This window comes from Camellia sinensis, chromosome 15 (assembly GCF_055761805.1).
Source record: "Camellia sinensis isolate YWXY chromosome 15, ASM5576180v1, whole genome shotgun sequence".
In the NCBI taxonomy this organism is placed as follows: Eukaryota; Viridiplantae; Streptophyta; class Magnoliopsida; order Ericales; family Theaceae; genus Camellia; species Camellia sinensis.
This window is the reverse complement of record NC_138975.1, coordinates 104411868-104556046: the sequence shown is the minus strand read 5'-3', so window position 1 is coordinate 104556046 and position 144179 is coordinate 104411868. Positions and strand designations below refer to the sequence as shown.

The following is a 144179-nucleotide window of genomic DNA, read 5'->3' as shown; positions in this document are numbered from 1 at the left end:
GACCCTATCCGGTGTAGCGGCCATCTGGTACGCCAAATTAGAAGATGATGCCAAGAGAAACTGGGACGAGATGGCTGAGGCCTTCATTGTGAAATACTCATATAACACGCAAATTGAGATTACGACCCGTGATCTTGAGACAATGAGGCAGGAGCCTAAAGAGAGCTTTTCAGAGTTCGTGACTAGATGGAGGGCTAAGGCCTCAATGATGACCCTAAGGCCCACAGATAAAGATCAAATTCAGATGATTGTGCGCAATCTCCAGCCTAAGTTGATGCAGAAAATGATCGTACTCCCCTTCCCTACCTTTGCTGATCTGCATGAGATGGGAGTACAGATTGAGGATGCCTTGAGGCAAGGCTTAAATGATAATGATTGGGAGCAACCCAGAAGAACTTTCAATCGCAACACCAATGCAGGCCCGAGCGGCGTTACAACTGCAAGAGCCTCAGAAGTGAGCATGGTCACCACCATCCCCCCTCCTCCTCCAAGACCCATGGCAGATACGCCTTTCTTTGGTGCGTCCAGAAGAAATATACAAACAGCCAGATACCCACCCAAAAACCAAAGAACCTTCACTCCACTATATATGCCCCTGTCCAAAGCTCTGGGGGTTTTAATTAGAAAAGGGCACTTGAAGCCCCTAGAGCCACGACCATTGCCGGAAAGACTTCCCCCTACCCACAACCCAGCCAAATATTGCACATTTCACCAACAGCACGGTCATGACACTGACCAGTGCTTCCGATTACGTCATGAGGTTCAAGATCTCATCGATAACGGGGTGATTTTGCCTTTCGAGAAACCTAATGTTATAACAAACCCTCTCCCACCACACAACCAAGCTCCACCTCCCAAAAGAATCAATTTTATCCAGACTGGGGTCGTGTCTTACGATCCTAACATATATATCACTCCATCCCACCTACCTAAACCGGAGCTATTCCTTCCTAACTGCACTGACTTGTGCATGTTGGACATCTCCAGAACCCAACCAGAGCCAATGGTGATGACCATCGAAGATGGGACAGGGATAATTTCAGAGGAGAATGGGATTGTTAAGCCAGAATCTGAGGAATCTAGGAGTTCTGCTGAGGAAGCCTACAATCCGAGTGATTATATTCTGTCAGTAGGCCAGGTTCGGTCCATTGTAGAATTGTCGAAGAGGGCAGAGCTGTGTATGATCCGAGGGGATGGATTTGAGCAGGAGACAGATAATTTGACAGCTATGGAAGAGGACCTTGCCAACCTCCAGTTTTTCAATGACCAAGACCCAGGGGACGCAGCAGTCAAATGGTTTGATTATGAGGAATCGACAGAGGCTACCGGGTGGTTGGATGATCAACCAGATGTTGTGGGCGAATTCCAACTAGAACGAGGCCCGGTAGGGACGAGAATGTCAGCAATGGCCAGAAGGGCCGAAGAGCAGAGTACATCGCCGGAGAGCACCAGTGTCGAGAATTTTGCCCAGGATTGGAGCATCTTGAACACAGGAATTATTGAACAGCCATCTGTATTGATACAGTCAGAACAGGAAAGGTTTGTGGATTCTGAGAGAATCAGGAAAGCTAAGGCCCATGCGAGAATTGAAAGTGCTGTGTGTACGAGGACAGATAATGCTGCGACCATGTGGACGAAAAGTACTACGAGTGTGATCATACCGGAGCCGGACAGGTGTCTGTCGGTTGCCGATGGAATGTGCTGGGAAGACGACGATCTATGTCTTGCCCACACGGATGAGGATTGGGGAAGTAACCAACCGGGCAATACCTGGTACATTGGCAAGGTCGATCATATGACAAGGAGTGGATGGTATTTCAAGCCTTCACATCAAGATCAGCCAGAGGCGTCTGGGAAGGATAAGGAAGCTGAAAAACAGAAGGAGAAGTTACATGAAGATGAGGCTGTGCTCAAACAGCTTAAAAAGATACAGGCAGACATCTCTATTTGGGGACTGCTTATAGCATCGCGAGTGCATCAACAAGCTGTCTTATCGGCCATGGACAAGGCCAAGCTCTCAATAGACACCACGCCCGAACAGTTGGTGGGCTTAGTTTTTCCGGGAGGAGCTACCCTGATGTTAACTTTCTCCGACAAGGAATTGCCACCTAAGGGTGCAAATCACAACAAGCCACTCTACATCTCTGTGGAGTGTAGAAATAAATGGATACCGGTGGTTCTTATTGACACAGGGTCCGCCATCAATGTGTGTCCAACAAGGACTGCCTATGCAATCGGTTTAAAGACCGCGAACATTGTGCCGACAACCCAGGTGATTCGGGCATACGACAACACAAGCAGAGAAGTCATGGGGACAGTGAAAATTCAGACCAAGGTTGGGCCGGGCCAGCATGAAATTGACTTTCACGTCCTAGAGGTTCCCGCCACTTTCAATCTACTCTTGAGGCGGCCATGGCTGCATCAAGTGAAGGCAGTTTCTTCTACCTTGCATCAGATGGTGAAATACCCCCATGGAAAGGGAGTAGCCATTGTTTTTGGAAATTCAACGATCTATCCACCGCCGGAAGTATCTACGCCAGTTTTGGAAATTGAGCACGGTATGGAAGATGTGTTCATGTCGGGTTTTACCCTAGCCGAGGCTCGGGTTGTGCAAAACATCTTGGTTGTTAATGAAGGGGTGTATGTCAGTGCTCAGTCAGTATACCTCATGAATAAACTCCAACACATCCCCGGGATGGGATAGGGAAAGAGTGGTCGGAAGGGCGTCGCAACATTGGCCGAAGTGCCACACAACCCACATACCTTTGGCTTGGGTTATCTGCCCACCAAAGACGATTGGATAAGGAAAGGCAAGGAGATGGCTGGGAGAGCCAGAGCGAAGCAGGCAGGGAAGCCTTTTGAATTAATGCACCGACCCATCCCAGGTACCCTAAACGGACGCTTCGTCCGGGAAGGGGAGGACTTTCCGTTTTGTGGCTTCCCAGAGCCATGGTTGAACGTGGAGAGGAAGCGCGTGCCGGGGTTTGAGATCTTCTTCGACCTGCAGTTATCCGGGGATGACATTTCCGAAGAGCAGACGGACCCATTAGCTGAGGCTGAGCAGAACAAAAAAGTGAAGTCTGAGGACGTTGAAATCAAAATGGGGGTAGCACTAGCTTGTCTACTTTTAGATCCTCCAATCGAACAGAAGCGCTTGGGGGATGACTTCTCGGTGTCCATGATCGGGAATGAAATGGCTGCGGGCCTACCAACAAACATTTTGGATGGATCCATCGCACCCTCTCTCATTTGGCAGTATGAAGGGGGATTTTTATCAAGCAGCACCAGGTCAGGTAGTGAGCCGGAATCTGATTCCACCGAGTCTTGTGAGTCGGAATTAGGTTCCAGCTCAACTGAGTCTGAGTTCGGTATTCCTGGGGGTGACAACCCGAATGCCATAGTCCTGTCCAGGTCGTCTTTTTCTTTCTCTTTTGAGTCTGTTGTAAAAGAAGAATCGGACGGTTTGGACGTGCTTAATGAGAATGATGTGGATGTGGTTTCTGAGTATTTTTCTATACCTTTAATTTATTGCTTGAATCAGGACTTTCAAAATTTTGACAAAAACGACGAGGAAGAAATTCCTCCGATTTTGCAATGCTTAATTGAACAAGAGCAGGAAAGATTTGTTAAACCTTTAGTTAATGAAATCACTACTGTGAATGTTGGTACTGAGAAGGACCCGCGGCTGGTCCAGATCGGGTCCACGTTGTCTTCGGAGGAACGCGAGCGCTTAGTCACTTTATTAAAAGATTTCAAAGATGTTTTCGCGTGGTCCTACGAAGACATGCCTGGAATCGATCTTGAGATTGTACAGCACCGGATCCCTCTTGACCCTGAGGCCCGACCCATCAAACAGAAACTCAGAAGGATCCACCCGAACTGGGCCATCAAGATTAAGGAAGAGGTCACCAAGCAAATTGACACAGGTTTTCTACTAGTATCCGAATACCCGACTGGGTTGGCCAACATTGTTCCAGTGCCGAAGAAGGATGGCAGGATCCGGGTATGCATGGATTTCAGGGACTTGAACAGAGCTAGTCCGAAGGACGATTTTCTCTTGCCCCATATTGATGAGTTGGTGGACTTCACAACGGGGCATGCTTTGCTTTCGTTCATGGATGGCTTCTCAAGCTATAATCAGATAGTAATGGCACCTGAAGACCGGGAAAAGACTGCATTCACCACCCCGTGGGGGACTTACTGCTACAAAGTAATTCCGTTTGGGTTGAAGAATGCTGGAGCTACATATCAACGGGCTGCGACCACAATATTGCATGACATGATCCACAAAGAGGTTGAGGTGTACGTGGACGACATGATTGTCAAAACCAAAGAAAGAGAGGGCCACTACACCGCCTTGCAAAAGTTCATTCAAAGGATCAGAGAATTTTGGCTGCGGCTGAATCCTCAGAAGTGTACGCTTGGTGTTACAGCGGGAAAGATGCTGGGGTTTTTGATTACACAGAGAGGTATCGAAGTCGACCCTTCCAAAATCAAGGCCATCTTGAAAATGCCACCACCAAGGACTGAAGATGAGGTGCGAGGCTTTTTGGGTAAAGTGTAATTCATAAGGCGGTTTATCTCAAAATTAACCTTGACTTGTGAACCACTTTTTGGTCTCCTGAAGAAAGGAACGAAGTTCCAGTGGGATGGCCGATGCGAAGCTGCTTTTGAACAAATCAAAGAATACTTACAGAACCCAACCGCGTTGTCACCGCCAGAGCCGGGGAGACCGTTGATATTGTACCTTTCAGTGACTGAGACTACAATGGGCTGCATGCTCGTGCAAGAATCAGAGGACAAGGTGGAGAGAGCCATCTATTACCTGAGCAAGAAGATGCTAGAGTATGAGACCCGTTACACACCATTGGAAAAGGCTTGCTTAGCCTTGGTATGGGCTACCAGGAAGCTGCGGCACTACCTGTTAGCTCACTCCATAATGTTGGTTTCACGACTGGATCCCATCAAATATCTTTTCGAGAAACTAGCACTTACGGGTAGGCTGGCTCGTTGGTTGTTGTTGCTTTCTGAATTCGATCTGAAATATGTGACGCACAAGTCAATTAAAGGAAGAGCAGTGGCAGAATTTTTAGCCGATCACCCGGTAGGAGGGGGTGAAACAGTTGAGTACTTATTCCTAGATGAGGCCATTTTGCATATCGACGATGAAACTTGGATGATGTACTTTGACGGAGCGTCAAACCAGTACGGGTATGGGATAGGAGTGTTGCTGATAGCACCCGACAATTCTCGTATCCCTCTAGCCTTCAAACTCCGATTCAAAGTCTCAAACAACGAAGCAGAATATGAGGCGTGCATTGCCGGTTTAGAAGCAGCCCTGGAACTAGGGGCAAAACGGTTGGATGTCATCGAGGACTCAAACCTTGTTGTGTCTCAAGCAAAAGGAGATTGGAAAGTCAAAGAAGAAAAGATGATAATGTACCACCAGACCTTGGACTTGTTGATTCCTCGGTTTGAGAAGTTAAACTTTGCTCATCTAGTAAGAGAGAATAGCAGGTTCGTAGATTCATTAGCAACTCTATCTTTCATGATAGACATCCCGTTTGGAGTCCGGATGCGTCCAGTTATTATTGACCAGAAATTTGCGCCAGCCTACGAGTCGATTGCTGCTATAGATGAGGTTCAGGACGAGAACCCCTGGTATTACGACATTTGGAACTTCTTAGAGAAGGAGGCATATCCACCAGGGACAAATGCTAAAGATAAAAGGGCAATCAGAAGAATGGCCGTTCAATTCATCATCTGTGGGGGTAAGCTGTATAAGAGAGGTCATCTGGGAATGCATAAGCTGTGCGTTGAAGCTGAAGAATCGAAGCGCCTGATGGGGTCCATCCATGGAGGGGAATGCAGTGCACATATGAACGGGGTAATGCTGGCCAGGAAGATCCTCAGACAGGGTTACTACTGGTCCACCATGGAAGAAGATTGTATCGGCTTTGTTCGGCGATGCCACAAATGTCAGATCCATGCAAACCGCATGAACATCCCGCCATCAAAGCTGTAAGACATGACTTCGCCATGGCCATTTTTAGTTTGGGGAATCGATGTGATCGGGGCTGTCACTCCGAAGGGGTCAAAAGGGCATGAGTTCATCTTGGTCGCGATAGATTACTTTACAAAGTGGGCTGAGGCCCAATCCTATGCGGTGTTGAAGGCTTCACATGTTGCAAAGTTCATCAGAAACAACATCATCTGTCGCTATGGGGTCCCAAATGAGATAATTTCAGATAACGGTTCTCAGTTCAAGAAGGAAGTGATTGACTTGTTGGAGAAATACAATGTGGCTTTTCACAAGTCATCCACATACCAGCCTTAGACCAATGGAGCGGTTGAGGCCGCCAACAAGAATGTCAAGCGCATTTTACAGAAGATGGTGGAAACCTATCGGGATTGGCCAGATAAGCAGTCGTTCGCTCTGTGGGGCTACCGGACTTCAATTAGAACTTCTACTGGGGCGACGCCGTACTCATTGGTTTATGGGATGGAGGCTGTTCTACCTATTGAAATTGAGGTTCCGTCTTTGAGAGTGTTGGCTGAGTGCCAGATAGCCGAGGTAGATGGGCAGCAGAGCAGATTTGAAGAACTTATGCTCTTTGATGAGAGAAGACTGAAAGCACTGTGCCATGTTCAAAGTTATCAGCGCAGAATTGCCCGGGCTTTCAACGAGAAAGTTAAGTCCAGGAATCTAAAAGAAGGAGATTTGCTGCTCAAGGATAACCGAGCTCCCATCCACGACCTTAGGGGCAAGTTCAGGCCCAATTGGACTAGTCCCTACATCATCAAGTCCATCTGGTTAGGTGGAGCTGTGGTTCTGATGGACCTAGATGGCCTAGAGTTCTCACAACCGATCAACATGGACAAGTTGAAGAAATATTACCCCTGAGAGGCTCGCTAGGCCGAAAACCCGAAAGGGCGACCTAAGCAAAAGTTAGAGCATAGAAAATTGGAAAATATAAAAACTAAACTCGCAAGGTTGAAAACCCGCAAAGGGCGGCCTTGGCAAAAGTTAGAGCGCAAAAGGAGAGTGAAAATACTCGAGTGAACCCAAGCCTGAACTATGTAAGGCTTGATTCCCATCTTTGGGATACGTAGGCAACTTCATCCTGAAGTCCAGCCATAAACTTTTCCCCGATTAACTTTGTCCATTTGATCACCTCAGCCATCTTTGTCTATTTAGCATTCAAGAGTTCGGTTATGATCTCCGGTGCAGTGCTTTTCAGACTAGGGGCAACTTCCCGTTGCCATGAAGTGTTGCGGTACTATTCAGACTAAGGGCAACTTTCCAGTTGCTAGGATCCGAGGTTGTGCATCTCAGTGACAGATTTCAGGTATGTCCAGTTCTGATCCATATCGAAAATGACTTGGAAAAGTTTTGATAAAAGTTGACTTTGTTCAAATTAATCTTTTTACAACTTAGACCATTTTTGGACCAAAGCGGAAATTTTTCAGTACCCACAACCTTCAATTTTATTGATTTCAATACAAAGTTCTCCTACTCTTGCATACAAGTTGAAGTTGCTTTTTTATTATTACATTCATAAATAAAACTTGAAAGTTCTAATAAAGCAATAAATCTGGGGTATAGATGAGTCAGGTGCTCCTGCGCCCCCTCCCAAAACTGGTCGAAGCCTCTGATGCCAAGCTGGGCCCAATCTGTGCCTCTTCATTGAGCCAATCTATGCACTTACCAGACAAAGTGCAACTGAAAGCGGGAGTGGGGGATATGAGCTCTCTAGTCCTCCATGCTGTAGCATACTGGGCGAGCTGTGCGCCTCGGACCGGGAATGTAGCTGGGTACTCTATCCCCTCTGGTGGACAAGTTTGATCATGACCGAACTGGCGCCGGATCCGCAACGAAAAATAGAAGGCACATTGTGTCATGCCAATCAATTGAATCCTAGGTTGACGGGTCATGCTGTAGCTCATCACCAGTAGGTTGAGCCAAGGGCACCGCTAAGCAATGCGGTCTGCGGACAAGATGCACATCCAATCAAACCACCATCCCTCATCAAGGGCATCAACTAGGCGTTGCCGAAAGAAGTAGCCGCGAGCTAAGTATGCTGGGCAAGAGTCCACAACCTGCAACTTGTCCATCAACCACACCTGGGAAGGGATGAAAAATGAGAGAATAAAGAATAGAGAGATGTACGATGTGAGAAAAGTGAGAAAAGGGTTTTGTGAGAAAAATCGAGCTTGAGGGCCGAGTAATGTAAGCCATACAAATGTGAGATTGGGTGGGAAACATTACCTGCAGCAGTAGTGGACTCCCCACAAATCTGGTTGTCTCTCGGCAATAAAAGGCATCCAAGCCCATCAACATCTCAGCCAGAGTCATGGCAATACAGCCCTTGCCCTCCTTCAAGCCTTGGGCAACCTCAATCAATGGACATTAGATCCTCCGGAGCCTGAGGCAAACAAGAAATGGGATAGCATGCACAAACAAAGAGCATGTCGTCGGAAGCCTTGCCAACGATGGTCACCGCGGTCACTTGCATCAGAAAATCGGCAAATTAAACTCGGAACATCCAACGCCCTGTCACAAATCAAAGAGCGAGCGTTGGGTATTGAAAGCCCACACATTTGTCCTAAGGCTTGGGCGTGGCCGAAGCGAAGTTGGGGCAAGATTTCCTCGTCACGTTCAGACTCTATTAAAGCTTGGAAATCTTCGAAGATAGGACATACCTCTTGCCCGCTAAAGCTAAAAACATGTGTTACCGGGTTCCAAAACCTTGCCGTGGCGTGAAGAAACGGAAAGTGCAGCGGAGTGCGACTCAGAGTAAATAGTGCATTTATGCTGAAACCCCGGAAATTCAACTTTTTCGAGCCGTCCAAGTTGGCAATCCAAGCTGTGAGATTTTGGGCAAGAAACTCTTCCATTTGGAGCAAATTAGTGTGGAATTGAGAAAAACTAAGAAGCTGAAACCTTTTGCAGGGGATAAGGTTGAGTGGAGGACAAATGTCAGCATTCTGCTGGTCTCTGCCATTTATGGCCGGCCGGCCAAATATAGCGCCGACCGACCACCACTTTTGGCTGATTGATCAGATCTGTTGGCCGATGGCCATGTCATGAGGCCGAAGGATTTCCCTGGTGGCCGGTGGTCTTCCTTCTTGTCCCCTGAGCTGTTTATATGATTGAACATGCTGAGAATTTGGGGAATGCAACCACTTCCAATGCCCTCCGATGATGATTTTTGCGACGTCACGCCTATTTGCTTATCGAGTTGTTGTAAATTTGCTTATCGAGTTGTATTTCACTCTCTTTAAGTCTTTGATTTGCTTATCGAGTTGTTCTCGCACTTGGTCAGCTCATCGAGTTCTTTGTTGTTGCTTATCGAGTTATTTTGTCTTTGGTCAGCTCACTACCTAATTATTACGATGCAAGTGCTTAATTTTCAAATGAATGTTAATTTCATTCACATTGTTATGTGATGCCACGCAATGCGATGCATAGAACGGACAAATGTAACACCTTTTTGAACAAAATGGTTGTTTCATTTCCATCATGTATTTTTGCAAAGAGTACACAGTTTTGAAAAAGAGAAAAAACAAAAAAAAAACAAAAAAAAAAGTAAAAACTTGCTTGAGGCAGTGCAATGTGCTTAAACTACTAGTAAAAAGAAAAGTAAAGCAAAAAGAGAGCAGGGCAGCAGAGTATCGGAATTGATACCGGTAACCTCCCCTTGAGGTCAATGCACCTCCCGCGCCCTTGTTCGGGTCAACTATACGGTTTGGCACCTTCATTACTCGAGATAGTGCAAGAAGATGCACTTTGGAATGTTAACTGGTCTTCGTGTCGACCTCGAGCCATGACTTCTATGAGCGATGCCCGGTGCGTGCGAAGAGCACCCCTCCTTGTATCCTTTTTATCTCTTGCGAATTTCGCAAATCGCTTCAATTATACTGTGTTGTAGTGCTTTGCATTTGAACATCATGAATAACATGTCTTTACCATGCTTCAAGTTAAATCTGCCCCTCTTTTCCTTTTATACACATTGCATGCATACGTGCATTGCTTTACTTACATGTGTTCAAGTTCTCTTTATACACATTGCATGCGTTGTCGCGTTATGCTTTACTTACATGTGTTCAAGTTTTTTCTATACACATTACATGCATACATGCATTGCTTTACTTACATGTGTTCAAGTTCTTTTTATACACATTGCATGCATACGTGCATTGCTTTACTTACATGTGTTCAAGTTCTCTTTATACATATTGCATGCGTTGTCGCATTATGCTTTACTTACATGTGTTCAAATTCTTTTTATATACATTGCATGCATACGTGCATTGCTTTACTTACATGTGTTCAAGTTCTTCTTATACACATTGCATGCGTTATCGCGTTATGCTTTACTTACATGTGTTCAAGTTCTCTTTTATACACAATGCATGAGTTGTCGCGTTATGCTTTACTTACATGTGTTCAAGTTACACATTGCATGGATACGTGCATTGCTTTACTTACATGTGTTCAAGTTCTTTTTATACACATTGCATGCATACATGCATTACTTTGCTTACATGTGTTCAAGTTCTCTTTGTACACATTGTATGCGTTGTCGTGTTATACTTTACTTACATGTGTTCAAGTTCCTTTTATACACATTGCATGCATACGTGCATTGCTTTACTTACATGTGTTCAAGTTCTTCTTATACACATTGCATGCGTTATCGCGTTATGCTTTACTTACATGTGTTCAAGTTCTTCTTATAAACATTGCATGCGTTGTCGCGTTATACTTTACTTACATGTGTTTACCTTCATAACATTGTTATGCTTGTTTCAAATCGTATTGTCATGCGTTCTATTCGACTCGCATTGTCATGCACTTTCAATTGCATTGTTATGCATATTGCTAACGATATTATACCTGTTAAGTTTTCTTTCTCTTTCAGGCACGATATTGTATGCACGGTTCATTTGAAGCTGGTGCAACCAGATGAACCGCACAGGTATTGTATTCTCCGCGTGAAACGTAGCGAGAATTACATAATTCTCTTACATCTTTTCTACATTATAATGTAGTTGGATTTGTGTTTGATTGCTTAAAACTGTTGCATGATATGCTTCGTTACAGCTTTCTTTGCATGATCATAAGTTATGTTCGGCTTCTTGCATTGTCAGTTGCATTTTGCCCCTGCCGTCGAGCGCATATCATATCTGTAGCTTGTATGTTTGTCTAAGTCTTCGGCCTTGTCAAAAATGGGTCATCTCTGGGCTTTGACACTCACTTCCGTCATTGTTATGACTTTTGAGTTCTGTCAAAGAGGGGCAACTGTAGACACCCCATTTTTGACCGTCCTCAAGGCTTGGACGTCACCGCTTGAACACTCGGTGATCATCCATGTTAGTGTTTGTTTTGAGTTCCCAGAGGTCTTGGCTACGCGCATTGCCTCAGGATCTCTCGACTTGCTTGTTCTGTGCTTGGTTTTACACCAAGGACTTGTTTGTTTTTGCACCTAAGGTTAGAGAGTAGCTTGCTAGCTACCCCTGATACCCACCGGCCATGGCTTGAGGCCACCAGCCGTGTTTTGAGGCTACCGGCCATTGGTGAAATAGTCCATTGGCCGGTCGGCACTTTGTGTGGCCGGCCGACCACTTGTTTGGCCGATGGCCTCCTTTTCTGGCCGGTACCACCTTTTTGCCTTTTTCAGGCGTGGTGCATGCCAGCTGTGCCAGCTGGAATGCACAGACCCTACCCCCACACACGTGTGTGGCTGTTTTGGCCCCTTTGCACCCTTTTTGATCCAAACTTCTTCTAGAAGATTGCACCCTTTGCTCAAGCTTCTTGAGGAAGCTTGACCCTTTGTCTTAGCTTCCTCAAGAAGCTTGGACCTTTGGGATAGCTTCTCTTAGAAGCTTGGTCCCTTTGACCCTTTCACTTAGCTTCTCTAAGAAGCTTCAAGCCTTTGCCTTGTCTATATAAGGAGACCAACCCTCTCCTTGTTGGAGGTTCAGCAAAACCAGAGCAAAATACATATATATATATCTGATATACATCTTCTCTCTCTATATCTCCCTCTCTCTCTTCATTTGTGTGTGTTTGAGGGCCTAAACGGGTGATTTGTTCATACTTTTGCACTAAAACACACACCATTACACCATACTTCGACTTTGGGAGGTGTTGAGGGTTTATTCTTGAGGTTTTGAGCTGGTTTTGATCAGAAGAAGGTGGCTGGACTTGCTGTTCTTGAGGTGTTCTTCAAGGATAACACTTTTGCTTTAGATTTTCCAATCTTGCACTAGCTTTTGACCTGCTTTTCATATTGATTTGAGCTTCGTGTATAACTGAAAAAAGTATTGTATTTGCATGCTTAAGATACTTCATTAAGGTCATTTTGTTGTTTGGGGTCGATCTCCCCCTCTTAGGCCTTGTTTGGCCCTTTTTGTACTCTCTTTGTTAAGCTTTGGGGACTTTTGTGTATTGGACTTCTCACCACTGAAATCCAGTGGATTTTTAGTGGTGAAAAAGGGGTTTTGAGGTCTTGCATAGGGGAGGGACACCCCTCTTCCTTTGTCTCTCTTTTGTCCTTGTTTTTGGCTCATAAGGGTAGCATGCATGATTAGTTGTTCTTGGCTTCATTTCAGAGTTTTCTGGGTGTTGTTGGGTCATATTATGCCTCTGTTTTTGGTCGGATTAATGGCCCCTTTCATGTTTAATATACTTGCTTTGCATTCCTCTCTTTGGCCTAGAAGTGCATCATGCATTTAACCTACCATGCTCTCATGTTTTGGCCTAACTTTGTGAAGTTCTTAGCCATATCTTACCATGCTTGATGCCTATTGGGTGCTGTTTTGGTCATACTTGCCATGTTTGGTATAGCCTCTTTGCATTTTGGCTTGTGAGCCTTGAGGGTGTGAGCCATGAGCATGCTTGAGTTGGGTTGTTTCAGTGCTTTGGAGTCATTTCCCATGCTATTTCAGTCCATAACCCATGCTCATATGATTGCATTTATCATCCCTTTCATGCCTTGAAGACTTGTTTTGTTGTGCCTTGAAATGAGTATTGTGCATGCTTAAGTGTTTAAGTCTTTGGGCCTGCCATATCTGTGGATTTTGGGGGCTCATTTTGCATGTTGAAACTCTATTTTTGGTTGTTTAATTCGTGCCATGTGTGGTCATGATAGTGGTGGTAGAATGCTCTTTTTTTGTGCCTTAGTCTTAGGCTCATTGATGTGCATGTTTGCATGAACATTTGTCCACCATTTACACCATCTTTGGCCACTGTTTTGGAGAGGGCTGAGGCCTTCTCATTTCAGTATAAGTCCATCCTCGCATACTTTGCATGTTTGGCACGTTACGTTGTATTGGTTGCATGCTTACATTGCATTACATTTGCATGTTTGCATGTTGTTTAGCTAGTTGCATTGCATGTTTGGACATTGCATGCTTGCGTGATAGATTGCATTGCACTTGACATGTTTTGCATCTTAGCCCTATGTTGCATAACTTGAGCCATGTTTGTATACATGCATTGCATTGCTTTGTTTGGGGTGTCAAACCAAGCACGAAGGGTGAGGTGTGTTCGTACTCAAAGTGACGAAGCACGTCTCAACCCTTGGGTTGCCAATGCCCTTGACCTCAATATGATAAGGTGTTGGCATTCATTTGTTTGTTCCATGCATGTACATTAAGAGCCAAACTTGGCCTCTTAGGCCATCACCCATCAAAATGCATAATTGATGGCTCGAGGGTCGTGGGTCATGCTCCCTTGATTCCATTGCATGATAGGGAGTGTGGCCATGCTCACATTTGCTCGAGAATTCCATGCCATACACTGCTTGTCCTCTGCTACTGTCAACTGTAGGATTCTGCAGGAAGAAACAGTCGGCCGACTACTTGGAGTGCCGACCGACCAAATACAATTAGCCGATGGCTCAACCGATGGTCGATGACCATTCCCTTAGGCCGGTGGTGTTCCCACTTGGTCGGTGATGCTCCCCAGTGTTCAGAGAAGCATCATTGGGACTTGTGCAAATTTTCAGAGGAGCAATGTAGTGTAAACAGAGGCAACAGTGGCATGGTACGGGTTCCCGGGCGAGACGAGTCAAGCATGCATCATTCGCGCATTCCGAGGCAGGGCTGCGGCCATCTTCCTTCTATATTTAATTCGTTAATTAATTAGAAGTTCTATAATAACTAATTTAGCAGTATTCATTTGGTTGTGTAATATTCTTTTGGTCCCTCCAGGCGAGGGCGAATTTGTAATAAGTGTGGGTGAGTGTGTGCATGTCTTCCAACCCCATTTCTTTCTCCCTTTTACTTACCTGCTTTCAATGGTTAGTATTAGGTCATATTTAAATTAGCATACCTTGTGCTATGCATGCGTGCATCCATTCATTTGTCTTGCATGCACCAAGCTCAGCGTATCATACTAACTGCATTGTATTTCAATTCCAAGTTGAATACGTGTTAGTTGTAGCATTATCATATGCCATCTTAAAAATAGCCGAGCCTATTGTAGTTGCATCTTGCCTGTGTTGCATTAGCCATCTCAACATGAACTAGGATTATGCATTTGATTAATTCACTAGTTTTTGTTTTGGCTTAGAGTACTAGGTAAGCATTTACGCTTTAGCATCCTTGCATGAGTGTGAGTGTTGCCATGATAGCATGCTTACCATGAGGCTATGTGCTTACGTGTAATAACTGCCTGAATGCCTGTGGGTGAAGGTTGGGTTACTTAAATTGGAACAATGTATTGAATGCATTGAATGCGAGTTTTAAGCCCACTTGAGGGTGGCAAAATTCATGTCTTAGCCTACTTGCGGGCAGCACCATCAAACCATTTTCAAACAAACATACATGAAATACTTTGTTCCAATTTAGGCGACTTAGTCTATACTTGTTTGCTGTGCGCATCACGTAGTAAATCTAGGCTAATAACCGGAATAAGAACGCATAATGTTATCAAAATAAGATATCATGGTCAGTAGAGGCCGATCTTTGATCGGGCAAGCGGGGGTGCTCATAGCTGACCTTCCCCAATCGTTCCCGAGCCGAGGCAACTTTGGTGATGACGGGCACGTGGCCTTAGGCAAACGAGTCTGGGTTTCCTAAATTTTCCCAAAATAAAACATTTAGGTGGCGACTCTGTATCTGGAAAAGCAGTCCATGTTTGGCACTTCTTTCTCAAAAAACCTATTTTTTTCAAAAACTTTTTGCCAGACTTGGACTATTTGGTGATTTTTCAATCTCACATTACACATCGTGAGATCAGATTAAGAACCGACACAAAGGGAGTCCGAACTGTAGCATGAGGCCCACGGGCGCGTCTACATACATCCCCTATCTCCTCCCTCCCAATACACATATTCCAAGTATATAAACAGTTATCATATACAGGGATCACTCAATACACATATTTAATGTATTATTCCAACCGTCATATTCAATGACATAATCAATGTGATTAGTTTCAGTTTTCCCTAATCAACATACAGTGTCTACAACAATCAAGACTATCCTCCATCGATAGCCCAAAGCAGTTATTTATAAACTGAAAATAAATGCATTAAATAGATATAATATCAACTTACTCCATAGGGGAGTGATTAATTTATTCAACTACACCAATCAATCCCATAATTTCCCAATTTCATTATTCTCAACTCAATTCCATATTTCCACATTTTCCCAAAATTAATTATACAAATTAATTTAGTTCATAATTAGGGCATTCTTTCCCCTTTATCACAACTCAACCCAAAGGTTCAAATTCAACAATACAACAACATTAATTCCATTTTTGTTGGTCTCAAACACCGATGGGATTTAACATTTTGAAAACCCCTTTTTCTATAAATTACAAATCAAACCCTAACTTTTCCAAAAATTACCCAACAACCCCAACATATCAAAATGCCCAAAATTTATGACAAAACTCATAAGATGGAGTAGGGTATCCCTACCTCGAAATGAAGAGACCAAAGGAGAATATGGTGAAAATCCAAAGTGCTCTAAATCCACAAATTTTCAGATTAAAACGTAGCCCAAACAACCCTCTATCTTTCTTACAAAGGGATTAGGGTAGAAACACACTATAAGTAGATCAATCCCTAGAGAGAAGGTATGTAGAGAGAGAGTGAGAGTTGGATCTAGGGTTTTGAAACCAAAAGAGATGAAAAAGTGAAGTGTTTACTCGCTGCTGTCTACTGATATAACACAAGCTCCCTCGAGCGAAGGATTGGTCGCTCGAGCGACCAGACACAAAGAACTCTCGCTCGAGCGTAGAAAGCCTCGCTCGAGCCAAGAATGCAAAGCTTCAGGTCTGCAACCCAGAAGCACGCTCGAACGACAGAATGCTCGCTCGAGCGAAGAAACCCAAAGCATAGACCTCACTCGCTCGAGCGAAGGAAAGCTCGCTCGAGCAAAGAATTGCAACCTTCAGGTCCAGAACCAGACGCAGACGCAAGCTCGAGCGAAGGACTTCTCGCTCGAGCCACCAGATACAAAACTCAGCTCTCGCTCGAGCGAAGGAACCCTGGCTCGAGCGAAGGATCTAAAACATAGAGCTCACTCGAGCAACAAAAGGCTCGCTCGAGCGAAGGACCAAAATTCTTGGCAGCAACCATTTGCTCCTAATCACACCCAACCTGTAACAAACCTGCCCAGCACATCCTATAACTCAAAAATAAGGAATTAAAGGATGACATCAAGATATATACAACAACAAGCTCCACGGAACCTAAGTCCGGATACAACAACCAAATGGAGAAGGAACGGGATCGCTATAACTCTCCTGAAACATTGATGTTAGTGGACTTGGGCTTGCAAGGAAAACTCGTGATAGGGCAAAGAAAAAAAAATCGATGGTGACTCTTGATGGAACAAAAATTATTGGTGAACGTGGAGGTTGTACGGCGACAAGGTAGCTCTCTCAATGGAGTATGGTAGCTCAAGATGGAGTGTGCGCAAGTGGGTTCGGTTAGACTCGATATTGGAGAGTTATAGCTCATGATTACACGAGGGAGTACATATGATTTATTATGAACTTGTGAATGATTGATCAAGACTCGAGGGGGAGCAAAGAGAGGCGTGGTGTTTTGTTCACACATGAAAGAGAGATTGTTCGAGCATGTGTGAAAGTAGAGTCCCACACTGAATAAAGATGAAGAAAAATGAGTTTTAATATACATTAGATAGGCTCTCTACTTATAAGCTTAAGTTTCTAAGTGAGTACGAGTTTCAAACATTGTATGATGGGTCTTGATGTGGCATCTATAGACTCTAAAGTTTCTCACTAATAGATTGGGCCAATAATGTTGTGCCCTTATAGGCTTCTTAATTCCCTAACAATGAATGTCTTTTTATTATTAACCCTAATAAAGTTAGTGTTACAATTTAGTCTGAAAACATATGGGAATTCTTATATTTAAAGCACAAAGGGTAAAGTTAATTTTTCTCTTAAAAATATATAATTAAGAGTAAAATAATGAGTCATTGACCTAAAAATAAACATTTTTCTTTATTATTTGAAAATATATGCCATAATAAAATCAAATTAAAGTTAAAAAGATATTACTAGTAAAAAAAAATTATCAACTAAAACTTTTGAAAATGTTTAAAAACTCACTTTTTAGAAGAAATATATGGAGGGTGCTTAAATATACTCTTTTTATTTTTCTCTAATATCACCTACCCTTTAAAGCTATAGTGACCCAGGGGTACAAACAATTTCTTAGGACCAATATTTTATATGGGACTTTGTCCTAGTTTTAATTGTGTCTCCCATTAGTAGACGATGAGATTGATCTCCCGAATTAGTCAATCCATTAAGCTGAATATTGAATTGTCAAGAAAAATGGATGTTGAAAAATATATGGTCATGTGTGTTTAGAGTAGCTCCAACTTGGAATACATGGAGTTTTTTGTTTTTAAATTAAGATGCCGTTTGGGGTGTTGATGTTTTTGGCTCAAATAGTCCAAAACTCAAAACACCCAATCATATCACTCCCTCTATTTTTCTCCATGTTCTTTTATAATATATCAAAAAATAATTAAAATAATCACTTCTCAAACTCCCTTGATTTATTTTTTACTTAGCTTTCGTATATCCCACATTGCGGCAATCTATGTATAGATCAAGATGAAATATTTTCTTTTCTATTAAAGATAATGATTATGTATAAAGAATTATTATTAAATAAATAATTTACACAATCCTTTCACATATCGAGCTTTCTATGCTTAAGTTAGTGTCATAAGTAAATTTCATTGAGTAAAATTGTCAAGAGTTTATAGTATTCAATAGATTATGTATGCGTGCCTTATGCTTGAAATTTTACCCCCTACAAACTTCTATTCATGTCACATTTTTTTAGTTTATACGAAATTTTAACTCGATTTTAATTGAGTACTCATAAATAAATAGTAAAATTGATTTTCTAAATTAATCGACTAGATTAGATATCAAGTTATAAAAAATTAAAAAAAAACAAAAAAAAAACAACAAACAAACTTGTAAGAATAAAGGAGTTGATCATGTGCAATCATTCATTCTTTTTTTGTTACACATGTTGGACGATCACTTTCTTTTAGGATGGACATGGGATGTAAGAAAAACATGACCAACCAAATAGATTGATAAAAAATTGGCAAAACTTTCGTTTAACTTATTTAGGGTTTATTGAACTTTATATTTTTAAATTATCGTTAAATTGTTTAATTCTTAAACTATCGATTGAATTTATTATGACCCTAAAGTATATAAATCAAAATCTATTTACTTTCTAAACTATCGGTCAAATCTATTAAGTCTCTAAAATATTTAATTCAGATCTATTTAGTTCTTAAATTATCGATTGAATTTATTAAGTTCCTAAAGTATTTAATTCAAATTTATTTAGTTCTTAAAAGGATTACAAAAATAATATATAAGACCATAAGTATTATAAATTAGTAAAAAAAAAAAAAAAAACCCTATCTAGTTACAGTTTTATTTCAAAAAATCTTTAATTTTTATTCTATTTTTGAAAAGTGAGCGTAAGTTCTTTTTGTAATTTTTAGAGACACTTACCAATCAGTTCTATTAATTAGACTTATTTATCTATCAATCCTGACAGATAAATTTATCAATGTAAATTTATTCATAAAAAGAAGATAGACTGATAAATTTATCACAATAGGACTTAATGGGTAATAAGTCCCAAAAATATATAGGACTTATTGGTAATTTATCCTAGTTTTTAATTGATTGTTTTAAAATTTTTATGTTAAGTTCTTTTTTTAACTTTATTTTTTTTTCTTGTTCTATTATTATTTAAATTATCTAATTTTACTTCTTTAGTCAATTTAATATTCATATAATTTTATTGGAAAGACTGAAAAGTCAAACTTTAATACCAATTTAAACACACAATGAAATAAAACACTTTTGAAAGACAAAATAAAATTTTAAGATTTTAAGATTTTTCTGTAACAAAATCTTAATTAGGTAGAGTAGTATATTAATTTATAATACTTATGGACATATATTTTATTTGTAATCTTTTTAGGATTAAATATGTTTGAATTAAATATTTTAAGGAGTTAATAGATTCAACCGATATTTTAGGAATTAAATAGATTTTGATTTATATACTTTAAAGACTGAGTAGATTCAATCGATAATTTATGAACTAAGTAAACAATTTAATTATAGTTTGAAGGTAGAAAGTATAACAAATCCATTTATTTACAATAAAATCGTCTGTGCAGTCTTCCATTTTGGAGAAATTATTTTTTTGAATCATTGTGATTTTAAATTTTAGACACAAAAATAAATCAAACCAACCAATGTTTGTATATTAGTTTAAAATAGCGGAAATAAAATTTTAGTAGTTTTTTTAAAAAATAATTGGAAAAATTAATTGATAGTCCTTATATTTTTGTTTTCGTATCATTTGATTCTTATAATTTTAATTAGTTCGATTTTAATCTTGAATTTATGGTTTTATCTCAATTTGATCAAATTAATTACAATTATTAGTGTCTTTTGATTGAAAATGTGCACATGAGCGGCATATTTATGTTTTTATAGAAAAAAAATATAAATTTATTCAACTCAGTAAATTAACTTTAGCGTAAACTACTAATATGTCTTAATAGTTAGACTCAATTCTCATCAAGTCTTATTAAAAATAAGTTCTACTAAAATCGTCGCTAAAAATAATTTTTTGTGACGATTTTTTGCATATGTCGATAAAAATTGATAATTAGTGACTTTTTTTGTTATGAGTTTTTGAAACTGTTGTTGAAAGTTATAAATTAGTGACAATTTTTTAAAATGTTGCTAAAATTATAATTATCAAAATTTTTGAACTGTCGTTAAAAATTAACAATTAGTGATATTTTTTAATAATGGTTGATGAAAATGTCATTAATTATCTTAAGACCTATTGGATAATAAGTTTACCTATTAGAGCCTATACGTAAGCCCCCCTTAACTTTAATTGAGTCAATTACTACTTTCTTTCAAAAATCCTAATCAACGTTATCAATTGTACTAAATTGATATAAAATCTAAAATTAAAAACCAAAATCAAGCTAATTGAAATTATATAAACTAAAATGACACAATGAACAAAATACATGAACTATCAATGTAATTTATCCAAAGTTTGTTTTAAATTGATGAAAAGACTTTTAGGTAATTAAACAAATTTAAACTAACTTTGGATAATATGCAACACAAATTAATTCAGAACACTCCAAATAACACAAAGTCATTCTTTAACCCAAATTAGAACACAAATAACATATATTGGTTCTTTGACTTTGAGAAAAATAACAGATATTCCAAAATATATTGGTTCTCAAAAAATTAAAACTTATTATCCAAAGTTAGTGTAAATTTTTGCATATTATCCAAAGTTAGTGTAAATTTGCACTAAAATTATATTTCCCTTTTAAAATATGGCTACTTTTTTTCTTTTTATAATGAAAAAGAAAAAATATAACAGAGCTGTTGGGGAACCAATATATTGCAAACATTTTTAAAATGTCACATGGAGTCTTTAAATACAAGGGAATGACTTTCAAATAATTGAGAAAATAGAAAATTTTCTTTTAACAAGAATCATGTTATTAATTGTTTTACTTGGAATGGATGGATTGTGTAGCGACTTTGTTTGAACCATTAGTCATGGTTTTGAGACGTGTTTTGGCATTGTTAAGAATTATTATACCGGGATGTTGTCTTTTGAGCTTTTTTTTTTTTATTTATTTGCGAGTTGACTGAGAATTCTATTGTGAGGTCTTTCTTCCTTATTCAAGTATTGAACACTTGAGGCTGTTTGTGCATGTGGTAGTGGTTGAGACGTGTTGTTGTTGTTATTGTCTCATAGGCCTAATGAGCAGTGTGGGTCAAGGAGGCATCCGTGATCTCTTCCTGGAGTTTTGTCGATCAAGTGCCTTTTGGGCCCCAAAGTGTTGGAATCGGGATCTCAAAATTTATCCCAAGTATGGATCTACTCTGCAGTTGGGGGTTGTGCTTCAAGTTTTGAGTGTGTGGCCTTTCATTTCGGCCTTATCTTTAATTTTGGGAACGAAATTTCCTAAGGTGGGGAGATTGTAACAACCTGTTAGTTTTTTTCTTCTTCATCGCTCACATAATGGGTTGTTTGCTCAAACGGTCTTGTGGGTCATCCAGTATTTTTGCAGGTCTAAACTTCTAAGAGTTCGCATTCTGCGCTCAAGCTAATCAAAGCTTCATCGCTCAAGTGGTTTTATGTCATTGACGCTAGAATGCAAGTTTTATTCCTCGAGCGGTCTGTTTAGGATCAGCACTTTAAAAATTCACTTTTTGGTCAAATCTAGATCATTTCTCTCTCTTTTTTTTCTCTCTCTTTCTTCTATTTTCGAAAGTCCTAAGCTTTCAAGCTTGGATTTCATCTCCTTCTACTCAAAATCTCGCCCTAGTTACATATACCAAAACGTAGAATACGAAGATAGCTTTCTAGTAATCTGAGCAGATCGTATTTTTGTCGAAATCAGATTTTCGAGCTTTCTTATATTCTTGCTTGAGATAAGGATTTCTTTGCTCCTCTTCAATATTTCGTCTATAAATAGACATGTGGTAGATTTTATTGTATAAAAATCATATTTATTGTAGATTTTTCAAAAATCATGAAAGGAGATCTAGGGGTTGATAGTTGGGGGTTATAATTGTTAAATTGATTGTTGTTTGGTTAATTGTGGAGTAATTATTGTGTTTATGTTGAGAAAGAGGGGGGGGGGGGAGGGAGCCCTAATTTAATGGTACTGGCTTAATAAATTGAAAATGGGTAAAGTTGAATAAATGTTATGTTTTGTTTAATATGGATTGTACAAATGTGTTAATTGCTAAAAAATAGAGTTAACCATGATATTGGGATTGTTTTGGACTAATTATGTTGAGTTGAGTTAGGTTATGGTTTTGATATCCATGGATTTGGTTTTGTGAAACGAAGGGAATGGATTTTTGGATAAAGATTAGAGTATTGTAACTTGGAAAATAAGGAAATTAATTTTGGAAAAAAAATAAAATCATAACACTTTGTAAATTAAGAATGAACATCAGAATTAGATTATTGTATTACGTGTATTAGGAATATATACATATGTTTAGGGGTTTTTTCCTTGGTCATCAGTGGGGGATGACATTGTGGTGTTGAATAGATTATGTGTATGTATTACACTTGGGTTATAAATGCTTTTTACATGTTGTGATGGTTGGTAATTTATATTGCGTTGAGAATGAAAGGTACCATTACCTTCCAGCTAGCGTTTGGAGAATTAGTTGCGCTTAGAATCAGAGGCACCATTACTTTACAGCTAGCGTTTGGAGAAATTGGCAGAGGTACCATTACCTTTCAGCCAGTGTTTGGTAAATTGGCAAAGGTACCATTACCTTCCAACTTGTGTCTGGTAAATTGGTGTTCTGTTCTAGAAAGGTGTATCATTGGCTTACCGTGCTTGAGGCAGGTAGAGCATGGGTTGGGGTTTCAATGTTGAACCGATTTATTTGTATATATTATATGTGGTAACTAGGGCTGCAAATGAACCGAGACAAACTCAAGCTCGGCTCGTTAAGGCTTGTTCGAACTCGGTTCGCTTACCAAATAAACGAGCTCGAGCTTAAATTTTAATCTCATTTAACAAACGAGCCAAACCCGAGCTCAATAATACTCAACTCGATAGGCTCGCGAGCTCAAATATATGTTATATATATGTATATATAATACACATATATTATAATTAATAAAAAATATAACTTTTCAAACTTTTTTTTTTCTATTATATATATAATTACATTACAGTCATTGCAACTTTGGAATCTTGTGCTTTACTTGAGAAACAATAGCAGAAAACAAATCTATTTTATAAGCATTCAGACTTCATTATGCTTCTTTCCTTGAGCTATGTAAGACTTTTTGTGCAATTCCGCTCAGTAACAAAATGATGCCGTTTTGAGTGAATCATGTAAGTCTTCCATGGGTTTGACTTGGATAACGAGCCATAACGAGCCGAGCCCGAGTTAGACAAATTTTATGTGAGCCAAGCTCAAGTTGATATGTTAGTGCTCGCTTCGAGCTCGAGCTGAGCTCGAACACTTTCAAAATAAATCAAGCCGAGCTTGAACATAGTTAAACTCGGCTCAATTACAGCCATAGTGGTAGCGGTTTAGTTGATAAGGTCGGATTTTCTCATATGATTGTGTAGTAATCTTGGCATGTACATTATTTTCTTTTCGTGTTAATGGTATTGTATGTACATTTGTGTGTTGAATGGGTTGTAGAAATGTTTCATCACCCTTGGCTTAGGGCTTGGAAATATGGTTCATGTATTAGTAATGGGTATATGTGATGGGTTGGGAGTGTAAGGAATGGCAGGTAATTGGGTTTTGTGAACACGTTATCAAAAATGTGCTGTTAATGTATATATTCTTTATGAAATGGATAATGTAAGAGAAGGAAGAGAAAGCGTTATGTATTATTGAGAAAATTGAATGATTTTTGAAAAAAGTTTATATATAAGTATACTTTGATTATAAACCGTTACATTATTTATATTATATGATATGAAGTATTCATGATCATAACTAGCAGTATGTTGCGGGATCAGTTGTACCCAAAATTCATGTTTTTCTAAAAAAACTCAGTTGAAAAAATGGAGGTTGGACAATGGAGGACGAGGCTAGAAGCCGGTGATTAGAAGAAGACAAGGTTGGCAAGGTGTAACCTTAGGCACTCATACGCTATTTGTGGATGATATCCTCAGTTCGATGAGTCCAAAAGGTTTGTATATGTTGTTCTCAAACTTCGGGGTCGTAAAATATGTTTTTATCCCAAATAAGAGAAGGAAAGCAACACTGACTAGATTTGGTTTTGTATGATATGACTGTCCTATTATAGCGGAGGTTGCAGTTCAGAAAACTAATGGCCTCTGGTGTGAAGATAAGAACCTGAAGCTCAAAAAGGCAGATTTTGGCAATGAACATATGAGGAATGAGCAAATCCCAGCTAAAAGGACACCATTGAAGCAGAGACAAGTTGTACCATAAAAGGGCAACTCATAATGGGGGATATAGAGGGGTTCATATGCTGAGGTGGTGAAAGGTACGAAGGTGAGAGGAATAGTTATGATCTCAGAATTAATGTAGAAGAATATGGCAACGAGTGGTTATATTCAAGTGTAGTAGGTAAGATGCGAGTGGGGTGCAACATTGAAGACTTAAGGCTGGAGTTACAAAACAGAGGTATGAAGGAGTTAGCAGTACGAGAAAGTGGGGGGAGAATGGTATATATTACTTTCAACTCGGAAGATGTTTTGAAGACTAAAGTGCATGAGATGAGAGAATGGATATATGGCTGATGTGAAATGTTTACCAGTTGGGAAAAGGGGATGTGAATGGACAATGAGAGGCTAGTATGGCTCAATTGCTACGGGGTACCTCCTACTCTGTGGAATAGCAAGAATTATCAGAAAATAGAGGAGTTGTGGAGGGAACTAGTAGTGTTGGATGATAACATCACAAACATGGATTCTCTCAGATGTAGTAGAATCCGAATATGAACAACTCAGCTGGAGAGAAATGATCATATGGTTTTATTGGAATGTAGGGGTAATCTCTATCCTATCCGTGTGGTCGAGGACAGTAACCATGGTGTGGGAGCTCAAAAGGCACAGTGTATCTCCCAGGAGAAGTTCAGTGAGAGGAATTCAGTGGGGTATAACAATGGAGATGATCAAAGTGTTGCACAATGCTATGGGAACAAGGAAGACGATGATGCGGTGGCATGCACAAAGGCTAGCGTGGACATTTGTGATGACATGGCAATAAAGGAGAGGTGTGATGTGGAAAAGGGCCCAAGGGTAGAGGGTCATGCTTGTGACTCTTCATCATTATCAAGGGTAAATAAGACTGGTACAACTATAGCAGCCCACAATGTAAGAGGGATAGTGGTAATTGATAACTCAGGTCACAAGGAGGGCATGAGGAAGACAGTTGGCCAAAGTGAGGGTGAGTGGGTAAGACGAAGAAATGGAGAGATGGTGGGCTCTCGTGGATTTATAAGAAGCCTCAGTAGCAATGATCTTAGAAGGCCCAATATTACTTTGGAGGTGGCACTGAACAAGAACCAATTTGTTGATATAGGTATTGGGCCTATTATACCAAGTGTTCCATACAAGGATATGGGAATAGGCCCATCTCTTGTGGAGGGGACTGATAATCAACTTAGTAAACCAAGTTTTGGACTGCAAAATGTGGCTAGAAAGTAGCCCATTGCTTTGACCAATATATCGCATAATCAAGAGGCACAGGTGAAATAGAAGACTGAGTTAGGATCTTAGAGAAGGCGTGATCAAAGCTTTCCCACAGATCTGCAGAGAAGCAAGAAGAAGTTAACATTTCAAAAGGAAAAAAGAGAAAATAGGGGCAATATTTAGAGGTGGATTTCAAAGAGGAGCACTTTTTTGTGGAGCGGTTGCTGCAGCCTCAGCTTCACTTTCGTTAAGTAATAGTTCTGTTAGACAAAGTAAAGTTCTCAAGGAAGCTCAGGACACGATTTAGCTAGGTAAGGCACTGGGTTTGAATTTTGAGGGATATGAAGCTGAAATTTCCAAGAAAATTATTCACATGGAAGAGGATGATGTGGAAAGGCTGGAGGCAAGGGAAAGGGGAGGCGGTGATTAGCCTACCATTATATGGGGGAACTTAGGAGTAATTTATGTGTTTGATGAAGGTTTTATCATGGAATGTGAGAGGGCTTGGTAGGGTGGAGAAAAGAAGACGGGTTAAAGAATTCCTAAAAGGAAAAAGAGTAGATATGGTTCTATTCCAAGAAACTAAGAAATCAAAAGTGGATGAGAGTTTTGTGAGGTCAATGTGGCCTAATGATTTACTAGAGTTCATGGTTGTAGATGCGGAAGGTAGTGTGGGCGGTTTGCTATGCATATGGAACCCTATTGTGTTTGCTCTCAAGGAATGTTGTAGTTCCAGGAGATTTGTTCTGCTGGTAGGTTTGGTTCACTTTAGTCTTGACTGTGTTATTCGGAATATTTATGCCCTAAATGATGATGTAGAGAGAAGGCGCATCTGGGGGACGCTGTCTAGATTGAAAGAAGTTTTTCCTAAGCCTTGGTGCTAGGGTGGAGATTTCAATGAAATAACATCAGTAGTAGAAAGAAAAGGCTGCCTAAGGAAGGATAGGGAGATGGTTGAGTTTTGTAATTTCATTAATAGTGTAGAGCTCTTAGATATCCCTATGTTAGGTAGGCAGTACACATGGAGTAACTCTTAAAATTAGAGTAGACTTGATAGATTCTTGGTGAATCCAGAATGGTTGGTGTGGTTCAAATTAAAAGTTTGGGGTTTACCTCGACTACTTTCAAACCACTGCCCCACTACTAATAGAGGATGAGAAGGATTGAGGCCCGAAACCCTTTAGGTTCATAAATGCATGGGCTCTTCATTCTTCATTCCTCAAGGAAATTAAAAGAGTCTGGGACGATACTCAGGTGGAAAGATGGTCTGGGTACAACATTATGACTAAATTGAGAGCGTTGAAAGTGGGGCTGAGGAAATGGAACATAGAGGTGTTTGGGAACGTGGATTCTAAACTTAAGGCGGCTGAAGAAGAAATGCATTCCCTAGACCTTCTTGCTGAATCTAGAAACCTCACTGAGGAGGAAGGTATAAGAAGACAGGAGGTAAGAGGCCTAGTGGGGAAATTCAGGAAAAGAAATGAGTGGATATGGCTATGAAAATCAAGGATGGATTGGAATTTAAAAGAAGATAAAAACACCAGATTTTTTCATGTAATGGCAACTATGAGGCAAAATAGGAACATGATAAATTCTATACAGTTTGGACGGGTTGCATTAGAGGAGCCGGCTGAAATTAAACAAGCAGTATACAATCATTTTAAGGCCCATTTTGATAAGATGTGGAGCTCAAGAATTGGAATGAGAGGGTTGTGTAATAGGGTGGATCCAACTTTGGCAAAGGAAATACTGGAAAAAGAGTTCACTGAGGTAGAAATTTGGTCTGCAATAAAGGGTTGTGACGGAAATAAAGCGCCAGGCCCGGATGGTTTCAACATGCATTGGTTTCAAAAAGGGTGGAAAGTCATGAAAAAGGAAATAATACATTTATGAAGGAGTTCTATAGTAATAGCAGATTGGGGTATGGAGTCAATTGTTCTTTTGTAACTTTGGTTCCTAAGAAGGACAACCCAGTTGATATTGGGGACTTCAGGCCTATTAGTTTAATTAATTCTGTTTATAAAATCTTGTCCAAGGTGCTGGCAAATAGGCTTAAACAAGTTTTACCTGCAGTGGTTGACCATGTACAATCTGCATTTTTTTGGAAGGGAGAAGCATTATGGATGGGGTTCTTATTGCTAATGAGGTTGTAGATTGATGGAAAAAATCGAAGAAGAAGGGTCTAATCCTTAAGTTGGATTTTGAAAAAGCTTATGATTTTGTAAATTGGAATTTTCTATTTCAAATGCTTGAGAAGTTTGGATTTGGATCAAGGTTGATTGGGTGGATGAAAGAGTGTCTCGTTTCAGCAAGAGTATCAGTGTTAGTGAATTGCTCTCCATCTGCTGAGTTTTGCCCTAAAATGAGGCTTAGGCAAGGTGATCCACTCTCACCTTTTTTATTTAATGTGGTAGCTGAAGGTTTAAACATCCTGCTGATCAGAGCTAAGGAGGTGGGACTGTTAAAAGGTGTGGAAGTGGGTCTTGGGAAGATAAATGTTTCTCATTTGCAGTTTGCGGATGATACTATTCTACTATGTAAAGCGGAGTGGTCTGAAGTGAGTACCATTAAAAGAATATTGAGATGCTTTGATGTGATATTTGGGTTAAGGATAAATTTTCACAAGAGTGTAGTGTGCGGAGTGGGTGTGGATAAGGAGAGGGTGCAACAGTTTGCCTCTAAGCTTAATTGTTTGAGACAAAAACTACCACTCAAATATCTAGGGCTACCACTTGGAGAAAATCCTAGCAGGAAGAAAACTTGGAAACCAATCATTGATAAATTAAAAAAGAAATTATTAGTCGGGAAAAGAAGGCTACTGTCATTTGTGGGTAGAGTGGTACTCATAAAATCTGTTTTGGCTGCTCTACTAGTGTATTATATGGCAATTTTCAAAATGTCGGAATGTGTTGCTAAGGAGCTTGATAGGTTGCAAGCAACTTTTCTATGGGGGGAATACATCTACTCGAAGGAAAGTTCATTTAGTAAAATGGAAGGGGGTCACAATGGATAAGAATAAAGGGGGATTGGGGATCAAAGATGTAAGGCTTGCAAATCATTGTATGCTACTCAAATGGTGGTGGAGGTTTGCGATCGAAGAAGGTGCATTATGGAAAGCAATGGTGTGTAGTAAATATGGTTATTCCGGAGGAAAGTGGTGGCCCTTAGTAACATATTTAAGTCTTGTTTCAAAATTTGGAGGGACATTGTTGATATAGCTCAGTGTAGTCCAAACTTGTTTAGTTTCTTTATGGAGAACGTGGAAATCACATAGTGATGGGAGGAGGATCAAGTTCTGGGATGATAATTGGTTTTCGGACTCTAGTCTTAGGACTCAATTTCCCAAACTGTATCAATTGTGCACAGAAAAGGGAAGCTCATTGAGTGAAATCCTGGTAAGGAGAGATTTGTCAAATAAGTGGTGTTTCAGTTTCAGAAGAACTCTTTATGCTTGGGAAGAAAATCAGGTTCTAATGTTGTGCTAGGTACTGGGCCAAGATTACAGTTGGAGAAAGAGGATTCTATGAGATAGAAAGCAGGGAATGAAGGTGTATACAAGGTAGGTGTTGCCTATAAATGGTGTGAATTGTTGAATGGCCAAGCATCTAGTTCAACAAGCCTCATTTGGAATAATTTTTCTCCTCCTAAAACCGAGTTTATCAGCTGGCTAGCATGGAAAGGCAAATTAAAGACAGCTGAGTTTTTTAGTAGAATTGGTGTGTTAAGGGGTAATGCTGACTTGTACCGTGTGTATTGTAAAGAAAAAGTGGATGCTCTCAACCACATTCTACTGTTCTGTCCATTTGGGTGGCAAGTCTGGCCATGTATGATTCAGTGGTGGGGGCTGCAATGGGTAGTGCCAGGGTCAATTAAGGGTTTGCTACATTGGTGGTTGAGCTGGAAGCTTAAAAAGAAGGAAAAACAAATTTGGAGAGCTATCCTTTCAGCTGTGATCTGGTCATTCTGGAGATGCAGGAATGAATGCATTTTTTCTAGTTTACAACCATGTCTGGAGGAATTATGCTAACTAATTAAAATAAGGTTATCTCTTTGGTTAAAGTCATATGATTCTGGATGCCTTTATTCTATTAATGATATTGTCTCCAACATTCAACAAGTGAGAAGAAGCTACTAAAAGTTTGGTAGGCTGCAGTGGGGTTATGATGAACAAGTTAGTTGGTTGGGGAAGGCTGATCTGATATGGTGTATTTCAAAGGGTTAGTGAGTTGCTGTTGTGTTAATGCTGAGTGGAGGCAGAGCAGATCAGGAGCTCTGTTTTGTTTAATCATAGTGAGCTGTTGTTGTGTTAATGTTGTTGCTTATGTGCTGCTGATTTTTTGCTATCTTGCCTGCTTAGCTTACTGCTAATGCTGTTGTTGGATGGTTGTTTCTTATGGTAACCTGTTCGTGCTGCTATTGATGCTATTATGATGTGGATGGGGTGTTTTGTTTCTTATGGTTGTTGCAGATTCTAGTTTTGGCTTTGGTTGTGCACGTTTAGGTGTTGGGAGTAGTTAGTTTTGGAGTTGTTTTGTTTCTCTGTTTTTCTTTTTTGTCGTTGATTGATCTCTCACCAATCTCGGGTTTGTGCTAGTGTATGATTGTGCTGTCTCTCCGGTGCCAACCTAGTTGGGATTGTAGAGTTTTAGCTATGATGCTTTTTTGCACTACCTTGTTTTATTGTTGTAAGTTTTCCTCTTGTATTTGGTTCTTCATCAATAAATATTCTTTTGCTGATAAAAAAAAAACTAGCAGTATGTTGTTATTATTTAGGATCATGTTAAGATCCCAACTAGATTTTATGTTCATCTCACGTTGCTAATCCTTTTTCAAGTGATGTCGAGAAGTGTTTCAAGATCGAAGATCTTCCTTATGTGTTGGCCATGGGGCCTTTTACTTGTTGGCGGAATGCAGATGTTGAAAAAGGGTTGAACCCTTTCTCTTATATGTAATGACGTAAGCCTGCAGGCAATTGATTTAATTGTAACTCATGTAGCATTCATTATATATTCGAATGAGAGAATCTTTATTTATTTATTCTTGTTAATGAATAGAATTTCTGCATGTTGTTTCTGAAATTGAATTATAATAATGGATTTGGTAATAGTATTCGAGTAATTAAAAGTGAGGCGTTTCATATATCTTATACTTAATATTAATTTTCTTCCTTTTTTAGAAGAATTAGACAAATTTTTTATAGTTTGTAATGTAACTGAATTACTAAGAAAGTAAGATTGTAATAATTACTGCATACCATTAGAGTACAATTGTAAGGATAAACACAATAATAACTTTTTAATACTTTGCTTACTTCTTAATAAGAAGAAAATGATGCGATTAAAGTAGTACCATATTTTTTCAAAATTTATTGAATTAGCAAATTTTTATACATTTGTCACATATATGTATCTCATATTCATGTCCGTACTTTTCAAAAAATAAAGATAAATAAGAAAATATGATGATTACCAAAATCAGATTTCAACAACAAACACGTAAACTTGAGTATAATATTTTTGCATATAACACATTTACTTATAAAAGGAAAAAAAAAAGCAATAAAACTAGTGTAGACTTGATATTGTAATGAAATTTTCATTTTCATTAGGAGCTACTAAAAAAGAGTCAAGTTGTTCTCTTAAATTAATATGATTTTTAAAAATAGTTTCTCACCATTTCTTATGACACTACAAGAAAAAGCGTTTTTGGCGACCAAAATTTCATTTTTCGTCGCTGAAAGTAGTACAAATGGCGACTAAAATGGAATTAGTCGCCAAAATTGAACACTTTTGTCGACTAAAACACTTTTGCCGACTAAAACACTTTGCGTGCATGTGAGACTTGTTTTGAGAAGTATGTTCAGTATGCTTGCTATGTGTTTGTAGGACTTGGACCTTTGCCTTGACCCCGACGTCCCAAGAACTAGAGTGAGTGGTATTTTTAATAAAGATATGCTCTTAAGGTTTTGATAAAGCTTTGCCTTGTTTTGATAAAAGTATTTGCTAAGCATGAATGATATCCCTATTTTAGTTATCAAGTATAAGCTTTGTTTTGAATGACAAGTTATCAAGTAAGCTTTGTTTTGATGTCAATCTTTGGAAGTCCGTATGTGCCAGGGGACTTTAAGCATTGGTGGCACAAGTCCGTACGTGCTAGGAGACTATAAGCATTAGTAGCACACATGTAAAGTCCGTACGTGCTAGAGGACTATAAGCATTAGTAGCACACATGTAAAGTCCGTACGTGCCAGGGGACTCTAAGCTTTTGTGGCACCTTTGTTTGTTTGGTCCGGAATGTCATCACCCCATGTTTTAAGCCGACGTATGTTAAGTATCCCAAGCAAGTTTTGAAAGATCAAGTTTGATGAACAAGGTTTATCTCATGTTTTGTACAAGCTATGATAAGTATGGTTTTGACAAGATATATTATGTATTGTTTTGAAAGACCTCGGGAATCATTCATTTAACCCCTTTATTACTTGTACCATTCACTAAGTATCCAAGCTCACCCTCCCTATGTATATATGTAGGTAACAAGCAAGAAGTCGGCTACGCCGAGATGTGTGTTTTGTATGCATGTTTGGTCGCTGTAAGGATGTCGGCAATCTGAAGATTTTGTACTCTTGATTTGTATTTTATGTGTTATATTTATGTCGGCTTGAGAAGCCTTTTTGCCAAGATGTAACACTTTAGTCGCCGAATACAATGGTTTTAGCGACTAAAAGGCAGTTTAGTCGCCGAATGTAGGGGTTTTAGCGACTAAAGGTTGTTTAGTAGCCAAAAGTGACGATTTTTGGCGACTAAAATAATTTAGTAGCCAAAAGTGACGGTTTTGGCGACTAAAAAGCAGATTGGTCGCTGAAAGTGAAGCTTTTTGGCTACAAAAAAAAATTTAGTAGCTAAAAACTGAGTATTGGAGACTAAAATTCAATTTAGTAGCCAAAAGGGGACGTTTTTGGTGACTAAAAATAGGTTTCGTCGCCAAAACTACTGATTTTTAATTGAAACTTCTTTTTTTAGCGACAAAAAAATAATTAGTAGCCCAAAATAATAGAATTGGCGACTAAATAATGGTTTTAGTCGCCAAAAGTGGCCTAAATTTTTTTTTAGTAAATAATTTATTTTTTACATAAATTATATTGAATTAAAAAAATTATATTTATAAATATTATTTTGTATTAATAGCGGTTAATATACTATTAAATAATATATATTGCATATATATTAATGTGATGGTGTAGTGGCATAGTGGAGGGAGCGTTTGGCAAAAGGTTTGGACTGTGGTGGTCGGATGTCTCAGGTTCGAAACTTGGGAGCAACTGGTTCAAAATTTATTTTTTTTTTAAATATGCTTTTGGCGACTAAAACAGGTGGTCGCCAAAAGCTTTAGTATTGGCGACGAAAAAAATAGTCGGCAAATGTATAAATTAAAAAAAAAACATTCACTATTGGCGACTAAAACTTTAGTCGCCAAATGTATAATTTAAAAAATATAAATGAGCATTGGCGATGAAAATTTTAGTCGCTACAGAGTTTGTTTTTGGCGACTAAAAGTGGTTTAGTCGCCCATACCTTCCGCGACTGTTTTCCAGCGACAAACATGGCGACTAAAAAATTTAGTCGGGAAAAGTTGAAACCTGACTTTTGGCGACTAAAACATCACTTTTGGCGACTAAAAATTTAGTCACCAAATGTGTATTTTCTTGTAGTGTGACAATATTCCTAGCCACACTTATTTCTTATGTTTTTAAATTTTGTCAATCATCATATCCATATCCATATAGTATCGTACTTGTATCATGTATCTAGATCCACGTTTCATATTTTACATGTCATTCTACACACTATACCTTCTTATGCCATGATCATATTGGTTTGAAGATTTTAACATTTTCTATATCAAACAAGACGTTTTTTCTTTTCAAATTGGCATTTTTTCCAGGGCCACATCAAGGGTATTGACACTAGATCCTTTGTACTTGTACCACTTCGCACAAACTATGAAGTATCCCAAATTCAAGACCTCCAAACCAGCAATCAAGTAGTAAAAATAGTCCAATCTCCCCTTGTTAAGATCCTCTGGCAACCAATTCCTCTTCCCAACTCCACCTATCACACGATGAACTATAGACACAAGGAAGCTACTCAAATAACTAGACAATGCGAATCCACAAAACAAGAAAGATCCAGCTATGCTTCTCATGTTTTCCGGGAATTGCTTGTAGAAGAACTCAACTTGACCGATGATAGTAAATGCCTCAGAAAATCCCGTTAGTGTCAGCTGAGTGATTAACCACCACCCAGACATAGAAGAAATTTTGCCTTTTCTCGGTTCAATCCCCAATGTTGGCCTTGTAAGAGCCAATGTCCTCCTTTCCTTCTCAACAATTGCTGATAGGATCATAGTGAATACAGCGATAACCATGCCCACGCCCATCTTCTAGAGGATTGTGATACCGTCATCCTTTTTTGTGAGCTTTTGTAGCATTGGAACTATGAGTCTGTTGTAGATGGGTATCCAAATTGTGAGGCTTAGCATCTGGAAGACATTGTATGATGTTGTTGGGATTAGGAAACCGGTGTTGCCTAGTTGCCTGTTGGATTGGAGGGCTTGGAAGACTATGAAGGTCTGCTGTTGGACTAGGGAGATGGAGTAGACGGTCCCTGCTTCCCATTTGGGGAGTACTCTTAGTACGCATTTCACTTCTTCTACTTGTTGGATTGGCTGCTGAACCATCTGGTTTGATTTGATCTTCTATGGTAATGATTACTGCTTTGTTGAGAAATCTGGGATCATCAATGTTTTTGGTTACCTAGTGAGGAATTAGTAACATATGAATATAGCAAGATAGAAAAGTGTAATATTGAAGACATGAAAATTAATTGCATCCTCATCATCTATGCAGATATAGTTGGGATCTGGGATCCCGCCCAAGACCTTATAGAAATTATTCCATGCAGAAAAACACACCCACACTCAAGGAGACACAATATTTAACGTGGTTCGGCCTCAATGCCTACGTCCACGGGAGAGTAGCCGGTTATCACTATAACAATGGAGATATTACAGAAAGATTACAATAGAGGAGGAGCTCACACTCTCCTCACTCACCCACTCACCCGTCTCCCTCGCTCACACCGAGGGAGACGGTCTCTCCGCCTCACATATCTCACTCTCTGTGGCTTGCTCTGCTCTCTCTCACAGTTCTCCTCTCACCCATCTTCATTTATACACTTGACAATGGTGGATGGAGGGGCTGGCCAGCACATGGCCAGCTTGTGCCAACTCCTTCTTCACATGGCTAAAGGTTGGCTTCCTAACATGGCCAACTCATGTGTGTTGGCTTCACCCCTCACATGGGGTGATGATATCCCACAAATCACCCCCTCAACCCATGTGAGGTGATCTACAACACACATTGCTGCTAATCTTGTCACGCCCAAACACAGTTTGCATCTTCTCACTGAGACGCTGCATCCCTTGAAAGCTAGAGATAATACACCAGAGATACAAGAGGAGGAGGGAATCCTACATCCTCAACTCAACTCACACCACTCTCTGATTTGGAGAGAACCGCTGCTCCTATCTCCTACAGATCTCTTCCACGCTTCTGTCTTGGATGTCTATACCTGCTATGCTTGAACTTGCGCAACCAAGATATCCGACACCCCCTGATTGGATGTCCTGCACCCCCTGCTCGGGATACCCTTGCATTACCGTGCAACTCCTTGCATGATGAACACGGGAGCAACTAGAAAACTTCAGAGTTTTGACACATCAACATCCTCAATTTTCCTTGCTCGGAGCTTATTTCTGAACAACCAGCCTTTGCTTTCTGCACTTCAGAACAACTTCCCAGCGATCTCATACGCCCGTTGTCTGTGCTGCAATCCCTGATGTTCGATTCTGTCTCACTTGTACGTCCGTACTGATGTTTGACAGTTAGCCCTTCTGCCAAGACAACTTCCACCGGTCTGTACAAGTTACCACTATGCAACTCCGTGCATAGTGCTTGCACCCCCTTATTGGAGTGCATTGCAAAGCTCACTTTGCGACTCGAAATTGCATCCCTCCCTTCAATGCATCTTTTGAGAGGTTGCAAAATGTCTTTAACACGGGAGCAAAAGAAACTCTCTTCTTCACTGGCATAGTCTCTACAGACTTGGTTTCTTTGCTCTGAACTTTCTTCAAGATTGGCTTCACTGGCTCAGATCTGTGCACCTTTGAACTGCCTCCTTGCGTTCTCGTGCACCGTTTTCGCCATTCCTGATGAACGCCTTGCTCAATCATACGCTTTGGTTGCGTATGTTCTCTCTTTGTACCCTTCGACTGGCATTTGACAACACTCATCTTTGTCAAAACTTTTCCTTCCAGTCTATACAGTTTGTTGCACAATTTGCCTTGCAACATTTCTCTATCACCTCCTCATCGTCAGAGGAATTCACTGCAACTGCTGTAGTTGAGGGACCTCCGTGTCCCTTAGCCTTCTCTTTGGCTTGTTGCCAAATCATCTATCCGTCGAGGAATGGTCTTCTCTTCTAATTGAACCAGATCCTCCGAATACCTCAACAACCAGGAAAGTTCCCAGGAAAGACTGGTGGGGTCACAACCGGTCCCACTTAAGAACCAGTCTCCTTAGACAGTGTCTTTTTGACAGAACTTTCCTAGACCTTTGAGATAATCATGTCTGCAATCCTCTGATCGGCCCTGACCAATCCTGATCTCCCTCGATCTGCTATTTGATCAAGCCTGATCTCCTCTAGTCTTCAATGATCTATCTCAATCTGTATCTGGTTGTCCAATCTGGTCAGAATCTACCCATTCTTACCTCTTTAGTGAATCTGCAGCGTTCCACAATATCCGGCAACCTTCCTTCGACTATTGAAGATGACAAACTCCCATGTTTTGTCAATCTTTCAAAATCGTTCAGAATTTCACTATTCTGACCTCGCGGTTGCGTCCGGAGCGGTCTGTTTAGCTAGGACCAACCTTCGCTGCACTTCCAAGGACCTCACTGAAAAAATCTCCCCAAAAGTTGGGCCACACCACAATTTTCTGAAAATTCTAGGCCAAATTGTAATTTTCAGAAGTTCAAGAAATATTCCGTGTACTAACAGAATATTCCGTCCACTGCACCTGATGCCGTTCGTCTCTTTAATCTGCCTTCTTTTTACAGAAACTCCGTCTCCAAAATATGACCGTACGGATGTGTCCGGAATACTCCAAATAGTTGAAAACCACTATTGGATCGCCAAAAACGGACTCCAAATGGCTTAGATCTAGCCAAAACATTTTGTACGCCTCAGATCTGCGGCTGCACCGTAGCCGCGAAGCACTGGATCCTTCCTCCTGCGGCTGCACCATTGCCGCGTAGCACTGGATCCCTCCCTGCCTCTGGTTGACGGGGCAGACACGTGGCAAACCTTTGTTGACGTGTCGCCACGTGTTGACGACGTGGCACGCTGACGTGGCACGCGCGTGGTGGACACGCGCTACTCCCACTCGTCTTCTTCATTCGTCCGCGCGTGGGGCGCGTGCGTGAGACTGGGCCGACGCGCCGACTGTCTTTACGGCGCGTGGGGGCGCGTGCAGAGACTGGGCCTCACACACCTTCTTCAAGAGGCGCGTGAGGGCGCGTGGGGACTTCTCTGGGTGTTTGCTTTATATGGTTGGACTCCTCTTCTCGAGCCCTTGCTCCTGGTATGCTCAAAACTTGATTTCTAGCAACTTGATTTCTGGGCAGTTTCAAACAACACGCTGTTTTTGTTTCGAAACGCCACCAACGAGGCTCTGATACCACTTGTTGGGATCTGGGATCCCGCCCAAAACCTTATAGAAATTATTCCATGCAGAAAAACACACCCACACTCAAGGAGACACAATATTTAACGTGGTTCGGCCTCAATGCCTACGTCCACGGGAGAGTAGCCGGTTATCACTATAACAATGGAGATATTACAGAAAAATTACAATAGAGGAGGAGCTCACACTCTCCTCACTCACCCACTCACCCGTCTCCCTCGCTCACACCGAGGGAGACGGTCTCTCCGCCTCACATATCTCACTTTCTATGGCTTGCTTTGCTCTCTCTCACAGTTCTCCTCTCACCCATCTTCATTTATACACTTGACAATGGTGGATGGAGGGGCTGGCCAGCACATGGCCAGCTTGTGCCAACTCCTTTTTCACATGGCTAAAGGTTGGCTTCCTAACATGGCCAACTCATGTGTGTTGGCTTCACCCCTCACATGGGGTGATGATATCCCACAGATATGACTATGTACCTAATGTACATTTTCTTATTCAACTGCACTCTCTGGGAAGTTACTTCTGTATTCAGTGCTCATGTGTGGCTAACCGTATCCCCAATTAAATGGGAGATAATTCATCTAATTAAATAATGAAGTTTTTGCTGATTATTGTTTGGAAGTCAAGAATGGCTGGTACTAATGGAAAAATCATGTGAGCTACAGATTTTGTAAATCAAGTTTCAGCCGAGCTAGTTTTTGTATGATGGTTGTTGGCAAGGTTGTTGGTGGCCGATCTTAACTTTGGCTCCCCCATTTTGTGTATAAATGGGAGTGCATGGGATGCGTGTTTGAGCAGCAACATAGATATTAAAAAACACAGAGTGGGTGGTGTGTGTGAGTGTGAGTTGTGTTGACAGTATTGTCTCTGTCAACTGACTGATTTTTTTAGGATCAAAAGCAAATTTTTAACACGGATCTTTCATACATATATTAAGAATAAAAATTATGTGTCTAATTTTTTTTTATTTTTTATTTTTCACAGTATTCGTAAAAAGGTTATTTCCAATATATATATATATGTTAAAATTTGCTTAAATATACATTAAAGTTTACAATAAGAAAAATGACCAAGATAATTTAAAATGAAGTATCAAATAAAAAGTAAACAAATTGTAACAAAAATCACTAAAAGGTCATTCTTCTAAATTTTTAATTGTAAAATTACTAATCTAATTGGCACAAACCAACTTAGAAGCTAAATCATTTTTAATGGATAAAATTACTAATCCGTTCAATTTTTAATTTGACATAAAGGTAATATTTAACCAATTTTAATTTGAATCAATCGCATTCTATATATAATCTAGGATTTTTTTTTAAGGTCCCTCGTATTAAGACATTATAGCATAAAGGACATCTAATATTTTCATAATGTCTAAGGTCCCTCAAGTTGATCTAGAGAAATTTCAATCCGGAGAAATTTCATTGCAGAGAAATTCCAGTCCAAAGAAATTCTATACTACACAGAGAAAATCTCACATTTCTCTGGACTTTCCAAAGAAATTCACTTCAACCCAGAGAAATTTCCCTTTCTAACTCAGAGAAATTTACTGAAAACCAAAAAAATTCTCATCTCCAATCCAGAGAAATTCACTTAACCCAGAGAAATTCTCCCTCTCCAACCCAAACCAGATAAATTCTTCCTCTCTAATCCAGAGAAATTCCAATTTATGTGATTGGGATGCCAGAGATGGAGGCAAATTTCTCTACTTTAGCATCATGGGCAACTTTGTATACATCAAGAAGATAAATACAGAAGGGAAAAAATGCAATGAAGCCTATTACAGATTCAAAAACTCTAATCTGACCCCAAACAAACAAAATCACGATGAAACATATCGAAAACATACCAAAAAACTGATAATAAACCTGAGAGTATGTAGAATTCATAAAAAAAAACATACTAAACAAAAACAGAATCTAGATCAAACTGACCGCAGAGAAGTACCTTATCGGGATGAAGATAGACTTTGTCTCTAAAGAGAAGGAAAAGAAACTTGTGCACTTCTGCTATTCTTTTTCTTTCTTTTTTTTTTTTGTGTAATAATATTTAAAATTTAGCTCTGGTAATTTAGCTCACACAACGTCTATTGGCAATGGAAGAAGAAACAAAGATGTTGAAAGAAGCTTTGGCAAAGTGCAACAGTTAATTGCAAGCTTCCCGGAGTATTTGGCAATGGAACTAAATTTTCTCTGGGTTGAGAATTTTCTCTAAGTTGAGAATTTCTCTAGTAATTTAGCTCACAGAACGTCTATTTCGATTATTTTTTTTTTTCATTTGAACTAAATTTTCTCTGGGTTAAGAATTTTCTCTGGGTTGAGAATTTCTCTGGAGAAAATTCAATTCAAATGAAAAAAAAATAATGGAAATAGATGTTCAAAATAAAGAGAATCCTTGACAGTCTTGTGGTGCAAAATAAGCCCCAATCCAAGACCATCCATTCTTGCATGCATACATACCACTCCTGCATGCATACATACCACATAAGAAACAAGAAACATACCCATAAAATCTTCTTAAAGAAAACAATAATCAAATAGCATGGAATAAATTGACTTCTTGAAAGCCAAGAAATTTATATACCAAAATCTAAACATTGACATATGTCATTATAAATTCAGCAAATCTAGACTACTATTCTACTATTGGAGTTCAAACCCAGTGCTCAAAGAGTGATTACCAATCAAAGACCCAAGTCTCTATTTCTCCCCAACAGAAGAAAACCCATTAACTCTAACAGAATCTGTAGACAACACCACTAAATCCTGACTACCTGAACTCTCAACTCGAGCTCGAAACCGGTACTTGTTCTCTGAATTTAATGCATTGGCAGCATCAAAATCCTCATCCATCGAAGGAGGCCATGCGAACTGAGACAAACCCAGTGGCCTCGCATATCTTCCATTATTATTCTCGAGCCCACCTCCATTAACAACTCTCCCTTCTCTGTTTTGACCCATTATCTATTGTTGAAGCTGGTTTTGCGATAAAAACAAAATTTCTCTGGTTTGTCTTCCCCAAATCAAAGAAGAGCACTGTTGTTTCATCATTTGGTCATGTCTCGTTTGCTAAAACTACAAAACAAAACAAAACATAAACAAAACCCAAAAATCAACAAACTAGATGAGAAGAGGGAACAAGTATATATTGTGAGAGAGGCACTGATTGGCATAGAAAGAGGTGTTGATGTTTTTCAGAGGCAGTGGAGCGAGAGACCAAGGAGGGCCGAGAAGGCCTCTAGCTTTGGGAGGTCCTTCATCGTTCATCTTCAACCTCGCCACTTGTCCCGCGGCCTCGTAAATCAGATCCCAAGAGTCGTTGTTTCCACCCGGCGGCGTAGTCGGCGGTGATCCATCGAACTTGGCGATTTGCTTTTGTTCTTTACTTTGCTATTTGCGAAAGAGAAAGAAGATAAGAGGCATTGTGATCAGCAATTTGCGAAAGTCAAAGAAAGAATGGCGTCTGGTGGTGGTGATCAAAATGAGGTAGACTGAGAGAGAGAAAGAGAGAGAGTGAGAGAGACAAAAGTTAAATTTCTCAGATATATGTTTAGGGACTTTAGACATCAAAAAATAATTTTATGGATTCCTTCCATTACGAAAAGTGGGAGAGGGACCCTAGACTAATTTTCCCTATAATCTATACATTTGGAAAATAATCATTCAATAATTTCAAATGATTCACCACATCAATAAGTTTTTTGCTTTCTTCCAATAAAAAATAACTATATAGTAGTTTTAAATAATTTATTATATCAATCATCTATTAGTTTTTAACCAACTAGGCCTAGCCTAGTTAGCCACCATACCTTCCTTAGGGCTTAGTCCCAAGGAAGCCATGTGTTCAATTCCCCTTAGGGGGATTGAATGAAGGGGGAACTTTGTTTTTTGTGTCATCTTTGATCACTTAGATATTTGCTTTGTATCTCCTTGAGAGAGTTGTTCAGTAGTGTCTGTTGGTTGAAACTCATGTTTCATGTTGTGTAGGGAAAATTTTAGATTTGGTGAGAGCGGTTGTATTTGGGTTTGGTGAGTATTGTGTGAGTTTCCTTTGTCACCATTGTAGCTCTTGAGAGTGTTATTCTCTTTTATTAGTGAATTGTTCTCGTTGTGATTGTCTGTGGATGTAGGCTGAGGTTGAACCATGTAAATCTTGGTATTGTGTGATTTGTTTCTCTCTTAGATTTGCATAATTTATCTTGGTGTGGTTGGATTCTTTTGGGACTCATTGCACGAACTATATTCTGTATCATAATTTCCACTGTGCACATCAGTCTCCTCCTCCATTGTTGTATTTGTTGTTTGTTCCTTATGAAATTAGTAAAATCCATTGTCTGTAGATATAGGTGCATTACCGAATCACGTAATGCTTGTTTGTCTTGTTTGTGGGTGCGTTATTAGTGCTTATATCTGGGCCTTGGGCACAAGAGTTGATACATCTCACCCTCCTCCAAAAATCTTGGCAACTTCCTCCCTTAGAGGTTGATCTACTGATTACGACTTTCCCAGCGTGACGCTTCAGTTCAAAGCTTATCACTGTGAATGCAATTTTTTTCCCTTATTCCCGTTCCTTCTCTTGAAAAAAGAAGGAAGATTATACCAAATTAATTAAAATTGATTTAAAGTAATTTATTGGCCATTTTGTTATTCACAATTTCGGTCAATCGATATGAATATGTTTGGCAATCTCATCATCTAATCCGAGATACGACTCTGGACTTAATGTCAAAGGGTCATAAAATTAACATTGTTGAGAGAAATATAAAAATAGAACACAAAATTAGATACAAAAAAGTATAAATGAACAGGATTTATAAATTGGATCCATTTCTAAATTATCTTGCCCATCAACGCATTGCGTCCAATTTTATGATTGGTTTATGTGTTTAGACTTCAAGTCAATTTTTATTTATTTATATATTTATTTGATCTGTCTAGAATATATATTCTAAAAATTTCAATAAATTACGAAAGTTTGGAAAAGCCAACCGAAGATGAAAAAATGTCAAAGTTTATCAGACAAAAAGCATAAAAAAGCTGAACTACTTTTTGTTTAGTGATTTTTTTAATACTTTTTGTATATATATATATATATATATATATTAAAATTAGAAAATGCATTGGATCCCACCACCCCCTCTATTTTTTTATTGGCTGAATTTTTTTTTTTTTTTTTTCTGTCGGGCAATCATAGAGCCCTACGTGGAGTGGGGGTGCTGAGGGTCACCCCCACTAGGGGTCCCCAGCACGGTTGATTAAAATTTTATTCTCGTCTTATATAACCCAACCTAAATGAAAAAATCACTATTGACAAAAACAAACTAAAAAAAAATCAAATTATATGCTGCAGTAAAAAAATAAAATAAAATAAATCAGGAATAGTGTTAGTTACCTAAATTGATTTGAGTAAGGGAGCTTGGAGTTGATAGAATAACTACATGGTTAAAAAGAGAGACCACAGGTTGGTCCACAAGGTCGTTCTGAGGTGCTAGCAAATAGCAAATGGTGGATGAATGGCTATTTGTAGGGGTATTATGCTGGTTGATCTGTCTTGATGAATGGCAGTTTGTCTGAGTTGGGTGGCTACTTGGCTATTTGGCCCTGATTTAATTGCTGAATATTTTAGAAGACAACAATACCAAAGGAATCCAAGAAATTGGCTTATGGGAATGGGATGACTTGGTGATGGCAGATAATATGAACTTTGAGTGGTTGCTGAGAGGGAGATTTGCGCCGGATAAGTACGGCCGAGCTGCAATAACACGAGTTATGATGGACCTTGTGAGAGCCGTTTGCTCGGTCGAAGCGGTTCCCCATCCCACCACGTCGGGCCGAGCTACATTTGTCGACTAGAGTGTGGAATCATGCGTAAGGCAGACCGAGCTGTGATTCGGCTAGGCATTCGGTCAGATCCGCAATGGTGCGTCTGGACCGAGCAAAGCATGGCCCATAATGAATTTAGACCAGGGAGAAGGTCGGCACGCCTCACGGCCAGTCAGTCTGGAAGGATCGGCTTCTTACAGCTCGGTTATATTGATTATGGTTGTGTTTATTCCCAAGGGATAGGTCGGTCGTGACAGCCCGGTAGAGTGTGCCACCTGGACCAATGGTGTGACGGAGGGGAAATCCACTCCTGGCACGTGTCAATACCGTTTGGCAGTTCCATACATACTGTTTGGAGGTTTTGGCCTTTACACGCGTAAGGCAGTGAGAGGCGAGCACTGCCACTTATCCAGGGAAGGACAACAGAGGTAGTGCGCGCACAATCCCTGAGGCTACATGGGCAACCTAGAAAAGGAAAGGAGGGGGAACGTCGAAGGTAAGCAATTCATGCGATTTGAACAATTCTCTCTCTCCCTCGACTTGATCGTCGGAGGGTCCATCCAGCAGCACATCGCCGGGCAGCTCACCATTTCTTGGTCTTCAGGTCAGGTGTCGTTACGTGAAGCTTGAGTTCAATGAGTACGGAAAGCTAAGGATATTTCGTCCGCCGTACAATTGGCGCCGTCTATGGGAAAAAATTCTTTGATACACAAACCTTACTCTACAAGCTTTTTCGACTGTTTCCATGGCTAACAATGATGAAACTCCACTGTCCGTCATCGATGGTGTCACGCCAGAATCTGTTCGACAAAGAGAAGGCCCCCCTGCTATTCCAGCCGTGGCGGGCCTGGAAACCTCTTCGAGAGATGCGCGAGACAAACGCGCACGGAGTACTGATTGCTCGAGGAGTCTAGAGGCCCGTCGACGGTGGGAGGAGTCGCATGCACAGCGCCTGGAGCACAAACTCATAAACTAGGATGCCCTCATTCGCAAGATAGTGGCTGAAATGGAGGTGTTGAAATGCCAGATCAAGGGGAAGGGTGTTGCTGGAAAGGGCAGCCTTAGTGAGCGCACCCCGTCTCCTCGTTCTGGCAGTCGCCACCAATAAAGGATGCACTCTCTCTCTATCACCAGAAGCTATGGGGTTAAGGACTCCGACCCACAGGTGGGCAAATCTCACACTCGCGACAGCACCTACCATTCCTCACGCCCATCATCGACATCATGAAACTCTTTTTCGCCCGTTCGGGAGACCTGAGGGATGTGTTGAAGGAGAGGGCTCGCCGTAGGGAGGCTCAGAGACTGCCGGCATTGCAGAGGCTAAGCTCCCAAATCCGTTGTAGTGGGGAAATAGCAATACCAAGACCTAGAGTGGTGGCCCCAGCGCTCGTGGACAAAGAGCTAGCGAGACTTACAGCTACGCCGCTGTCTCCAAAAATTGAGAGTACACCACTCCCTATCGGATTCCACCAGCCTAAGTTCACGTTGTACGACGGCAAGACAGATCCGTACATGCACGTGAGTCATTACCGGCAAGTAATGGCAGGACACCGGTGTAATGATGCCCTGATGTGCCTCATATTCCCAGCAAGCTTAGGAGAACTGGGCCTGAAATGGTTCGAAAGGCTTCCGAAGGGGAATATCGAGGGATGACAGCAACTAGCGGAGGCCTTTGTCACCAGATTCAAAACCAACACTCGAACGCCAAAGGAGGTTGACCATCTCCTGGGCGCCAAGATGGAGTCTGGAAGTTCGCTGAAGGCATATATTGCGAAGTACTGGGAAACTTACAATGAGATCCTTAACTGCCCTACCAATCTGGTGATTACTCAATACAAGCGTGGTCTCCCAGTCAAACATAGGCTGCGAGACTCGCTTACAATGCACTAGCCCGCAACCATGGAGTCCTTAATGCAACTGGTCAATGAACACATCCGTGTGGAGGATGATTTCGCTTCCGCAACCGAGAAAGCTAATTCGGTCGCGACAGACAGAAGAATGGCAGGGAAGGTTCACTCGGTGGGGCAGGAGGACAACAGCCCAAACGACTGGTCAAAAGATCAACGTCGTGGCTGGAACCGCGATGATAGAAATAAAGGTCGCAGAAACGACCGAGCTAACGCTCCCCGTGACGAAGAGGAAGATGCCAAGAGAAAATTGAAAGTGCGGACCGGTATCACCACGGTCTTTAAAATCCCTATTTACCACATCTTGAGTGAAATTCGAGGTGAACCTTTTGTTCGTTGGCCGGCCAAGTTGGGGAGTACATAGAGAGGCTTCAACTCAAGATATCGCTGCACCTTCCATAAGGAACGAGGGCACCGAACAGAGGATTGCTTGCCGCTCAAACAACATTTGGAGGAGCTGGTGGCAGCTAGACATCTGGACCAATACATCAATAGGGACATGAAAGCCGCTCCGTTGGGACAGACCGAACCAAACGGCCTAGCCGCCCTGGACGCGGCGCCACAAGGTGTAATCAATGTCATCTATGGCATCACTGAACCGGCAAGGGTCTACGAGCTGAGAGGGATGATTAAGAAAGCCGAGCACATGAGGGAGGTACTCTCTGTTCAGCTCGCTGTGAAGAAAGGAAAGACCGAAGAAAAAGATATCCTTTCATTTTCAGGTAAGGACTTGGAGAGAATTCAAGTGCCCCACAATGACGCCCTAGTAGTGACTCTTCACGTCAAAGACTTCGACATCAAAAGAATTTTGATTGACTAGGGGAGTTCAGTCGAAATCATGTATTATGACGCGTTCAAACAAATGAAGTTGGAGGACAAGGACTTAGCCCCTGCAACATCTCTTTTGGTTGGCGTCAACTCTCAACCAGAATGGCCGATTGGAAAGATCATATTGCTGGTCAAAGCGGGTTAGGTCATGAAGCAAGTAGAATTCTAGGTGCTTAAGGTCCCATCCACCTACAACTTAATATTGGGCAGGGGCTGGTTGCACGCCATGCAAGCCGTAGCGTCGACCTACCATCAGGTTTTGCGCTTCCCAGCGCCAACCGGGCAGGTAGAAAAGGTTTGGGGAGACCAGGTAATGGCAAAACAGTGCTTCGTCACAGTGAATGGCAGCCAAGCCGCCAGAGGGTTCGTTCAAATGATAGAGGGCCCGGAGGGAAAGGACGTCCTGGAAGACGTAGGAAGAAAGGCCGAGGAGAAATCAGTTGAAGATTTGGTGGAGGTACACATTGACGAGAACGATCCAACTAAGTTCTTTCTTTTGGGATCATCCTTGTCCAGCGCTGAGCGACTCGAATATGTCAACTTCTTGGTTTCCAACATAGAAGCTTTTGCATGGATGCCTTACGACATGCCTAGCGACGACCCTAGCTTCATCTGCCTTCAGTTGAATGTCTTCCCGAATGCACTGCCGGTCATCTAGAGGACACGACGCTCAACCCTGCACCATGCCGAGATAGTGGCAGAGGAAGTCAAGAACTTATTGGAAGCAGGGGCAATAAAAGAAGTGCAATAACCTCAGTAGATCTCTAACACGGTCGTGGTGCCGAAGAAAAATAGTAAATGGCCGGTGTGCATTGATTATAAGACGGTCTATCGCACGTGTCCAAAGGATAGCTTTCCCCTCCCAAGAATCGACCAGCTGGTAGATTTAACCGCTGGCCATCAGAGGTTTAGCTTCCTAGATGCATATCATGGCTACCACTAGATTTTCATGTATGAACCGGACCGAGAGATCACTTCATTCACCACTCCAAGAGGCCTGTATTGTTACAAAGTCATGCCATTTGGATTGAAAAACGCCGGGGCAACTTTTTAGAGGATGGTAACCAAGATGTTCGCTCCCCTTCTGGACCGCACCATGGAGGCTTACATCGATGATATGGTGGTAAAGAGCAAGGAAAAGTCTCAACACCTCGCCGACCTAGCAGAGATGTTCGCTACACTTAAACAGCACAAGCTGCGTTTGAATGCCTCCAAGTGCGTCTTCGGAGTTGGCACCGGAAAGTTTCTGGGTTTTTTGGTCACAAACCGAGGAATTGAAGTCGACCCTTCCCAAATCAAGGCGATACAATAGCTGGAGCGCCCAAACTCCACAAAGGACGTGCAACATCTTACCGGGATGGCAGCCGCGCTGAACAGATTTATAAGCCGGTCTTCAGATCGTTGCAGGCCCTTCTTCAAAACTTTGAAGGCCAACTTCTTCTAGGATGACGAATGTGACCGTGCGTTGGCGGATCTAAAAGTACAACTTTCCTCAGCCCCTATCCTGGTCACCCCAAAACCAGGCAAAGAACTGTATCTCTACTACTTGGCAGTCTCTCAAAATGCGGTGAGCGCCGTCCTAGTCCGTGCTGAAGGAACCCAGCACCTTCCCATCTTCTACGTAAGCAAGATCTTGCTGTCGGCTGAATCAAGATATCTGCCGCTGGAAAAATTGGCCCTGGCCCTGATGATGGCTTCCAAAAAACTGGCACACTATTTTCATGCCCACACAATAGTCGTGCTAACTGAGTTTCCACTTAAGGTGCTATTTGAAAAGGCGGACTTTACCGAGAGGATTTTGAAATGGACCGTAGAATTGGGGCAATACGACATCAAGTTCCAACCGTGTACCGCAATCAAGCTCAAGCTCTGGCCGACTTTGTGGCGAAGTTTGCCCCTAGAATGCATCCAATTTGCCCGGTTGATTTGGCTAGCACGGATTTGGCGCAACTGATGGTTTAGGCAACATGGACAAGTGGTGGATCACAACTGGGAGAAGGGCAAATGAAAGCCGAAGTGGAGAACCCGGATAACTTATCAAAAGACAAGCCCGACCAAGACATGGAAAGAGACCAGAATGAACCGACCAGTACCTTGGAGTTGAGAAGCTCCCAAAACCCATCAGACTACTGGAAATTGTTTATTGACGAGATGTGGAAGCTATTCGTCGGTGGGGCCTCCAACAGACATGGCGCCGGGCTAGGAATCGTACTGACTTCCCCGGACGGGCTGGTTATCGAGCAAGCAATTACGCTCGGCTTCTCGGCGTCCAAAAATGAGACAGAATATGAGGCCCTCCTCACCGGATTGAGAAGTGCATTAAGAATGAAAGCGTCAACTGTTATGGTATTCAGCGACTCTAAGCTGGTGGTCAATCAGGTCTCTGGGGAGTATGAAGCCAGGGATGGAAGAATGGCCAAGTATCAGGCACTGGTACGCGTAGAAATCAAAAAGCTCGTCGCGATAAGAGTGGAACAAATCAACCGCGAAGAAAACAACACAGCTGACGAACTGGCCAGCCTTGCATCCATGCAAACAACTTTCCCCAATCCTTTGATGATAGAATTCCTACCTCGGCCTAGCTTTGAGGAACCAGAAGTGTCTGAAGTACTCTGCACCGACTTGAGACCATCCTAGATGAACCCCATCATCGCCTTCCTAAAAGATAGAATTCTACTGGAAGAAAAGAAGGCGGCCAACAAAATTCGGGCCAAGTCAGAACAGTTTTGGCTCTCTCCATCTGGAGCCTTATACAAGAAGTCTTTCACCGGGCCGTTTCTGAAGTGCGTCCACCCCGACAAGGTGGAAGCTTTCCTCTATGAGATTCATGAAGGCATCTACAAGAGTCATATTAGGGGAAGATCTTTGGCTTACCGAGCAATTTCCCAAGGTTATTGGTGGCCATGCATGCAGGCGGACACGGAGAAATATGTTCGAAGGTGTGAAAAATGTCAAAAATTTGCTCACTAAATCCACCAGCTGGCCAGAGAGTTGCTCCCCCTTACAAGTCCTTGGTCGTTCGCGCTTTGGGGGTTGGATATTATGGGACCACTCCCAACAGCTCCGACCAACCGCAAGTTTTTCATCGCTGCTATCGACTACTTCACTAAGTGGGTCAAGGCAGAGCTATTGGCAACCATAAAGGAAAAAGATGTGAAGAAATTCATTTGGCAAAATGTCATCACTCGCTTCGGTATACCGAAGGCCCTCATCTCGGATAATGGCACTCAGTTCGATGGAAAACTCTTTCGCGAATTTTGCGAGGAGTTAAAGATTGAGTTCTATAACTCAACACCGGCCTACCCTCAGTCAAATGGTCAAGCAGAATCCTCAAACAAGACCATCCTGGACGGGCTGAAGAAGCGGCTAGAGAAAGCCAAAGAGAGGTGGGCTGAAGAACTCCCCAATGTGCTTTGGGCATACTGCACCACACCGAGACGTTCGACCGGGGAAACACCATTCGCCTTGGGCTATGGCATGGAAGTCGTCATCCCACTGGAAATCGGCATGCCAACCATCTGGTCTGAAAGCTTTTGGCCAGACTTGAATAATGAAGCAGTGGCCTTGGAACTTGACCTAGCTGAAGAAAGAAGGGAACGGGCTCTAATCCACATAGCAGCCTATCAGCAAGAGGTCTCCAAGAAATACAACAAGGTCGTGCATCCAAGGGTATTCAAGATCGGAGACTGGGTCTTGAGAAAAGTAATGGGCAACATGGTGATCCCAGGCGAAGGCAAACTCGGTGCAAATTGGGAAGAACCATATAAGGTAACTGGCCTTGCGGGCAAAGGGGCATGCCATCTGGAGGACTTGGATGGTAAAGCTATCCCCCGACCGTGGAATGCAGCTAATTTTAAGATTTTTTACGTTTGAAATGTAATCGTTTTTGTTCCTTAGCCTTTTGAACCTTTAGCCTTTTGGCATTTGATATAAATCGCTGACATGTAATGAAAGATAGCCCTACTTTTTTCTTATATTATGTGTTTATGACATCACAAGGACATTGGGCCACTATGGATGCCAGGGGCTAGGAGACCAACTTGCACTGGGCCGAGCTGATTTTTCCTCACCGGTGTGAAGACAAGCCGTACAAATAGTTGGTGTTCTGCCCAACTTGTAAGGGCCGAGCTGATTTTTGCTCGCCCGAAATGAAATGTTGGCGTTCTGCCCAACTTGTAAGGGCCGAGTTGATTTTTGCTCGCCCGAAATGAAATGTCGACGTTCTGAACAACTTGTAAGGGCCAAGCTAATTTTTCCTCGCCCAAAATGCAATGTTGGCGTTTTGCCTAACTTGTAAGGGCCGAGCTGATTTTTACTCGCCCAAAATGAAATGTTGGCGTTCTGACCAACTTGAGAGGGCCGAGCTGATTTCGCTCGCCCGTGTAAAATATTGGCATTTTGCCCAACTTCCTACGGGCCGAGCTGATTTTGGTTGCCCGACCTGGAACTTGTATTTGACAGATATTTCACAGATATTTCAAGTCGAAGAAAATTTGCTCATTATCACCGAGATATTAACGATTGCACAGAAATAGATACAAGGTGGGCAAAAAGTTGAAGTTTTCATTGATTGAGCAAGTTGGATTACAATGGTGGGGCCAAGCCCGGTTACATAAAAAATAAATAAATAAAAAAAAAGAGGGGGGGAAAGAAAAAAGGGTCGAAGATCAATGTAGATCTATGTCAACGGTCTGCTCGACCAATCCCTCCGCGACCTCATCTACCGTAGCGTCCACCACCGCGACAACCTCCTGCTCGGTCTCTTGATCTTTGGCCCCCTCAGAAGCTTCAGGAGGAATTTGCTCGGTAGGTTACGCGGCGGTAGCTTCTGCTTCAGCTGCTTGCTTAGCCTCTTCGATGAGCCTCTTCTGCATCGCGCTAGCATAAGCTTACATATGGGCCGGGATGAAGGCGGCAGGAGGGTTTTGAAACACCTCAGCATCTGGGCCAAGGCCAAGTTTTTCCATGGCGGCTTTCCAGCCGCACTGGAAAAAGATGTCCTTGGTCCCCTGAACCTGCCGTTCATAAGTCCTCTCGCCCTCTGCGTAACCGCGATTCTCAGCAACATCGACCTCCTTGTCCAGCTCGGCTTTATGGGCGTCGCGGAGCTTGCGGAGCTCGTCTATGTATCGAGCCTTAGTCTTTTAGAGGGCCCTTTGCTTGTCCTCATCTGCCCAGGCCAATCTTTCGGCAAGTTTGTCGCGCTCGACCTCTGATTCTTCTTGCGCGGCCTTCAATTTTTGCAGCTCGGCCGCCTTGGCCTTATTGTCGAGAATGGCCTCCCGCACACTCTTCCTCACAAATATCATTCGCTTGTGGGTGAGATGGTTCTTCTGCGCGACCTGCAAACACACGAAGATTGTTAGAATAGAAAAAATTGAGCAACAACTTGACGATCAAGAAGACTGCCAACTTACCAACATTATTGACTTCGCGACCGAGCGGAGCACCTTCAGGTCGGACAGCTCTTCGTGCTTCTTCATGTCGGCGGGAAGGAGCAGCCCCTTGGTCATATTGAAACCGAGAGAGTAATCCTTGTCCGCGTAGACTAAGTCCACAGTGGAGACAACCCAACCTTTGTATGATAACTCGGGCGACCAGACCGGGAGGGCACTGGATCCTGTGGATGGCTCGATGATCGGCTGTTCGGTCTGGTCCCCCAAGTCGATAGAGGCATGCTCGGTTGAATCCTCGTCGGCCAGATGTTGTTCGGTTTGATTTTTTCTCGGTCTCTTCTTCGACCGACCCGTAGCTTGTTCGCTGGCAAGAGCCATCACAGCCCCCTCCTCTTGCACGGCCGGTATAAAAGAAGTCCCCACAGATGCCTCCAGTGGCTGGGAGTCGCTTGCCTCGCTTGTGATCATTGACTTGATTGCTCGAATCTTCGCCATTTCTTGCTCATCTGCCAGAGGGACCAGTTTGATCGGTGGAAGGCTTGGATCTGGTTCTGGAGAGGGTGCGCGTAGAAAGTCGATCACTCTGCTCTTGCGCGGCACTGCGTAGTGGTAGCTCGATTCGAAGCCAAACAACTTTCGTGATTCTCGCTCCTCAGTCGGATGACGCAACAAAACCCTTATAGCTTCCTGTTTAGCATGGGAGTAATCCTCTGCCAAGAGCTTATAATCTGCAAAAAGAAGAAGTGTTAGATTCGCCGAGATGCTCACCGGCACTCCCAAAATCTTTCCTAATGTACCAGCCCGGTATGGGCGCCTCAGTGTCCTCGTAATGACCGGACACCCACAGGAAGTCATCAGTGTTAGTTTCTTTATACGAATTAACTTCGATGAGTTTTGCTCGGGCTTTCCTGACTTTCAAATACCAGCAAAGCCCACCTTTATTTTTGCTAAAAGTATATTGGTGAAATATCTCAGCGAGGTCGAGATTCGGACCGAGTATTCTATTTAGCTCGGCCACACCGTTTATTATTTTGTATGTATTGTTGGAGACTGGGCACGGCCTTGTCTGCCTCAAAAACTCGCAGATCAGTGGTTGGACCGGGAAGCGCAGGCCTCCTTCTACTATGGACACCACCGTGAAGGGGCATTTGTCCAGCTCGCCCAAAGGAGTGTCTCCTTTCTTGGCGAGCTCCAAGTGGACATCATCTGGGATGTTGTACTCTCTACGGAACTCGGCCAGTGCCCCAAGAGAACTCACCATGAACCAGTATTTCCCCATCTATCCCGGTTTTATTTATTGGGGTGACTTAGGTCGTATCTCGGTGAAAAGTTTTTGAGTGTTTGCTCAGACTTTGAGCTTCACGGTTGGTAACGCCGAATGGGCCTGGTCGGTCCTAGTTTGTTTTGCATTATTAAGAAATAAGGCCAAGGATTAGTGTGGCATAAATTGCACGGCTTCTATATGGACGTTCCTAGCTCAGTAAAAGTTTTCTGGGCCGTTTGACCGGTCCGACTCTACCTCGGTTCAGTTATCTGGCCGATTTGGCCTTCCTAGTTCGGTTCCGGTTTTTAGCTCGGTCGAGGCCCCAAGAAGAGACCTTAAACAAGTTTTTACTTGGCTAAATCCTATTATGGATCTAAATGGTGGATTTAGCTTGATCTTACCCAGGGTTCAAGCTGTTTATCCTAAATATGGAATTTGTGCACTGAAACTTGGGGAAACAAGGGGCATGGGAGCCCCATCTGCTTCTCCGGTTCCAGTTTTTCCTAGGGTGTACCAGTACTACCCCAAAGAGGGGGTACTGGTAGGATTCTAACAGTCCCAAGCAAGAACATGAAGAACAAAAATGAAGAACTTGAAGAACACAAATGGAAAATACAAAGTATGGGCGGAAAAACTTACTGATATCGGATGCCAATCAGAGAGCAAACGATCACGAGCTTATTTGCAACTTCTGAAAGAATGGAGATGGTTGAAAATGAGGCAAACAACAGCAAAGGTGGTGGTGGTAGGAGCTCGACGATTCGAAAGCTAGGGTTTGGCTCTAAGAGGAAGGTGAACAGTAAGGGCATGGGGGACCCCTCATATGTGAATAAAAAGAGTGGGAAATCCAAAAGGTGGCAGACATTTGAATTTTACGCGTGAGGGAGACAGTTGTGGGGCTGCATGGGTCCAATGGTGTGAAGCCACGTGGCATCGAAGAGATGGCTCTGTTAGTACGGCTATACGATCGATGACAAGACTACTGGCGCAATTCAAAAGACTGACCAAATAGGATAGCTCGATAGTGGCGGTAATCCCAATCACGCTCAGCTCGGATGGGATTAAAGGGAAATTGAAAGGGAGATTTGCGCCGGATAAGTACGACCGAGCTGCAATAACGCGAGTTATGACAGACCTTGCGAGAGCTGTTTGCTCGGTCGAAGCGGTTGCCCGTCCCGCCACGCCGGGTCGAGCTATATTTGTTGACCGGAGCGTGGAATCATGCGTAAGCCAGACCGAGCTGTGATTCGGCTAGGCATTCGGTCGGATCCGCAATAGTGCGTCTAGACCGAGCAAAGCATGGCCCAGAATGAATTTACACTGGGGAGAAGGCCAGTACGCCTCACGGCCAGTCAGTCCAAAAGGATCGCCTTCTTACAGCTCGGTTGTATTGATTATGGCTGTGTTTACTCACATGGGATAGGTCGGTCGTGACAGCCTGGTAGAGTGTGCCACCTGGACCAATGGTGTGACGGAGAGGAAATCCACTCCTGGCATGCGTTAATACCGTTGGCAGTTCCACACATATTGTTTGGAGGTTTTGGCCTTTACACGCGTAAGGTAGTAAGAGACGAGCACTGGCACCTGTCCAGGGAAGGACAACAGAGGTAGTGCGTGCACAATCCCTGAGGCTGCATGGCCAGCCTAGAAAAGGGAAGGAGGGGGAACGAAGGTAAGCAATTCATGCGATCTGAACAATTCTCTCTCTCTCTCTCTAAAAAGTGCTCTCTTCTTCTTCAAGTGGTCTAACTTGATCGTCGGAGGGTCTATCCAGCAGCACACTGCCGGGCAGCTCACCATTTCTTTGTCTTCAAGTCAAGTGTCGTTACGTGAAGCTTGAGTTCAAGGAGTACGAAAGCTAAGGATATTTTTCCCCCCGTACTGTTGCTAATGATGTTATATAAAGATTGTTATGCTGCTGGTATGATATGCTCAGCTGGTACGCTATCTGCTGTGATGGACTCTGGTTCTGTTTGGGTGTTTTGCCTCTTGGCTACTCAGTTATGCTCTGGTTAGTTATGCTGTGCTATTGTTTGTTGAGCTTTCATCTTGACTGAGGGTGATCTGAGCATGGCTGCTGCTGTGATGGACTCTAGTGTGGTTTGGTGGTTTTGTCTCAGGTCTGTGTTGGTCTGCTCTGCTAGTGGGCTGTTTTGCTGGTTTGTGTTAATCTGTTTTGATATGTTTGCTCGAGCTACTCAGCTAGCAGCAACATTGGTTTGGGGTCTAGCAGCAATAGTGCTTCAGTGGGTCTGATTGCTCAGCTGTGCTGTTGTTGCTGTGGTGTTTTGGTCTATTTCTTTCATTGGTTTCTCGCCAACTCTGGGGGTGCTAGCAAATGATAGGATGACCTTTTTGGCGCCAACCTAGTTGGGATGATTTAACTCATTGTGATGCTCTTGCACTTCCCTTTTCTTTATTGGTGTAATTTATTTTGTACCATATACTTGATCCTTACATCAATAAAGTCTCTTTTTTGCCGATCAAAAAAAAAGATTGTTCTGTTAACTCCACTTTCCTCTTCTTAATTGCAGCCACTATGACCTGCACCACACTAGTCAATGGACTACCATGTGGAACCACCATGACATAAATTCTTGTACCAATGAAGAACACAGCACAAGACAATAACATGAGGAATGTAGGAATAGCCAATCCCAAAGCCCAGTTCACATTAGACTGAACATATGCAAATCACTGTCAATGACACCATCATTGCAAAAGTGAATGTGAAGTAATACCAATTGAACAAGCTTGAAATTGCCCTCTTTCCAGACTCAGCTTTGGGGTTGAATTGGTCTGCTCCAAAGACCAGGTTACATGGTCTTATGGCACTGGCTCCAACTACTAGTAGTCCAAAGCCACTTAGTAGGAAAGTCATTTGCCATGGGGTTGGACCTTTTGCAAGAGGTTGAGGACTCTTTTGATCCACATTGGGAGGGATGGTGGGTTGAGATTGTTGCTGTGAGTGTCAGTATGAGCATACCCTGTGATTAAAGATGGAAAATCAAATAGAGTATTATTAAGAAATATACCTCGAAATGAGCTGTATGGTGTAGATTTAAAATTGGTGGGATGTAAATCATACCTAGAATGATTGTGATCTGTAGATGTATGCTGTTGGTATTTTTTCTGGGTTTGTGGTATTGTTGAATGGAGTAACATATGTTTTGTAGAAGAAACAGTTTCTGTTTAGTCCTGTAAAAAGCACTAGATGGTCTAGTTCAAGTAAGTGGTATTACTATGGATTTCAATTCAATTATTTGTTCCCTTAATTTTTAAGGGTTTCGTATATAGATTATTCATTAAAAAAATCAAATTAATTTGATAATTATATCCGTTTGATTTAAACATATTGGGCAAATTACAATAGTATTCTTTATACTTTGGTCCTTGTGTCATTTTAGTTCCTGTAAATTCAATTGACTCAATTTTGACATGAATTTATGACTTTATCCCAATTTGGTCAAATTGATTACAACTCTTAGCATAAATTTATGAAAAATATTCTAATAGGTGTCATGCGCCATATTTTTAAAAGCAAAATTATAAACTTACCCATCTCATTGAGTTAACTTCAATCAATTTAGTGATATTTTTTTTTAAAAAAAAATTATAATGATATTATCAGTTGGACCAAATTTGTGCAAAATCTAAAATTAAGATTCAAAATAGAGTCAATTGAAAGTGTAGGAACTAAAATAACACAAAAGGTAAAATATAAAGATTACCAGTATAACTCGTTCAAATATATTTGTCTTACAAAAATAAATAATCTATTTTTAAAATTATATATATTTATTGTTTGAAGACATATAATGAAATCACGTGACTAAAATCATTGGATCAATCTTAATTTTTCAAGTGAATGATCTTCATATTGAGAGTTAAAAAATAACCGATAAAATCACTAAAATAGGACGGGTGAGAACTAGAGCCCATCTCTTTTGTAAAATGGTAATTTCAAAACTTTGCCAAAATTTATTTCCAACGTAAAAAAATAAAATCCCTTGCCAAAATGACATTGGTTTTGTATGAAGTTTAGTGCTTGCGGTGAAGTAATGAAAATGGAGATCTACATATGCCAAAAAGGGTTGTCTGGGATGTTTTATGTAAGTGTATTTTTTAATTTTTTTATTAAAAAAGTAGAAAAAAAAATATGTATGTTTAGGATAATTTTTGACTTTTTAAGAAAATATGTGTAATAAAATATTGTAGTAAAATCAAAATGAGCATTCTACCATTGTTGACTTTTTAATTTTTAACTTTTTGACTTTTTAGTAGTTGCATTCAAAGGACAAAATAATAATTTTGCCCTATAGGGTTCCCCTACAAGTTTCCCCCAAATAGTATAGACTTTTTTATTTTTTTTAAGTAACTTTTTGACTTTTTTAAAAATCAACAAATTAAATATTTTTAATTCAAAAAACAGTTAAAAGGGAATTTTGGGTAAATTCTAATTTGCACACTTGCACTTTTCACCAAATTCCACTTTGATCCCTATATATGAAATCGTGACAGTTAGCCCCTTGTATTTCTGATCAAATCTCACTTTGGTCCCTATACATAAAATCTTGACAGTTAACCCTTTGCATTTTTGATCAAGTGTCAATATCCCTCTTCTGTTACTCTGTCGTTTAAGTCTTTAATAAAATATAGCCATGTGACAAGTATGTGACTACAAAATGAGGGCAAAAGAAAAAAATTTATCTTCATTTTTCACCAACGCATACTTTGTCCCAATTGATAAGCATGTGAGAATTATATAATATAATGTGTGTGTGTGTGTGTGTGTGTGTGTGTGTGTTTATATGTCGAAAATTAAGACAAGGAGACAAGAAAAGAAAGTTTTGAAATAAAAAAATAAATAGCAAAGAAATCAAAGAAAAAGAAAGATAAATAGATAGAAAACTATGTTATTAAAAAAACAGAGTTTCGTAATTCTAATTTCTACAAAATCCTAATTCGTCTCTTTAATCATTTACAATATGCGTTTTGTTTTAGTCAAATATATTCAAAATTTAATGTAAATTTTGGGAGAAATCTGAATAGGCGACAAATGGAGTTGATTTTCCTTCTTTACCCTTATTTTGTAGTTATATACTTGTCATATTGCTGACTTCTGTTAAAAATTTATACATTGGATTAATAATAGGGAGATATTGACACTTAATTAGGAGTGCAAAGCATTAACTGTTACAAATTTATGTGTAAAAACCAAAGTAAAATTTAATATTTAATGTAAAATGTAAAGGTACAAAATGTAATTTACCTGCAGCTTTTAAATTCATATTTGGGTTATGATGATGTGTTAGCAATCTGACGTACTAAAATAAAAACATTTATTTCCACAAAAAAATAAAAATGATCACAATCCTACCAAGAACCCAATGGTTTGTTGATGAATTTATATTGACGGTTGCTATAAGTCATTAAATTTTGGGTAAATTATAAATATATCTCTGTGATTTATTTAAATTAGGAATTGTCTCTATAATTTTAAAAATTATAAATACTCTGTTTTAATTTTTTTTTTATCTAAGAGAATTAAGAGAATTGTTAATTGTAAATTTTTTTTTTATCGAAAAGAATTCAGAGAATTTTTTTTATCTTAAAATTATAAATACTCCGTTCTAACTACTCTCCTATCAACAAAATTTTTTTATCCGAATTGTTAATTGAAATAAAATTTTGACATTATTAAAAAATATTAATTGACTTGATAATTTGTTAATAAAAAAAGTCATTTGTGATGCGATTAAAAACTTGAAAGGATATGACGTAATTTTTAAATTGAAAAAAAAATTATATTTTAAATAAATTTCAAAAAATATACTTATAATTTACCCTTAAAATTAATAAAAAAAGTCATTTGTGATGCGATTAAAAACTTGAAAGGATATGACGTAATTTTTAAATTGAAAAAAAATATATATTTTAAATAAATTTCAAAAAATATATTTATAATTTACCCTTAAAATTAATAAAAAAAAGTCATTTGTGATGCGATTAAAAACTTGAAAGGATATGACGTAATTTTTAAATTGAATTTTTTTTTTTATATTTTAAATAAATTTCAAAAAATATATTTATAATTTACCCTTAAAAATTTTATAAATTATTCAATGGCTTATGTGGAACAAATGCTTTGAAGCAATTATTCATTGCCCTAAATGTGTGGCAATGTCACAAATCAATCTAAGCGATATATGTTCATTTGTACGGGGTCCATATACAATCTACATAAGTGATGGCTTGGATTGATTTGTGGCAACACCACATGAATCATGGAATAATTTTTCAATGCTACGTGTCTATCTAGGAGTGTGTACACCTCTCTAAGAGCGTGTACCATATGTACTTTTTAGTTTTTGTTTTTAGATTGGATATATTATATGTACCTTGTTATATGTTTTTATGATATACGTTATCTATTTTTGTAGTAAATGTTACATAATTTTTTTGGTAAGAGTTGAGATAATTTGTGATTAAGAAATAAAATTATACACTTTTGTGGTAATGTTACGTATTTCATGATATTGTTTCACATTTTGTGGTTCGAAAATCTTTGGACAATTTTTTTTTAACATTACCACAAAAATGCATAATGCTATCACAAATTGTGTAACTTTATTTCTAAACTACAAATTGTTATAATTCTTACCAAAAAAATAAATAACATTTATCATAAAAATACGTAATAGGTGAAAATAGTATGCACCCTTTGAAGAAAGAACTTGGGGGTGCTGCTGTGCCCCTTTGTGGGAGTTCGTTTCGAATGTTTTTCGATAATCTAAAACGTCATATTGTGGGGTTCGTCAAGAATATTATTCATGTAAAAAATCAAATTCATCGGATATTCATAACTCCATGATCAGGTCTTAATTGTTTTTAAAAATTTATAAAAGTTATGTTAACTGTTAATTTTTGTAAAAACAAATGTGCTTTGGTTAGAGGATTGCAGATAACTAATCAACTTAATTTTTTGTATGAATAATCTACTAAATAAATTTTACAATATAAATGATTCAGATCATCAAAAAAAACTCAAAACAATACTCCACAAAAGAGCACAGCAGGATTTTCAGATCCTTGACGAAGTGTGCACCGTAATATTTTCCGTCCACCTATTCTAAAATAAAGGAAGGCGTGTAGGGTGTACGTAGTACTAAGTTGAGCCCTTATTATATCATTTTCTATTCATATTTGGTTGAATTCCTAGACCACCAAGTCTTAATTTTGTCTCTTTGTGTCTCTGTTTGTCATTGTTGTTGTGAACCATATGCTGCTGTTTTTCTTCCTTCTTTGATATATTTTATTTTATTTATTTATTTTTTTGCGTTGTAAGGAATGCTGCATGATAATGAGAATCATCCCTTCCCATTCAGGGACATATACCTACATTTATACAATATGTCACAATCTAGAAAGCCACATAAGGACAGAGGGTTACGTGCACTCCTGAATTTTGTGGTTTCTTTTTTATAAATATAAAGAAAATATTTTAAATAAAAAAAATTACAAAAATATTATTAAAGTGAAATGTTAATGACATTTTAAAAATTATAAAAATTATAATAGTTGTTTTGATTAAAAATAAAGAGATTACTATAAACCATATTATCTATGAAAATTTTATGAAAATTTTTAAATGTAACGGTAATATTATTATTAACATGCAAGTATAGGTAATCTCACTATAAAGATATGAAATTTATTAGATTGTTAGTTACATTTGACATGTGAGGTTCACTCTCTATGTGTTTATTTATTATTAGTTTGTGATATCGCATATTAATGATGACGTGATATTACCATTATATTGAATTTTTAATCAAATTTTATATAAAAATAATAATTTATCATTATATAATTTGTTTTAAGACTTATATCCATATTTTTTTTATATTGTCCATGATACACTAGTTATGAATAACATTATTTTTTTGATATTTCTCAAAATCAATTGTAAAAAGTTGTGTGAAATATTTTTGTAAAATTTTTTGATATTGTAATTAATAAGTGCCTCTCCTAATTTAACTTTCTAGCTCCGCCACTGCTGGTAATAACTAAAGACACGGATTAGTTGCGCTTATTATTTTTGTACTATCTTTATAATCATATTTTAGTCGTTTTACTTTTAATTATGACAATCAAATAATATCACTCTTCCATCAATTTACTATTGAGATTTTAATAATAAAAAGATAACGACTAAAGTGAGATTTTGATAAAAGCGGAGGAGCATTAAAACATGTAAAATGTTGCTCAGTTGACCTGTTTCGTCAACCTTATTAATGGTAGATGGACAAAAAATTGACATTATAAGTTGACTTAAAATGTAAATGATTGATTATCATAATCAAAAGTGAAGAAAACAAATTGAGATTACTATGTGTATATATACATGTGAACTTCACTCTCTATGTGTTTATTGAATTGTTAGTTACATTTGGCATTGTTGTATTCTTTTGATGGAAACAACAAAAAGCCTGTTGGGCCATTGTTAATAGGTTGGACCACATTGGACGAAACTAGCCCTGCCCACTAAAGGAGATGGTTTTGGGTGTGGCCACTTACGCTATGTTTGGTAGAGTTTTGGAACTTTAGTTCCAGTCATTGGTTCTCACGTGGTGTTTGTTTGCAGCTTTCAAAAGTTAATTTCACGCTCACTTTTGAAAACTCGGTCGAAGGCGGAAAAATTTAGGTTAACTAGACATCCCACCGGTCGTCTGGCCAGTTGACCGGAACTGTTTTTTTTTTTTTTTTTGACACATGTTAATTTTTATATATTCAACAAAAAATATTTTCCAAATTTTTTAAATTTTTTTATGAGCTTTAATAAAATTTTGAATTGTGTGTCAGGTTATGAGTTGTAAATTTTTGTATCAAATATCATATGTCACATCAAAAATTTATTACTTAATTCAAAACTCTTTTCAATCACCAAACAAATTTTTCACACTCAAATTATAATTCCAAAACTCACAAACTCAAAACACAACTCCTATTCTCAAATCATATTTAGAAAGTTCTATCAAACGCTACCTTAGTTTTTCACCATTGATGTTGAGAATGCCCCCTCTTTGGGCCTGCATGGATAAAGGGATTACAAGAATGTTAGATAAATTATCTTATCCTTATCTTCTTTTTTATTGATGTAATTATCTTATAATTCATTAATAAAATTCATTTTTCTTTACTGATAAAAAAAAAAGAATGTTAGATAAATAAATAGCCAATATTTGGACAAAAAATATAAAATAATTTAGGTCAAAATAAAAGGAATATATACACGCAAACCCGAAACATTTAAAATTGTATATCTAAAGTTGTTTTTTTTTTGGGGGGGGGGGGGGGGGGTGATAGAAAACTATTTAACAGTTATTGGATGCAAAGTTTAGCAGTTATAAATTTTATAGGTGTCTTGGGCAAATAAAATAGCGTGATAATTTTTTTTGTGTTATTTGTTTTATATAATAGAATAGATGTGAAGTATTTTTTTAAAGATATATATTATTGCTATGAGAAGAAAAAAAAAATGTATAAAATTTATACATGGAATAATATATCACTATAAGAAATGTCACTTTTGGCTACTAAAATATTGGTTGCCAAAAGTTCAATATTTGGTCGTTGAAACGATTTAGCGACTAAAAAGTTATGTCGCCAATTTCGTCACCTATACCCTGTCGGCGATAGTATTGGTGACTAAACTTTATTTGGTCGCCGAAAGTGAAACATTTTCCTACTAAATTTGTTTTAGTCATCAAATATTATCTTTTCGCCACTAAAATTGTTAGTTGCCGAATGTGACTTTTGGCTACTAAAGTTTGTGTGGTCAGGGAATGTGTTACTTTTTGCTACTAAAGAATTCGTTACCGAAAGTGAACATTTGGCTACGAAATATAGCCAGTCCGCAAATGTGACATTTCGGCGACTAAAATGTTAGTCGCTAAAAGTTCTATCGTAAAATTTTGACCAACTATTACGGACTAAATGTTTTGGTCACCAATAGAATACATATTTTTTGCGACCATGTAATTTTGTCGTTGTGACTTTTGTCGACTAAAATTGATCGTAGCCAAAAACCTCTTAAGTTTCACTTCATTACTTTTTGCCACCAAACGTTTTAGTCGCCAAATGATACCATTTTTTTTTTTTTCCGTGACTAAAAAATTTAGTGGCCAATAGTTTTTTTCTGTCATTCTCCATGGTTTTAGCTACTAACTATTTGGTCGTAAAAAGTTCTTTTGGTTATGTTTTTGCTACTAAATTATTCGTTGCCAAAACATTTTATTACATATTTAGCAACCTAAATATTTGGTGGCCAAATACTTTTTTGTTTTGAATTGTTTTTTTTTTTAAATTTCTAAACAACCTGTATCCATTATTAGTACAACCTGAACAATATAATCCATCAACGCTAAATATATTATCAACCATTCAAGCATTCAACAACGTGCACACATTTCAGTTCCAACCATCCAAAAAATTAATATTGAACGTCCAATTCTATATATAATACAAATTCCATACGAACCAAGTCTAATCCAACGTCAATAATTTAATTCCACACATAATACAGGAATAACCAAATTAATTAACAAAAATGACATAAGTATCTGTTGGCTACATATTTTGTATAAGCCAATTACAATTCAACGCGTGGCAGAATAAGGGCAATATGGGAAGACTATTCAAGTCTTCGATCGTGATCGTACACGTGGCAGTTAGTATTGGTTCTTAGAAGATCTGCGTAGCACTGGATCAGCAAAGAGATGCAAAATGATATGCCTTCAACAGTTACTTACATTCAAATTCAAAATCATGAAGGAAGCCTAACTATAGGTAATGGCATAGTGGAGCTAACTATAAGGCAACATGATTTGTGATCATGGAGGAGCGATTTGACAGTTAGAAGTGCAGTTCGATGGTTATCCTTGAGAAGTATAAATAGCAGAGAAGGCCCCAGAAAAAGCCCCAGACTCAGATCCAGAAAGCCAGTTTTATCAACTTTATTTCTTCTCTAATTTTTACATTTCCTGTTCTTTACATTGCTGTACTTTAAAATTCCTGCACTGCACTTCGTTTATAGGAGTAGTTTCAAGTAGATTATTGCTGTAAACCTATACGAGGCTGAATTGGATCATTGTAAGTCTTTCATTTTTACTTAATGAAATGCTGCAATTGTTCTTCATTTAATCATTGTCAATTAATTCTCCTAAGTAAAGCCACCAGTAAAAGTCCTCTTCATTGAGGTTGAAAAACTAAAACACAATCGTCTGATAATTGGTTGTCAATTAATATTCTGTAAGGACTGATTGATCCTTGCTGGAACGCTCACAATTACAAAATTAACCTTCGAAAGCCAAAAAAGCTAACATATATTTTTGGCACGCCCAGTGGGACTAATTGAAATCGCTAGACGTAGGAGACAAGGAAGAAATGAACACTTGGAAGAAGGCGTGGAAGGAGAGGTAGAAATGCCTAATACACACCTATTTTATCAGAACTTATAGTCGAACAGACCAGCACTTCGAAACAAGTACCACATGTTCATAATATTAGACGAGGCCAAGGAATTGGACCATCCACTGTTCCATGTACTCAGCCAATGAATCCATGGGGTGGCCTAGTAGATGCCATGGGACAGCAGTTAATGAACACAATGAAAAGGTGGGCAACATCCTTTTTGGATCGCATGAATACCCACCAACCAACAAACACAAGGCATATAGAGGAATTCAAATGTCCCTCAGCAAAGATTGGCTAGAGACAAACAACCTATGCAGAGTAATGGGTATACTAATGGTCAAACTAGTAACCAAAATCATGAAAGACCACCACCTTAGTCTTGGTATGAGCCTCTTTTGAGGCCTATGGCAAATCAAAATGCCTTATTACTTAACAGTGAAGCCATGCAAGTCAGTGGATTTGGCCCAACACAAGATAATGGTGTAAGGATGGTTCCAAATCCCATGTTTGAAGCCATACTTGGTACAAGGGGGCTCACTAATTCTTTGTTCGAATTTATACTCGGGGGGTTGGAGGGTTTTCCTACAATTGGAAGAGACACATCTGTTCCAGCACCTTTCGCAGGTCCTTTTGCAGGACAGGCTCAAAGAGGTCATCCACACCCTCAATAGCAGCCAGCACCACAGAGACAACCAGTCCCAAATATACCACCCTATGGACCAAGAGGACCCCAGGCACAAGGTTGTCCACCAAATCTTGTGTTTGTTCCTCCAGTAGTGGTTTAAAAGGCACAAAATATGGTCCATAGGGACCAAATTGCTGACATTGTTAGAGAGATGTGTGGACCAATGGCTCGGGGGGTTCAGACTCCTGTGTACAGGAAACCGTACCCAGAATGGGTAGATAGGGTACATTAATACCCAAGAGGTTTCAGGATACCAGATTTTTCCTTTTTTTATGGGAATGGAAAACCAGTCAACGGTTGAGCATATTGCTAGGTTCACAGCTCAGTGCGGTGAATTTACCAATAATGACTATATGAAGTTAAGATTATTCCCAAATTCTCTAACTGGGGGAGCACTTTATGGTATATTAACCTTACACCTGGCTCTATCTAAACTTGGCAACAAATGGAAGAGGCATTTCATGCCCATTTCTTCCAAATAGAGCCAGAGGTTTCCATGGCAAACTTGGCAAGATTGAGTCAAAGGCCTGATGAGAAGGCTACTCGATTTATTGCCAGATTTAAAAGAGCATGAAATAAATGTAGGATCATTTTACCAGAGCCTGAATTTGTGAGATTGGCTCAAAATGGTTTAGAGTTTAGGCTTCGAAAGAAGTTTGACTCAGCTGAGTTTAGAGACTTAGTGGAATTAACCTATAAGGTGTCTAGGTATGAAGCATTACTTGAAGAAGAACATGGCCGAAGTAATGCATCGTACAAGACATATTATAGAGATCCTAATTATAAGATTGAAGCAACAAAGATTGTAGGGAAAGAACGTGTGATCTGTGAGGCATTAATTCATAAAGATACAACAATTGATCCGCAGTTTAAAAAGAAAAACCTTCAGAGGAAATACTCTTTCGACTTAACAAAGGCAGATGATATTTTTGATCATTTGCTTGCTGCAAATTTCCTGAAGTTACCAAAAGGAGTCAAAATTCCGTCTCCAGAGGAACTTAAAGGAAAAGTGTATTGTAAATGGCATAATTCTTAGTCTCCTCAACCAAAAACTGCATTGTTTTTCGAGACAGGATCCAAGAGCAGATTCGAAAGGGGAGTTTAAAATTCCCAACTAAAGCAGAAAAGGCCATGGAGATTGATACTAATCCATTCCCGAAAATTGGAGAGGTGGTAGCCAATGTTATTATGCCAGACTTCCAGAACTTGTCCTTGAAAGAATTAGAAGAAGTCAATGTGCAGATGCATGTTGCCAGCCAGACAACTGTCAAGAAAGACACTGGAAATCTACCAGCTATTGGACAAGGTTTCTCAGACCAGAGGGAAGACTCTGATGAAGAAGCACTAGATGACGATTCTTTAGAAGCAGCTGTCATGCAAAGAATGTGTCCCAGATGCAGGCCGAGCTACAAGTGGTTGAAAGGGCTTCCAATTGATGAGAAGCACTATTACAAGGATGTGCAAAGGCGTCCTAAACCAACCAGTGCTTATAACAAAAGGCCATATCCAACTAGTATTAGGTAACAGCCATTAATGGCTGAGCCAACAGCCGCTAGAATGCATTCTAAAGGAAAGAGGCCTTTATATGAGTCCAGACCACTTAATTATTATAGAATGGAGAGCAGTCATCCTGAAAGGAGACCGGAGAAGGGTTTAGTTTATGGGATCAAAACCAGAGATTGGCCTCCTAGACCAGCCTCACGCAGGGTGAAAAGTGGCCACCTTCATCAAAGGCCTCAGTTAGGCCCAAAGTAGGGAGTCAGGGCCAAGCAGTGGCCTTCACGGCCAGCTTCGAAGATGGCTTCGAAGGAAGAAAGAAACAGTTCAACAGCTGGGTTAGTAGGTTTGTGATAACCCTGTTCCGTACTATGCTAATTGGTCCTTATTATGAATATGATTATGTGTTTGATATGTTTATGTGTACCATTTATGTGAAAATATGTGGTTTTGAGTAGGAATATCTGTTTGATTATCTGCTTTGGAAATTAAATTGAAGGCCTTATCAGCCACGAAACTCGAAATTGACTACGCCATTGTGATTAGTGTAATTTTTAGAGCCTACAGTGAAATTTGATTGAAAATTGATTCGGATCAGATTAAATTAATTTAATTGCTGAATTAGTGCCCAATTATTTATTATTATTAAATTGATTTAGTGGGACTTGTGTAAAAGGGGTAATACACACTCAGTTCCTCTCTTTGTTTCACCTTTTGGCTGATTTAGCTCTCTAGAGGGGGAGAGACCAGAAATTAGGGAGAGAGATGGGAGAAAATCTATGTTTTGGTCTTGAAGCTTGGAAGTCTTGAAGTTAAACTCAAGAATTAACCATAGATTGGGAATATTGGGCTTCTAGGTAAGCAATTGATTTTGAATTCATGAGTTTAATGTGTAATATTGTGAATTCAAGTTTGATTAATGGTTAAGAACATGAATTAGTTTGATTATAAAGAAATTGAGTTGTATTTGTTGAATTTAAAATCAATAGATGCATGCATGTAGGAAATTACTATGAATTTCCATATTTGAGCACAATGTGTATGATCCATGTTGGGTTTTTGGTTTCAGTCCATGTATTCGATCATCTCTTCACCAATTAAGTTGAGGATATTGTGTATATTTCACATGCAAGTGCAAATCATGTGAGTTTGAGTCTTGCATGTTTGAATCTAGTGTGTTGGTGATGAGTTTGAGTTAATTTGAGACATGCATGTGATTAAATTGTGAAATTAAGCTTCATTGTGTTGTAATTTGGTGTTTATACCATGTTAGAATATGTATATGTGAAGTTTGAGCCAAAATCATGCATTTGGAACCTTTGAACATCAAATTGAAGCTCAAGAACATATCCTGAATTTTCTAGAATTTTGATATCCGCCCAAGCGTGGAAACCGCCGCTCGAGCGTGAAATTCGTGTTCCCAGTATTTTCTGCAGGCATGGTGTCCACTCGAGCGGGTAAGTTCACGCTCGAGCGGGGAGCCATGTAGAGAGGCCTTCTATTCAAGCTCCAGAGTTCGCGATCGAGTGTAAATTTGACATATCCAGTACTTTTGCAGGCCTCGTGGGTCCGCTCGAGCGGGAAGTCCACGCTCGAGCGGGGACCCTGTTTTCTGAAATTTTGAAATTGCATTTTGTGTTCTGTTTTCCGTTCTCTTTCGCTTGCAAGCACTCTTAGGCATACATTGAGCATTATAAATGAGTTAAAGAGATAAGAATGAAGCCTAAAGAGGAATATGTGGATTTAAGAACAGATTGAATTGTTTGTAACCCTTTTGTGTTCATGGAATGTGTAGGGTCGAGCTCCAGGGCAAACCAACCAGCCGATCACTATGAGTAATATCTTAACAAAGATATTTGAAATATGTTGTTGTCCAAATTACTTACTTGTATGTAAGTTTTATAAGTTCGTTGATTCGATTGGTAGACAATGTTGCTATGCCAAATGAATGGGCCAGAGGCCAGTTTGATCTGAATGAGAGAGTGAATGGGCCAAAGGCCATTTTGACATGAGTGAATGGGCCAAAGGCCGTTTTGACATGAATGAATGGGACAAAGGCCGTTTTGACATGAATAAATGAATGGGCCAGAGGCCAGTTTGATCCAAATGATAGAATGAATGGGCCAAATGCCGTTTTGATACGAATGAATGAATGCGCCAGAGGCCAGTTTAATCTGAATGATAGATTGAATGGGCCAAAGGCTGTTTTGACATGAATGAATGAATGGGCCAAAGGCCGTTTTGACAAGAATGAATGGATGGGCCAGAGGACGTTTTGACATGAATGAATGAATGGGCCAAAGGCCGTTTTGACAAGAATGAATGGATGGGCCAGTGGACGTTTTGACATGAATGAATGGGCCAGAGGCCGTTTTGACATGAATGAATGGGCCAAAGGCCGTTTTGACAAGAATGAATGAATGGGCTAGAGGCCGTTTCGACATGAATAAATGAATGGGCCAAAGGCTAGTTTGATACGAATAAATGAAAATATGAATTGGGCCCAAGGCCGTTTGAAGCATGTTGTTCTACATACCGTTTGTATAACTCTTTTATTTGATATTGTTCACTGGGCTTTCGCTCATGCTCATTCATGTGTTTGTAGGTGAGCCAAGAGAAGTCCAAACCGAGCCCCGGTGAAGTCTGTGAGGAACAACAAAGGTTTTGAAGAGTCAACCCTTGCGTCTCACGCACGAGACCCGTCTTCGCCTTTTTGTCATTTTGTTTTATTTTGGTCATGTGGGTGAAGTCTTTGAATATGTTGTATATAGTTTTCTTGGGTTGACTTAGACTTATATGATCCTATATGTACAGAACCTTGTGTAGTACATATTTTGCTGTGAGTTATTAATATGCATATGCATGGTTTGTTATGATGTGCCATGTAAGCACAGCTCTATGGACAAAGTTTTAAACTGCTTCCGTTCGTTCCCCATTAACTCTGTTAAGATACGTTTGGTTTGGTTTGAGGCCATTGGTAATCTCACGATTTCTAGCCAGTTATGTCCTTAACCCACAGGGGCGGGTTCGGGTCATGACAAGGTTCATGGGTACCTGGAGTTCCAGATTGGTTTTTCATGCAGAACAAACCTAGGGAGATGTCTACCTAAAGAAATGTTGTTGGAAACCAAGGTAGGATGGTCAAACCTCCTTTGGTGGTTCCAAACAATTGGGTATTGCTTAAGCACCCAAAAACAAAAGAACCAAATATGGTCCCAGTGATTTCTAGATCCCAAAGAAGGAAGATCCAACGAAGGTACACTCAGTACCAGAAGGATCTGAAACAAGGCGAAGAAAGCTTTTCATTGGTTTAGCTAAAGAGCTAGGCAGAAAGAGAAGAAGATTCAAAGTCAGACCATAATCTAAATTTGACTCGTCCAGACAAAAGGAGTTGTAGCAGGGAGCAGTTGGCCAAAGTTCATTCCGAACTAAAGGCCAAGGAAAGATCCAGCTTGGCATGATTGGAAAAAGCTTTGATGGAAAGTGATAGTGAGATAGAAGATGAAGTCATCCCAGGCCAAAGGAAGGGGATGGTTGAGGAAGAAATGTTTGAAGCCTTCATGGCTGAACAGACATTTTTGGTCGAAAAACCAACAAAAACAGACCATTCGAAGGAAGTTACTAATACAGAAGTACCAAAATGCAGCATGGAGGACGCTTCTGAAGTAATTGAATAAGTTGATCAAGAGGGAAAGCAAGTATAGCCAGTCGTCCAATTTGGCTCGTTTCCTCCGGTGTAAGTGAATATGGTGCTCATATTACCACAGGTGTTTAAGCTGAAGATAAAAACCAAGGTCAGGAGATTGACCCAATTCTAGTCTCCAGTGAAGACTCACAAATAAGTATAATGCAAGACGAATCTGAAGTAGCCACACCAATGGAAACTAAAGACAAGAGTGAGGAAAAGGTAAGTATTAACCTCTCATACCCTTTTGAGTATCCCATGACATCCATGACACAGCATGTCAAACCCTTCCATATCAAGGCCTTCTTCGATAGAATACAAATGAATCGGGTGCTGGTGGATAACGGGGCAGCAGTAAACCTGCTTCCAAAATCTTCGTTGAAGAAACTAGGAAAGAAGAACCTCAGACTAATCCCAACCAGTACAGCCATTGCTGGTTTCGCTGGAAACAAACAGATGGCCCAAGGTATTTTGCCCATCAACCTATGTATGGGAACCAGGGACTACATGACAGCATTCTTCATTATCGACATCAATGCTAAGTCTAATGCTTTACTTTAAAGAGATTGGATTCACACCAACAAATGTGTGCCTTCCTTTTTACATCAGAAAATCATGATGGCCTTGCGCAATGGAGAGACAGAGGAAATTAATGCAGTTCCTCAACCCTTCATAGCTTGTGCAGATTTCGCAGAGGCCAAATTGTATACTGAAGGAGTAGCACTACTCAGTATACTGAGAAAGCCTGATGGGTCACCCGAAGTGACGGCTGATGAGGAATTAGCACACCTGAAACACTTAGTCCAGAAAAGTGCAGATGAAGAGTTTGTCGTTAAAGATGACAATGATGCCTGGTTGTAGGCATGGAGATGGAACCCAGGAGGCCAAATCTCTGGCTTTAATTAATTTTTCAGCATTGGACATACAGTCAATAGTCCAGAAAGCGCAAGAACAAGAGAAAGAAGCTATAATAATTGGTTGGAAGCAGGAGCAGCAACAGGTCAAATGTTTGGCCTTGGATAAATATTGTGCTTTGGATATTGAATAAAAGTCCAAGAGATACAGGAGGAGGATGCCTTGTGGATAGACTTTGTCTATGAGGAGGAGGGTAAAGATGTTGAATCAAAGAAGCTGGGAGCAGAACAAAGCAAGGAGATTGCTTTGAAGTCAGAAGGAATCAAAGAAGGAGCATCAGTAAGTTCTCAGATACATGACCTCTTGGAAGAAGTGGACTTAGGGGAAGGTTCCATACAACAGCCCACCTATGTAAGTTCTTGTTTGAATGCTCTTGACAGGGACCAGTTGTTGGTGGTCTTAAAGAGATACAAAGATTGTTTTGCATGGTCTTATAATGAACTACCAGGAGTGGATAAGTTATTAGTAGAACATAGGCTCCCTATGAGGCCTAATTTCAAGCCATACAAGCAAAAACCAAGAAGAATGAGTCCAAAAGTGATTCAGAAAGTTATGGAGGAAATTCTTAGACTCCTCAAGGAAGGCTTTATTAGGACAGCCAGGTACGTTGAATGGCTATCTAATATTTTGCCAGTGGTTAAGAAGAAAAAATGAGGGTATGCATCGATTTCAGAAATATGAATCTAGCAACTCCAAAAGATGAGTATTCTATGCCTATAGTAGATTTGTTGGTAGATAGTTCAGCAGGGCATCAAATTTTATCAATAATGGATGGGCACTCTGGTTATAACCAAATCTGCATTGCAGAGGATGATGTCCATAAGACAGTATTCAGATGTCCTAGGAATATTGGCACCTTCAAATGAGTTAAAATGCCATTTGGCCTGAAGAATGCTGGGGCTGCATATCAGAGAGCTATGAACACTATTTTTCATGACCTCATTGGAGGGTATTTAGAGTGTTATATTGATGACATTGTAGTGAAATCCCAATCCATGGAGGAACATTTGTTTCACTTAGAAGCAGCTTTTGAAAGAATGAGAAAATTTAAGTTGAAACTTAATCCTCTTAAGTGTGTTTTTGGCGTATCATCTGCAAACTTCTTGGGCTATGTAGTACACAAGAAAGGAATACAGATTGACCAGAATAAAGCCATAGCCATCATTGAAGCCAGATCTCCATCAAGTAAGAAAGAATTACAAAAGTTCCTTGGATAGGTTAATTTTCTTCGAAGATTCATTTCTAATACTACAGGGAAAACGAAAATATTTTCTTCCTTGTTAAGGCTAAAAGATGAAGAGGAGTTTGTGTGGACAGCAGAGCATCAAACTGCTTTCGAAAGAATCAAAGCCTATTTGGCCAACCCTCTAGTGTTGATGCCACCAAAGGGTGATAAGCCCTTAAAGTTATACATAGCAGCAGCAGAGGATTCATTGGGAGCTTTCTTAGCCCAAGACAATGAAGAAAGCAAGGAGCAAGCTGTTTATTACCTTAGTAGGTTTCTAAATTCTTGTGAATGTAAATACTCAGCTGTAGAAAAGTTGTGCCTTGCATTGTATTTTGCTGCAATGAAATTAAGATACTATCTTTTGCCTACAACTGTCTTGGTAATTGCAACCACAGATTTGGTTAAATATATGTTATCTATACCCATGTTGAGGGGAAGAATTGGCAAATGGATACTAGCTTTATCAGAATTTCATCTAGAATATGTCCCCCAAAAGGCAATAAAAGGATAAGTTTTACCTAATTTTTTGGCAGACCATTCATGTCAAACAAAAAGCCAAGAGAAAATGGAACTTGGTATGGCTAGTGTTGAACCAAGGCAAATGTGGTTCGATAGATCAAAAGCTAATGGTTTAATTGGAATTGGTATAGTAATTAAGTCACCACAAGGAGTAGAAACCACGCATGGTTTCAGAGTGGATGAAATTACTTGTTCCAATAATCAAGCTGAATATGAAGCTTTAATAATGGGACTGGACATACTTATTGGATTACAAGCTCACGCAGTTGACATATTTAGAGATTCTCAATTGGTAGTTAACCAGGTGAAAGGGATTTTCAAATGTCAAAGTATAAGCATGTTGCCATACTATGTTGTTGCATTACATCTACTTTCTCAATTTCAGATAGCAAATGTAACTCATGTCCCAAGATTCTTGAATAATAAAGCTAATAATGTGGCTCAGAAAGCTTCGAATTTCAAGAGAAGGGATAATACTCGAAGGGATATAAGCCAAACAATATATCAGAAAGTAATACCACCCTTGAATAAAAGGAATGTGGTCCTGGAAGTCAATCATAATGACTTACAAGAATAAGATTGGAGGCATCCAATAATGCAGTATCTAGCTGACCCATCTTCGAAAGCCAGCAGAAAAATTAAATTGCAGTCCATGTAATACATAATGTATGGTAATGCTCTCTACAAAAGGGGGGAGGGAGATGGGTTATTGTTGGAATCTTTAGGCCCAAAGGAAGCATTGACAGCTATGGCTGAGGTTCATGAAGGCATCTGTGGTGCTCATCAGCCTGGTGTGAAGATGAGATGGCTACTTCGAAGGCATTCTTACTATTGGCCAACTTTCCTTAAAGACTGCATAGAATATGCAAGAGGTTGCCAGGCATGCCAAAAGCATGGCATAATAAGGCACGTACCCATAACTGACCTGCATGCAGTTGTGCAGCCTTGGCCATTTAGAGGATGGGTCATGGATATGATGGGGAAAATACACCCACCCTCTTCGAAGCATCATTGTTTCATCTTAGTGGCCACTGATTACTTCACTAAGTGGGTTGAAGCTAAGCCATACAAGGCTGTAGACCAGACTGAAGTCATTGGATTTATTAAGGATTTAATCCATAGATTTGGTATCCCACAGACTATAACTGTTGATAATGGGACTGTATTTGATGGGAAAATGGTAAAGTCTTTTGTGACAGAGTTTGGAATTAGCCTTGTTAATTCCACCCCCTATTATGCACAAGCCAATGGTCAAGCTAAATCATGCAATAAATCTTTGAAAAAAGGAATACAGAAAGTTGTAGAAGACAATCCTAGGGATTGGCATAACTTATTGTTGGATATATTGTGGGCTTATAGAACTTCTCCAAGGTCAAGCACAAGAATCACTACTTATGCCTTAGTATATGGGCATGATGCAGTGCTACCTGTGGAAATTAATGTTAAGTCCTTGAGGGTGAGATGCCAAGACCAATTAGATCTTGAGCAATACCATCAGAGTATGTGCTTGGAGTTAGAAAGTATAGATGAAGCTAGAATTCTGGAATAAAATAGCATTCTTTTCCAAAAGAATAAAGCAGCCAAAAACTATAATAAGAAAGTCAAACACATTGGCATTGATGAAGGTGATTTGGTATGGAAGACAATACTCCTAATAGGGATTAAAAGCCATAAGGGCAAATGGTCACCTAACTAGGAAGGACCATATCAAGTTCATAGAGTCTTGCCTTTTGGAGCATACCATTTGAGAAATTTGAATGGATATGTACATCTCAAAAAGATTAATGGCAGATGTTTGAAGCCTTATTATCCAACTGTATGGGAAACGCAAGGAATAGAATAAGTGCTAAATAAAAGAACATAAGAACACTTCAATGATAAATAAGAATTTATTTCATAAAGGGTCAAATACATGTAGATTGGCCCAAAAGTCAGTACAGTGTTTAAATTGTTCTTTTACAATAGATGCTCTATTCTTGAGGGATGCAAACAATTGAATGGCTGTAGTCATTTCTTGCTTTTGATCAGCTAGCTTTTGATTTGTGATTTGCAGCTTGGTAGTAGTCCGATTCAAAGCTTGGTTAACTACTGATAATTCTTCCTCAAGTTGAGCCTTCTTTTCCAACAGTTGAGCTTGAAATTGGGAGACAAAAGAATGTTGTTCTTTCAATTCTAACACTTCAGCATGAACTTTAGAAACAAAACTCTAATCTCTCAGCAACTTCTCATTTGCAGCCTTAGTAGCATGACAGATGTTGATGTAAAAATCTATGGTGGCTGGTGCCTGAGATAAATGATTTGAAACAGTCATGCTGGATTATTCAATAATCTTGTAGCACTGCAGGAAGCCATTTTTGATTGAAGGTCTTTGTAAGGCTTCAAAAGGAATCCTCGAAAAGGTTGTCAGCAGCTCCAGACAGCTGTCCAAGTCTATCGAAGGCAAGGAAGTCTTACCACTAGAGGAAGAGCTCTCAAAAATTTCTAGCAGAGAAACAGCTAGAACTAATGGCTCAGTCTCATTACTAGTCATTGGAAAGGTGGAAGGTATGTCAAAAAGACTAGCAAGTCTAGTCTCAAAGATATCCACCTCATCCATTGACATGGAAGGTGCAGGAAGAGCCCTGGTAGAAGGAAGAAATGACTGCATAGGAATAAGAGAAGTAGGTGGAGTATCCTTAGCAGTCTCTATAGTTTTGGCTACCAGTTGGTCAAGAGAAGAAGGACTGGAGCTAGGTAAAGATAATGGATGATGGATTTGAGAGCTACCAGTACCTTCTCTATAGGAATCAGCTACAATCAAAGATGAAGTAATAGTTGGAATTTCTTTAGGAGGGGGAGGAGAAGTAAAGCTCGAAAGAGAATCAAATTGAGTAAAATCGAAAGACAAATAAGGGAGGTATGGAGTTAAGCCAGAAGAAAGAGGAGCTGGAATACTTGGCCTCAAGAAGGGTATGGAAAATATAGGGCCAGGAAGTGGGAGAATTATTTGAATGGGCTCCACATCCTGAGGTTGTTCAACTTCGACTGAAACCGATGGAGTCTTTGTTGGAAGAATAGGCAAAGTAGTTGTTGCTGCAAAAGAAGAAATACAAAACAATGTTAAGTCTCAATATTAACAATTTGGGAAAAGAAAGTAGAGACATGATAGGAAATTACTGGTTCCAGAGGTGGTGGCAATAACAGGAGAATTACGGAGGGAATAATGCTTGGCAATGTGTTGTCTTCTCATTGTTTCCCTTTGGGTTGCATCAGTGGCAGTTGCTTCATCCCTTAGTAATTGTTGTTGTCGCCCAGGCTCCACATTTTGAGGTTGTTCAACTTCAACCGAAATTGAAGGAGTCCTTATTGGGAGGACAGGCACAGTAGTTGTCACTGCAAAAAGAAGAAATACAAAACAATGTTAAGTCTCAATATCAACAATTTGGGAAAACAAAGTGGAGACATGAAAGGAAATTACTGGTTTTAGAGGTGGTGGCAATGTCGGGAGAATTACGGAGGGAATAATGTTTAACAGTGTGTTGCCTTCTCATTGTTTCCCTTTGGGTTGCATCAGTGGCAACTGCTTCATCCCTTAGTAATTGTTGCTGTCGCCTTTTCTCAGCTCTTTGAAAAAAAATTATTTCTTTGGAATGTTCCTCCTCTATTGCTTTGGCAGCTACCACATGAGTGGGGTCTTCGACCCAATCAGAAGGGGAGAAAGTCATCTTCTTTCTCTTTTTTCTCTGTGATGGTATTTCCTGCTCTTTCTCAATCTCTCTCTCTTCAATCTGAGATTCAGACTTTTCAGGAGTGAGTGCCTCCTCTACTACTTTGGCAACTACCTCATGAATAGGGTCTTCGACCAAATCAGAAGGGGAGACAGTTATCTTCTTTCTCTTTTTTCTCTGTAATGGTATTTCCTGCTCTTTCTCAATCTTTCTCTCTCTTCCATCTGAGATTTAGACTCTTCAAGAGTGAGATTAGCTTCCTTTTCTTTTTCTGCTGATGTTTGTCTTTGAGAGTAGCTAGAGCTTCAGCTCTCTTAGGAGATTCTTCTTGTGGAGACCCTACACCAAGAGGTATAAGTGTAAAGGAAACAAACAAAAGAGTCTAAAAGAAAAGAAACCTGAAAATACATACCTTTTTTCGAAGCAGCCTTGGTAACTATAGCAGGAGAGGGTGAGGCTGCAGGAACAGTCTTAGCAGCTATGGAAAGAGAGGGAATGTTCTCGACTGCTGTTGGTTTAGCCTTAGAGGCGCACCTAGTCCTATCAGTAAATCATGAGGATGTATGGCTAGATGCACTTCCATATTGGCTGTCCACCAATTTTGAAATCTCTTTAAAGCTAAACCAGAGGGGATGAAGGGTGTAAATATGAACTCACTCAAGTCTTTCAACAGCTTAAATGTTGCCTCCTTTAGTTTGATTTTGGGTACTCTTAGATCTCTGGCTGTGAGATGGACATTCGAGAGACTGCAGAGTGGAATGGGAATTCCTTGAGTAAGCCCAAATTGTCTAGCAAACTGAGAAGGGCAATATACCTCAGATATGCACTTGTAGGCTCGAGGGTTTAAAGTACCAATGAATAGTTCCCTCGGCAACAAAATGGAAGCCCACATATCTTTGTGTGATGGAATGGAACACTCTTTATCAGCCAAGAATGTTTGCAGCCAAGTTGGTCCTTTGTTGGCATCAAAGAGGCAAAAGAAGGTGGCAACTGGGGAAATAGGAAGTTGATGAAAAAATGTGAGGTAGTAGGCAAAGGAAGTAGGATAAAGAGCAACTCTAGCATACTTTTCTCCATAAGTACTAGGGTCTTGAACTAAAAACTGCAAGCACTTAGGATGCAGGTCAGTAAAGTATGCAAAGAGCCAGAGTTGAAGCACCCAGAGGGGACCTCCCTGATTGATGTCGAGAGGTCTTTCACAAATTTGGGAGAAGGCTCTATAGACATGGCCTAAAAGGTAAGGGGTCAGGGCTATTCGTTTCTTCAAAACAAGGGCCTTCACAAGTTGGAGAACTCAGGCATGATCGGCTGAGATGATGTACAAAAGAGAAATTTACAAAACCAGTATAAAATAAAGGAAAAGAGTTCTCGATCTCTCACGGAGCCTTCCCATTTATTTTCAGCCTTTACAAAATCACTGTAGGAGGAATTTAAGGGTGGAAGGGAAAACTTAACAGAAAGGTCTGGGTAGCTGGGTGTAAACGGAGTACCAAGTGGTGAAATCCCCAAGAGATGGCAGATATCAAGAACGGTGGGGGCCATCATGCCACACCGAAACTGGAAAAAATTAAAAGCCATGTTCCAAAAGCAAAGAGCAGTAGGAATCAAAAAAGGGTCTTCATGAATGATAAACCTAAAAAGACGAAGGGCGTCGAGAATACAAAGATCTTGCAGGTCACATTCTCTTACAGGCACAACTCTACCATACCATTCCTCCCACTCAGCCCTCAATGTCGACCAACAATGGTGAGGTCGGTTCATTCTCCAATTTCCCCAGTTAAGCCCCCCTTCATAGAGAAGAAAGTGGTCCTCCAAACGAGGGTATAAAGCCGAAAGTTGAGCGGGAGCTTCTCGAAAGATGGTACTTAGGACATATTCTTGTTTGTTGCTATGGCGAGGAACAAAGAGGCATCCATCTATGGCACTTGACCCATCAGCTGTAAATTTGGCAATCACTTCCTCAATACACCTTTTCAAAGCCACGGTTGGGCTTATACGTTCGCCAGTTGGTACTTTCAGTGAAGAAGAATCCATTGGTGACGAGTAGCAAGGAAGAGAGATTTAGTAGAAGGGAAGGGTTTGTGTATTGAACAAACGAATGAGTTCAGAGCACAAAGTAAAAAGGGTTTTAAAAACCCTGGTGTCTGGAAAACATATCGTGTAATTCATAAAGAAGTATTAAAAGTACAGATACGTAGAGTTTCCTTCAACATTGATACTTTTGGAGGGAAACACATCTCCAGATCGAAACTGGGAAACCGGCTTCGAAGCACATTCCACACCTAAGGATGCAAGAATGCTCAAGTATTTGTTTACTTTAAAAGGATTAAAAACCTGTTTTATGGTTTCTTAGTGAGAGTAAATCCTTCGAAGCAAAACTTGAAAACCCTCAAAGTTAGGAACGATTTGTTCTAAGTTCCAAACCAATAGTTGGTTTGATAATATACAGAAGAGATTGGTCTTTTAGAATAAAACAATGCAGTCCTGAAAGGAGGCTTCCATATTTCTAAAAGTATGGACTGTTGTTCGAAGCAAAATTGGTCAATTTAAAACTGATTGATCGTACTAACCATGACCATATGTTGGATATGATTTAAACAAGATTTAAGGGGCAAGGTTGTTAAATTCGAAGCACTAATTCTAAATGGAAACCAGCAAAAGTTGTCAACTGTATTCCATGAATTGGAAAAGTTCATGTTGGTTTTTCAGTGTTTCATTTGAGATGATTGAATCTAGATTCGAAGGATGAGATTGTTGAGCTCGAAGCCCTAAATTTGCTTGTAAAGACAAACGGAGATAAAGTCAAACCATGCCAAACAAAGAGAAAAGTCTTAGCTGTATTGAAACAAAATCAGTTACATCAAAAGGCCCTCTTTAGGTACAAATTGGAGTTCATATAAGTAAGGAATAGAATAAATAACAACATCATGGAATTTGGTCCAACTATGGTCAGTAAATTTCTGTTCTTTTTTTATTCTATCTTCTATTTTCTCCAAGCTTGGCTACTGAAGTTGATGGGCTCTTACTTGATAAAAGAGTTCTTCAGCCTTTATTTCGAACGCTGTTTCTTTTAGCCCTTGTTCAAGCTCATCCATATCCAAGTCATCCCAGTACGCAGAGTTTTTATTCTTGAAGTCATCATATTCTTCGATGAGGTTCTCTACTTCGTACTGGGTATGAACTCGAAGGGATGATAGTTGGTTCAAAGATTTGGTGGTGGCCACAGAAGTCCGGTGCCAATGAAGAAGCAACGGGAGTTGGTCTAAAAACATTTGGAGTTCTGCTTGGGCGATGGGGTTGAGGACGTGACCCCGAGTCATAACATCACAAGCCCATCGAAAGTTCTTGAAAGGAACATCATCTTCAAGAACATTGAAAGGCAAGTGAGAAAAAGCCGCAAGTAGAAGTTGGGCTTGCTTTCGCTGAGCTGGAGTAAGGGGAGGTAGAGGCTTATAGGGGAAAAAACCTTGTCCGCAGAAAGGGTAAGCCTTAGTCTCTCTATCCAGCGGGGATTTTGCGGAGGAGGAGGGATAGAAGCTTCCATTTCGAAAGAAAGAGGAAACTGAGGGGCATTAACACAATCAAGCTAGTCAGAAGAGCAAAGCCTCACCTTCTGGGCTAAGAACGATGGGTTATACCCTTGTACCTCTTCTGGGCGTCGAGTAGCTTGTACTATCTTTGTAAGCATGGAGGATGTGTACCATGCTACAAGCAGATTGTCCTCTAAACTGCGTTGGTGGTCGATGGGCACATAAGGATAAACCACCGAACTCCGAGCATCCGAAGGGAATTCTAGAGGATCAGTGAACTCAATAAAGTGATGATTAACTCGCTCCTTTAACTCCCATGCCTCAAGTTCTGACCAGCTTCTCCAACCAGAAGCCCCAGCAGAAGAAGAAGCCACAGCCTCATCCCATGCAGAAGATTGTGAATTAGAAGAAGAGCTTCCAATATCCATTTTTGCAAAATTTTGGGTTAGAGAATTATGAGTAGCGGGTGCGTAATCCAAAGGTTGATAGTTTACAAAAGCTTCCATAACTTGAATATAGGGAGGTGGGTAAAGGTGGCTAATCAATGCATGAAGGTTCTTTCGAGGAAGAACATCATTATCAGATGACTCTTCGTATACTCGATCAATAGAAAAGAGAATTGGTTTGGCCATAAAAGATGTATCAGTCTGTTCGAATACTAAGATGGTGGGGATGTTCAAAGGATTAAAATCGAATTTAATTCAAATGATGAATGACGGTTGCATTTCTGGAAGAATGCAAAGCCCATGCACGTTCTAAGACGTAGATAAAAGACCTTGATCCACTAATATCACCAAGTATTGGGTATATTAGTGCGGGGGGTAATGTTGGCTATGTATTTTGTATAAGCCAATTACAATTCAACATGTGGCAGAATAAGGGCAATACAGGAAGACTATTCAAGTCTTCGATCGTGATCGTACACATGGCAATTAGTATTGGTTCTTACAAGATCTGCGTAGCACTGGATCAGCAAAGAGATGCAAAGTGATGTGGCTTCAACGGTTACTCACATTCAAATTCAAAATCAGGAGGGAAACCTAACTGTAGGCAATGACATAGTGGAGCTAACTATAAGGCAACATGATCAGTGATCATGGAGGAGCGATTCGACGATTAGAAGTGTAGTTCGATGGTTATCCTTGAGAAGTATAAATAATAGAGAAGGCCCTAGAAAAAACCCCAAACTCAAATCCAGAAAACCAGTTTTATCAACTTTATTTTTTTTCCAGTTTTTACATTTCCTGTTCTTTACATTGTTGTACTTTAAAATTCCTGCACTGCACTTTGTTCATAGGAGTAGTTTCAAGTAGATTGTTACCGTAAATCTCTACGAGGCTGAATTGGATCATTGTAAGTCTTTCATTTTTACTTAATGAAATGCTGCAATTGTTCTTTATTTAATCATTGTCAGTTAATTCTCCTAAGTAAAGCCACCAGTAAAAGTCCTCTTCATTGAGGCTGAAAGTACTAAAACACAATCGTCTGATAATTGGTTGGCAATTAATATTCTGTAAGGACTGATTAATCCTTGCTGGCACGCTCACAATTACAAAAATAACATTCAAAAGCCAAAAAAAGGCAACAGTACCACAACAAAAATTTAATCTGTACTACCCCAAAACTATTTTGTACCACGTGCTATGCTATTTTCTACCATGCCAAATTAGTTGATATTTACCACACCAAAAAAGTAATTTGTACGAACCACTATATATACGGATAGAGGTATAAAAACAATGCCCTCCCGTACTTGTCAAAAAAAATCATATCCACAGTTGCATGTCCAAAACCATCTGCCAAAAAAAATAAAAAATTCATTAGTTTGGTGCCTACAGAGGCACTTATGGACGACATATAACAACTGTATTAATTTCAAACATTAAAAGACAAGGAAAGTAATAACTATTAACTAATGAAAGACACTCAAACATGGACTGGTTGATGAGCATCGATTCTATGAATTAATGCCAAAAGTTATGTTTATGGCAATTAAAAGGGCCACAGTCAACAAAAGAACTAAACGATTTACCAAAAATATTACCGTACATAAACTAATAAGGAAACAGTTAAACAAACTATAGTTTAAGATGGTATTACCAAAACAGTTACCCACGACATGGGCATTTCATGTTTATGACATTTTCAACTCTAACACTAAACGTAGGTGTCCTATTTACGTACCGTCTGTCCCTACATGTCACATTTGTCACTGGGAAGCTTTTTGTTACGTAAAAACAGTGGTTCCGGGGCTGTTTTGCATTTTCGCCCCCCAAACCCCTTTTTTCAACTAAAATAAATGACATTTTCAACAATAACTCCCAACGTATGTGTCCTATTTACGTACCGTCTATCCCTAAATGCCACATTTGTCCCCGGGAAGCTTCCCATTACGTTCAAACAGTGGTTCGGGGACTGTTTTTCATTTTCGCCCCCTAAACCCCTTTTGTTGACTAAATTTATGACATTTTGGACTCTAACTCCCAACGTAAGTGTCCTATTTACGCATCGTCTCTCCCTACATGTCACATTTGTCACCGGGAAGCTTCCCATTACATTAAAACAGTGGTTCGGGGGCTATTTTCCATTTTCGTCCCCCGAACCCCTTTTTCTGACTAAAATAAATGACATTTTGGACTCTAACTCCCAACGTAGGTGTCCTATTTACGTACCGTCCATCCCTACATGTCACATTTGTCATCAGGAAGCTTCTCGTTATGTAAAAACAGTGGTTCGGGGGCTATTTTGTATTTTCGCTTCCTGAACCCCTTTTTCGACTAAAATAAATGACATTTCAGCTCTAACGCCCAACGTAGGTGTCCTATTTATGTACCGTCTCTCCCTACATGTCACATTTGTCACCGGAAAGCTTCTCGTTACATTAAAATAGAGGTTCGGGGTCTGTTTTGTGTTTTCGCCCCCCGAACCCCTTTTTTCGACTAAAATAAATGACATTTTCAACTCTAACTCCAAATGTAGGTGTCCTATTTATGTACCGTCTCTCCCTACATGTCACATTTGTCACCGGGAAGCTTCCCTTTATGTTAAAATAGTGGTTCGGGGGCTGTTTTGCATTTTCGCCCCCCGAATCCCTTTTTTCGACTAAAATAAATGACATTTTCAAGTCTAACTCCCAACGTAGGTGTCCTATTATCGTACTGTCTGTCCCTACATGTCACATTTGTTACCGGAAAGCTTCCTGTTACATTAAAACAGTGGTTCGGGGGCTGTTTTCCATTTTCGGCCCCTGAACGCCTTTTTCGACTATAATAAATGACATTTTCAACTCTAACTCCTGACGTAGGTGTCGTATTTATGTACCATCTGTCCCTACCTATCACATTTGTCACCGGGAAGCTTCCCATTCCGTAAAAACAGTGGTTCGGAGGCTGTTTTGCATTTTCCCCCCCTGAACCCCTTTTTTCGACTACAATAAATGACATTTTCAACTCTAACTCCCAACGTAGGTGTCCTATTTACATACCGTCTCTCTCTACATGTCACATTTGTCACTGGGAAGCTTCTTGTTACATTAAAACAGAGGTTCGGGGGTTGTTTTGTATTTTCACCCCCCGTAAGACAAATGCCAACCATAAGACAAAGGCAATCACGATTTTCATAAGACAAAGCCAATCACGATTTTTCATAGCATCATGTATTATTTTCAGATAGCCTTGAGCATTTGAGTAAAAATTTTGAACATGATTAGATGTCAATTGATAAATGTATAAATTAATAAAAACTCAAATCTCCTAAACTACCAAATGTTATTCAGGTTTTCTCTAACAATGATAGATATAAGTGAGCAATTAGATCAATGCACCACTGGATGTTACATGAAGGTACAAAATCTATATATTTCAAATTAATGCATAATATTATCACATTTCTACATTATGTATGATTGAAGGCACAAAATCTATATATTTCAAATTATTGTGTAATATTATTACATTTCTACATTATGTATGATTGAAAGCACAACATCTATATATTTCAAAGAACTATGTGATATTATCACATTTCAACATTGTGTAATGATTGAGTTAATATTCAAAATACCACTATTGAAAACAACATGCTACTTTAAACGAAACATGAAATTCACTATGTTTTTTTTTAACATTTTGCTACTATGGTTAATCTTAATCAAGTAAATATGTTAAATATTATTTCACTGTTAAGAAAACTCAATACTAAACTATAGTAACTACACAAGAAATCAATTGCAGAAATAACATTTGGTAGTTTAGGAGATTTAAGTTTTTATAAAAACTCATAAATAAGCTTTAAACTTCTAGCTAGTAGAGAGTTTAATGAAAATTTAAACTTGGTTAGTAGAGTGTTCAATGAATTATCAAGGCATCTTAAATGTCTCCTAATTGTCAATTAACAGTTCTCTTCCTTTACAACTTCTCATTTGAAGAATTCTTTTTGCTAGGTAACAGTCCAATGAATGAGGGTCTTGGGTGGTAATGATACAATGTAAATCAAAACCTTATGTATGTGCTAACTTCATATACTATGTGGCGTTCGCATTTTAGTGCATACTTGAGTCAGCCCTAATGATAGATCTTATTTTATCCCTCATAATCTACCTTAACTAAAAGCAGTTCTCATAGTGTACGATTTGTTTTCATTTACAGTGGCCTCTAACAAGACTAAACTTTGCACCGAAAAAGGAGTCAACATTCTATAAACTAGGAATGTTGTTAGCCAATAGAAATCTACGAATGAGTATTAAGAATCAGGTCAGAAACGTAAAAACAAAAGTTAAAGCGAACATATTTAAACAACTCCCATTGAAGTTGTGAGGCAGACTAACTCCCAAATTGAAGACATTTTGAACTCCTTAAGCGAACATATTTAAACAAAGTAAGTGTGACATTAATGAAATTGTTCTTACTAAAAAGCAAACGTCAGATGCCCAACTTAGATTCCCAAGAGTTGTGACAGTTTGGCAACTACATTATTAAGATGCTCGACCTTTGTATTTGTCTCCTCCCTTGCTTTTTGTCCCTCCTCCCACTCTTTCAATATCTCATTGGCTAATGGAATGCACTCATCTCGCTCTTTCAACATCTCATTGTAATATCTCACGCGCTTCTCTCATTCTTTCATTAACTCGTCATGATCTTTTTGTCGCTCCTCACGAAGTGCCTGCGCCTCAGCTCGCATTGCCTCCATGTCCTTATCGTGTGCTCGTGATGCAGCTTTGGTAGGGGGTTGTGGGCCACTCCCAAATCCAAGGAAGTACCTTTTTTTCTGTCCAAGCACTTGCCTTGAAAGCTCCTCCTGTGTCAATGGCGTCACCGACTCAATGGTAGCCGCTTGTACATTGACCATCTCTAGCTGTCATTGCAAATAAATTAGACAAAAAAAGCTAACTAACATACATGTATTATTGGGTACTAAGTAAAGTCATATTGAATACAATTATTTCCTTGTCACATACTTACATGCAACTCACGACATTTCAAATGGATCCAGTCATTCGTTTTCTTGGAAGTGTGGCTATCCTCATAGAACTTAGGAAAATCCAACTCCCCAGTTTTTGCTACTTGTTAACACATCAACGTATAAATCAACGACACTTTAAGCAGATTTTTGCAGATAGATTTGTTGCAGACAAATTTGTATAATAACAAAGTCTTTACAGACAGATTTTTTGCAGACAGATTTGTATAGACAAATTTTCATTAACAAATTTTTAGACAAATTTTTGGACAGATTTGTAAACAGATTTTTAGATAGATTTTTAGAAAGATTTGTAGCCAGATTTGCAGACAGATTTGGAAATATGAGCACCACTATTCTAGTTTACACAAATTTCACAAGTGACAATGGTATCATTAATAGATTTTTTTCAAACAGTTTTTTTCCAGATAGTACATGTTGAAAATAGAGTTTGTAGACAGATTCGTAGACAAAGTTTGTATACTTATTTTTTGAAGACAGATTTATATACTTATTATGTATACTTATTTTTTTCAGACAGATTTGTAGACAGAGTTTTTGTAGACAGCAACAACCTGTGGTGTTGAAAACATACTTATTTTGGCCTTTTTTTTTTTTCATTTTTTGGTATATGAGCGCTATTATGTGTTTCATTTACAATTTCAATACAACTACTTACCTAGAAAGAGAAAAAAAAAACATAAAATGGAAACATAGCTCTTCTTCTTTTACTTTATAGTTTAATAACAGTACTAATAGACTCCAAATTGCCCCTAAAAATCACAACATATCATTTTCATATCCAAACAACATATAATGGATTTAATTTTAAATAAAATCAATCTCACCATAGCAGCCATTGCGATAGGAAATAAGTGAGACCCATTTGTATGATTGTACGGCAACTGACTCCTATTACTTTTGCCAGCTTTTGACCGTTTCTAAAAATAAGACAAGCAGATAAACAAATTTTTGGTAAATATTAAGGCATATCACATTTTGGCATAGATTTATGTACTCTTTCTAGTCTATTATTTTACCTGGTGAGGTGCATCTTGCCATGCCACATCGATCAAATGCTTCCAATCATCTAAACTCACCCCTAGGGGCGGATGAGCATAGATCTCATCAATTGGAAGTCCCTCTAACAGTTCGAATTCTTGCTTCAAGGTGTACCTCCAATCTTTGTACAACCCATATGCCTTTTTTATTCACAATCTGTTGTGCTTGTAAGTCATTGTAGAAATCGTTTCCAATTTCAAACTTGTCCTACAAGTATAACAAATGGAAATTACAATCATTAAATAAAAGTCTTTCTTATAAGTATACATAATACAATTACATCTTGTGGACAAGTAATATCAATTATAAGAACAGCTTGGATGACGGCAGATTTTGTATTCTCATGAAGATCCAGCCACGACTTGATATCTTTCACAAGGCACAAGCTCCTAATTTGAATTCCTAACTCGTTAGTTGTTGGAGTGGCATAGTTGCCAGTCATTGCATTCAATGCACGATCAATGTGAACATAACATTTTCCCCCTTTCTTGGCTCTAATTATTTTTTGTATTCCTTTGCCAAGTGTCAGTCTGCGTACACGTGTAGGCTTTGAAGTCCCTGTTAGCAAAATAACAATACGACAATTGTAAATAATGGCAAGTGATAATTGACAAATTTGATACGCTTTGATCTTACCTACGCCACTCGGCTGCGCTTCGGATGGGGCTTGTGTCTCATCAGAATCAACCAATGGTGGGCAAGTGGCATGATGACCTGGTCCCACATTTGATTGTAAGGGGACAACAGGAGATGGAGCGACCGGTGATCCCAAAGGAATAGCAGTCGGCGAGTCTGTTATTGTGCCTATGTCTGTCTTTTTTCGAAGCCGACCAATCTTTAAGCCATGAACCATTTTTCAAACTGTAATAACACAAGTAACTCTATAAAGCATGATATACATGAAATAAAATACACTATAAAGCATGAAATACATGAAATAAATTAGACAAAAATAAATTAGAAACAACGAAATAACTCAACTAAGATATGCTTAATTACATTATAAAGCATGATATACATCAACTAAATTAGACAAAAACAATAATACATAAATAAAAAATCGTCACAGAAAACTTTCAGTGAGACTTAGTTTTAAAAATAAATTTGAACCACACAATCATTTTCTACGTTCGGTTCGTAAGCGAGTAGTATTACTGGTCTACCATATTCTATTCTATATGAAGAGAGATACTTCAAAGATCGACTTAGAAACCTATCATGTCTTGCAATTGTTGGTCATGACACCACTACAAGAAAAAAAAAATTACAATTTTGTTGGTCATGACAATAGTTTGCTTAGATGATTTCTTTCCTATTACTAAATTATGGAAAGTATAGACAAAGAAAATAAAAAAACATATGTGATATGAAAGATTATGTTACTAAGTATTTTCTGTTCTTTTTCTTAATGTATGTTTAATTATTGAATTAAATGAAAATTTTGAGACACGTAAATCTGAAGACATGATTTAATAATTTGGAATATATTAAAACAAATGAACATATGAATTTCAGGACATAAAATCCGATACTGCCTAACAAGTGCATTTTAATGATAAAATTCATATTTCATATTTCATATTTTAATGATAAAATTCATATTTCAATGATAATTAAAATTCAAACTTTCTTAGCTTGTCATTAGGTCGAAAATTAGTATATAGGCAATCCAATCTCTCACGTAGCAGTGGTTAATACCTACCTATTTATTTATTTATATACCAACTCTCTCAAACAAAACAATTGGGGGAAAAAATGAAAAGAAATGATTCAAATGAACAAGAAGAGAGAGATAATATAGAAAATAAAATACATTGTGCACTTGAACTTTCTTAAAATACTCTTACAATCTTATGAAGGATAAGGTTGTTCTTGACCCTTAAATTGTGGGCAACAGAGTTCCAACTGATATGATCACCAAGTCAAATGACTGTCCCACATTATTGATAACTAAGATTCATGGCAAGTATGAACCAAATGAGATTTATGACAAGTATTAACCATAGCATATGCATATGTTCCACCTTAGCTAGCTTCTAACTAAACAACCTTTTATTCATTTCGATAGTGCAAATTTAAATTTATTTCATTTCGATAGTGCTACTATATTACTAACTTGTTAACGAAGCTCTAGGTATCCTATTTCTGAAGTATAGAAAGACTGAAATTGTGATCAGCTGAAACCTAACTCATAAAAGCAAACTAAATGGCAATGACTCTAACAATGATGGAAAATGAGTTCATATCAAGGATTCCTGTAGACAAATAATTAATTATTGAACGGCTATATTCAATATATAAGCTGGATTTTACATCTCAAACACCTAAACATGAACCATCATATCTTTCTTCAACAAATAATTATAATTATTCATGCAAGGCCATATAGAACCCAATCATATGTTCAACTGTAGTTCTACCATGATGCAAATACTTGTTAAGAGTTTCATTCAAATACACATCGGAATTTGATGTAGGACAACTTTGAGAAAGTAAAAATGAAGCTGCCTACCATTGGTTTTATGGAGGGTTAGGGTGGTGGAAAGCTAGTAATTAGGGAAAAAGAAAGTTTATAGGGATTGTAGACAAGCAGGTGTAAGATTTTGATTGATTGCCAACATGGCAAATTACTGGATTTTTAGAAAAAGTGGTGTTGGAAGGTCTGGACACCAATGATTTTATGGGATTTTGGTGTCAATTCAAAGGCCGAAGGGTAGGTCAAGGATTGGGAATTGTTTAGGCTGACATCGGTGGTGCTTCACAGCTAAAAAGGAGACTGTTCCTGGGCCATGAACACCTAGAACAACAAAGTTATTCTTGTTTGGAGAACAAGAAAAAGAAGAAAAACAAACCAAACTAACCTAAGCTTTGTCTCCCATTCTAGTGGGGTCAGTTACAAGATTCCTTTTTCACTATTCTACTTCGTCAATGACTAAATGCTAGAAAAAAGAGAAGAAGAGAGGAAAAAACATGCATACACTTGCAAGTACTACGCAAAAGCTCACTAATACAATACTGAGTTCTCATGCTTCAACTTTCACTGACAAGGAAGATATCCTAGATTTACTGCTGCTCCTAATTCTAATAGTAGTAAGGCTTTAGTTTAGGAAACCAATACACTTTCAACTTTTTAGTAAAAATGAAATATCCTAGATTTACTGTTGACCACAGATATTACATTCTAAGAACAAAACTAGATGAAATAGTATTCCCTATTGTTGACCAATTCTCGAGTTCGAGTCCAATAAACTACATGATACCACAATACCTTGACTCCGAAAACATAAGAAAATGAAAAGAAACTAGTAGTAAACTGACGCTAATTTAGGAAACACACCATGGACATTTTTCTTCTGCTAAAAAAATCATGAGCTAAACTGTGGGCCCCATAGGCTTTGTTTTAGGTTTCCAAAGTGGGTATGCATTGTCTAACCAAACAATAGCTGCCAAATCAAGGATGAGAATCATTCAACTAGTTATCTTCCATGTTTTATTGATGGAATTATAAAACATGGCAAATATTGAACTTGTAGTCAACAGAACCACTGGGTTCATCTAAACAAAGCTGCAGATAGAAATGCACCTTTCAGATTGGTTACTACCAAAATCTGAATTTACAGATAATCGTAACTACTGCTATTTGTATCAGATATGATATTTTTAAACCTCCCTCATTTATTTGAAATGACCTTATTCCAACAACTTCAGCTGACATTCATTTCTATATAAATCACTCCTGAAAAAGCCTCATAGAAAAGAAAATGCTAGAGACAAGCATCTCTCCATGACAAACACAGAAGACATGACATTTTTTTTCCCTTTCAATTGTTTTAAGGGTCTTGGTTTACACACAATCTTTTTTAATAAACCTTAATAAAAATGTAAAGCAAAAATGGAGAAAAAGATTTAATATGCTTTATCATCCTCTCAGTTTTTAATATGCTTTAATATGTTTAAAGGGTTTTGGTTTGCACACAGTCTTTTTTTTTTAGTCTTTTTTTTTAATAGTGCAAATTTGGTCTTATTTCACATGCTTTATCATTCTCTCAATTTTTAAAAGATTTAATTCTCCCCACACACCGAATACAGCTAGTGTTTTATATCTACGACATATTGACATTTACAAAGAGAGAGCCCCCAGTTTATAATGAGTTTGATTTGCATTTGTGCACCAATTGAACATTCACATTCCTCTAATTGTGGAATGACCTAAAGCATGACATACATCAAGATTCTACATCAACATTTGTATCAAAATCACTTTGTAGGTCATATTCTTCGTCTGGTTCATCACCCTCCCTCATTAATTCATCTTTATCATCACAAATGAAGGCATCATCTGTAACACTGTAGACATCCCCAAACGTCCCGGGAAAAATCCCGTTTTGTTCATTGGGATCACTACAGTTTGAACTCGATGTCACGGTTCTGAATCTAATCTCGCAAAGTGCAATGCAAGATCGATAAATCACCAAAGAGTCCAAATCTGGCAAATCGTTTTGAAAATTTGATTTTAGAAAGAAGTGCCAAACATGAACTGCTTTGCCAGATACAGATTCGCTGCCTAGACACCCCATTTTTGACCGTCCTCAAGACTTGGATGTCACCGTTTGAACACTCAGTGATCATCCATGTTTGTGTTCGTCTTGAGTTCCCGGAGGTCTCAGCCACGCGCCCTGCCTCAGGATCTCTCGACTCGACTGTTTTGTGTTTGGTTTTGCACCAAACACTTGTGTTTTGTCTTTGAGGGGCAAGGAATGGCTTGTTGGCCATTCCCACACATCACCGGCCATGGCTTGATGCCACCGACTGGGTTTTGTTGCCATCGGCCAAATATTTGGTCGGTCGGCACTCTGGATGGTCAGTCGGCCATCTATTTTGGTCAAATTACATTTTTGGATGGCCGACCACTGTGCATCTGCTTTTGGTAGATATTTTGTGCCAGCTGTGATAACTGGCACCCACTTTGCTCCCCTCCATACACGTGTATGAAGGGATGTCCCTCTTGACTAGCTTACTTGAGAAGCTTTGCAAGAGTGAGCTGTATAAGAGGGAGCCTCTTCTCCCTTCATTAGGGTTACAACATTTTTCTAGAGGGCTCTGATATTAGGGTTAGGGTTTGCATATCCTCCATCTCTATATCTCTCTCTCTTTTGTGTATAAGTGTGTGTTTGGTCTTATTATTGCACAAAAACACCCACCATTACACCTTACCTTGGCTACTGAGGTGCCAGAGAGCTATTCTTCATGTTCTTGAGTGGATTCAAGCTTGAAGAACCGACTGAAACATTGTTTGTGAACAGGGTCATCAAGGGTAAGAACTTCACCCTTTATTTCCCATTTTTGCATAGCTTTTTAACAAATCTTACAACTGTTTTTAGACTTTGTATATAACTAATAAAAGTCTTGATTTTGAGTGCTTAACATAGTTGTTTCAGGTTGCTTTGTCGTTTGGGGGTGTTTGACCCCTCTTAGGCCTTGTTTGGCCCTATTTTTGTGCTATTTTGGTGAGCTCCGGGACCACTTTGTTTGGGCCTCCTCACCACTGAAATCTTGAGGGATTTCAGTGGTGAGAATGGTGCCTTAAGGTCCTAAGAAGGAGAGGGCCACCCCCCCTCCTTGTTGTCCTTGAAAAGGGCCATTTTTGCCTCATGTGTGAGCATCTTGTTTAAGTGTATGATGGCCATGCCTTAGCTGTTTTTTGTGCTTATATTGCCATGTATTACCTCTGTTTTTGTTTGGTTTAGACACACCATGCTTGCCTTGCATACATGTCTTGTAATGCCATATTTTTACCTTAACATGCTTTAGGTTTTAACCTTTGTTCTAGCATGATTTTGGCCTAGCTTTGTGAAGCTTTTATGCTTGTTTTAGTATGCTAAGGGACTGTTTTTGGTCATTTGAGTCATCCATGCTTTTCTTTGTATAGCTACCATGCAAACTCTCTTGTATGCCTTGAGCAGTGACCCCTCTAGCATGACATCCTTGCATCATTTCAGTGGTTTGGCACTACTTATAGCATCATTTCAGTCCTCATGGTATGCTTGTATGCTTGTATTTGATGTCTCTTTAATGCTTTACAAGGTTGTCATCTTATGCTCCATGTGTGGCCTCTTTTGTATGCTTGCATGTTTAGACCACTTAGATGCCATCTAGGTGTGTCCTTAGCTTTGTTTAGGTCTGCCTTGGACCTGTTTTAAGTCCTTTTAGCCTTGTGAGGCTTGTTTGACTTAGCCATAGTTTAAGCCCTCTTAGGCTTTCCTTGAATCTTGGACCATGGTTGCATGTTTAGCTTGTCTCGTTTACTTGGTTTGGCACCTTTATAACATGACTTTCAGAGCTTTCTATGCATGCTATGTGTCCATGTTTATCTTCTTTTAAGTGTGCTTAAAAGTTGTCTCTTTGATGCTTAAGTGTTAGTCCATTTGCATGCATGCTTGTATGTGCATTTGGTCCCATCCTCATAGCTTTTGGCCACTGTTTTGGGCCTAGTATAGGGCTGCCCAAATTGGTATAAGTCCATTGTTTGCATGTTGTCGCATGCTCACCTTGTACGTTGTCATATACTTAGCCTATTGCATGTGTTGCATGCTTCAATCGCTTTGCATTTGGCACGCATTCTCTTGGCTAAGTTGCCTAACATGTTGTCCATGTTGCACCTTGCATGCTTGCACGGTTAAGCTTGCATAGTTATTCTATGTCTTGCATACTTATTTGCTTAGGTTCAGTGCCTATTGCATGCTTACTTGTTTGCATCTCATGTTGCACACTTAGCTCACATGTCTAGGTTGCATATCATTACATGCATCTTTCACCTCTTGATCAAGCCATAATAGAGGTTGAAAGCCCCTCGGTATGTTTCTCTGCATTGCATTTCATTTGAAATCAAAATGCACGACTTGGTTCCTTGGGCCATTATGCATTGAAATGCGCGATTGGTGGTCCGAGAATCAAGGAACATACCCCTTTGAGTCACAAACATGATAAGGGATGTGTTGGTGCACACATTTGCTTGAAATACATTGTCATGCCTTGTTTTTCCCTCTGCTGCTGTCAAAACAGGTTCTGCAGGAAGACTTGGCCGGTCGACTACATAGAGTGCCGACCGACCAATTATTGATGGCTGAGAGCTCAACAAATGGTCGATGACCATCCAGAAATGGTCAGTGGGGTTTCCACTTGGTCGGTGGTGATCCACACTGTCCATGGCGCATACCTTGGGAGTTGTGCAATTTTCAGAGGAGTAGAGTAGGGGAAACAGAGGCAAACTTGTGCACGGTGGTGGGTTTCCGAGCGAAACCGAGTGCTCATGCATTGGACCCCTCTTCCCGAGGCTGATTCTTACTGCTTAATTAGCTTAGTTAATTTCCTTAACTAGTTAATTGTCTGTAATATTTAATTAGCTTGTAGGTTAATTAATTTGTACATTCTTTTGGTCCCTCCGAGCGAGGGCGAATTTGTAATAAGTGTGGGTACGTGTGTGCATGTCTTCCAATCCCTACTTCTTTCTCCCTTTTACTTCCCTGCTTTTGATGGTTACTATTAAGGCATATTTACTTTAGCATACCTTATGTTATGCATCTGTGCATCATTCATCAGTATTGCATGCACCGGGCTCGGCGCGTCATGCTAATTGCATAAGTATTTCAAATCTAACTTGAATACATGCCATCTGTCGCATTTCACATGCCATCCATAGATTAGCCGAGCCTATTCTAGTGACATTCTGTATGCGATGCATTAGCCATTTTAACATGAACTAGGATCATGCATGATTACTAACTAGTTCATTGTGTTGGCACGGAGTACGATGTAAGTATTTACGCTTTAGCATCTCGCATGTGTGTGAATGTTAACATGACAGCATGCTTACCATGCGGCTATATGCTTACGCGATATTACTGGCTGAATGCCTGTGGGTGAAGGTTGGCTTGCTTAAGTTGGAACAACTCATTGAAATCCGTGTTTTAGCCTACTCGTGAGTAGCAAATTTCAAACCATTTTCCAAACAAACGGATATGCAATGCTCTGTTTCAAATTAGGCGATCTAGTCTATACTTGTTTTGCTGCGTGCATCACATAGTAATTCTAGGCTAATTAACCAGAATAAGAATGCATAACGTTTTCAAAATTAGATATCATGGTTAGTAGAGGCCGATCTTAGGATCGGGAGAGAGGGGGTGCTCATAGCTGACCTTCCCCAATTGTACCCAAGTTCCCGAGCCGAGGTAACTTTGGTGATGACGGACACGTGGCCTTAGGCAAACGAGTCATGGTTTCCTAAATTCCCCCATAAAAAATATTTAGGTGGCGACTCTGTATCTGGAAAAGCAGTCCATGTTTGGCACTTCTTTACAAAAATTTGTTTTCCAAAACGATTTGCCGGATTTGAACTCTTTGGTGATTTATCAATCTCACATTGCACATTGTGAAATCAGATTAAGAACCGACACAAATCGAGTCTAAACTATAGCATGAGGCCCAAGGGGACGTCTACAGTTTCTGGCAACTCTGCTAGGGATTTAGAGAGCTCGACTCGAACTCATGATATCCTGTTTTGATTAAACTTATGTATTTCTTTGCATTGCATGTGCATTGGTGCGCCTAGGACACCGTGTTTGCCATCTGCTATTCCTGAATGGTTTGCCGGAGGCTTGCTTTGTCAAAGCATGCCATAAGGTTGACCGGTTATAGGCTCTGCTAGTATGGGAGCACAAACCTCGGTTGTTACCAAGGCACCCTCTTTGACCATTCGATCTAGTGCATATTCGGAATCCATAGTGACCATTCCAAACTAGGACAGGTTGCTTACCCGATTGTAGGCTGTTTGAAACCGCTGCGTGCGTAGGGAAACCCTATCTCCTGACAAAATAGGACAGGGAAACCCTACCCCAACATAGGGGTGTTTTGGCTCTCACTTATCTGTTATGTGCTTTAGAGTTGGCCTCTACAGGGAATGCATGTATTAGTTTGCAAGTTTGGGCATCAGGCCTGCGGGCACCAGTTCAGTATTTTGGGATTCAGTTTACCTGAGGGTATCGGTTTACAGGCAGAATTTTTTGGGCAGAATTCAGTAGAGGGCACAGTCATCCTACTATGCTCATATCTATTCCAGAAATTGGGCTGAGATGCTGTCTGTTTTCTCTTTTGCTAGGGGGTAGTCCAAGAATCATAGCTTTAGAAGGCTCCACTATCCCCCGGGTACATTGGATTTGTGCTAATAGACTTTGTCAGGTCAGAGACTCAGTTCAAGGATAATCAGGGCCGGAGAAGGCTAGTCAGGCACAAACCGCCAGTACAACAACTACCAGATCAGTGATCTTTGAGTAGTTGGGTTGAGATTTCCGAGCCTACTACAGACACAGATATACCGGTTGCTCAGTTAGATCAGGACAATATGTCAGGTCTGGAAGAGATGGTGCATCAACTCCAAGAAAGTATGAAAGCTATGCAGCAGGACGCTGCCCACCAAGTGAAATTTTCCAAACAGCAGACCGAGATCATGGCCTAGCAGGCAGAGATAATCACCCGGCTGCAACAGCAAATCGGAGCCTCCACTTCACAACAGGCTCCTCCCCCACCCAGAGTTCCAACACTTGGGGAGACAACTAATGTCCAAGAAGATACAGACTTTCCAGTAGGACCAGCTCCGCCCCCGATTCTACCCCAGCTATCTAAAGTGCCGATCAACCCGCCGGATTCACCTTTTGAGTTCGAGATAGACCCTACAGCGCTGAAGGTCAGCAAGCTGGAGAAGATGTTCAAAAAATCTCAGGGAGTGAAGTCCATCCCAGATATTGAGGACGGGTACACCAACGCAGCTGTGACGCTGTTGGACCATTTCAAGATGCCACAAATTGACCACTTTAACGGATCCGGGGATCCCATGGTGCATCTTCGGTTGTTCTCAGATATACTAAGGCCGATGGGCCTCACCAAACTACAGAAACTTTCATTATTTGGCCGGACCTTGTCAGGGGTGACAGCCATCTGGTACGCAAAATTGGAAGATGATGTCAAGAGGAATTGAGATGAGATGGCCGAGGCCTTCGTTGCACAATACTCGTATAATACGCAAATCGAGATTACGACCCATGATCTTGAGACGACAAGGCAGGAGCCTAAGGAGAACTTTTCTGAATTTGTGGCCCGCTAGAGGGCCAAGGCCTCAATGATGACCATTAGGCCAACAGATAAGGATCAAATACAGATGGTTGTGCGCAATCTCCAGTCCAAACTAATGCAGAAAATGATCGTGCTCCCCTTCCCTACCTTTTCAGATTTGCATGAGATGGGAGTACAGATCGAGGATATCATGAAGTAGGGCCTTATTGACCAGGAGAAGGAGCAGCCTAGGCGGGCGTTTTCCCGCAGTTCAAATGCGACCACCAGCGGTGATGCAGCTGCAAGGTCTTCTGAAGTGGGCATGGTTACCGCCACCACATCAAAAAAAGCTACCCCATTCACCAGTGCGTCCAGAAGTAGCTCACAGAAAACAAAATATCCACCTCGAGTCAAGAGGGTTTTTACCCCACTTTATATGCCTTTGTCAAAGGCTCTAGAGGTGTTAATCCGGAAAGGACATCTAAAACCATTGGAACAACGGCCTTTACCTGATCCTCTCCCTCTAAAGCATGACTAGACTAAGTACTGTGCGTACCATCAACAAACCAGTCATGAGATCGATAGCTGTTTTCGTCTATGCCATGATGTACAAGATTTGTTTGACAGTAAGGTCATTGCTGCACCAGCTCAGCAAAGTCTATCGCCATTGGATCAGTGAACTTGGGGGATAGTGCGAATATGAGATCAGGGGATGAACCACCTGTGGATGGCACTCAGTTTACTCCAGATGTGGCGTGTGACACGCACTGTTTTGAGCATTTGCAAATGCTGGTTTTTGTAGCTTCTGACTTGGGTGTTCAGTCAGTTCTGTGGTTTTGTTTTGAGTCTGTCTCTTTGTTCTGAGTCAGTCTTTTTGATTAAGGGTCTGTCTTGTTGTATCGAGTCAGTCCTGTTGTACAGAAGTCGGGTGATTCCAGGGGTGTTACTTCGGATATCACTATTTTGTTTTGTGTTTGTCCTTTTGTTTTCTTTTGAGTCTATTTCTGTCGGGGAGCCAGTTGTGCCGACAGATTTCGAATGAAACAGCAGTGATTTTCACACTCTTGTGTTTGTTTCTGCCTTACGCCAGTTGTGCCAGAAAGTTTGAATAAAGCGGCAATACTTTTCACCTGCTCATCTGTGCCTTGAAATTTTTGCATTGACCTAAGTTTTTCAAAACTTTTTGAACACTGCGGTGAAAACAAAGACAGAGGAATTCCTCGGGTTTTGCAAAGTTTGATCAATTGAGAGAAAGAGAGGCATGCTAAGCCCTTAATGAATGAAATCATGTTTGTTAATATGAGTACTAAGAAGGACCCTGGCTTGATCCAGATTGGTTCCACACTATCTTCAGTGCCAGTGACTTGTCGCTTTCTTAAAAAATTTCAAAAAAAAAATATTTTGCGCGGTCCTGCGAAGACTTGTGCGGAATCGCTCTTGAGATTGTGCAGCCTAGGATCGCTCTCAACCTCAAGATTCAGCCCCGTTGCTCTCAAAACCTTGAACTTGGAATTAGAATGATCAATGGTCAACCATCAATGTGAGGCCTGTGTGACTAGATTTAAAGCAGCCCTCGAACAAGAGGCACAAAAGTCAGATCAAGAAGATCAGTTGTGATCAAAGGAAGCTTGCAAAGCTCAATCAAAAGCACCCCTCGAACTAGGGGCAAAAGAATTTCAAATGTGCTCGAAGAGTCAAAGATGAAGAACAACAAGAATGCCAAATCCCAGAAGGGAGGAAAGAATGAAGCATTGCTGAAGAACAACTGAGTTCCTATCCACAACACTAGGGGCAAATTCACCCCCCAGATGGACGTCTACATCATCAGCGAACAGCGGCCATTCTCCTGGATACGGATGGCTTCAAAACCCTAAAACCATTTGGCATGGACTTGTTACACTTTTACCCTTTGAGAAGCTCGCTGGGCCGAAAACCCGGAAGGGAGACCCAGGCAAAAGTTAGAGCAAGAGAAAAATACAAAAAAAAAAAGAAAAAAAATGCAAAAGAAAATAGAAGAGAAAAGATGAAAAGATTTGAAAAGAAAAGACAAAAAAACTATAAAAAAAAAAGAGAAGAATTGAAAAGAAAAGAAAAACAAAGCTCGCAAGGTTGAAAACCCAGAAAGGGCGGCCTTGGCAAAAGTTAGAGCGTAAAAGGAGAGGTTAATACCCGAGTGTACCTTAACCCCGAACTACGTAAGGCTTGATTCCCATGTTTGGGATACGTAGGCAACTTCATTCTGAAGTCCAGCCGTAAAACACTTCAAATTCGACTGTGTCTATGTAATGGTTTTGATCATCTTTGCGTTCTCTGTATCCGAGAGTTCGGTTGTGATTGTCACTTTGAGGATTGATTGCAGTGTGCCACGGCACTATCCAAACAAGGGGCAACTTTCCGTTGCCATTCAACGCGCTGCGGTGCCATTCAAACAAGGGGCAACTTTCCGTTGCCATACAGGTCTCTTCGAGCAAGGGGCAATTCTCTTTCGGATCTGAGGTTGTGCATCTTGAGCGTAGGTTTTGTGCTCGTTGAGCAGTGGCCGTTTGCAAAAAAAGTTTTGAGAATTTTTAATGAAGTTGACTAATTTTCTCAAAAATTATTCTATTTTTCAAAAATTGGACCATTTCTTGGACCCAAAAAGGAAAATTTTCAGTGCTCATAACCTAACTTGCATAATTTCAAATCAGAAAATCGAACAAGCATGTTAATCTAACTCTCATGTCGGTCAAAATTGTTTTAGTAGAAAACCAAAACAAAAATTGGTCAAAATGATGAACTAGGGGCATAGTTGAGTCAGGCTTCATGTATTTCCCCCGTTGTCAATGCATTTGCCAGAAAGGGCACCATACTTGCCAGAAAGGGCACCCTATTCGCCAAGAAGGGCACAGCGGAAGCTAACAGAAAAGGGTTGAAAGCTCTCATATCCTTCGAGCAGCAAGGTATCAAGCCAAGTGAGAAGCACGAATGGGACTGGAGCAAGGTATTCCACTCCCTCATCCAGACAGATCTGATCACGTCCAAACTCCCCAGCAGAGCATCGTCAACCGATGTCAATTGCAGATCTGCTGCGCGTTTGGTCGCATTGCAACCCCTCTGTGGGAGAAACTCACTATTGTGAACAAGAAGAAAAATCTAGCGAAATGCTAGGGGCAGGAGCCCATAACTTTCTGTTTATCCATCAACTACTCAGGGAAGGGATAAAAAAATGAGAGATTGAAGAATAGAGAGATGTGCGCTGAGAGAAAAAGTGAGAAAAACGGGGCTTCTTTTTCAGAAAAACTAAGCCTGAGGGCCGAGTGATGTGAGAATCACAAATGAGGAAGGGCGGGAAGCAATACCCGGAGAAACTGGCTCCTCGTGCACCGAGAGGTCTCTTGTCTTTGTAACACATCCGAGTGTTGTGTTTGTGTCTTTATTTGTCTCGATTCTTGTTTTGAGTCATTTTGAGTGTCAACGGATGTGTTTAGGTTGTTTTATCTTTTGCTTTCTGTTGTTGAGTCGTTTTTGCTATGGTCAGTCGTAGGCTCAATACCCAGTCGAGAACTCATCTCTCAATTTTAAAAAATAAAATCATTTTGCGCTCCGAGTGCCGTGCCGTTCTTCACATCTGTGCAAAACAAGATTCATTCTTTCGTAAAACCGCAGGGTTCAACCCAGGTCATGTCAGAGCAGTAAAACCAAGACCTGTTTGAAGCTATATGGGTTCCAGACTACAAAGCAAAAGAAAAGAGGGAAAATATCGGGTATCTGAGTTTGTTTCAACTTCAGTAAGTTCCGAGACTACATTCCGTGTGTACCTCTTTAGGTCTTGCCAATACTTCGAAGTATGAGTGTGCCTCTACCTCAAGCTCAAGATCAAGTCTGCTTCAAGCTAGAATGGTGATCAGAAGTGCTCTCCTCGAGTACCGTTTCGTACCAGGGACATCATGGCCGTGTTTGCAATGAGTTCCTAGGAGACCAACTGCGACGGTGGAAACTAGAGTTCGAATGGCTGATGCCTAGAACGTAAAGGTTCGGGATTTCCGGGACTAAAGCCTGGTTTAAATACCAAGGGGTGTATCCCCGGCTTGAAATCAGTATGGAAGCCCCATAGGTTGAGATAGCACGTATGCACCTCAATTCTGGATATTGAACCAACCTAGTCTGTCACCCCGTTGGAGAATAGGGAAAGTTGTGAATATGATCAGGAAGGAAGGCAGCATCCAAAGTGTTCTACATGAAGAACCCTTGTTAGTATTCCAGAGCCTTTGTACTGTCAGTTGAAGGTAAGTGTTCGAAGAGCACGAGGGGAGATCCCCGTCAGAGTAGACCGGTTCATCGCCACTCACCCCATGAGGTGCTTTCTAAAGCACCGCTTTGTCCATTTATTGCTTTCCTTAAGCATCATGCATTGTAATGCATTGTACCTATCTCGTCTCTTTCCCGTCCATGCACGATATTGTCTATACGGTTCATTCAAAGAAGTTCCGTTTAAGATCATTTATTTAGTGTATCAATCACACTTCATTCATTTAGTGTATCAATTACACTCTCATTCATTTAGTGTATCAATCACACTTCATTCACTTAGTGTATCAATTACACTCTCATTCATTTAGTGTATCAATCACACTTCATTCACTTAGTGTATCAATTACACTCTAATTTATTTAGTGTATCAATCACACTTCATTCACTTAGTGTATCGATCATACTCTCATTCATTTAGTGTATCAATCACACTTCATTCGCTTAGTGTATCAATTACACTCTCATTCATTTAGTGTATCAATCACACTTCATTCGCTTAGTGTATCAATTACGCTCTCATTCATTTAGTGTATCAATCACACTTCATTCGCTTAGTATATCAATTACGTTTCATTCATTTTGTGTATCTATCACACACATTTTCACTTTTCTGTATCTATCACACACATTCTCATTTTGTGTATCCATCACACATTTTATTTACTTTAATGTATCCATCACACACGTCATTTACTTTAGTGTATCCATCACACTTCATTGTCTTTAGTATATCAATCATACTTGTTCACTAAGTACATCTATCACACTTCGTGTTCACCTTTAGTAGATCCATCATACTTGTTCACTAAGTGCATCTATCACACTTCGTGTTCACCTTTAGTATATCCATCATACTTGTTCACTAAGTACATCTATCACACTTCGTGTTCACATTTAGTATATCAATCATACTTTGTTCACTTAGTGCATCTGTCACACTTTGTGTTCACCTTTAGTGTATCCATCACACTTGTTCACTTAGTGCATTTATCACACTTTGTGTTCAACTTTAGTGTATCTATCATACTTGTTCACTAAGTGCATCTATCACACTTTGTGTTCACATTTAGTATATCAATCATACTCTGTTCACTAAGTGCATCTATCACACTTCGTGTTCACATTTAGTATATCAATCATACATTGTTCACTAAGTGCATCTATCACACTTCGTGTTCACATTTAGTATATCGATCATACTCTCTTAACTAAGTGCATCTATCACACTTCGTGTTCACATTTAGTATATCAATCATACTTTGTTCACTCAGTGCATCTATCACACTTTGTGTTCACCTTTAGTGTATCCATCACACTTGTTCACTTAGTGCATCTATCACACTTTGTGTTCACCTTTAGTGTATCTATCATACTTGTTCACTAAGTGCATCTATCACACTTCATGTTCACATTTAGTATATCAATCATACTCTGTTCACTAAGTGCATCTATCACACTTCGTGTTCACATTTAGTATATCAATCATACCCTTTTCACTCAGTGCATCTATCACACTTTGTGTTCACCTTTAGTGTATCCATCACACTTGTTCACTTAGTGCATCTATCACACTTTATGTTCACCTTTAGTGTATCTATCATACTTGTTCACTAAGTGCATCTATCTGTAGACACCCCATTTTTGACCAACCTTGAGACTCAGACGTCACCAGTTGAGCGCTTGGTGATATTGCATAATGTGCTCGTTCAGAAGTTTCAGAGTCTTGGCCGTGAGCCCTGCCTCCGAATTTCTGAACCCTCTTCTTTGCCTTGCCTCGGTTTGTGAACCAGGCTCGGTTTTCTCTGTTTCTTTTCCTGAGGGGAGGGAGAGGTCCCGTAGACCATCTGTCAGTGGCCGTGGGCTACATTTTGTGGCTGTAGGCCATTTTGCCCATTTCGGAGCCCGGTTCTCGGTTTTTCGGGACCGTTGGCCGTGTGCCTCGGTTCAGGACCGCCTAACCATCTCCGTTTGCCCCGTTTTTTAGCATACTTCTTGTTTACTCCCTTTTGAGGGACACTGAGGTCTGAGAGACCCACTTCGTGGCCGAATGCCACTTTCGGTGCTTAATAGGCAATTTTCGGGGCCCCGAACTGCGCATTTTTGCCCCCGAACATTCGTTTTGCATCGGTTTTCGTTCATTTTTGGCAGGTACCTCTGTTTTATCACCAGGAAGGCCGTAGAAGGGTGGGAGGCCAGCAATTGTTTCAGCAACCAGTTTTATTCCTCCGGCGCCCTCCGACGCCCGTTTTTCTTCATTTCCAAGCTAATGTTGAACAACCTGGGGCCATTTTCTTGAACTTTGAACCACATATTTGTGTTGGACACACATGGGAGGACAGCAAAAGTTGGTGGCCGGCCAGTAATTCCATCTGACCCTTTTGACCCCCCCTAAAAATGGCCCATTCTCTCTCCTTTTTTACAGTTTCCAATTTTGAACTACAGGGTTGTGTTGAGGGCACCTGGGAGGACACCCTTTTGTGGTGGCCGGCCAGAAAATTAACTTGACCTTTTTGACCCCTAGTCGACCGGCCATGGGGGGTAGCCGGCCGGCCACCTGCAACTCCAAAAGCTGGCCGGTCATGATCCTCACAAAGTGCACTTTACAGCTGTATAGCTGTTTCCTCCAGAAAATATCTCAATCCGAGGGACAGCTGTTGGGGGAGAACTTGGTCTTTTTTCCCCCACTCTTTCCCTCCCTTTGGTCCCTCTCTTTGGTCCATATAACCAGCTGCCATCTCTTGTATTAGGGGTTAGAAAAAATTGCTTTGAAGCCTTGCATTCATATCTCCCTCTATCTCTCCCTTTTAAGCAAAACAACCAAGTTCTACCACCTTTTCTTCATCACCACCTAGCATCACCACCACTACTCCACTCCAGCAGTTTGAGGGTGTTCTCCTAGGCCTAAGGGTGCTGCAAACTCAAGCCAAGAAGCATCCAAGACTTGTCTTCAAGGGTGAGTAGCTTTTCCCTCCTTTTGGTCCATATCTTGTGTTATTTATAAGCCATATATGCTTGCTGTTTTGAGCTCCGGCCCTAACTGAAAGTGGCCTTATTTTGAGCTCTTTTTCACTTTTTCTTAAGGGCTCAACACTGTTTGAGCCCCCCATATTGCACTTGCTTCAATATCCTTCTTAAATACCGTTATCTTGCGTAGTATTTTTAGCTTGTGTGTGATCTGTTTTGGAGCATGATGTAAACTGTAAATAGGCTTATTTTGAGCCCTTCTTCAACATTTAAGAAGGGCTCATCACTGTTTGGGACCTCCATCATCCACTTCATGTTATATCCCTCTTTGGTCCCCATTTTTGCATGCCTTGGCAGCCCCTTGTGCCTCCGTTTTTGGTCATTTTACAGAACTGAAAATAGTCTTATTTTGGCCCATTATTCATGTTTCATTAAGGCCATTTCAAGTTTTGGGACCTCCATATGCCACTTCATGTTATATCCCTCTTTGGTCCCTTTTTCTTGCATGCCTTGGCAGCCCCTTGTGCTTCTGTTTTTGGTCATTTTACAGAACTAAAAATAGTCTTATTTTGTCCCATTCTTCATGTTTTATTAAGGTCCTTTCATGGTTTGAGGCATATTTTATACACTTCATGTTATATCTCTCTTTGGTTCCTTTTTTTTGCATGAGTTTTTAGCCCATTTTGTTTTTGGTTTTGGCCTTTCATCCGAACTTAAAGGGGTCATATTTTGACCCCCTTGACATGTCTAATCAAGAATATTTTGCTGTTTGGTGAATTCTTTGTATACCTCATGTTATAACCACTTTTGAGCCTCATTTTGCATTGCATTTCTAGCATGTTTGTATACTGATTTTGGGGCTGCCATAAACTGTAAATGTGCATATTTTTGGTCCCTCTTCAGTGTTGTAGAAGGGCATTTTTCAGTTTGGGTTTTTCATATACCACTTGTTTCATTGCCCTCTCTTGGCCCCTATTTTTGCATGCCATTGTTGCCCTATCTTTGCTTGCTGTTTGGCCATGATTTGTACTGGTAAAATGCTAATTTTGGGGCTGCCTTGCTACTGTCTATTCATTGCATGTCCATATTGTGCATATTTGGTATAGCTATAGGCCATTTCGGGTGCCAAAATTTATGTTTCGGAACTATTCCATGCATTGGGTGCACTTTCGCCTCATTTCGGGGCTGTTTTCCCCCACATTTCAGTGCTGAAATTCCATTAGCATGTTTGCATATCATTTTCCATGCTATTGCATTGCATATGCCATTGCCTCGATTTGCGTGCCCGTGTGCACGCGTTTCGAGGCACTTCATTTTCATCCATCGGCCTCTTATGTGAGTGTGGCTGAGGCTCTCTCATGTTAGGATAAGTCCATGTTGCATTCTATATGCCATTTTAGCCATATTGCATTGCATATGCCATTGCCTCGATTTGCGTGCCCGTGTGCACGCGTTTCGAGGCACTTCATTTTCATCCATTGGCCTCCTATGCGAGTGTGGCTGAGGCTCTCTCATGTTGGTGTAAGCCCATTATTGCATTGCGTATGCCATTTCATCCATAGCATTGTGTATGCTCGGTCGTGTATTACCTCGTGTAGCGTGTATGCCATTCCATAACATTGTGTATGTTAGGACTGTATCTTAGTTGCATTTCATGCATATCATGCATATTGCATCGTGTTCGGGATAGGAGTTAGCCCGGGCACGGGAAGCGAGGTGCGTTTCGTACTCCGAGTGACGGAACGTATCTCAATTCCCTAGTCACCGACACTCCGGATCATCCATGATGGAGTTAGGTTCTTGTTGTGTTTATACGTGCATTCATTCTATATTGAGTTCCACATTTCGACTCCTCTGCCATCATGCATCGATATGCGTGATTGGTGGCACGAGGATCGAGGCATGCATATATCTGTGAAAATACATTGCCATGCCCCTTTCCTGCTCTCTGTTGCAGCAAAATGAAGAATCAGCAACTTTTTGGAGTTTGGTGCGCATTTCAAGAAAAAGTGTAAACAGAGGCTAATTGGGGCATCCCAGTGGATTTCCGCACAAGGCAGCCCAAACATACATCATTCATCAGAAGCAAGGCAGTCCCTAACTTGCACGCCAGTTTTACAGCTTTCTTAGTTAATTTGATTAATTAATTAGGAATTTGTATATTATTTGGACTGTATTATTTGGACTGTAATATTCTTTTATTCGGGACTATACTATTTATTCGGACCCTCTGTGCGAGGGAATAATTGTAATAAGTGTGGGTGAGTGTGATGTATGTCTTCCAACCCCACGTCTTTCTTCCCTTTTATTTACCTACTTATGATGGTTAGATTAAGGCATATTTCAATTAGCACACAGTATGACAGCATGTTTGCATCATTCATCTGTTTTGCATGCACCGGGCTCGGCGCATCATACTAACTGCATTTGTATTTCAATTTCCAAGTTGAATACATGTTAGCTGTAGCATTCCATATGCCATGTTTAGAATAGCCGAGCCTGCTATAGTTGCATCTTGCATGTGTTGCATTAGGCATTTCTGTATACTTAGGATTCATGCATAATTTCTAACGAGTTTTTATTTTGGCTTGGAGTACTCGGTGAGTTTTATGCTTTAGCACCCTTGCATGCGTGTGAGTGACTGCCATGAATAGCATGCTTACCATGAGGCTATATGCTTATGTAATATAACTGCCTGAATGCCTGTGGGTGAAGGTTGGGTTATCTGGATTGGAATAAATCATCAACTGTTTGTTTTAAGCCCACCAGATAGTGGCAAAACCATCTTTTCTAAGCCCACCTGCTTGTGGCAAAATCTGCATTTTAAGCCTACTTACAAGTAGCAAACCATCTTTCAAATAAACAAGCACGAAATGTTTTGTTCCAATTCGGGCGACCCAGTCTATACTTATATGCTGTGTGCATCACATAGTAACCTAGGCTAATAACTGGAATAAGGACACACAAAGTTTTCAAAAATAGATATCACGGTTAGTAGAGGCCGATCTTTGATCGGGCGAGCGGGGGTGCTCACGAAGTGACCTTCCCCAATCGTACCTAAGTTCCCGAGCCGAGGCAACTTTGGTGATGACGGACACGTGGCCTTAGGCAAACGAGTCAGGGTTTCCTAAATTTCCCAAAATAAAATATTTAGGTGGCGACTCTGTATCTGGCAAAGCAGTCCATGTTTGGCACTTCTTTTTAAAAATCTGTTTCTCAAAACGATTTGCCGGATTTGGACTCTTTGGTTCAGATTTAGAACCGTGACAAATTTAAGAGTCCTTGAGCTGTAGTGACCCCAAATGAACAGAACGGGAGCTCGTTCCTCCCAGGGGGGAGTACATACATTGCAGTTATTATCACCAGCAGCAGTAGGTTTTGGAGATGCAGAGGCTGCATTTTCTTTTGCACCTTTGGAGGAAAAGGAAGAGAAAACAATTACCCATTTCATGCATGTCTGTCTACGAATTGAGTTCCAACCAAACCAGAAAATTTGACATATATGTTAGATGGAAATCTAAAAAAGTCAAATGAAGGCAGATTCTAGGGAGTTCAACCAATAATTTTAACCAAACTTCAGCAACTCAATATGAACAAATTCACAAACATAATAAAGTAAATAATACCCTATTGGAAATCATGACAAGTTTCTTAGCAACCGAGAAAAGAGCGAGTAACCATACAAAAATTTTGTTAAAAACACTATTAATAAAACATGAAGAAACAGTGAGCAATGAACTAAATCATGATTTTTTTCCCCTAAAAAATTATACCATAAGATTTCCATACCTTTCGTATCTCTATGCAAAAAGAAGCCGTTATAATCAAGAATAGTCACTAACATCATTAGCTTGGTGCATCACACACTTTCGCTTCATCAGGATTCATAAATTTGCCAACTCATATGTAGTTGTTTGGGCTAAAATTCAAAGCTTTTGCTTGGAAGTTCATGCTGGACATATCACACTTCTGTAGCCATAGCCCCTCCAGGAGAGCTTGTCTCTCCAGTAACGGAAACTCAACATGAAGGGAGAAAACTAGAACATTTCCCCACTCCAACAACCCCAAACCTTCTTATAGAGCTAATGGGTGGCCAATTTGTATGACATCAATAGACCAATGTGACGAGGAACATGAAGACATTGGATGAGCATAAATTAAAGATGATGGATTTACTTTAGTATTATTTTCTTATATATGATTTATTGGGTTTCATTTATTAAATTAGGATTTTCATATTGTAAATCCTATCGTAATGAGTATTTTTAGTAACTTCAATTAAGGTTTCGTAGGATGCCTATAAATAGGCTTCTATGTAATGAATTTGTCATACTTGAATTGATATTGAAGAATAAGATTGAGCTTGGAGAATTGCTATTGTTCAGTTTCGTTATTTTCTTTTCTTTTTCTTTTGGTTTCAATTTTCTCTTCCATCCAGCATCACAATATTAACAAAAATCAGGAAATACTCGGGGAATATATGAATTAATGATTACTGAATACACATCACAAGTTAGGATAATTCACTAGCTCCCATGCAAATTTGTAGAAAATTTTTAAAAATTTCCAAATATATGTTCCATTAGGCTACCTGCAAGAACTGGCACCAGTGATCAACCAATGGCCACTGCTTTTCTTCAAAAAGCAACTGCCACATCCCGATTCCAGTATCCAATGCCAAAGATTTCTGACCCTGCGATTGACAAAGAAAATCAACAACTGCAGAGTATTCCACATATCCCAAAGTTGAAAAATATGAAATATCTATTTGACATCACCAAAAAAAGCATCCATTTCCAATTGCTCTTCGGAGAACCGATTATGATTTTCATTTGCAAACATAAAGAAGAAACTAATTGCAGTCATGTCCTTTGAGGACCTAATCTGGTCAGTTTGGGGGGGCATAGCCCACCAATCCATGCATTTGACGCTTTACATTACAGTAAAAAACACTGTCAATTATGTGATTAGACTAAGCCAAAATTGCAAAACAAAATTACTTCAACTCATGGATTTAATCCTCTAGTGGTGCCTCCCATGCTTCTCCCATATTATAACTAAAGACCTCAACTATTTTTTTAGAGGTTTCTACTTCTAGGTAGAAGTTAAAATGTGTTTTCCACGAGGGTTTTAAACATTTGACCAACTCTGAAGCAGCTAGTGGGGAACACCGACGATCTGGACCATACAAAAACAAAACTGAAACCACTTCCAATAGACTTGTAAGCAAAACAATGACTGGACAATATGACTGTGTTTGGGTTGTCATAAAATAAAAATGTTTTTCTAATTAAACCCATACCCTGATCAACTCTGAAGCTACCCAGTAATTTTTATTCTCAATCCTGTGCTTTATATATGGGGTCATGCTATGGGCTGTCATTAAGGTGAAGAAAATGCCATTATAGTTAGAATTTCAATGCACTTTTCATATATTTTCACAAATTTTTACATATTTTTATACACTTTTTCAATACACTTTTTACACCTATATCAAAGCTAATGACCACCCAATGAGCGGTCATTAGCATTTTCCTTATATATATATATATATATTGTCCGCTCTCACTCTCGCTCTAGATACATAGGTCATGTCTGAGAACTAATGTCTATTAATTGCATTAGCACATATGCCGGCATATACTTCCGAGTCAAATTAATTGTCATTAATAAAAAACTATCCACCAAGACAATACGGACAGAAAAGGCGGGCATCATTACAAGGGTATATCATCAATAGAACATGGCATACCACCTCATGAAAAATTATACCAAGGTTGATATATCTTCTAGGAACTTTGACAGTACGACAGAAAACCAATAATGAGAAATGTAAATCCATGTCTTTGTGCTTATTACACTTACCTTCTCCTTTGCCCAGCCAAAAGCAAAGTCATAGATCTCACGGAACTTTTCTAGACAACCATATTGAAGATTAGTTCAGTAACAAAATAGTGGAAATTCTAAAGTTCATAAAATCAATCTCCTCATAGAGGGCTCAAGTTCAACATCAAGACAGCATTTGAACTGACTTTGTGATGAGCAACATGACATATGAAAAAAATAGAAAAATCATGAGTTATAACTTATAACCACTAGCAAGTAGCAACTACTGAAGGAAAAAAAATGTCACATTTACATAAGCTCATCTTTCAGCTCATAATGCATATATTGTATCCTGTCACAGAACTTCTCCAGTGAATCTACCCTGATATCAAAAAATAAAAACTTTGTGAAGTTGACATCATAATGGTTCAAGGCTGGTTTTGTTGATTAAGAATAAGCAGCGAATACAACTCAACAAAAAGTTACCCAAGAGCTTGTAAACCACCAATGAACTCCTGCTTGGAAAATTCACACATGGTGGCAGCCTTCATGTGCCAAGAAAGAACTAACTACAGCAAGGCAAAAGGTCCATGTTAGCTAGACGTTTACATGTTATTAGTTCATTTACTAGATAACTAATAATTCTATCAAGAGAAACCAAAAGAATCTTGATATATAATGTAAACGCGGATCCGATTTCATTAATATATATGTCGATATTGGAACAATGCTTGAAAGCTTTTGAAATATATTTAGTCAATAATTCAGCAATATAAACCAATAGAGTAATAACCTGCTTGAGTATATTCATCAATAAGAGAATGAGGAACTGAAACAGAAGTTTAAGATCTAGTAAAGTGAAAGAGAAGGAAACTACAGTATGCACCTTGTAGCAATTGATGGACAAAAAAATAGGAAATAGTGAGAAAAGAGCTCTATAGATCATCAAAAGTCACTAAGCATGCACTTCTGATCTTGTAGACATTATCATAATGCTGGAGCTTAGAGACATCGTCATTCACTCTTATATGGCAAGCGATAAGAGGCAACAATAAGATCTAGCCAGTATCAACCACGACAAGGTTGAATTGCAACACTGCATGTTACACCTGCATCCTATTTCACTAGGAAAGACAGCTCCTCAATCAAAGTGATTTCATTTCATTCAGTTAAAGACAACGTGCAGCAAACACCCTTTCCATCCATCTCAAGTATTCCAAACCAAACCAAACCAAACCAATTCAGCATATTTATGGCAAAAGAAAAAAGTAACTTAAAAATATATAGCAAATTTAGCACAGAGTCTTGCTTACCTATGTGATCCAATTGGAATGTTTGAGATAGAAAACTTATCTATGCTGTTGTAAGTTAAATTAGAATGCTCCAAAGATCCATTGGTATAATTAACTGGCACCAAGACTGTGAAAGCAAGGAATGCAATAGGAACAAAAAATTTAAGATATTTATATCCCGTGTACAATAGGCTTGAAGCAAAAAAGAGGTTGGAATGGCATATTTTCAAGGTTAGCATATTCCTTTACTTACAATATTGCAAACAACAACCCGTAAACAACTTCAGTTTGAAACAAAAAAGAGGCTAGAATGGCAGAGTGAACCTCAATTAAATTATGAAACAGGAGACCGAAAAAGTAGGAGCTAAGCAAACACAACCGAAACAGATGTAGCACAAAAGTTGTGCAACTATGGAAAGCCCTTCAGTCAAACATAAACTGAATATAAATCAAGTGAAAGAGACAGCAGGCTTGAATGAATTGCAATCCACATTGAAATCGTGGGGAATTTTAGTTGGAAAATTCAATAAATGAATTACAATCTATTCCAGTCAATAAATGTATTTCTTCTGTGAGCAATTTTAGTTAGAATAGTCAACCACATTCTTTTTCTTTCTTTTATTTTCTTCCCCCTCTCTCTTTTCCAAATACAAAAAATGGGGCATTGTCCAAGGCCCATCTCAGTTGCAGGTCTGTAAATAACCAATATGACACTATAATATTTAAACTTAGTTCATCTAGACTACAATATGGAACAACTGTGGAGTTATTGGTAGGACGGTATATAAATGCATATATGCACATATATATATAGAGTATACATGTCAAGAGACAATTTTTTTGGGGACTACCCATCCCCGACCCATTCCCTGATGGAGAATTAAATTAGATCACCTACTGACCTGATGCATAGAGAAATTGGGAAAACCCACATATTTTGGGCAGGGTCTCCATAGATAACCATTGGGTATGGTTTTTATTGCCATCCCTAGCGCATTGCATTCAAGTTCTCTATACTCCATCGGCATAAAGCATCCTAAAACAAGAGAACTACAAAGATCTACTTTCAAAATAAAGAGAGATCTAACCAACATTATTGTTGAAATCTTTCTACAAATCATCAATAAAACCATGCATTTCAATACACCCTTCTGATAAAGACAATAAATCTCCTCAGTTGACATTACAAAATTTTAGCAATCAAGATAAATTATCACATACCCACATCACAAGAGTACCGAAAAAAGACAAATATTCAATACCCACAAAGCAATTTCACAAAATACTAATAAATTACAAACACCCAATAGTGCATAACATCAGATATTGCATATAAAATGTGAAAACCAAAGAATAACTCAACAAAAGAACAAATCGAGGTATTAATGACCCAAAATCAACAATCACAATATGATCAAATCAAAGTCTAATGTGTTCTTACCAAATACATGAATCGACCATAAAGTGGAATTGGCTGAAGAAAGTAAGAAGATAGATCTGAATATGGGTTTAGAGTTTCGCCTACTCTTCTTCTTTTTTGGTCTCAAATATGAGTGGAACTTCAAGGTGAATCCTACTCACTGAAGAAAGTTAATTACAAGAAATATCCCTAAAAAATAGTTCAGGTGCACTCTTTATCAATATTAATTCAAAGGGATTAGGTCTCTCCCCTAAAATTCTGCTGTAACATTATCAAAAACAAAAACAAAAAAAAAATTAATAATAATAATTATTATATTGTATTCTGATTCTGCTATATCAAGGCTTATTCAGCTGTGACCTCTCACCCAATTATCTTTGACATCTCATGATCAGGATGTAATTGTAATTTATCAAAAAATGCAGTACAAACAATAGCTACCTTAGATTTCTTTTCCCCTTTTTTGCAATGTATCAAGGCTTATTCAGCCGTGACCTCTCACCCAACTACCTTTGACATCTCATGATCAGCATGTAATTGTAATGTATCAAAAAGTGCAGTGCAAACAATATTTATCTTAGATTTCTTTTCCCCTTTTTTTGCAATTCTAGCCAAACAAATTAGCAAGTTACAAAAATATTACATCATATTCACCTGGGAAGCATATAAAACTTTCCAAAAACCAAAATTTAAAAACCACTACATTAGAAAAAAGATGAGGTACTGAAACAAATTTGAATTAAATATGTAATACCATTTTCCTCCAAAAGTAAACCAGTACCATCAGCAAAGTAACCACATATAGTTTGAGGCAAAGCACATGTCTACTCTAGGAAAACCATCAAGTTAAGGAATCATACACTGAGTACACATTGCTATTACAGCTTACTCAAGAAAATTGTGAGCAGAGATGTATTAGATGATTTCAGTGCAACTAGACAAATCAACGAATAAATGGGAATAAGTGATCATACCAGTTGCAATTCTTCTGCATCAACCAAAACAATCTGTGATAGCTCTTGAAGTAGCTCCATATCCAAGAAAACACTTGTGTTGTCAATTATAGGAATAGTGCCCTGCCAACTATCAAAGCCAGACCTTCTATACAATACATCAGTGGAGAAAATGCAGCAAGCAGCTGAATTTGTGAGTGGAAATGAATGCTTAGTGGTCTGTATAACAGCTTGCAACTTTTGCTTTTCATGTTCAAACCTTCTCAAAAACATCTAGAAAAGCTCATTTGAGTTCAACTAGAAAGGTAAACAAGCCACCCTCAAACATATTTTGAAACTAGTTAAGTTTTCAAATCAAATTTGAATAACTTACAATTCAACTAACATACAATCTTATATCAATGTCATAAGGATTACTCTATATTTTCTCATGATATCTTTATTGAGGACCTATCAATTTCTTCACCTAAAGGTGTTTTGGAAATTAATAAAGACCTAAAAAAATTTCAAGAAAGTGTACAAAATGTTGGAAATTAATAAAGACCTAAAAAAATTTTAAAAAAATTTCTCGTTTTGTAAATTTTTCAAAATTGTGTCAAACTAAAAACAATATGAAAATGATAGATGTTTTCTAAGTCTACTTCTACCTTTTTTTTTTCTCCAAAAACTTAAAAAATGCAAATGACCAAACAATTCAATAGCAAGATGAGGTCAAGTAGCAAACATACCAAAAAGAGTGGTGGATTCAAAACATATTTTTCAATTTAAACAATGTATCTTCTAAGACAAAATCATCTATACTATTATAAAGTGAAGGCTGGAGTTTATATGGCTATGGCGAATGACCCTTGGAGTCCTCTTGCTGCCGCGTCTGCGACATTACTGATGCTCGCAGAAAACAACCACCACCACTAATAAGCTGCCATGGCTATGGCAGTGGGGGCAACATAGAGATATAGAGGAACCATTTCAACCCAGTCGATAGAGGAACCGACTGGAATGAGAGAGTCGAAAGAAGAGTCAAAAGAAGCGTACCGTCTTGCCGCCGAACTAGTCTCGCCGCTGCTGAACCAGTCTCGCCATTGATTGACACCCTTCCCCTTCAACCCCAGTCTGTCTTCAAACCCTCTATCTTCTCTCACTCAGATTAAGGTTTGCTCACTGTTTTGAAACAGTGTTGTGAAATTAGGGGCTCTACAAACCTGAAAGGAAATGAAAAAAAAAAAGGCAGAAAGGCAGAGGGAAAAAAATGGGGGAAAGTTTGGGCGGGCCCGTCCAGTGAGTCAGTGAAAAAAGAGGAAAATTTGTTTTATTTTTATTTTAATGAATTTTTTTTTATTTGGTAGAAGTAGAGGTAATATTTTAATAAAAAATATTGTTTGTTAAAATAAAATTAATTTTTTATGGTCAATAAAAAATATTTTTTTGTGACCCATTTTTTTTGTTGTTAAAAATCAAGAGCTAAGTTTTTGTGGTAGAGAAGAGGGAGCGGCAATAATAGTGAATGTGGTGGATAAGAGGTGATGGTGGTGGTAATGGTGGTGGTGATAGCAAAAGAGATTAGTGGTGAAGTTGTGGTAGTGGTAGAGGAAATGGAGTAGCGGTGTGGGAAAAGAGGTGATAGAGACAGAGAGATAAAGAGACAGACAGACAGACATACAGAAAAAGAGAGAGAAATAAGAGATGAGTGAGAGATAGACAAAGAGAGATAAAGGGAGCGAAAAGAGATGATCGAGAGAAAAACATAGAAAAAGAGAGAGATAGAGAGAGAAGAAAGATGAGCGAGAGAGACAGAGAGAAGAGAGATGAGCGAGAGAGATAGAGAGAGAAAATATGTGAGAGAAGAGATAGATGAGTGAGAAACACAGAGAGAGATGGGGGAGAGAGGCAGATAGACAGACAGACAGAGAGAGAAGAGTGATGAGTAATAGAGAGAAAGAGAAGAGAGAGAGGCAGATGAAAAAATGGGTGAAAAGAGATAGACAAAGAAAAATAGAGACAAAGAGCGAAAAGATATAAACAAGAGAAAAACAGAGAGAGATAGAGAGAAGAGAGAGGGATGAGAGACACAGAGAGAAAGAGACAGACAGAGAGACAGACAAAGAAGAGTGATGAGTGAGAGAGAGAAAGAGAAGAGAGACAGAGACATAGAGAGAAAGAGAGAGACAGACAGGCAGAGAAGAGTGATGAGTGAGAGAGAGAAAGAGAAGAGAGATAGAGACAAAGAGATAGGATTGGGGGTTTTTGGTAACGCGAACGGGAATGGAAAAAAAATGGCGGGCTGAGTGGGGGAGATTGGGGGTACTAAAAATCAGGAACTAATTTTTTGTGGTAGAGGATAGGGAACGACAGTAGTGGTGAATGTGGTGGATAAGAGGTAATAGTGGTGGTAGTGGTGATAGCGAATGAGATTAGTGGTGAAGTTGTGGTAGTGGTAGAGGAGATAGAGTAGCGGTGGTGGATGAGAGGTAATTGTAATAGTAATGTTGGTAGTGGAGTGGTGGTGATGGTAGTAGTAATAATAGTCGTAGAGGCGGAATGGCAACAGTGGTAGTAGTTATGGTAGTGGAATGCCATTTGTAGTAGTGGTGAAGGTGGTAGAGGAGATGGGTGGTGAGAGAGAAATGAGTGAGAGACAGATAGAGACAGAGACAGAGTGACGAGCGATAGAAAGACAATGTGGTAACGAAAAAGTGCATTTTCTTGTAGTGTCTCGATAAATCGAAAGATAGCTTGGTAAATAGAGAAGAAGGGAGAAGGGAGTAGCAAGGCGACCACAATGAAGAGAAGACAAATAGACAGACAGATAGAGAGAAAAAGAGAGAGAAAATAGTAAAATTGTGAAAAAGGGTGAGAGACAGAGAGAGAAAGAGAGACAGACAGACAAACAGACAGACAGACAGAAAAAGAGAGAGAAACAAGAGATAAGCGAGAGATAGACAAAAAGAGAGAGAAAGAGAACAAAAAGAGATGAACGAGAGAAAGACATAAAGAGAGAAGAAAAATGAGCGAGAGAGAGATATATAGAAATGAGCGAGAGAGACATAGAAAGGAAAGAGATGAGAGAGATAGAGAGAAGAGAGATGAGCGAGAGAGAGATAAAGAGAAGAAGATAAATGAGAGAGGCAGAGAGAGAAGACAGATGAGAGAGATAGAGAGAAGAGAGATGAACGAGAGACAAAGAGAGAGAGAGAGACAGAGACAGAGACAGACAGACAGAGAAGAGTGATGAGTTAGAGAGAGAAAGAGAAAAGAGAGAAAAAGATAGAAAGTGAGAGACAGAGAGAGAATAGAGATAAACGAGAGAAATAGAGAGAAGAGAGATGAACAAAAGAGACAGAGAGAAAAGAGATGAGAGAAAAGATAGATGTGAGAGAGACACACACAGAGAAAGAGAGATAGATAGACAAACAGACAGACAGACAGAGAAGAGTGATGAGTGAAAGAGAGAAAGAGAAGAGAGAGAGGAATATGAAAAATGGGTGAAAAGAGACAGAGAGGGGGGTAAGAAGAGATTAGGGATTTTTGGTTTTGGCCGAGGTGGTTTGAGATTAAGGATTTTTTGTTTGGGTTGGGGGGGTTACAGAACGGGAATGACAAAAAAATGGAGGGAATGAAAAAAAAACGGAGGGAAACACAGCGGGAATGAAAAAAAAAAAAATTCGGTCACAAATGAAATTTAAACAACAAAACATGGTTTAACCTTTTTTTTTTTTTTTTTGCGACGGGGGTTGCCGTAGCCAAAAAAATTATTTTCTGTTAAAATAAAATTTTTTTTTTTTGTAGTTAATGAATTTTTTTTTGAAAAAAAATCATTTTTTTTTAGTTATAGATTGAAAATTTATTTGTTTTATTTCTATTTTAATGAAAAAAAATTTATTATTATTATTTTTTTATCAAAAAGTCACATTTTTCGCGACGGCAAGTTGTACCGTCTCAAAAAGTCTTTTTTTTTTTTTTTTTGCGACGGCAAGCTGTGCCGTCTCAAAAAGGCACATATTTTGCCACGGCAAGTTGTGCCGTCTCAAAAAGTCATATTTTTTGTGACGGCAAATTGTGGCGTCTCAAAAGGTCACATTTTTCATGACGGCAAGTTGTACCGTCTCAAAAAGTCGCATTTTTTTTGCCACGGCAAGTTGTGCCGTCTCAAAAAGGCACATTTGTTGCGACGGCAAGTTGTGCCGTCACAAAAAATGACTTTTTGCGACGGCAAATGTGCCGTCGCAAAAAGTTCCGTCTCAAGCCCACTTTTCTTGTAGTGTATAATCACACTTAATTAATTAAAAAAAATATATATATATATATATAATCACATTTAATCAAAAAGTGTGGTTAAAATATATATATATATATATATATATATAATCACACTTAATTAAAAAGTGACATAAAAAATAAATATAATCACCCTCAATTAAATTAAGTGTAATTAAAATATCAATCTAATTTTTTTATCACACTTCTAATAAAAGTGAGATATTTTCATTTATCAAAGTGTGATCTTTAATTGTTTTTGTAGAAGTGATATAATCACACTTTAATTAGAATGTGTGATTAAAAAATACATATATAATTACACTTACTTAAAAAGTGTGATTAAAAAGTGTATATATAATCACACTTTAATTAAAAAGGTGTGATTAAAAAATATACAAATAATCACACTTTAGTTCAAATGTGTGATTAAATATATATATATATATATATATAATCACAATTACTTAAAAAGTGTGATTAAAAAGTAGTAGTGTATATACAATCACACTTTAATTAAAAAGGTGTGATTAAAAAATATATAAATAATCACATTTTAATTAGAATGTATAATTAAAAAATATATATATAATCACACTTAAAAAGTGTGATTAAAAAGTAGTAGTGTATATATAATCACACTTTAATTAAAAAGTGTGATTAAAAAATATGTAAACAATCACACTTTAATTAGAATGTGTGATTAAAAAATATATATATAATCACACTTGTTTAAAAAGTGTGATTAAAAAGTAGTAGTGTATATATAATCACACTTTTAATTAGAAGGTTTGATTTATATATATATATATATATATAATCACACTTAATTGAAAAGTGATATAAAAAATAAATATTATCACACTCAATCAAATTAAGTGTGATTAAAATATCAATCTAATTTTTTTCATCACACTTCCAATAAAAGTGAGATCTTTTTTTTTTTGTCAAAGTGTGATCTTTAACTAATTTTGTAGTAGTGTTAGGGTTAGGGTTTGCATATCCTCCATCTCTATATCTCTCTTTTGTGTATAAGTGTGTGTTTGGTCTTATTATTGCACACAAACACCAACCATTACATCTTACCTTGGCTACTGAGGTGCCAGAGAGCTGTTCTTGGTGTTCTTGAGTGGATTCAAGCTTGAAGAACCAACTGGAACATTGTTTGTGAAGAGGGTCATCAAGGGTAAGAACTTCACCCTTTATTCTCCATTTTTGCATAGCTTTTTGACCAATCTTGCAACTGTTTTTAGACTTTGTATATAACTAATAAAAGTATTGATTTTGAGTGCTTAACATAGTTGTTTAAGATTGCTTTGTCGTTTGGGGGTGTTTGACCCCTCTTAGGCCTTGTTTGGCCCTATTTTTGTGCTATTTTGTTGAGCCCCAGGACCACTTTGTTTGGGCCTCCTCACCACTAAAATCTTGAGGGATTTTAGTGGTGAGAATGGTGCCTTAAGGTCCTAAGAAGGAGAGGGCCACCCCCCCTCATTGTTGTCCTTAAAAAGGGCCATTTTTGCCTCATGTGTGAGCATCTTGTTTAAGTGTATAATGGCCATGCCTTAGCTGTTTTTTGTGCTTATATTGCCATGTATTACCTCTGTTTTTGCTTGGTTTAGACACACCATGCTTGCCTTGCATACATGTCTTGTAATGCCATATTTTTGCCTTAACATGCTTTAGGTTTTAACCCTTGTTTTAGCATGATTTCGGCTTAGCTTTGTGAAGCTTTTATGCTTGTTTTAGTATGCTAAGGGACTGTTTTTGGTCATTTGAGTCATCCATACTTTTCTTTGTATAGCTACCGTGCAAACTCTCTTGTATGCCTTGAGCAGTGACCCCTCTAGCATGCCATCCTTGCATCATTTCAGTGGTTTGGCACTACTTATAGGATCATTTCAGTCCTCATGGTATGCTTGTATGCTTGTATTTGATGTCTCTTTAATGTTTTACAAGGTTGTCATCTTATGCTCCATGTGTGGCCTCTTTTGTATGCTTGCATGTTTAGACCACTTAGATGCCATCTAGGTGTGTCCTTAGCTTTGTTTAGGTCTGCCTTGGACCTGTTTTAAGTCCTTTTAGCCTTGTGAGGCTTGTTTGACTTAGCCATGGTTTAAGCCCTCTTAGGCTTTCCTTGAATCTTGGACCATTGTTGCATGTTTAGCTTGTCTCCTTTACATGGTTTGGCACCTTTATAACGTGATTTTCAGAGCTTTCTATGCATGCTATGTGTCCATGTTTATCTTCTTTTAAGTGTGCTTAAAAGTTGTCTCTTTGATGCTTAAGTGTTAGTCCATTTGCATGCATGCTTGTATGTGCATTTGGTCCCATCCTCATAGCTTTTGGCCACTGTTTTGGGCCTAGTATAGGGCTACCCAAATTGGTATAAGTCCATTGTTTGCATGTTGTCGCATGCTCACCTTGTGTGTTGTCATATACTTAGCCTATTGCATGTGTTGCATGCTTCAATCGCTTTGCATTTGGCACGCATTCTCTTGGCTAAGTTGCCTAACATGTTGTCCATGTTGCACCTTGCATGCTTGCATGGTTAAGCTTGCATAGTTATTCTATGTCTTGCATACTTATTTGCTTAGGTTGTGTGCCTATTGCATGCTTACTTGTTTGCATCTCATGTTGCACACTTAGCTCAGATGTCTAGGTTGCATATCATTGCATGCATTTTTCACCTCTTGATCAAGCCATGATAGAGGTTGAAAGCCCCTTGGTAAGTTTCTATGCATTGTATTTCATTTGAAATCAAAATGCATGACTTGGTTCCTTGGGCCATCACGCATTGAAATGCGCGATTGGTGGTCCGAGAATCAAGGAACATACCCCTTTGAGTCACAAACATGATAAGGGATGTGTTGGTGCACACATTTGCTTGAAATACATTGCCATACCTTGTTTTGCCCTCTGCTACTGTCAAAACAGGTTCTGCAGGAAGACTTGGCCGGTCGACTACATGGAGTGCCGACCGACCAATTATTGATGGCCGAGAGCTCAACAAATGGTCGATGACCATCCGGAAATGGTCGGTGGGGTTTCCACTTGGTCGGTAGTGATCCACAGTGTCCATGGAGCATACCTTGGGAGTTATGCAATTTTCAGAGGAGCAGAGTAGGGGAAACAGAGGCAAACTTGTGCATGGTGGTGGGTTTCCGAGCGGAACCGAGCGCGCATGCATTGGACCCTCTTCCCGAGGCTGATTCTTACTGCTTAATTAGCTTAGTTAATTTCCTTAACTAGTTAATTGTCTGTAATATTTAATTAGCTTGTAGGTTAATTAATTTGTATATTCTTTTGGTTCCTCCGAGCGAGGGCGAATTTGTAATAAGTGTGGGTGCGTGTGTGCATGTCTTCCAATCCCCACTTCTTTCTCCCTTTTACTTGCCTGCTTTTGATGGTTACTATTAAGGCATATTTACTTTAGCATGCCTCATGCTATGCATGCGTGCATCATTCATCAGTATTGCATGCACCGGGCTCGGCGCGTCATGCTAATTGCATAGGTATTTCAAATCTAACTTGAATACATGCTATCTGTCGCATTTCACATGCCATCCATAGATTAGCCAAGCCTATTCTAGTGACATTCTGTATGCGATGCATTAGCCATTTTAACATGAACTCGGATCATGCATGATTGTTAACTAGTTCATTGTGTTGGCACGGAGTACGATGTAAGTATTTATGCTTTAGCATCTCGCATGAGTGTGAAAGTTAACATGACAGCATGCTTACCATGTGGCTATATGCTTACGTGATATTACTGGCTGAATGCCTATGGGTGAAGGTTGGATTGCTTGAGTTGGAACAACTCATTGAAATCCGTGTATTAGCCTACTCATGAGTAGCAAATTTCAAACCATTTTCCAAACAAACCGATATGCAATGCTCTGTTTCAAATTAGGCGATCTAGTCTATACTTCTTTTGCTGCGCACATCACATAGTAATTCTAGGCTAATTAACCAGAATAAGAATGCATAACGTTTTCAAAATTAGATATCATGGTTAGTAGAGGCCGATCTTCGGATTGGGCAAGAGGGGGTTCTCATAGCTGACCTTCCCGGATCGTACCCAAGCTCCCGAGCTGAGACAACTTTGGTGATGACGGACACGTGGCCTTAGGCAAACGAGTCAGGGTTTCCTAAATTTCCCCATAAAAAATATTTAGGTGGCAAATCTGTATCTGGCAAAGCAGTCCATATTTGGCACTTCTTTACAAAAATCTGTTTTCCAAAACGATTTGCCAGATTTGGACTCTTTGGTGATTTATCAATCTCACATTGCACATTGTGAGATCAGATTATGAACCGACACAAATCAAGTCGAAACTGTAGCATGAGGCCCAAGGGGACGTCTACACCCTGACTCGTGCCTAAAGCCACGTGTCCGTCATCACCAAAGTTGCCTCGGCCCTGGAACTTGGGTACGATTGGGGAAGGTCATTTCATGAGCACCCCCGCTTGCCCGATCAAAGATCGGCCACTACTAAGCATGATATCTTGTTTTTGAAAACACATGTGCTCTTATTCCAGTTATTAACCTAGAATTACTATGTGATGCGCACAACATACAAGTATAGACTAGATTGCCTAAGTTGGAACAAAGCGTCGCATATCCGTTTGTTTTGAAAATGGATTTGAAGTTTGCTACTCGCAAGTAGGCTAAAACACAGGTTTCGACGAATTATTCCAATTCAAGCATCCCAACCTTCACCCACAGGCATTCAGGCAGTTATATCACGTAAGCACATAGCCTCATGGTACGCATGCTATCATGGCAGTCACTCACACGCATGTAAGGATGCTAAAGCATAAACACTTACCGAGTACTCCGAGCCAAAGAAAGGAGCTAATTAGAAAACATGCATGAATTCTAACTATGCTGAGATGCCTAATGCAACACATGCAAGAATGCAACTAAGATAGGCTCGGCTATTCTAAAATGGCATATGAGATGCTATAGGTAACATGTATTCAACTTGGAATTGAAATATGATGCAGTTAGTATGATGCGCCGAGCCCGGTACTTGTAAAACAGATGAATGGATGCAAACATACGAGCATAAGGATGCTAATTGAAACATGCCCTAAAACTAACCATCATAAGCTGGTAAATAAAAGAGAGAAAGACGTGGGGTTGGAAGACATGCATCACACACATGCACACTTATTACAACATTGCCCTCTCTCGGAGGGTCCGAATAAATAATACATAATCAAATTAACTAATTATTACGCAACACTAACTAATTAACAAATTAACTGAACTAGCACGCAAACTATGTAAAAGGGGCTGCCTCAACTCTGCTTTGAATGATAAAGGATGCATGCATGCTCGAGTTGCCTTGTCGGGAAATCCATCGCGATGCCCCAACTCACCTTTGTTTGCAATTGATCTCAAAAACTTGCACAAAGCTCCAGAGAGATAGAACTCTACCCCGGGAAACTGTTGGAAGGCTGCCGACCAGCTTATAGGCATAGGAGACCAACTAGGAGGGCCACCGACTAGTTTTTGCTCACAGGGTGGTCGGCCAGCCAGAAAACCTGGTCGGCCGACCAATTCCTTCTCCTGGTTTCTATTTTCTGCAACAAAGGAAAAGGGAAGGGCATGGCAAAGTATTTTCAGCATATGTGTGCACGACTACTCTCCCTATCATTGCATAAGCTCTAGGGAGTGTAGTCCTTGATCCTTAGGCCACCAATCACGCATCTCGATGCATGATGGCCGAGGAGTCAGATTGCACGACTCAATGTGAAATGAATGCACATATAAACACATAAATGCCTAAACTCCATCATGTGTTAGTCAAGAGTGTCAGCGACCGAGAATCGAGGCACGTTTTATCACTTGGAGTATGAAACGTCCCTCGTCTCCCGTGTTTGGACTAACTCCTATTCCAAACACAATGCAACAATAATATGGCATGGCATACGCAAATGCAACTCTAGCATGCAAACATGCAATGCAACCTAAGCATGCGAATATGCAAGGGACATGATGGCATACACAATGCCAATATGAAATGCAACATGGACAACCTAACAAGGCCAATAGCATGCACAATGCACAATGCTAAAGCACACATACTCAATGCAAGACAACATATGCAACAATATGACAAAATGCGACTCGCATACACAATGTGAATATCAAATAGCATACTCAATGCAAAATGGACTTAAACCAAAATGGATGGGCCTCAGTCACACCCAAATCAGTGGCCATGGGATGAAATGAAGGTACAAAATACAAAGCATGCATGCACAATGCATTAGCCAATATAAGAGGCCCAAGATCACAACTTTCAAGAGTGCTCAAAGAGTAACAAATGTGCAAGTGTAAAGACTCTAAGTGCATTGAAATTAAGTAAGAAATGATGCCAAATCATTCAAACAAAGCAAGTAGAGCATGTAAGGGTTCTAAGGCATGAGAGCTATCAAAGAGGACTACACATGAGGCATGCAATGCATGGCAAATATGCATGAACTAAGCATGGACAGAGTTGGAATAGGTCTTAACAAAGACCAAAATGTGTTAAGATGAGGGCCCAAAGTCCTAGGCGTGCAAGCATACACACTAAGGCATGAACTAGGCAACAATGCATAATCATCAAAGGCATTCAAAACATGAATGAAGTGAGAACATAGAAAGTCTATATGTTCTGAAATGTGATGTTAAGTGATGCCAAATCAAGTACACAACACAAATAGAGCATGCAATGGTGCTCAATGTTTGAGGTAAGCAAGAGCATTTACACTACAGGTATACAAAACATGAAGCATGTGATTAAGGCAACCAAAAACAGTCCTATTACATGTTAATATGAGACTAAAACATGCATGGATGGAAGCCAAAATGTGCTAGCATGAGGGGCATGAGGCATAATGCATACAAGGCAAATAAGGTGGATTACACTACACCTATTAGGACCAAGCATGGGATGACTCCACCAACAAAAATCAGAGTTATATAATGGCAAAATAACCCCAAATAAGCACTGAAATGATGGCTCGCAAGCAAAGGCATGAATGCATACACAATGGCTCATGTTAAGGCATAAAAGGGGAACCCTCCAACGCATTGATTGAGTGGCAAATGCAAGTGCACGGCCATGAAACATGGACTGAAATAGTACAACTAATGATGCCAAATCACTGAAATGAGCCAAGAAATGCATGCTAGCGGACCCGCTGCACAAAGCAAACAAGTTAGATTGAACCAAAGCTATACAAAGCAAGTCATGGATGACCAAGACAACCAAAATCAGACCTTAAACATGAAAAAACATGAACAAAATCTTCTTGAAGTCAAGCCAAAAGCATGCTAAAAAGACATGCGCCAACATGATGCATATTAGGCTATTTCATGGGATTACATGGCAAGTGTATGGAGCATGCAAAGGCCAACCGAACCGAACCAAAAAAGAGTCATGACATGGCAAAACCTCACCAAAAACATGCTGAAATGGGAACAAAACGACCTAGAATGACATGCTACTTCATGAAGTATACAAGACTAGTTTGTGTGATTTACACTACAAGTGTATTAGGCACGCATTATTCAACCAAGAGGCCTCAAAACAGAGCTAAGGCAGCCCAAAATATGAACAAAATCAGTTTGGATCATGGCCAAAATATGCTAGAATAGAGGGCCAAAACATCATGCATTTCAAGCTAGCAAACATGATTTACACTACAAGCATATGAAGCATGTAAAGGACTACCAAACCAAGAAAAAACAGAGTCATGGTATGCCAAATGATGGCCAAAAACCCACTGAAAAAATACCAATACATGCAAGAACGACATGCTCCTTTGATAAGGCATGAAAGGGATTACTCTATACATGCAAGAAGCAAGCAAAAGGGGACCAAACCAGCCATGGTCAGAGCCTAGACAGGTCCTAGAAGTCACCAAAGAGTGTTTGAACTAGGCCTCCAAATGGTATAAACATATGCTCCTTTAGTAGGCCAAAAATGCTAGTAAGCAAGACAACAAGAGAGAGGGTCACCCCTCTCTAACTTTGGCCCTCAAAACCACATTCTCACTACTGAAAATCCACTGGATTTCAGTGGTAGGAGGGCTAAGGAAAGACTAGCTTGAATGCGTTATGGCATGGCACAAAACAAAGCTAAATAGAGCATGCAAGATGGTAGATGACCCCCAACACCAAAAGAGCCTTAAACAAACATCATAAGAACCTCAAAACAAGAATTTTTCCAGTTGAAAACAAACTTAAATATGCATGCAAGTATAGCTAAGAGAATGATCAAGAAAGAGATTAAAAGAGGGAAAAGGAGTTACCCTTGAAGCTCAGCAAAAACCAATAGGTTTTGGGAGCAAAAACCAATAGGTTTTGGGACCAAAAACTAACTTTGCAACCTCTGAAAATCCCCTCCAAGAACCTTAGATCAATGGTGGAGGTGTATGGCTATAAGGTGTGGTGCAATAGGCCAAGAACAATGCACACTTGGAGCCAAAATAGAGAGATATAGAGGGATGTATATATTTTTTGCCTTAGACTAATTTTCAAAACCCTCACAAAGAAGGGGGAGGCCTTCCTTTATAGAGATACAAGGCCTTAGCTTCTCAAAGAAGCTAAAAACCAAGGCCAAAGATCCTCCATACACGTGTATGGAGGATGTAATCTATGCCTTCCAGCTGGCACAGCTGGCAACAACTCACAGAGACAGAACTGGAGGGAGTAGGCCGATCAGTTCATATGGTCGGCCAGCCACTTTAGGTGGTCGGCCGACCAGTTCAAAAGGGTCAACTCAAAGAAAGGTGGTCGGCCAGCCTATTTGGTGGTCTCCCAACTGAATGCAAGCTAGTGGTGTGGTGGAAGACCAGCAATTGTGGCCCAAAAATGAAGGAGACTAGTTACCTGACAAGAAAACCGGTCGGCGAGGGAAAAGTGGTCTCCAAGGAGAAAAGGTGGTCTCCCACCCTTGTACCACCTTCCAAACAATGAAAACAAGGTCCATGCCAAAAATGAACCAAGACGGATGCAAAACGAGGGTTTGGGGGTCAAAACGCGCAGTCGGGTGCCCCGAAAATAGGCTGTTAGGCATCGAAAGTGGCGTGCGACCACAAAGATGGTCTCCCGGGCCACAGTGTCCCTCTAGAGATAGGAAACAAGGTGTATGCCAAAAATCATGCCAAATGGAGAAAGTTAAGCGGTCCCGAGCCGAGGTGCATGGCCGACGGCTCTGAAAATCAGAAACTGGTCTCCAAACGGGAAAAGTGGCCTACGATCACGAAAAGTGGCCTACAGCCACTAAGAGATGGTCTACGAGACCTCTCCCTCCCTTTGGGAAGAGAAAACAAGACCTGGTTCACAAACCGAGGCAAAGCACAAAAGGGTCCCGAGGTCCGGGGGTAAGGCTCTCAGCCGAAACTCCGAAACCTCAGAACGAGCACAACATGCACCATCACTGAGCGCTCAATCGATGACGTCTGAGTCTTAAGGTCGGTCAAAAATGGAGTGTCTACAAACACCCTTGGCTTCTACACCTCTGACAAATTGCAAAACTTCCATTGGAATAATTTCAAATTCAATATCATGTCGACGCAAAACCACATCATCATCAATAGCCATAGCTGGTACGACCACTGTGGTTTTTTCTTGTTGGAACACATCATCAGGTTGTACGTCATTCATCTCTGGCACATCCCAAATTCCTCGATGTTGAAACTTTTCTACGACTCTCCAATTGGTACCTAATTTAGTGTCATTAACATAGAATACTTGTTCAACTTGACTTGGTAATACAAATGAGTAATCTTTGTACCATCGACTTCTTACATCAACTGTTGTCAAATGTAGTTCTACACACATAGTTCTGCTACTACTGGTGTTAAACCATTCACATTGGAACAATACAATCTGACGTCTGAACAAATAGTTCAGTTCCCACACTCTGCACAAGTGTCCGTAGAAGTGTATCAATTGGCCTTCATGCTCCCCTTCCATGACTAATCCACTATTCTGACTTTTATGACATTTGTCATGGTCGATAGTATGAAAATGGACACCATTACAAATACATCCTGAATATGTGTTCACTAAGCCACTAGGACCATTGCTAATGACCACATCTCATCAGTTTCTTCAGGGAAACTTGGCTCCGTAATTCATTCATCTACATGAAGAACATGTGTCATGTTACAAGCATGCACAATATTAACGTAATGTACGATTGATTGTAGGATATGAGAATACTAGCTTACATGATCTTTGAACCATTTTGGGAATTCTTTCTGTTGTTTGTTTTCGATGTCGAATGCACCGGCTCTTTGTTGTAACAAGTTCTTGTGCTCCCTAGTTACAAGAAATGCAATTCAAAAATATTTACTAAGATAAAGACTAATCAATTTACAACAAACAGATTCTAAATACGTTTAAAGGATTCATACTCTACGTGTTTGTCCACTTCAGTGCTATTGCGTAGGACAAACTAATGAGCCATCTCGCATTCAGCTATGGACACATCGGGCGCCCTTGTCATTAGATCAAAGGGACGGACATTTTGAGTGAATACCACCAACCCTAGGCCACGGTCACCCATGTCATAATTTCTTTCTGGGTGGTTAAACAATGTTTCAACTCCATCCAAATACATTGAACAAAATGTTGTACATTCTTTGGAAATGTAAGCCTCGGCAATAGAACCATCAGGATGAGCTTTGTTGGCCACAAACCTTTTTAGACAACCAAGCAACCTAACGATCAAATCGATGACAATGTTATACTGCAATCTTTATATCAGCAACAAAGCGTTAATTAAAATTTGACACTAAGACAAGGGCTGAGTTAATACCTCTCAATTGGGTACATCCATCGATATTGCACTAGGCCTCCAAGCATAGCCTCTCAAGGCAAGTGAATTGCCAAGTGGACCATGACATCAAAAAAAGCCGGCGGGAAAATCATCTCAAGCTTACAAAGTATGAGTATGATTTGTTCATCCAATTTCTCCAAATCTAAACGCCTCAATGTCTTTGAACACAACTGTTTGAAGAAATTTCCCAACTCAAAAAGTGTCGTTCCAATTTCCTTATTAAGATAGCCATGCATCCCAATTGGAAGAAGCCGTTGTATAAGGACATGACTGTCATGACTTTTGAGGCTAGATAATTTTCTAGCTTGAGCGGTCACGCAACTGGAGATATTTGCTGCATAGCCATCAGGGTACTTAATTGTTTTCAAGAAATCACAAAAGCCTTCTCTCTCTTTCACAGACAATGTGTGCAATGCGGGAGGCTTCTCAAAGGACCCATTAGAACGCCTCTTCAACTGTAACTCTTTACGTATTCTCATGTCCTCCAAATCTAAGCATGCTTTGTTCGTGTCCTTGTTCTTTCCATCTATGCGCAAAAGTGTCCCAACGACATTGTCACATATATTTTTTTCAATATGCATGACATCAAGGTTGTGTCGAAACTTCAACGTTTTCCAATAGGGCAAGTCAAACATAATGCTTTTCTTGCTCCAATTCAAATTTTGATTTTCATTCCTTTGTCGTTTTCGATTTTGTGGGTGCTTTCCATACAGCTTGTAAGTCCCAGAATCAATTTGCTCTAGTATTTGTTCCCCCGATAAGTCCAAAGGTTTGGACCTATGCTCCGTTTGACAGTTAAAGAGCTTACGTGTTCGCCAACTGTGGTTCTCAAGCAAGTAGCGATGGGCCCCCATATATCCTATTTTACTTCATAAACCCTGCGATGATGCATTATTGTTACAATTAGGGCAAGCCAAGTAACCCTTTGTACTCTACCCTGACACGTTACCATACGCAGGGAAGTCATTTATGGTCCACATTACCGCTGCATGCATTCTAAAAATTTTCCCATTCGATGCATCATATGTTTGCACACCATGCTCCCACAAATTCTTCAATTGTTGTATTAATGGTTGCAAGGAAATATCAATGTCTCTTCCAGGTGCCGAACGTCCGGGAATAAGCAATGACATCATGCAAAATGGCTCTTTCATACACTTCCACGGTGGGAGATTGTAAGGCATTATGATCACGGGCCACATGCTATATGATGTGCTCATATTTCCAAATGGATTAAAACCATATGTTGCCAGCCCTAGCCTTACATTTCGAGAGTCATCAGAAAACGTTGGATATTGCTTATCAAAGTCATTCCATGCTGCACCATCGGCCAAATGCCTTATTATGTCATCATCCACACGCTTCTCATTGTGCCATGTCATATCTATGACTGGCTTTTTGGACATATACAATCTTTTCAACCTCGGTGTCAAAGGAAAGTACCGCAATACCTTGTGTGGAATCTTTTTACCACCATCATTGTTCAACTTGTATCTATGCACATCACATGTAGGGCGTTTCTCCAAATTTGCACTCTCCTTTCAAAATAGTGCACAATCATTCTTGCACGAATGAATTGTTTCATATCCGAAACCCAAGTCACGTAAGAACTTCTTAGCATCATAGAGTGTCCATGGAACAGTTTGATCACATTCTGGTAGAATGTCCTTGAATACCTGCATACCCATATCAAATGACTTGTTGCTCCATTTGTTGTACACATTCACATGAAGCATCTTAATGACGAATGATAACACAAAGAACTTTTCACATGCCGGGTAAACTTTGCGTTGTGCATCTTCGAATAACCTAATGAACTTATACAAATCCTCCCTCTCCAAACCATTAGGTTCCTTGTCGGTATGATCATCTATAAGACCACTCACGTAAATTTCTTCGAACATAATAGGCAATTCACCCATGAGCGGATCATCGACATCTGTCATACATTCGCCACTACATCCACATTGGTCATTTGATACACTAGGATGAGACACCGGAACATGTTCCCCGTGGTGCACCCAAGTTATATACGAAGATGGCATTCCTCTTCGAATCAAGTACATCCACACAACTTGTCTGCTATACTTTGTGCCATTAATGAAATCGACACACGGACACCTAATTTCATCCTCTACACCTAAATGTGTCGTAGCAAAATCAAGGAATGCCTTCACCCCTTGTTAATACTCTTTACTTGTCAACCTATTATTTATCATCATCCAACTCTTGTCCATTTTTTGTTACCTACAACTCAAGCAAAGATTAACCGATGAACAAATGAGAACACGCGTTTCAAGTTGAGATAGATTATCTTATTTTTTCATTCACTATTTGGCTTGTCACATAAATCTCTTTTAGGGTGGGACCAAATGAAACGATTTGTACCATGAGGGGCCTGTCTTTCCCTAACACCTAAGTTAACATATGTATGAAGTTCTCACAAGTACCAATATATATATATATATATATATCCATCCATGGCCAACACTCAGAAAAAAGAAAAAAGAAAAAAGAAAAAAGAAAAAAAGAAATAAAAAATTGTCTATTGCCAATGTCGGAAGTCTGATAATTTTGCCATATCATTAGAATACAATAGGCATATAAGCCTCTAACTCCAAAATTGTCTATATAGCCAATGTCGAGGCTTTGATGATCTTGTCATATAATTAGAACACATAAACAGCATATAAACATCTAACTTAATTTGAGCATTCACAATCATTACATAGATAAATATTCCAACAAACTATTGAATGAATAAAAAAACAAATATAATTCAATCCGTGCTTTACATATATACATATACATCCTTTAATACATAATAAAAGATAAGTGTGTGTATCAGCATATATAACACCATCACATGCTCGATATGTTCGTGTCATGCTTATTTAAAGCTGACCATATAAACAGACGTGTTTCTTGTCAATAAGTAGGAAAGAAATTGTCACATGGAAGCTCAATTCAATTTGTTAAACACAAGGTAACAACACAGACATGGTTTCAAATTTCAAACAAGCAAAATGTTCAAAGTATGGTCTTTTCTCAACCAAGTGAAACAAATAATAAAAAAAAAGTAATCCAAAACTTAAAGCAGCAAACGTTTTGTCCAAATACGTATAAAATTGAATCTTATGATTCTTCTTTTCAATACCTTATGGTCCTTATAGTTTATATTTAATTCAACATTCATAATCAAACTAAGAAGTAATACTCTAAAAAATAATTACCATCTACTGAGAACTTAATATACTGTCAACTTATTGCTACTTGTTCTATGATGGAGATGATCAAATCAATAAAGGTTCTTATCCAACTTATGCTGAATACAGTCTAGTCATAGTTATGTTACAAGAAGTTCATTGATGTCCTTTCGTTGCTACTCAAAGAACAAAATCTGAGTAAATGAAAGATTGCAAACAATTTCCAGAGAGAGAGAGAAAAAGAGAGAGAGGGAAAAGTTACCTATAGTTGTGAAGAGTGCGCTGCAGTTGCTGATGGAATTGTTGCTGCTGGAACTGGAACTGCCAAGCTGGTTTGAACAATAAAATGTTTCCTACCAAAAATGACATAGCATTTTGTTAGCTAATTTAATAAATATACTCACATTATACTAGAATTTTTGATAATGTTTTATGATCAACCAAGGCCAATGGACTATAAGATTGAGCCACATCATAATCAACACAAGATCTCACCCATTTAGCTAAAATTGAATCAGAAACAACACCCAAATACAGAAGCTAAAAATGCAATATAGATATACTCAATCTCCTCCACCACAACCCTAGCCACATCCATATCAGTTACAAGCAAACCCATTAGTTACCATACTTCAATTAATATATGAAAAACAAATTAACATCTCCACAGAAAATGAAGGGAATTTAAACTCAAATTCTCGTTAAAATGGCAGAAAATGCAAAACCCATCAAGAAATGGACTCAAAATTCACATAAATGTAAGAGAAATAGCAAAATAAGTATGGATTAGAAACCCATGAAATGCCTATGCATATGTAGGCAAGGGAAGGGGCTGTTACCTACATTTATCCACCAAAGTCAAAAAAAATTATCCTCAAACATATTGCCAACATAAATTTGAACATGAAATTCGATGTATCCTAATCTCCTCTAAGTTCCAATAGAAAAGGCACCAACATCGTGAAAACGTTGTATAATTAGCAGCTGGGAGAGGGAGAGAGAGAGAGAAAAAAAAAGCAACTTGAACCAGTGTCAAATATCATTATTAGCCCGCAATAATCTTAAACTTTTGTGTTGGACCTTACTTCCAACCAAGCCCATCGCATGGGTCAACTGCCATGGCCGTCATGCTTCTGTAATATAAGTCATATAGCACTCCAATCTAGAGAATTTTTTTTATGTTTTAGATTTCTATAAGAAAAGGTTTAGATTATGGATCGAACAACTAGGTATATCCACATACATATTTGCCAAGAGAGAGAAATTATATGTCGTGAACTGTTTGCTAACATTAGTAATGTGTTATAAAATGGAATTTCAATAAATGAAAAAATGAAACTGACATTATGTATGCATGCATAATGAAAGTAGAAAAATTCAATGAATTTAACAAATTATGAAACTTGAGGCTTCAAATGGCAGAGCATTAGAGTTGTTGGTAGCCTCAAATTCTAAGGATTGACACTCAAATAGATATGGCAAGTCGTACAATAGAAATCCATTATACATCATTCTCAATCCAAACTAGAGGGCTCTTTGGATTTCTGAGCATACTCCAGACAAGCAAGAAATTACTATTAGTTTAGTTCTAAATTCAACAACATCTCAGCCCAAGCATTGCCCTAATTTTAAATTTCAATAACAATGCCTTAATTTTAAGCATTTCCTATATGATTTCTGTGTATATATATATATATATATGTGTATGTGTGTGTGTGTGTGTGTGTGTGTGTAAACAGGGACAGAGAAAGAAAGAAGGAGACAGTGAGAAGGAGATAGACAAATTGAGAGGGAGATACAAAGGGAGGGAGAGACAGATGCGAAATAAAGGACATACCTGGGAGGGAGACTTCCCGATGATCCAGCAACCCTTGCAGTGATGGCCATGGAGACAAAGCTATAAAGAAGAGGGCAGAGGCGTGAGTAGGACACAGTGACAGAGGCGTGGGTGTACTATATGTATAATTGATTATGTATGGGATCAAGGTTATGTATATATGATTTGCGTGTGTGTATATATGTATGTATATATATATATATGAATGTATGTGTGTGTGTGTGTGTGTGTGTGTGTGTGTGTGTAAACAACGAGAGAGAGAAAGAGGAAAACCAAGAGGCCATACAAAGAAGGAGACAGAAATCGAGAGGGAGATACAGAGAGATAGATAGATAGATAGAGAGAGAGAGAGAGAGAGAGAGAGAGAGAGAGAGGCGAAATAAAGGACATACCTGGGAGGGAGACAAAGTGATGATCCACAAGCTTTGCAGTGATGGCGATGGAGACAAAGCAGTGATAGAGGCGAGACTGCGATAGGGAGGGAAATGGACTTCTATTACAATAAAAATAAAACAAAAAAAATATTTATTCCCGACCAAATTTTATTTTAGTCGTTAATATATTTATGAAAAATTTAATATTCCCTCCACAATTTTGTGCCACGTTTTGGCTACTGAATTACAGTCGGTAAAGCTTTCAGATTTAGCGACCAAAATTGAAATAGTCGCCCAAACCCTTGTTTTACACGACTAACACACAATTAGTAGCCAAAAAATAAATAAATACCAATAAAACAAATTTACAATTTATGAAGACTGTACAATTAGCAACCAACATCATATTTAGTCGCCCAAAATGTCACTTTTTAACGACTAACACCTATTTAGTAGCCAAAAGAACACTCAATTCCGACAACATATGTTTTTAGTATCAAAATAGTGGACTTTTACCCGACCAAAAAGGTTTAGTAGCTAATGCATGTACCTTGGGCAACCAAATACTGTTTGGTAGCTAATGTGTCTACCATTGGCAACAAACAAATTTTTAGTAGCTAATTGGTATACCTTTGGCGACTAAATTTAGTTTTGTCGGCAAAATTAGTCGCTGAAGCTGTCTTTCTTGTAGTGCATGGTTGAATTGGAATATCATTTTAAACAAAATATACATCAAAATAAATTTTAATTACAAAAATACCACCTATTATGCTTGTGGAGATTTTGTATAAAAATTCAGTAAAAATAATATTTTAGGGTGTGTTTGGTAACGTTTACGTTTTCAGTTTATATTTACAAAAATTTTATAAACTGGTTTTGTTTATTTTTAGAAAAATATAAACTACAAACGCGTTTGGTAATTGAAAAAATGTTTAAAAAATTCTAAAAATATAAAAAAGAGTGAGAAATGACAAGTGGCGGCGGAAGACGGTGGTGGAAAGTGGTGGCGGTGGGTGGTGGGTAGTGGGTTGCTGGTGGTGGTGGGTGGTGGGTGGTGGTGGCGGGCGGGTGGGTGGGTGCGTGCGTGACGGTGACAGTGGCGGGTGGTGGGTGGTAGCGAGTGGGTGGTGGTGGTGGTGGTGGTGGCGGGTGGTGGGTGGTGGTAACGGGTGGGTGGCGGATGGCGGGTGGTGGTGGGTGGTGTCGGGTGGGTGGTGATGGTGGGTGGTGATGGTGGGTGGGTGGGTGACGGTAGCGGGTGGTGGGTGGTAGCGAGTGGGTGGTGGTTGTAGTGGGTGGGTGAGTGACGGTGGCGGGTGGTAGGTGGTGGCAGGTGGATGTTGGGTGATGGTGGTGGTGGTGGTGGTGGTGGTGAGTGGTGAGTGGTGGTGGTGGGTGGCTGGTGGTGGTGGCAAGTAGGTGGCGGGTGGTGGTGGCGGGCAGTGGATGGTAGTGGCGAGTGGATGGCAGGTGGGTGGTGGGTGGTAGTGGTGGTGGTGGTGGTGGCGGCGAGAGGTGGGTGGTGGTGGCGGGTGGTGGCAGGTAGGTGGTGAATGGTGGTGGTGAGGGGTGGGTGGTGGGTGGTGGTGGCAGAAGACCGTGGTGGAAAATGGTGGCGGGTGATGGCTAGTGTTGGGTGGTAAAAAAAAAAAAAACTCAAAACTTAAAACGGAAACACATTTTTTGTGTTTTTATTTTTTGGCCAAATTTATAAACTAAGACCACTGATTTATAAATCAAAAATTTTACCAAACAAGTTTTTATTTGAGTTTTTTCAATTTTTGTAAATATAAATAGAAAATTGAAAACGTAAGTGTTACTAAACGGCACCTTAGAATTTAAAATTTGATTTTATTTATTTATTTTTCTTTTGTACATAGGCTGCCATAATACGAAAAAGTGAAAGAGACAATCTTGTTAGTCGTAAGATTTGAATATTAATAATTTAACAAAACAATAAATATCAGGATATAGAATTAATTAAAGAAAACACAAATTGAACAATCTGAACAAAACAATCTCTTTTTAACGGTGACTTCTACCATTAATCATACTTATTTTTGGTAATTGATTGTCTTATTTTGTGTCCTAGTAGCAGAGCAATTTTAATGGATGTGTAACAAGGTTTTTCAATTGTATTTTAGATTGTATATAGAAAAAGGTAGAGGAAGATAATCTAATCCCTTGGTTGATATAGTACATGGCATAAGCGCAAAAAGGGACCAATGAACTAATTGAGAGTAACAAAAGAAGACATAATCATGATTAGTCTCACTAATATCCATGTAATATGAGAGGGGGGGGGGGGGGGGGGGGGGGGGGGGTGGTTGTGGTTTCCTATTAATTAGGTAGCATGTTGAGAAGCAACATGATTATGAACAAATAAGCATGCTTCGGAGAGCTAAGGAAGTGCTTGAAAGTAACCAAACAATAAACATATAAACATGATTATGATGATTTGATGGCTAAGCCCTTTTACTAATTTTAGACAAACATTATGATCTTTTTAATTTCCCCATAGAGAGAAACATCTTCCGCAAGATACACATTAACTAGCAATACATATATATGTATGTATATATACACATACATATATATGATTATCTTCCTCAATTTGTTTGTTATTGGATTGTTAGTTACATTTGGCATGTGAGGTTCAGTCTCTATGTGTTTATGTACTATTAGTTGGTGATATCACATATCAATGATAACATTGTATTATCATTATATTGAATTTTTAACCAAATTTTGTAGAAAATTTTTTTTAGCATTATATAATTTATTTTAAGACTGACATCCACATATATATATATATATATATATATATATATATATATATATTGTATTATCCATGATATACTAGTTACAAATAACATTATTTTTTTGATATTTCTCAAAATCAATCGTAAAAACTTGCATGAAATATTTTTATAAAAATTTTAGATATTGTAATTAATAAGTGCCCCCTCTAATTTAATTTTTTTAGCTCTGTCAGTGAGTAGATGGAAGAAAAATTGACATTATAACTTGACTTAAAGTGTAAAGAATTGATTATCATAATCGATAGTGAAGAAAACAAATTGAAATTACTATGAAAATATAGAAGTGCCAAGTATAATTAATTCTAAAAATATAGAAAGTTTTACAAAATCAAGGCACAAGTTCAATACTAATTTATTTTTTACAATAGATTTAGTTATGTTTTGCTTAATGAGCAAGATTGGAATTGAAAGGGATAGAGCATTAGTTACCAAGAAGGGGGAGATAGAAGCAAATCCCACAGTTTTGTAACGCCCGAAGTATGCATCAGAGAGGAAAGCTCCAAGAAGGGCTCCAAAGTTGCAAGTTCCATTGAAGACGTTGATCAGATTAGTTGATGTAATTGTGTCCATGTTGAACACTGCTGTCAGGTACACCAATAGATTCGATGATGTCACTAGTGTTCCCAGCTTCTCAAATGTCTAATTTCCTGCAATTATTATTATTATTATTATTATTATTAGGGTAAATTACAATGACATCCCCTGAGATTTATATTTATTACAGTTCCCCCCTCACCCTTTGGAAATTACATCTCCCCCTTTGAGGTTTAAAGTTTCATTACAGATTCCTCCTCAGCAATTTAATTTTTTTAAATACTAATTTTTCCCTCATTGGGTAAATTACATTGACACCCCTCACATTTTAGAAATTACAATCCCCTCCCTAGGTTTAAAGTAGCATTACCAATTGCCCCCTTGGTTAGTATTAGTTGGAAAAAAAATTCATTGAAAAAAAAAATTAATTGAAAAAAAAAAATTTGTTAGTAAAATTTTTAATTTTTTGTTTAAAAACCAACATAAACTCATTTTTTGAATTTACTTTTTTTTCTCAAATTTACAAACTGAGACAACCATTTATAAATCAAAAAAATTATCAAACAGGTTTTTATGACAGTTTTTTTTTTAATTTTTGTAAATATAAATTGAAAACTGAAAACGAAATGGTTATCAAACAGGTCTCAGATGGTAAAAATGTCGTAAAATTAACAAATAATTAAATAAGTTACCAACGTAAGAAATGACTTATCAAAAATTCTTAGGCTATGTATGGTTTGATTTTTAGAATTTTTTTAAAAAAAAATAAAAGTTAATTTGGTTAAGAAATAAAAAATAAAAAATAATTATCACTTAAGGGTAAAAAATAATTATTATTTTAACTTTTGGATAGGTTATATACATACGTATGGTTGTTTCAATTTACTTTGTAAAAAATTATTTCTAACCACTCGAAAGATAAAAATTACATAAAAATGATAATTATTTTTTTATTTTTTATTTCTTAACCAAATTAATTTTTAATTTTAAAAAAAAATTCTAAAAATCAAACCATACATAGCCTCAGAATCTTTTGATAAGTCATTTCTTACGTTGGTAACTTATTTAATTATTTGTTAATTTTACGACATTTTTCCCTTTTGAAGCCTGTTTTGTAGCCATTTCATTTTCAGCTTTCAATTTATATTTACAAAAATTTAAAAAGCTGCCATAAAAACTTATTTGATAATTTTTTTGGTTTATAAATGGTTGTCTGAGTTTGTAAAATTGAGAAAAAGACGTAAATTCAAAAATTGAGGTTACGTTGGTTTTTAAACAGAAATTTAAAATTTTACTAACAAAATTTTTTTTCAATTAATTTTTTTTCTAATTAATTTTTTTTTTCAATGAATTTTTTTTTCCGACTAATACTAATCGAGGGTGCAATTGGTAATGCTACTTTAAACCGTAGGGAGTGGATTGTAATTTCTAAAATGTGAGAGGTGTCAATGTAATTTACCTAGTGAGGGCAAAATTGCTATTTAAAAAAATTAAATTGCTGAGGAGGGGAATCTGTAATGAAACTTTAAACCTTGGGGGAGATAAAATTTCCAAAAGGTGAGGGGGAAAACTGTAATAAATATAAACCTCAGGGGTGTTAGTGTAATTTACCCTTATTATTATTATTATTATTATTATTATTAATGGGTGGTCATCAGAAATTAAAGAAAATTAGGAAGGAAAAAAAAAAAAGAAAAAAAGACCAACTTGATCTTTGCATCTCTTTTCTAATCACCTCTCAATTATGAAATGAAATGTAAAGGGGATTATTATGCTGGATAAATATGTTTTGGAACAGAAAGACAGAAAATGAAATCAAAGGATCCCGGATGAAAGGCTGCTTGTGTGCCTGAAATGTGTGTGCATATCTACTTTGTAAATTGCCCATAACAAAGGGCATGGCTTTAAGTCCTCTGTACTTAGGCTTATCACTTGTAATTTCTTTCTCAGTATTTACCATGGTTTTCCTCTGAGAATTCTCTCTCCCTCTCTCTAATAGTCTGTTAAGCAGCCAAGTTATGTGCTAATTAAAGAGAAAGGGCTAGATATTGAAGCTTCGTATAATAGAAGCTAGATGTCAAATACTGACAAATTTTTTTAGTAGGAACATAAAATAATCACTCTCTCTATTGGCTAAGTATTCAGTATTACACTTGGTACCTTTACAATTTTATCAAAATATTACTTTCGTCTCTTCACATTCAAATATAGTAGTCAACCCTTTATACTTTAAATCAAGTTGAAATCTCATATTTCTGTCCGTCTATACTTAATAAAGCTAACAGAAATTGAAAGTGGAGTGACTAAAATGAGATTTTCATGAAAATATAAAGACTAAAGTGAAATTTTAGAGTGTAAGGGTGCTAATGAGACAACAAAAATATCACATATGAACATAAGGGTGATGTTGCAATTTGACTTAAAGTGTACGGGGATTGCCTATTACAATTGAATGTAATTGAACCCAAGTAAGATTTTGATAAAAGTGCTGGGGGTGGTAAGTGTAATTAACCTTATTTAGTAGTTTTGGAGTACCGTGTGACATTAGTGAAAAATAATCTATGGGTGAAGATTCTATGAGATCTTAGGCTAAATATTGCTTCTTTGTCCCTTTATCTGAAAAATAGATTGGTGGGGTTTATACCGGATATGCCCATGCTCTATGGTGGATTTATTTGATTGGTGGATTGGCACTAAAATCAGGAAGAAGGAACTCCAAATATGGAATGCCTTACCACTTGCTGTTTTGTGATCAATTTGGAAGTTCAGGAACGATTGTGTGTTCAATAGTGCTCGACCCAACTTCATGGAGCTCTATGAGCTTATCATTAAAGTTGCAATTTGGTTGAAGAGCCACTCTTTTGGGAACTCATATTCCATCCATGATTTCGTATTCAATTTAAACCAAATCAGGAGGTGAATTTGATGGATTTAATCTTGTTCCGCTGCTGAGTGTTTTGTTGCTCTGTTTGCTGTTGTGTTGCTCTGTTTGCTGCCTTAGGTGCTACCTCAACTATTCTGCTGTTTGCTGCCTCATGGTGCCTTGCTTTGATTTTACTACTGTTGTATATTTAGAAAGGCTACCTTGTTTGCTTTTTCTCTTTTTGCTTTGTTGGTCTCTCACTAACTTTGGCTTGAGCTAGCAAATGATAGGGTGTCTTTCTTAGTGCCAACCTAATTAGGATTTGTAGGGTTCACTTTGATTTTTTTGCTCTTGCCTCATCTTTATTGATGTAATTCATATTTTGTCTGTTACTTTCATCAATAAAGTTTTCCTTTTTGCTGATCAAAAAATAATAATAAAAGATTAAAAAAAATTGATTCATTGGATTTGATCTTTAGTATTCTGATTGTAATTCATTGGATTTCGTTATAATATCTTATACGAATCAAATCCATATATTAAAAAAAAATCACAATAAATCATAACTAATATTTTAATTTATAAAATTCCCAATAAATTGCGTGATATTTAAAAGGAAAAATTACATATCAATGGAAATTTTCAAAAATTATTATACATTAATGAAAAAATAAAAAATAAAATTAGGCCTAACTAGCCTAATTTTTAACCACCTGTATGGATGAAAATGCTAGTTCATCTTTATTTAAAAATAATAATAATAATAATAAGGGTCCTGTTATAGTGTGCAACCCCTTAAGAGTTGCACACCATATGCAACTTCATTATTGGCCATTGGATTACATAAATACATCCTAGCCATTGAATTTTTTAATTTTAAAAAATTGGACACTGGAGCAACCGGTTGACCATCTCTCTTCTTCTTCCACAGTGTATTTTCTCTCTCTACTTTCACTCTTTCGTTTCTCTCGCTACCTCTCCCTCTGCTACTCCCTTCTTCGAGTGATCTCTTCCCCTATTCCTCTCTCTCTTCTTCCTCTCTCTCTTGTCCCTATCTTCTCTCTCTACTGCGCTCATTTGTCTATCTTCCTCTGGTTAGACTGACTGCAGATTCTAAGTGGTTGTTTGGTTTAAAACACTAATCTAACCCATTGAGCCTCTGTTCGGTTTCTGAGAAAACCAAGGAATTTTTTTTTTTTTGAAGAGCAATCAATAAGGTATGCCTCCCTCTGATTATTTCTGAAGTCATATACCCTCTTCTAAAACTCTCTTCTTCCCCAATTTTTACTCTCTGTGGATATTTCTGAAATCCTCCCTCTTCTAAAACTATACTCTCTGATTTTTACCCTATTTTCTGTCTCCAGTGCTATCTGAATTTCTATTCTAGTCTCTCTTAGCTCACACTGATTCGAAATTTGTACAGAAGCAAGGCTTGGTAAGGATTTTGTTCTATTTTGCTATTCATATATCTCGGTTGACATTCTTAATGAAATAATCCATTTTTACTTTAATTAATATAGTATTTTGTATCCATATTGTTATTTCCATGGCTTGTTCTTGAGTTGTTGCAAAATATTTCATGAGAAATTTTGGCATTAAAATTATAGTTCTAATTATGTTATTTGAATTTTGATCGCACTTAAGATGTTTGTAAAAATGCCTAGTTCGTTAGCAATTTAAACGAATGTACTTTGTAACTATATTTTCATTGCATTTAGATGTGGAAAACTTGTACTTGACTTAACATGTTCTCCCAAGATTTATCGCAAAATATATTTAGTGATATTCACACGAAACAACTATAACTTGTGGTTGGGACCTCCCAATTTGTAAGTTAGGGCAAATAGTTATTCCAAGTGTTTTTGGTAATGTTTAGAATGTAACGTCCCAAATTTCTAGCCCAAATGATCATACAACAATCATGGCTCTTTCAAGGAAAACCGAATCTAAATCTCCAAACTTACATTACATGATATAATAGTTTTTCATGCAACAATACATTAATTCAACAACAAGTAAATAAATAAATAAATACCCCCCAAGGGTTTACAAGTTTCCAAAGCTTGAGTTTGGTTACACAAAACGGTTATTCAAACTCACACACATACAGCCCTTGGTTTACACACAGTCACAACAAAATGAGAGTCTCATACTCTCAACACACATTTCTTCGCCTTTAGTTAGGCGACATCACCACATCTTTTCCTGCACAAAAATCTCGTAGGGTGAGCATAAAGCCCAGTAGGAAATCCTTAACAAAATATACATATTTTACACAAGTCTCAAGAGATGAAATGCACATGCCATGCTATGCCCTTTTTGAAGATAAATCGCATTTTCATCTTTTTAAAACCATCATGCTCAATGATGTCATGCAATTTCAATTGTTCAAAACTTAACAATTTATTTCAAATGCGGTAAATACGACTCTGGTAATCCCTTGGTCGGTATCTACAAGTAGACTATACAAGTACTGCCAAATTGTCATTTTTACCGGTATTAACCGGAAGGCTTGACACCTATCCGTGCGGGTTTTCGGACTTTCACCCCGGATTCTCAGGCCAACTTCTTCAATATCATCTACACCACCTATCAAGACTTACCGACGTATTTACCCCAAAACCATTTCAAGAAAACTTGTTTCTCAACATTCTTTTCTCAATGCAAGTTTTCAAATCAACTTTCAAAGTTTAATGTAATCAAATGAATTGATATGCCAATTTCACAAGATGAATATAAATACTGTTATTCCAATTCATCATCCAAGAAATAACACAAGTTCCTCTTCTCAAGTATCCTCGACAATTAGTTATTTCAAGACTATTTCAACGTTTTAAACAATAATTTTCAAAATAAACAAAAATTCTCATATTCCCTGAAATTTATCATTTATATAAATATAAACAACAAATTTTCCAAACATCCATTTATTTTGACACACAAAATAAATATAACAATATCATTCATGGATTTTCAGTCTCTTTTAAAAACAATCCCCAAATTCTAGGGGTATGTTTAGTTTGGTTTTGAGAGAGTAGTTTTTAAAAATTGTTTTGGAGAGAGAGTTTAGAAATTTTTTTGATTTGTTTGGTTGTGCATTTTGAAAGTAGTTTTGGAGTTTGGGAGTTTGAAATGATTTGATATTTTGTTATAATTAAGTAAATGTGTGCGAGAGAAAAAGTGATTGATTTATATGTAAGAGAAAGAAAGTGATTTTGGAAATTGTTTTCAAAAACTTACAAACCAAACAAGTTTTTTAGAAAAATTTTCCCAAAATCACTCTACAAAGCCAAACCAAACATACCCTAGGTTTTCTCACCAAAACTATACAACTCAAATCTTTTGAAAGAAAACTTTCCAAAATTATCTTTTCTTCAATCAACGAAGATCAAAACCCATAAGATCATTTAAAAGAACGAGAGACAAACCCACTTTCAAAATCGCTCAACTTCTTGAATCAACAATCAATTTCCAAAGCTATCGAAAGATGATTTTGAAAATCATATAGATCTTGCAAAAAATATATATATATATATATATATATATATAACTCTAAGAAAATCGCTACCTCAAGTTTTGAAGAAAAAATGAGATGAAAGCTCCAAAATCAACGGTGTCGAAACTCGATCTTCACCGCACACAACGATGCCCTCGAGAAGTTAACCAACTTTGATGAGGAACTTATGGCAAAACTCTAATGGATCTTGAGAAATCAAGGTTTTGATCTAATTTGGCATAGGAAAATGTAGAGAGAAGGAAGTGGAAAGGGTTTTTAGAGAGAGAGAGATATACAAAGAAAGGGTTTTGATCCAACTTTTAGAGGGTTTTTAGGTTTTCGATCCTCGCCAGGGCGCTGCCCTTGGACCCACCAAGGGACGCTGTCCCTTGGACCCCCGCGAGCTGACTGGGCAGCTCGATCCCCGACATACTTAGCGAAGTGACAAAATTGGGATCGCTACAACCTTCCCCCCTTAAAGAATTTCGTCCCCAAAATTTCAAATCAAACTACCCAAACAAAGGGTTTCTAGCGATCAAAACCAT

The 144179-nt window shown here is 39.0% G+C and overlaps 1 pseudogene; it reads right to left on the bottom strand.

The window, feature by feature from the left end:
* Positions 1–33678: 33678 nt before the first annotated feature.
* LOC145813180 (protein NRT1/ PTR FAMILY 2.11-like) lies at positions 33679–139235 on the bottom strand (annotated as a pseudogene).
* Positions 139236–144179: the final 4944 nt, after the last annotated feature.